We start from the raw sequence: 144179 nt of genomic DNA, 5'->3' as shown, positions 1-144179 counted from the left end.
TTCTGCTTCGAGTTTTCAAAATAACTAGACAGATTTAGTGGCTGTGATTTTATGAGTTTCTGGGTAACATGGGATTTCATATTATTGAAACCATCAGAAATTCAGCTCTTGGAGCAGCAGTGTGCTGCAGTTAGTTTCTGTTTTATCGCCTCAGATTTAGGCATATCTGCCTCTTAATGGTACTGCAGGTGTTTTCACTAAAAGGGCTGATTAGACCTTCCCTCAGTCTGGAGACAGTTAGAAATGTGCTTTGAATTACACAGCAAAGTACACCTTGAAGCAGCGCTCACAGGAGACCGATGGAACCGTCACTCATACTGTCAACCATCAAAAGGAGTTCTAATCAGCCAAAGACACTGTTTGGAACTTGTGAGTTTTGCACTTTGTGTGGGCTTTTAAGCGATCTTTAACGACCTAAATATGATAAAAACTGATGGATTTTTATTCATATGACTCAAAGCTCTGACAAGTAGAACTCTAAATGGAAACTGTTCCTCCAAAACAGAATGTTCCAATTTATAACCAGCTTGCACATCACCGTCAAGACTTCAGTATGCAGCAGTAATAAAATGTTCTCAATTCAAAGGCTGAAATATATAAACGCAACATTAAAATTTGATGCATTTTATAAAGTTTTCAAAAGAGTTTATATTATAATCCCTCAGTTGAAAAAATCTGTGGACACTTCTTTTACATATAAACTGAAAAAAAGAAAATGTTGGTCATTTTTTGGGGAAAAAAACTGATGTAAAAGGGTCTTAAATAATGTATTATCAAAAGATGGACTGCAGAACTAGCATATCTATTTAGTCTATGAGCAGCCCAGTTGTAAAAAAAAAAAGTCTTACATAAAATAAATTTACATGAAGATACTACAAAGATACTTACAACAATGTTTTACCCTGAAATGCCAATTAGTGTCCAGGTAGCTAATCAAAAGGAACAAAAATGTATAATATGTACTATTCAGGGCTTATTTCTTTGACTGGTGCAAAATTTCTATTTTCTTTGAGGTTCCAATGTTTCCCTTGTTTTCTTTATTTGAAAAACCAAAGAACTTTAATTAAAAAAAAAGAAAAAAAGAAAAAGCAAAGTCCTGAACCTTATTCAACTCTTAAACTGCAAACCAAAGCAAAGAGTAATGGCATAATATTCCTTTTTTTTCTTTTTCTTTTTCAGTCACTCTTAAATATTTTAGATTAAAAAAAAAAGTTACATGTCAGAAACAGATCACCTGCATAATTGCTACTGTTTTTGTAAGGATTTTATTTATTAATAGAAAAAAATAAAAACCAATGTAACTTTTCATGAAAAAATATAATAATTTTTTTATTAACCGTAACCAACTACATTTCTTTTTAGCGGACTTAGCAGCCACACCGAGAACCAGCCTGGTGACATCAGTAAGGTTTAACGATCAGTAAAAGTTGCTTATCAAGCTCTGATCTATGAAAATCAAAAAGCAGATAAGACGGAAAGTCAATGACATTTATCAGTCTGGGAAGGTTTGTGAAAACATTTATAAAGCCTTTGGGACACTAAGAATTTAAAATCAAAGCAATTATCCAGAAATGGTGACGACATAACACAGTGGTGAACCCTTCCACTGGCCAGCCAACAAAAATTACTTCATGAAAGCCTCATCTCCCATGGAAGAATAGTTGTCCATCATTTTATGAGTTAATATTGAAGGACACAAAGGTTACTGAAAATGTATCAGAGGCAAAGTAAAAAAAACAATAATAAAAAATATTATTTTAAAGCGTCCTATTCATAGTCAGACTAAAATCAGTTTGTGACCCAAAAAAGGTCAGATCTGCTCATAATACATCCAATTTGGATGAATAAAGACCATACTAGAAAGAAAGATGGAAAAAAATTCCCCCACAGCCACGAAAAACTTTAATTACGATTTATCGTAAATGGTTCAATGTAGATATTGTTGCCAAAGTAGGGCAATGTAGGTTTGGGGGTAATTTTCTTTTTCGCTTAGGACCTGCCTGGTGAGGAGAGCTTATTTTCCTAATAAATGAAATCATCATTGGCAACTACATTTTGTATTCCCACTGGTTATCACTGCATGTGTTCCACATTGGTTTGATGATTTGAAACATTCATGTGCTACAATAAATAAAAAACTGAAAAAATCTGTAAGTTATTAAGGAACCAGAAATTTTGATTCTTGGGTCTATCTCTAAGCAAGTAATTCAGTTTACTGCCCAATAATGTAATCTGACATAAAACCTTTTTTTTTTTTTACTTTTTACATAAATCAATCAACACCCCTTTTCAATGCATTAATGAAATGCCATCGTATAATTTTGTTTGCCAGAAAACTTTTATGAAAGAAGAAAATTTGGAAATTTAAAGATCTGACTGGCCTGTACAGGTGCTGGTCATAAAATTAGAATATCATGAAAAAGTAGATTGATTTCAGTAATTCCATTTAAAAAGTGAAACTTGTATATTATATTCATACATTACATACAAACTCATATATTTCAGATGTTTATTTTGTTTAATTTTGATGATTACAAATGACAACAAATGAAAATCTCAAATTCATCATATCAGAAAATTAGAATATTACTGAAGACCAATAAAAACAAAGGATTTATAGAAATGTTGGCCAACTGAAAAGTATGAACATGAAAAGTATGAGCATGTACAGCACTCAGTATTTAGTTGGGCCTCCTTTGGCCTGTATTACTGCAGCAATGCGGCGTGGCATGGAGTCGATCAGTCTGTGGCACTGCTCAGGTGTTATGATAGCCCAGGTTGCTCTAATAGTGGCTTTTAGCTCTTCTGAATTGTTGGGTCTGGTGTATTGCATCTTCTTCTTCACAATACCCCATAGATTTTCTATGGGGTTAAGGTCAGGAGAGTTTGCTGGCCAATTAAGAACAGGGATACCATGGTCCTTCAACCAGGTACTGGTAGCTTTGGCACTGTGTGCAGGTGCCAAGTCCTGTTGGAAAATGAAATCTGCATCTCCAAAAAGTTGGTCAGCTGCAGGAAGCATGAAGTGCTCTAAAACTTCCTGGTATGTGGCTGCGTTGACCCTGGACCTCAGAAAACACAATGGACCAACACCAGCAGATGACATGGCACCCCAAACCATCACTGACTGTGGAAACTTTACACTGGACTTCAAGCAACGTGGATGAAGTGCCTCTCTTCTTTTCCTCCAGACTCTGGGACCTTGATTTCCAAAGGAAATGCAAAATTTACTTTCATCAGAGAACATGACTTTGGACCACTCACCAGCAGTCCAGTCCTGTTTCTCTTTAGCCCAGGCAAGACGCTTCTGACGCTGCCTGTGGTTCAAGAGTGGCTTGACACAAGGAATGCGACAGCAGAAACCCATGTCTTTCATACGTCTGTGTGTGGTGGTTCTTGAAGCACTCACTCCAGCTGCAGTCCACTCTTTGTGAATCTCCCCCACATTTTTGAATGGGTTTTGTTTCACAATCCTCTCCAGGGTGCGGTTATCTCTCTTGCTTGTACACTTTTTTCGACCACATCTTTTCCTTCCCTTCGCCTCTCTATTAATGTGCTTGGACACTGAGCTCTGTGAACAGCCAGCCTCTTTAGCGATGACCTTTTGTGTCTTGCCCTCCTTGTGCAAGGTGTCGATGGTCGTCTTTTGGACAACTGTCAAGTCAGCAGTCTTCCCCATGATTGTGTAGCCTATAGAACTAGACTGAAAGACCATTTAAAGGCTTTTGCAGGTGGTTTGAGTTAATTAGCTGATTAGAGTGTGGCACCAGGGGCCATCAATTTTGAACCTTTTCACAATATTCTAATTTTCTGATATGATGAATTTGAGATTTTCATTTGTTGTCATTTGTAATCATCAAAATTAAACAAAATAAACATCTGAAATATATGAGTTTGTATGTAATGTATGAATATAATATAAAAGTTTCACTTTTTAAATGGAATTACTGAAATCAATCTACTTTTTCATGATATTCTAATTTTATGACCAGCACCTGTATAATTCTGATGAATGATTCTGTGTGTAGAGACTCTAATGATATTCATTCACTAGTCTGTTTCACTTAATCCTACTGCTGCTGCCTTATTATCAGTCGACACTGGTTCCTCTGCCTGCTCTGTGGTTATGTTTTGCTTTTAGGAAGGGCATCAACTGTAATAGTTTAAATGAATGACTGCAACCCAGACTTTTGTGGTTGCAGGGTCATCAGTTCCATCAGCAATAACTCCAATACCTGCAAAAAACAATAAGGCTACTTTCAGACGTGCATCAAATGTTCAATCTATTTTTTTTCCATGCCGAAGGTGGTTGGGGTTGCTTCCATAAAAGAAGACTGTGTTGTGGCTTTACAGGTTTTTGAAGGTTTCACAGACTAGCTAACAGAATGATGAAATAGTGTTCTGACAATGTATGAAGAGCAGTGGCATATTAGTTTTTTGTTTTGTTTTTTTTTTGTTTTTTACGCTCTAGGCTAGACTTATGGTTTTAATTATGTAGGATCTGTTGTTTTGAAACATAGGAGTCTATCTGCAGTTGATGAGCTCAGCCAACATAGATTTTGCTATGTGGCCAAGAAAGAAAGCACAGTTGAACTGACTGACTTCTCTGCTTTGTAAAAATGCATCAAATTTAACTTTAATGCCAAGTGTAACCTCATGAGTCACGCAATCCAGGGATTTTCCAAAAGAACTCCATTACAGCATCACTTTATACATGACAAGCCATCTGGAAGATAAATACTGTAACATAACATCACTGTGTTTTCCACCCACTGTGGGATGTTTAGATGGAGAGCAAACATGACATTAGCTCTAGAATACTGACATAAGTGCTGGTGTGCTGTAGTATGAGCTGAGGTTTTATGCACCACCCTTCTGTTGTTTTCTTCATAATGCAATTAGAGTCAAAGGCAACTTACTCATTTTGTGACTCAGCAGCTGGAACATCTGCAAAAAAAAGAAAAAAGAATAACTGAAACAAGTTATGCACTACAAGTTAAAAGTAGGGCCCTTATTTTCCAGCTAAAAACAGATTATATGATAGTGTTTCTTAATTACTGTGATAAAACCAAATAATTTCAGGTCAAAGTGCAGTATATATGATTGCTCTTCAGCTAAAGAAACCCTTGTAGTGAAAATGAAATCCAAAAAAATGGTCAATAAGCATTTCAAAGTAAGAATTATTTTTGCAGCCACTGCATTAGACCCTGACTCGGTCTAGTTGTTGAGCACTCCCATTGCACACATTGAACAGAAAAAGGTTTTGTTCTACAAATGCTCTCATCCATTTCAGCTGTATCTAATAAAGTAGGCTCATGTCATGTGATGAGGTAGTGAACTGTATCCAAGCCGCTCTCATCCCTGAGCTGTATAACAGACCTCAGTATCACATTATTATCATTGCAGTGCACCTCAGCGGCCCACTTAACGGATTACCACACATAGATGTGGTAGAAAAGCATTTTAATTAAGCCCTAATCGCTTTGTTATGTCCAACAGAACCTCTTCAAGACCTAAATCTTCTGCTTTATCTAGCCGTTTAATTAGCAGCACCTGTTTGGCACCATTCTCTATGTGGTAAATATATCATACTTATACATAACTTCATCCAATTAAGGGGAAACTTGGCTTGTCTCTTTAAGGCTGTCTGCCTCGAGCAACAATCAAATCCAATTAAGTGGATCTTAAAAACACATAAAATTGATTCAGCAGAGCTAAAAACTTATCATAACATAAAAAATATAATTACTAAATTTTTGAGCAGCATTGTGCAATCAAAGTTCAACTGGTGTTTAGATATAGGTTGTCATGTTTGTAAAAGTTGAGAGAAAAAAGCATGTGGCATTTGGCTAATTACAGCATCTCTACATGTCTCAGAATGATATAAACTGCTGACAACTCGATGATGTTTAATTAGCAACATTGCATTTTCCCATCAACTTCACATATATTTTTAATAATCTTTTTTAGCAAAAACAGGTGGTCATTTTGTCAAATGAAGCCAGTAAAAAAAATATATATATATTTTCCCAACTTTATGGAAGTTTTCATAAACTTAAAATTTTCACCAGTTTCTCTTACACCTTATAATTTTTCAACTGAGATCTAGAGGTAATGTATTTAAAAATTTCAGAACATATTAAATAATAATGCCATTTTACATTTTTTATTCTGATTGAGGTCATAAAAAGAGGGAGAAATTGTTTAACCTTGCATATAATAACACGGGTAAAGTGATATTTTAATTGAAGTGAATGCAGACATGTTTCACAACACTCTTATGGTCAGAGCCTGTGAAGATCTCAGAGGTTTTCTGTTGTATTGGAATAAATGGATTAGAATGCACTCCAAATCTTAGAGTAGAGTGTAAGCTCTAAAAAAATACACAGAACATTTTTCAGTGTATGAGTATCAGTTTGAAAACATGGGGCTTTGTACAATTTTACAAAGCAAACAGACGGCTAAAAGATAAACAATGCATAAACAAAGAAATGGATGAATAAATTAATACGTCTCTGTATAGAGGAGAATTAAAATTCTTGGGGAATAAGTATAAGTAAAATAAGTAGCAAATGTCAGAATGGGATGTATAAATTGGTGACAATGTCTTACTGTATTTTCTCTGTATAGAGCCTCATCTGACAAGCGTTTTGAATTGGCACTTTTTAATTGAACAGTTCAAATCGAACTGGACTGAACTGAAAATGGGGCTGACAGATCGATCTAGAAAAATGTGCTACACATAAACACAATGCCTTGAAAACAGCAAAAACTGACATCACTGACATGTTTTACCAGTACTATCTATAAATAGCTAATTATGGGTTTTTGTTCTGTTTTTTTATGTTTTTTTTTTATAGAAAGAAATACCTTACCTCCTTTGTAATAAAAGCTCAAAGGCTGCTCACAAATGATTTTGCAATGCAAAAAATGTTTTCGATCTAATAAACTAATCTTAGAAAGTTCTTTGGAAAATTATTAGGGAACTTTTGTTATCCTAAAACATTTTATTTTTAGTTTATGCCTACTGTACATGCTAATCACTTGGTTTGTGAGTAAAAACATTGAGAATGTATATACACTTTCCATATGTACTTGTAATACATCTGAACAAGAAGGCAGCATGCATTATCAGCTACTAGTGTGGGGTCACAATCTAACTTTTAGATGAACCACATTAAAAAAGATGTATAACCACTGCTACTACTACAAACCAAATGTTGAAGACTTTCTTTGACGGATTGGTTAGATTTATTTAGCTTAAGTTTCAATATAACAGTCTTCCTAAATTTTAGTTACCTGTGGTGGGATTTGAAGCCACAATGCACTCTGGTTCAGCAGAAGCTGTAAATTTAATAAGCTGTGTGCCGTCTGCAGCTACATCTGATGCCCCATTGTAGTCGTCTTTTGACACATGGACAGGAGTAATACTTTCTGAGGTGATGTCTTTACTATCTTGCTGGGTTTTTTCCTCATCTGTGCTGTCATCAAATGTAAACTCTTCCCCTTGCTCTTCATCGTCCTCCTCTTCGTCTTCTTTGGGTGGTTGGTGAGATATTGTAGCCGACATCACTGTGGGAAAATTAAAAATCAATTATTAACATAGTAAATATGTCAAAAAATGGTTAGGAAAGAGATTTTAATAACACCCTTCACTTAGAATAATTTAAAATAAATAGAAATTGATTCAGCGTAGCATTTTTAAAAAATTATGTACATACATCACAGTATTACTATGTTTTATGTCTCAGCTTTTTACTTAAGGCATGTGTCAGTCTTTGGGCCTGTGGCCAAACTAGCCACCTCAACAGCCAAAGAAAGTCATAACCCCATTTCAAGTTAACTAAGCGGCTATAATTTTGAAACAAATGTGTGTGAGAGTATGTTTGGGGGGTTGGGGGCATTGGTTGACTTTACATGTAGATGGCATTGTGAGGACGCAACATTGAAGACAGTCAGGAAGCTGCAGCTTTCACATACATGGGTCTTCTCAATGGACAATAATGCCAAGATTGGTACATAATACTAAAACATTAATGGAAGCTTTGGAAAATTTTAGACTCTTTAACAAATCACTTCAATATTGGATCAAGGCAACTTTTATCCTTCACTGTGGGCCCTGTGGAAAGACCAATGTGACAACCCCAACAGGATCATGCCATTGGCCCTCCAAGAGAGGTGGTCAAACTGCAAAATGGTCAGGGGCAAGCCAGCCTCAAGGGTGAGGACAGCAATCTAGAGATAGCACAGGGTTTCTGAGATCAGCCAGCAGCAGGATTTACAGGCCAACTTAAGGCGCAGATATCTTTTTCATGGAAAATAGGATCAAAGCTCTAATGGATGTTTTTTTAACCTCATTCCAGTAAAAACCATGTACATACTACTTTGTACTAACACTAAAATGGTGTATTTGAAGTGTTGTCACTAGTCCTTTTCTGCATGCCTATACAAGTAAAAATTATTTTGTTATCCTTCCATGCTTTGCATGGAGGCTGCCATTTGCATCCTCATCAGTAACTCTGTCAATTAAATGTACAATATTTGAATATTCCTAATTGTAACTTCCCAACTGGACCAAGCCCTGGAATATGAATGTGCTCTGCAAGAGTGCAAAGCCTAGCATCACTGCACTTGATCTGCACTAGAGGTGTGCATTAATGTTTGGTTTGATATTGATCCGATACCAATTAAAAGCTGAGCAAGTACCGCTTATATCGATACCCATAGCGATACTTTTTAGTAAACAGGTTAAAAAGGGTTTAGCTGCTGGACTGCCTATACTCTCCTGCCACAGATGTCATCAGTATGTTATTGTTTAATGTGTCAACTTTGAATGCACTATGTTATGCTAAGAATACTTAGATTATGGAAAAATGGTTGTACTGTATACTTCTGTTTGACCTTCATTGCAGTTTAGAGGGATGCTACAATAATTCACAAAAAACAACTTTCCAAAGATCTGGGAGTACATAGTGGTAAACAGGGGGCAGGGTTCAAAGCTGCCTCATGAATGAGTCTGTCAGAGTCTTTAAAGTTAGGGAGTTTCTCATGAAGCGTGATTTGTCCAAGGTAAGTTCAATCGGCACATCCAACTTGAATGTGGCACAAATCTCTAAAAAAACAAAAAAAAACAAAAATCACCTCAAGAACATCATCCCCGCAGTCAAAAATAGTGGTGGCAGATTCCTGCTGTTAGGATTTTCTTTTTTCAGTAGCAGGACTGGGGAGGTGGAGGAAGGGAGTGGGTGGTTGTCTTATCTGACCAATATTTACGTTAAAACTTAATTTAATTAAGTTTTCCTCAAAATAAGGCTTCACTTGATCAGATCTGTATGAGATGATACACATTTCTACACATACATACATACTCCACTAATTCTATATAGTAGGATCCACGAAGTATCAGTGTTTTTAATCAATCGTAACGCTGAGTACCAGATAATTCATGCCTTTTTTGTGTTGTGGCTTTTGTATTTCTGTTGCAATTTTTGTTTTTAACCTGACACCTCTTGGCCACCATATTTTAGAGTTCATCATAACACATTAACAGCACTGGTCAAAATCACTAATGATATATTTATTACCTCAGATAATGAACTTGTATTGGTGCTTGTCCAGTTAGATCTCATTGCTGCATTTGATAAATTACATCACAATCTTCGAGAAAGGGTTGCAAATGCTGTAGGAGTTAAGAAAACAGCACTGGACTGGTTTAAATCTTTTTGTCTGATGGGTATGACCTTGTCTATGTTAATTACTGTAAATATTACTGTTTTTCTTGGACAGTTACTTTTATTTATAATTTTTTAGTTCAAAAATCAATATTTTATTTATTAAAATATAATTCAAAAAATATGTATTTATTATTACTTTTGTCGGTATTGTATTATTTGAATTACTAGTGTTTATTTTCTTTAAAGGGAGGGTGTGTAAACTTTCAAGCACAACTGTTTATGCTTAAGTTTTCAGTTATGTTGTCCCATTTTTTGTTTGCTTTATGATTACAAATATAATAAATATTAAAAATTTAATTCAAAATACATTCAGAAAGTTCACGGAACATTATCCGATGATGCAAACTCTCAAAAAATCTACTGTATTTCCAGGTGGTGAGGCAACTTGCTCGCATGGTGACAACTTTTCCTTGCCAGTCTGCTTAGTAAAGAATCTGAAAGAAAGACTTCAACAACATCAACACAGACTTTGTCAACCAGCTCAAAGTGGTGGCCTCAATCTATCAGTGGATCATAAAGTTCTTGACTCACCAGCAGCTAAGCCTTGAGAACATATTCTCCAACACGAAAACTATCAGCACTGATGCTTCCATTGTTCTGTTCTCCCACCAATCCTTTCTTTGTTCAAATGACTAAATCCGAGTTTGCAAAACTCCTGTAGTTTACACATAAAAAAACAACAATTTAATTGATCTGGTTTAGAACAATGATGAATTTGCATACACAGGAGGTGGATCAGCTAGTTAACTAGTGTATTATGTGCCATCTGGATCTAAAGCCACATAAGACTGTGGAGATGACTGTTGACCTTTGGGGAAAAAACTAATATCTCTGAAGACTCCAGGGATACAAATGGTTTAGGGCAGAGGTCTTTAATGTAAGGAAATTGCTTAAGTAGAGAAATCTACTCTCGACCTAAGAAACTAAATGATAAGGCCAAGTAAATATATAATCTTTCTTTAAAAGACTTAACGCCTCGAAAAATATGTATACATCAAAAGGGAAAATAAATCCCTTGGAACACATTTTAAGCCACAAGTGCCTTAAATGTAAAACAACATTAAGACAAAAAACATTTAGCTTTCACTACCACTCTTGTTTAACTGGGGTTATTTTAGGCAAAGTCAAAGAAAGTAAATAGTCTGAAAGACTGGAATGCTTTCTTATCTCTGTAAACATGCCGAAGCTGCTTAACTAAACAGTAGCATGTAAAATAAATTGAGATAACGAATCTTTGCAGTATTATACATCACTGAAGTGAACAAAAATATTGAAAAACCCAATGTTCTCCTTAGATGATGTAACACTTTCAAATTTCTTTCCTAAATTGAAAACTTACTAAAAGCATTAAGCAAGTAGGCATTTTAATTCAAGCATCAAGTATTAACATAGAGGTTTGAGAAACTCTTTCCGAAATACAAAGTTTTTAAAAAAGCCAGAGCTACAGATTAATTTAGATATCCCAACAACCAACACAACTGTCTCAATGTTGTAGACCCCAATTACCTAGGAGGGATAATTTATTTTATCAGTGAGAATATAGATCAAAACTTGCTTAACTAAAGTTCCTAGAAGTATTCTGTTCATTTTCCACATTTTTTAAAACTAAGCCATTCAATTATTAGCAGTTTATTAGATTTTTTAATTCTATTTTCATTTCATTCTCCTAATAATGAATATTAATAGATAACAAAGGTGATAGAAATCAGATTATTAAACAAATTATGTGGCTTTCTTTGTTCCAAAGTCCTAATTCTGAGATATTAATACTTTTTTATATTGTTATATACCAGGAATTCGCTTATCTAATATGCTAAAATACATGAAATAAGCAAACTGACGGTCTGTACCAGCCTTTTTATCCAGCAGCACTTGAAATTCACGTGAAAGCAAGATACAAACATGTAGAACAACAGTTCCAGAGTAGCAGGCACTATGCTTTTAAAGTATTAGCTATATGCAAAGGAAAATCTAAATAAAATCATAATCTTAGTTGGAAAAAATAGTAATAAAAAAAATAAATAATTGGCGTTTAGATTTTATGAAAAGTTGTTTAGCTCTTATTCTAATCATATCGGAAATGACAATATTGTATCAGGACAACTCTATCAATTACACAGTCCAAAAACATGCTTCCTGAGTAACTAAATTCTTCGTCTGCTCAATACTCTAAATGTAAATACATTTGAGAAGTAATAGCAAAAATAAATACACAGAGATGGTTGCAAAAATGGGATATATTGCTACAAGCAATGAGCAAACCAAAATGTTCATGATCAAATGATAGTAAGATCATCTACATAAAACTAGTGTATATACACAATGTGTTTATAGAGAAGTGTCAGCAGTTTAAGAAGCTTGAAGGAAGAAAGAACGAGATCCTCAGTCTGAAGAACTGTATCCAATTTCTCCCACTTCCTTACCTATAGCCTGAAGCGATAGGTGTGAAAAGTCCCCACTAAAGGTGGGTGGGGGTCTTGAGGATGGTGACAGCTGTTCTCTGGATTCTGACAGTCGTGTTGATGTTTTTAGCTGTCTGTACCACTGCCTGCAGAGGTTTGCGAACCACCTAATCAAGAAGTGCTGATACAGTATGCCCGACTGTGATGAAACTGGTCAAGATAATATTAGTTATGCAGCTATAGAAGTTTCTAAGGATAATCAGAAATAAACCAGACTTCATCGGTTTGCTCAGACATAAAGCTGCTGCGGAGACTTCTTAGCCAGATGTGCAATGTTTAGTGTTCAGGTGGCGTTCAAGACATGGATATATACTATAAATAAGTGAAACTGCTTACATTCCCCACCTAGACCTGCCAGATTAACTGTGGCACATAAGAAATTGCCTTGTTAAAATCCACCATCATCTTCGGTAAGACACCTCTTTCATGGGTGTATAAATTTATTTTTACCACCAAGCATTTTCTGCTAGTTACACCTGATTTCTTTTCCCATTCTGTAATAACCTGCTGCTGCAGGAAAGACTCCGGTATGGCACCTGGGGGGAAAAAGCAGGGCCAGCTGCCCTCCTGTTTCCATTGAGTTTTATGTGGTGTAGGAGCAGTCACAACATGACTCTTTTATGACTTTATCTAACCCAATACAGAGTGGCTTTCTTCGACAATGACCACAAACCATTCAATCTCCAACTTTTCCTCCCTCACGCCACAGAGCACACTCCAAGACGCTCCCGGAAGTTCTCAGCAGAAACCAACAGAAATGGCAACCCCCATAGTTCTGGCTGGGATGCTTGTCCATATGAGAGTCTGTTTTTCCCAGGTGAAAATGACAATTTTTTTTGTCTTAATAGCAAATAAGGAAAAATATGATATCTATTATTATTTCTTTAGGATATTATTCACAAAGGTTAGTTAATAAAAGAGGAACTGCCAAATAGATTTTTATTTTTAAAATTAAGTTATTGGCTACAAATGCTTGTGTTATTAACACAACAATCTTTGCAAATGTTCAGCAAATCCTTTGATTTACTATGTTCAGCAGGAATTATTTATGTGTAGTTATAGGAGTAATTAAACTTAAGCGTAAATATAATCTGGAAGACAGCTTCACCTGAAGCACCTGCGATGTCCCTCATTCAGCTACAGCTAATCAACTGGGGAGCCACACCTTCTACGAAGCCAATCATCTTTCAAAATCCCCTTCACTGTCCCAGCTTCACTCTCCTTCCTCCTCCCTCATTCTCAGACTGTTCTCGGTCTCATCACCTTGTGGCTAAATTCTCCACCAGATTCCAGGCCCTGGGGGAAGACTACTCTCATCTATTTCTAGGTTACTCATCCAGGGGTATTTTGATTCAGATAATCAAAGTCTTCTGCCAGAGCGCCAGCGCCAAAAAACTAATTTTGATTATATCTTTATCTACTTCTGCTTCCTTGAACAGGTCGGCCTCGGCAGATGGCACCTCACTGAGCCTGATTCTACTAGAGATGTCTTCCTATTAAAAGGGAGTGTTCCTCTCCACTGTCGCTGCATTCATGCTTAGTGTGAGGGATTGCAGAGAGTCAATAAGTCCTTGCATAGATTGAAAAGTTATGAATAATCTGATTGTGTCACATGAATAAATAAATTTAGTATTTCCTAAACTTTCTCTTTGTAAGTCTCTCCAGGTTGGATTTATATTAAATGGTAAATGGTAAATGGCATGTACTTATATAGCGCCTTTATTCAAGTTAGGAGACTTGACCAAAGCGCTTTACACTACATTCATTCACCCATTCACACACACACTCACACACTGATGGTGGCAAGCTACATTGTAGCCACAGCTGCCCTGGGGCTCACTGACAGAAGCGAGGCTGCCGTACACTGGCGCCACCGGGCCCTCTGACCACCATCAGTAGACAATGCAGGTGAAGTGTCTTGCCCAAGGACACAACGACAATGAAAGTCGGAGTCGGGGCTTGAACCGTCAACCCTTCGATTACAGGGCAAACTCCTCCATCCAACGCCACTGTCGCCATATTATACCATATCCTTAAAATAAAAAGAAACAAGTGTAGGTGTTGAATCATGTTCTTTTAAGATTGACTAGTTGCCAGGTCTATAACTAAAAATTGCTAATGGTTTAAAAAGTTAGCTTTACAGTGCAAATAATCCAAATAATAGTGAACTAGACAAATGATAATGAACTTATATTGTTAGCTTAAAAGGATCAGCATTATTATAGGATTGTAAATATAGTAATGCACACAGTTTAATTATTACATTTTCAATGCAATATAGGACATAATATCATTTATCCCTTAATTAGGTCTCTGTTTTGCTTAATACTTAATCTATTAGAACTACTGTACAGTGAGAAAATAGTGATGGCTTTGAAAAAAGCAGAAAATACCCCCCAGTTTTCTCAAAAGAATAGATTCATTTGAAATTGTGCAGCAATATCCTTTCAAACACAGCAGTTCTCTCTCCACATTTTATTGTGGCCAAAACATACATGTTTGCACTGCATTAAAAAATAGTGCTGCTGGAGAAGTCCAAAAAAACACAGATTTTTTTGAGGTGGCATCTTATTGTTTCTTTTTCTTTTAAGCTTTTCATATTGATCATATGCATTTTCAGCAGTCAGAGTTCAGTACCGACATGTTGCTGCCCGTCATGGCAAACCTATTAAATCTTTTGGGATGAGCAAACACACAACACTGATTCAGATGCACACTTGTTTTAAATAGCAAAACCAGTTTCCCTATTTTATTTGCTTCAAGCAAGGATTACAACTGATAATCCAGTTTGATTTAATGTTTTTCATCATTTCAAAAGCAACATTACAAAGCAAACATTGCTTTGTTAACATTTTTAGAGACATTTTCCATACATCGAGTTTATATGAGAAAGCAAGTACTCATTGAAAAATTGAATTTGTTAGCCTGCTGGTTATGAACATGGCCTTGAAGTCTTACAGAGTTACCGTTTGGTTACAGACTAACCACACTACTGTCAAACCACTAGAAAGCCTGCTAAATCTGGCCCGGTTGGCTACAGAAGAAGCAAACCAGATTTCACTGCTGCACCATTTTTTTTCTGTTTAAAGAGATCTTTTAATGTCCACATGCAAATGTATACATTTGCTTATGGAATGAAAATGTTCATTTACTGTCAGAAAAGCTGTACTAAATGAAATTTTGTTTCATATACGCTTTGTGTATAAGAAATAACAATAAAAGTTGTCTGAGTCATACATTAAAAGCAGAACTTCAGCCGATCCACAAGAGCTGACTCTTTTGCTAAAACTTCTCTCTCAGATAGAGGCCCTGTTCTTTGGCATTAACTCCCTGTCAGTTTGAAGTTCGTAACTAACTTCACCATTTTGAAAAACAAACCATGCAATTGTTCCACCAAAAATTGCATTTTAATAATATTTACTGTTTTGTCACCGTTTTAAGTTCATAACTGCACATGTTGGTCTATAACCATTAGTTTGTTTGTTGTAGTATTTTATATAGACTGTTTTTAAAAGACCATCCAGGAACAAGAGCAACAAATTATCCAATGCTATATTCACCATGATAAAGATATACTCTAGGACTGCGGTTTTACTCAGTTTGTTACTGTGCATCTGTCCCTATCAAATAAACTTATAATAATAATGAGGATAATAAAAACTATGTTTTGAGAAGCAGGCATATTTTTTGTAAAGACAAGCATTTCACCTAACAATTATTCCAGTCCACTACAGCCTTCAAGCCACTTTACTATACATCCTCTGTGCCACAAACACAGCTATGTTGTTTGTCCCACTCAGTGGTGAAAATAACAAAGAGCGTTTTGTGGTTGGAAAACCTGCCTTGCGTTGTTTCTGCATTTATCAGAGCAGTGCTGATTACAACAAAGGTCATTTGGGTGGTGGATGTGCAGCCTGTGTTGTGGTGAATGCAGACAATATAGTTTAGTTGGATAAAAGCTCCACATTTTATTTCTAAAAACCAGTGATGTAGATTTGTCATTATTCTTTTACAGAATAAAGACACACTGACTGAGCAAACATTCTCTCTTGTACACTTCACTGAGATGGACAGAGTAAAGCAAAATAACACTAAGAGATGTAAAAAAGCTGGTGTCTTAAATTAAAAGTTCTACCTGCGAACAGATCTGATACCTTAAAGTTTAGCTTCTCGGGTTGAAATAAAATATCCTCAGCGGCTTTCTTTAAGCATATAGATATTTGAACAGCACATGAAAAAGATAGCTGCTTAGAAAAATAAAGAGCCCCAGGAGCAGAGTTGTGTGAAAGCCATTCTTATGGGGAAAATAAGAAACATACAAGAATAGAGATGAAACTAACCCTTCACACTTCTGTCTCTGACCTACATAGAGCAAAGAAAACACTCAACACGTTTTCAGTAATTATTGGAGAGCTGTCACATAAAAGCCTATGCACTGTTATAGATTGGTATTGCTTACATTTATAAGGGTAATGTATGGCCGTCTTGGACATCCATTTGCATTGTATTTCACTATGATCTTGTTTTAATCAAGATATTTTATTGATTTGCATACCGTGGCTCTTGGTACTCCTCCAGTTTATTTCCATTCAGTCTTAGTTAACAGTGCTGCATCTGTTTAGTACTTGTCTGCTGATTTATGTTGCCTAACTCCTTCTCAGCTCCCTGTTGTCCTACTTTTATTAGAAATAGTAGTCCAAGGAAATCTTTCTTCAGTTCCAAAATTTACAATATACACAGCCAATAAGAAGCAAGTTCAATCTTGAACCCTAGAGGTTTTTGTAGAGCTGATGTATTCCCTTTACTAGGTCTTTCAACAGTTTTACAGAGAATATATGACCAACAGCAAAGAAATGCACAAAGGACTGATAAGAGGGAGTCTGGTGCATGAACAGACAACAGCAGACTGCAGACGATGATGATGACTGAATAAATGGCACCGCAAAATCTCACAGAAAATTACCACAAGCAGAAACACTTGAAGGTTTTTCTTTTAAGAAAACGGCACAACAACACTCAATGACAGACCACTGACAACAAAATGTAGCAGGAAGAAGCAATTCTGCCTCTGGCTCTACTTCCTTCTTCTGTATCCCTGCAGACTTCCTATCAAGAGATTCTGATGTTACTTGGCCAATTTACAAACCGCAAACAGGGACACTAGAACAGATGGAATATGTCTTTTTTGGCTGTCAAAAGGCATAATAATCTGAGTGGGAGGCTGTTCACAGGCATTTATGGATTTCATGGATTCATTTCAACACAACATTACCCTCACACTTCCTCGTAATACAAAAAAGTCTATTTCTGGACTATATCTTTCAGATGTTACAGTTATTTTAAATTCAACTTTAACATAATTTCAGCGTTGCAGCTGACATATTGAATGCAATAATGTAGTTTACACACAACATGATGCATTATCCACAGACCTCGATGAAGATTTGTTTGCATTTTCCCCTCAGGTTTACATTCGTCTTGACAGCGTTCAAGACATGTAGGAATATATTATGCATTCGGCAGTCAGCTTGGCCTTCATTTGCCCTCTGCTGAAGAGAGGAATGTCAGTCCACACAGCAGAGAGATGCTGATGAAATCCCATTAATCAAGGACACAGTTAGAATAACCTCTACCTCCTATCTCCCAATTGTTTTCATTACACAACGATGAAAAGGAAACATTTCTTGCTGTACTTTTCACATGCTGAACACAGATAAGAACACAGCAGGCATCAACCAGAAGCCATTTTATTTATCATGTAATGCAAGAAATCAAACAAAACATAAATGGCTGGCTGAAATACTAAAGTCTGTATAGAAAAATAAGTGTGTCACAGAATTATTTAATTTCAACATAAAAGATAATAATAAGCACATCTAAAGAGGCTTTAAAACTAATACTACGGTAGATGTTTCAAGGTGTCTGAATTTTCCTTTTATCTACATTTTAATTAATATTTGTTACTATAATACATTGCAATACAACAATACATTTGTCAAAAAGTTTGAATTATTCTCCCATAACGTTAAAAAGTAAATATCAACATCAAAGAGAGTCTGATGTTGAATATTTTCAAATTTTTGGGTTACCATAGTTTAAATATTTTTCTTCTGCAGATCTGTCTTAGCTGATATTAGTCATTATACCTTCATAGCAGCATGCATTTTGGATCCTGCACAAACAAAAAGGCTGAAAGATTTTAGTTTGATTACCCATAAACATGACGCTCCTTTTTTTCTTTTTCTTTTATTTTAACATTGTTCTGTCTGGCAATGTGGCAATAAGAATAATTGTCTTGATGCCAAAAAGAGCCCAACAGATTTTACTTTCACAAGTGGAGCAGTACGGCTATTACCATAGTGTTCCGCTTGTCATGCATATAAATTGCTTTATTATAATTATGCAGGGAGTTTTACAGATTATATGGACACCGCAATGTTAAACATGATGCTCCTCATACCTTATGTACAAATCTTTGGGTTATCTTCAATGACCTCAACAGGTGTAAAACATTTCCTTCTACCGGTAATTCGAAAATATATTGACAAGACTAAGTAAAAGACCATCTCTATTTTATTGCAATCTCTGTACTTGCTGCCTTTAGGAAATAAATTAATACAGGCCTGCACTATATAGCGCTTTATCACATCCAAGTACCCAAAAGCACTTTACACTAGATTCAGTCATTCACACATTCACACTGTGATGGTGGCAAGCTACATTGTAGCTATAGCTGCCCTTGGGCAGACTGATAGAAGCAAGGCCGCCACACATCGGTGTCTACCCCATGGACACAACTACAGAGACAGATGGAGTAGGGGCTCAAACCAGTACCTAACCACTTAAAGAACAAACTTCTACACCCTGAGCCACCATTGTCAGAATCAAATAAGCTCTTTTTGATGGCCCCCTATCATATATCAGCAATCTCCTCATTGCCTGTTATCCTTACCCAGAACTGCATTACTCAGAATGTACGTTTTATTGTGTTTTCTACAGTTTCAAGTACTAGGTTTGAAGGCAGAACTTTTCCCTGCTTTACTGTGGAACCAGCTAGGCATACAAATCATGCTTTTAGTTGCAAGATTTAGTGGTGGCCATGTCTTACCTAAAGGAAGTAATCTGTTAGGAATTGTGCATTAATTGATTCATCTTTTAAAGGTCTTCATTTGTTTTTACTTAGGAAAACTGAACAAGTGGTTTTGAAAATAAGAAAATCAGCAAATATATCCTAGATATTTTCTTCTTATGTAACAATAAACTTTTGGTAGGATTAGTTAATGTCTTGTCTTGCCAAGTTCTGGAATAAACTTCATTGGAAGACCTACGACTTAGACCAAAGATTGGCAAACAGTTGTGACTTGGATATAGTAAAAACAATATGCATTATAAGATATATCTCAAAGTAATTATTGCTGTGATAAAGTAATTTTATTGCTACCGTCCACTGCTGCCCTCAGTATCTATTAAGACATGTAGTTATCTTTAATACTTTGTGCTAAGAGTAACAAAGAGTGCTGATTGTAGCATCAGCACAATAGTTAGCGGTTTGCTTTTCTGATGTCCCAAACTAGATATGTGCAAATAGAAATCTACTGAAGTCACATTTTTAAAAGATTTAATGCCATTCTAGCTTACAGTTCAACAGTTCCAGAATTTCACATAAAAACTATTTTGGGTGAGCTAATAACAAATTAGACCCTTAAAGTAAAAAACAGAGCGTGAGGCAGAAGGGAAAATGAATATACAGTACCTAACCCTAAAGAAAAACAACAACAGACATTTTTTATTTCTTATTTCAGAACTAGTGATTTTGGTTTTGAAACATGAAATGCAATACCAAGCTTATCCAAACTGTCCCATTTCCCTTGTACCTAACAAAAACAGACCTGCATCAAAAAACACTCTACCTCAATTTCACTAATTAACATTATCATATAACATCAACATCTTCACAAATGTATTAATAAAAAATTATTTAAAAAAATTTTTTTCACAATGCGTAAACAGTGTGTCTTTTTAAATCTTAGAATCTGCTTTATTTCTATCACCTTACTAAAATAAATAATAAAAATGTACACTGACTAGTTCCACAAACAAAAGGGCGACATTCTCCTACAATGTAAAAGACTTTTAGCTTCACCTTAACACACTTTCCAAACACCAAACTCCATAAATCAAATACATTAGAACAAAAATCATTCTGATCCATTTAGCTGATATTCTATAGACCAGCTAGGCCCTTCAATTGTTACACCTATTTAATCGCTGTCAGTTCATAGACAGCTAGAAATGGCAGGTCAACATGCTGAAGTTAAAATCAAGTATCATGGAAAAAGACAGGAATGCGATTCAAGTGACTTTAAACTTGACATAATTGATGCTAAAAAGTCTTATTTGAGTCATTTAAATCTGTTTAGACACTGGTTTCAAGAGAATGCTCAGAAAAATAGATGGTGTAGTATGTAAATAACCTCCCACTGGAGCCAAGTTATCCACAGTGTGTCTACTCTAGAACAACAACAGGACGGGCAATGAAGCAAATGGGCTACAGGAGCAGAATATAAATATAGGTTTCAGTTTTGTTTGCTAAGAACAGAAAAGTTGCTGCAACATTAGGACTGGAAGGTTGGGGTTTGCTGAAAATAATTTAAAAACATTTTTTCTTTCTTACAACGTATAAGTTATTTAACAATGCATTGTCTTCTGATTCACCATCCCAGGAAATTAATATATGACTGGAAGAACAGTGCTCTCCAATGGTCCCCACAGCCAATAGATCTCAATCAAATAGTGCAGCCTTAGCAAACTGTAAAGCAAGAGATTCATGTAATGGATGCATACTTTAGCTAATAACTGTGCAGAGCAGTCAAACTAATATGGACTGCAATATTTTTATTTTGTATTTTACCTTATAAAATAATGGTTTGAAGGCAGAATGGTTTAAACTCAGCCCTAATAAGATATCCATCAAACAATGGCTGGTAGGTTCACAGAAGATGTGTTTTTGTTCAAAGCTCTCTCCCTCCTTATCATGACTTCAAAATGTATCATCTAGAAACAGGTCAGTTAAGAACAAATAAACATTAGGGTCCGTAACAGGGCAGCTTTCTCACAACATAAAGAGAATTCTGTAACAAAACAGCTAAATGTTTTTGTTGTACAGTTATCTTCAAACGCTTAGAGGAAATCCCTGTTGGTTAAATGTGTAGTTGTGCTGATTTGTTGCGTTTGAATGAGGTTATGTGGCCTGGACACAAAAGTATTTTACGTAAAAGTCAGCTTCCTTTGACATCCTTGAATTCCCTCTGCGGGTTAATGATCAGACAATCTCAGATGACTGTACTGGGCTTGTTGTACATTATATCACTGAACATGTGGAAGGCGTGTCCCCACTATCAAATGACTTATTGTGTAGTGGAGCATCAAGGCCCTGTGAATGATGGCGTGAGAGCAAGTTTTCGTCTAATAAAAGATGACTGTCAGTGGACAGAAGTCTTTGCGATAGTTTAAAGCAATGCATGCTTGGATTGTGGATGTTTTTCAGAGGTCTCAGGCTGTGACTAGAAGTTCAGAGAGTTTTTGACAAGAAAGCTTTAGGACATCCGGGGGGGGAAAAAAGGCTGAAACAGTGCCTCAGCTTAAAATGCAAATTTCTTTGGTCAGAGCAGAGACTGTGTCAGAGGTCCCTTAGATCCCTCCCTCCCATCCCTTTGCTCCCAGAATCCCCCCTACGCTTATTCTGCTGAGAGCCAGTGTGAAATTCATCCTGGGAGGGGCTTTTTGTACTCTGGGAAGCAACCGTCAAAACTGGAATGGTGTAGGCCAGATCCCGGCCAAGGGACAATAATGGCCTGAGGGACAATAAGAGCTGTGCACTGAAGCTGAAAAATTGCCAGCTATAGGTGTGGATTTTGGATGAGCTGTAAATCCCTTAACCATCCTTCCTGGAGCCTGTCACGGAAACTACGGCTATCATAACAAGGCCTCATGCTCTCTATCCCTGCCGGCTCTTTGAGTCAGGCCCAAGGTTTAATTGTCCATGATGTTGTGTACTTTGCTAAAGGGCTTCACTTTATCGGCCCTGTCCATCCCCTGCTCTCCTCCTCCACATTTTCTTGTCTTCTTAGCTGGTCGTATAGCTGTCAGGCTGAAAGCCAGGCAGGGACAAACCAGCATACCCACCCCCAACTCAACTCCATCAATAGCCCCATTTGGACAAACATGCTTTCTTTCCAACATGCTGAGAGAGAAAAGAAAGACAGAGCAACGACAAAATCAAGTAAATAAATCAGCAGTGTTTCTTGAAAATAAGTAAATGCACATCTCACCTTCTTGTCAGTAACAGCAGGCTATGTCCTCCAAGAAGCTTCAGGCACTCCCTGGTGACCCTTTAATCCTAGAAACATCCCATAAATAGTCAGTTTTTACAACAGCACTCCCATCTCTATAGTCTCCTTTGAGGGCTGCAAGTGATAGAACACAGATTTGAATTCTCCTGTGCTGTTTACTTTCCCACAACTTCTCCCCGGCACCGTGTGTACTGGCAGCTCAAGATGAGGTAGCTCTCTTTACTCCCTCCCCTTTCTGGCTCTTCCTCTTTTGCCTGTCTGTTTCTGTTCTACACTAAATCTTCCTTCTCTCACACTCAGTTTTTTTACATAACCCCCCCACCCAATACCCCCTTCCCTCATCTAGTTCCAATCTGTCCTTTCTTCAATTCTTTCCCTCCCTCCACTTTACAGACCCCTGCTGCTGTCCACAGAGCAGCACAAAGCAGGACAAGGCAGCTCAGTCACAGTTGGCCAATAGGAGACAAACAAGCCATTCAACTGGCCAATAAGAATGCAACTGCTGGAGCTTGGACCAATCAGGAGGTATATTCAGGAAAAATGGGATGGGCAAGAGGTATTAGAGGCAATGCTGTTTCTCCAAACTTCCTGTGAGGGGAATAGGTTCAGAGAATGCTGGAGTGACTTATTCATTTCCAGCGGATTGTTAGGGTTTTTTTTTTTACCAATTGGCTTTGCTTGGTAACAAGTCTATGTAAGTAAACATTTGGTAAGATATTTAAACAACTTTATTTTGCAAGAAGGTGCAAAGTGCAAGGTCCATTATATCTTTATTATCCTATGATGTAATCTGGTTTACAGCTGGTGTTAATAAATGAGCATAAAGCAACATAAACAACTGAACACAGACACACATGTTAGTGTCACATACAAAGCAGTAGGGTTATTTTTTGAATATATGTCCTTTTTTACTTAAAAAAAAACATGGCATAATTTGTTTATTCTGATACAACTTAAACACACTTTTTATTGTATGAGTAAGCCAAGATGTATCACATTATAATGTTTCTTATAGTGCTGTCAATCGATTACATTTTTTAATCGCGATTAATCGCATCAATGCCTGAGTTAACTCGCGATTAATCACATTTTAATCGCACATTTTTTTCCTGATTGAAAATCATTTAAATACTCTCGATGACATACAAAAAAATACATACAGGCTAGGTTTGTGCCAATGTTCTTTTTTAAAAATGAAAACAGGTCACAGATACTGATTTATGCCATAGAAACATATGGCAAGAAGATGGGGAGGCATGTAGCAAAAAATAACAAATATGTAGCCAAAGAAAAGGCCCTGAAAACAGGCTGATGTAAAAGACAGTCTTTACAGTTAATACAGTCTTTTGAACAAAGACAAGCATTTTACCCTACTGCTATAAAATTTAGTAGAGTTAACATTAGATGTTAATTAACCAAGGTAATAATGAACAATTTTCAATCAATACATCAAAATCAATAGACCGACATCACTAGATGAAGGTAGTCTATAACAAAAATGAGAACACACACACACACACCCACTCACCCACACACAGACACACCCACCCACACACACACACACGATACTGACCTGTGGCGTACACAGACAGCAAGAGTGCCGTAGCAGATTCCATTTCACCTCAGTAATCTGTTTTCTCAGCGTATTTCAGGTTGCTACTAGTTACCAGACACTCAACTTGTTTGTTGTTGGTGGGGCTTAAAGAAAAGGCACTAGCGTCACCCAGTGTATGAGCATCTTTTTCCCTTGAGGAGCTCCGCTCTTGAAGCCTATGAGAAATGCATAGACTGGGGGAAAATAGCCCCGCCTTCCCGCAGGCTGCAGCGGGATGTACTTGGAAAATTGTACCATAAAACCACATAGCGTTAATCTCACTTTAAAAAAATTATCGCCGTTAAAATGGCTTCGTGTTAACGCGTTAATAACGCGATAATTTTGACAGCACTAGTTTCTTATAATGTTTTACAATTCAGAAAATATTCATCCACCCATCTTCTCTTGCTTCTCTGTCAGGGTCACAATTGGGCTGGTGCACATAGCCGGCAGTCTATAGGCAAAAGGAGGGGTTACAACCTGGATAGGTCACCAGTCTGTTGCAGGCAACACAGAGTAACACAACAACACCTAAGGGCAGTTAATAGAGACCAATTAATCTGTTGTGTTTTTGGACAGTGATAGGAAGCCAGAGTACCTGGAGAGTACCCAGGCATGCCCAGGGAGAACAGCAAACTCCATACAGAAAGAATATAACCCAGCAACCTCTTGTTGCAAGACAACAGCGCTACAAACTGCGCCACTTTGCCGTCCAAAAACAGTGATTGATTAACTAAAATGCATGAAAGGTATAAAAAAAAAATCAACAATAAATGTTTTATAAAAAACACGTTTTGACCTTTAGAAACCTATGTGTTTGTGTCTGTGTTGCTAATGATGTAGATCATAACTATGTAGGGCTGAGTATAATTCTCAGTATATGCTGGTGAAGATTCTCAGTCATCCAGGTCATAGTCATTGCAAAAAAGTAAAAAAAAAAAAACAATCCTATGGACTTGGTTCCCAAGTTTGAAGACGTTTTGCTTCCCATCAAAGAAGCTTTTTCGATTAAAAATGTCAGAATTAGCGTTGAGTTTGAAGTTTTATATAGTAGCCCAAAAACCTGTTTTGGCTTAGAAAACATGCAAATTGAACCACAAGAACGTGTCCCCTCCTTTGGAATGGGAAGTTGCTTTGGGTTCTTTGTTAGCCTGCAATACCGATAGTCGGTTATGCCTTTGAAAGACGGGTTGTTATGGGCAATTGTTGGCTTGGCTGCCCTCACCATAGTTATTTATGAGAAGGATTTTTCTATTCTTGTGTTAATGTTTTCCTCTGTTCTTTAGTGTTCTGTGTTTCTTTCTTGACCACTATCAAATTGCTGATAGTGGACCTTTTGCTGCGGGACCTTTTGCTGTGCCAAGATGCGTGTCAACCATGGACTTTGCATGTAAACTAGCTGCTTCTGCTGCTTCTGCTGCTCGCAGTGTGAACACAGCATAATGCTATGTTCAGACTGCAAGCAGCAAGAGCAGCAAAAACATGTGTGCTGCTTCATTTTTTATGCTTTTACAAGTTCAGTACTGACGCACGGCTGAAGCATCTTTACTGCTCCAACTGCGCGATCGAAAAGTCGGTCTGATGTGGGTTGGGTGAAGCTACCCTCTCCTTTCTTTGCCTGTACCAATGGCAGCTATATTTGCTGTGATCAGTGGGTAAAAAGTAGTTTCAAGATGTTTTAAAGTGAGAAAGTACACTTAAAAATTTCATCTGTGTAGTCAGGTCCTCCAGATTACGATCCTGCCTTCAAATATTGTTTCTGTCGGAGCCGCTCAGATCGCCGTACACCGGCGGAGCTCTGTCACTAGGAACCCAGTTCAACAGCAGCCTCTGGCCCAGTCGCCTCTTTGCGATTTTCCGCTACTGTTCGCACTTTTTGGAAGGAGATGTTAGCATTTTTCTCGTTCGTTATCCAAACTGCAAGTACCAGATTAAGAGAATTTTACATATTTTGCAGGCAGGTTCCCAAGTTTTAGGTTAATTTACCGTATTTTCACGACCATAAGGCGCACCGTACTAAAAGGCGCACTCTCAGTTATGTGTCCCATTTCTGTATTTAACACACACATAAGGCGTTTTTTATATACCGGTACATGTCCTCTACTACCTTTAAATACCTCTACTGCGTATTTAAAAATACAGCGGGGGCAAAACTGAGTATGACTGTGCTTTATTCATGTATTTATTACAAAGTATTAATCAAACCTGGCAGCTGGCCGTGAGACAGACACATCGCAGATGACACAGCGCTGTGGTCACTCCTAAATTAACTTAAAATCCTGAAACCTGCCGACGGAATATGTTCGCTTTTATTGCCGGTATCCTGGTGCCTGCAGTTTCAATTATTTAGATGAAAAACACCTGCCAGCAGCCGCGGTGAACGAAAGGATTTCTGCTGTCGGTGCACCGCTGGTATGTGGGGGTCTAAGCGCCTCCGACAGAAATAGATAATCTGGATGAACTGACTGCAATTATGAAGTTTTCAGGTGGCCTTTCTCACTTAAAAACATATTAAAACTACTTTATTCCCACTGATCACAGCAAATATAGCTGCAAGATTAAGATTATTTAGATGAAAAAACACCTGCCAGCCACCGCGGTGAAGAGGAGGAGACGCGCCCAGAGGCTGCTGTTGAATTAAGTTTTCAGGTAGAAAAATAGAGCGGGAGCAAAACTGAGTATGATTGTGCTTTATTCATGTAGGCTATTTATTACAAAGTATTAATCAAACCCATCAAAGTCATCATCCTCTGTTTCTGAATTAAACAGCTGCGCTAAATCAGACATGCCAATTTCCCCTTCTTCGCTGTCAGTCACTTTCCGTGCAGCGCAGCTCCTCAGAAATAATGCCGGCTTTTGCAAAAGCTTGAAGAACAGAGCCAGCAGACATGTTAGTCCATCTACAATCCATCCCCAAACTGTGGCGTAACTTGCCCGGCGCTGCCTTCCACTTATCCTGAAACTGTGGTCTCTGTCGGTCATCCATCGCTCCCACACCGCTCGCAGCCTTACTTTGAACGGCCGCGTCACACCGATGTTGGGCGGTTGAAGTTCCTTTGTCAGACCCCCCGGGATAACGGCGAGCACAGCGTTCATTGATTCACCTTTTTTTTCCACATCGGCTGTGAGATGGGCACGCAGCGATGGTGATGCGTGGAAAAAAACACCTGGTCTCCTCACATAGGCTACACCTCCCTCAGCCACGCTTTCATCATCTCCTCTTTCATCAGAGCGCTGTGTCTGTCTCGCTGTCAGCTCCCAGATCAGCTTCTCTGATTGGTTGATGCGGCGCGTCCAGCAGCAAAACTTAAAATTTTCCATCTCGAGCAGCAGCAGCGCGTTGGCGGTGCGTCAGATGCTTAAACGATCCCGACGTGCTGCACCTGCAGCTCAAAACGCGCTGCAGGACCTTTTGCTGCACCTATACGCGCGTCAACCATTGACTTTGCATGTAAACTCGCTGCTTCTGCTGCACCTGCTGGGTCCGGTTCACACCGATGTTGAGCGGTTGAACAGCGAGCACAGGGTTAATTTGTTTCCCCATGTTTTTCACATCGGCTGTGAGATGGGCACGCATGGAGTTACAGATTAATGGTGATGAGTGGAAAAAAAACAGCTAGTCTCCTTACATTCAGCCACTCTTTCATCATCTCCTCAATGAGGTGGTCTCAAAAGTCGCAGTTACAACACACATAGGGCGCACCGCACCATAGGGCGCACCGCACATTTTGAGGGGAAAAAAAGACGTTTAAGTGCGCCTTATAGTCGTGAAAATACGGTAGGCATTAATAAACTGTTTCAGAGGAGGGATCATAATGATCTGCATTAGCAGTGCTGTGTCTGTCTCCCTGCCAGCTCCCAGATCAGCATCTCTGGTTGGTTGATGTGCCACGTTGAACAGCAAAATTTCAATTTTGCCAACTCCAGCAGCTGCTGCTTCTGAAGTGCGTTGCGTGCGTCAAATGCTCAGGAGTCATGACGCACTGCTTCAGCTTCTCAGATGCACTGCTCCTGCTGCTCAAGGCGTGATGCAATGACCGAACGGGTCTCTTCAGATAGATAACTGATTTATGATTTTAACAATATGATAAGCTAAATTAGACTGTTTGGGATTTTTTTTATAATAAGATGGATTGTATGTGATATGATCTGATTCTGAAATGCCATTGATTTAAGATTAATTTGTTTTCAGTTGTTACTTATCTTATCTGAACTGGACGGGTCTAGTTTCTTTATAACTGGTTATGAATTGAAAACATTGATTGATGATTCGAAATCCTTGCAAAGTGGTTCACAATATATTTTAAACTTTCAACATGACAGTGATCCAAAACATACCTCGCTGCTAGTAAAGAAATTCCTTCAGAAGACCAGTGCAAAGATGGACTCACCTACACAAAGCCCTACCTGGAGTTCAATCAAAAAGCTGTGGGATGAATTGGAACTGTAGCCCAAAGCCAGAAGGTAATCTAATATAAAGGAGCTTAAGAGATTGCTCAAAAGAGTATGCTAAAAACAGCCGCATGCTGTCATTCAGTAAAAGTATACACAACTGATTAGCCCCGCCCCCTGATGCTTATAGGGCTAATTACTTTGACCTCATTATTTGTTTTGGCTATTATTTTCTTTTTAAATGCAGATTAAAACCACTTGATTATTTTTCAATACTATTGACTCTAACAGTACTTAAGATTTTTTTAAGTATAATTACAGTTTCATTGGGAAGGCTAATCATTTTGTCCACAATTATCTTCTTCTGAAATCCAACAGGTCTCAGTTGGATATGCATTAGAAAACCAGCAGTATCTATGGAAATAATTTACAAATGTGTGCATCTGTGGGGATTTTATTGATTTATTTTTACCAAATCAATGGCAGTATTTCCGCTCTAAATATATTGCAGGCTTGTAGTGATAGATATGAGCAAACAGGGAATGAGGTACTGTGTCAATTTAGTCTGGATAGTTGATTTTCTATAATTAAACAACAAATCCTTCTTAACCAATCTTAGTTATTTATATGCATTTTTACTATTGTTTGAGTAACTCCAAAGCAAGGAATGTTCAAACATTGTTCCTTCTTGTCCAGAATATTTATTAAAACACATTGAACAAATACACAAAATACAAATAAAATGATGACAATTTCACTTTTTGATTTAATTGCCATACTGCACGATCAGAATTGTAACACTGCTTGGAGCTCAGTCTGTAATGAAACGCTGCCACCCTTGCAAAGTAACCATCAGACGCTTCATATGCTGTGCATTTACTGCAACAAAGGTGCCTTTTATAAGGGTCTTTTAGTAGCTTTTGAAGCCATCTTAACGAGGAATACATACATTGTTAACATCTTAATATTAGACTGAAGCCTTTTAAACAGACAGTACATTCATACTGACTTCAGTTTGATTGCATTTCATTGAGATAGTGTTGATGTCACCACTCCAGAGGAAAATACATAAATTCGATTGAGGAGCACATGTTGCGCACGTAGCAGTTCTATGGCGACACAATTATGAGGACATTCATGTTTCTTTCCCACTTTTTTTAAAAATACAAGAAAAAAATCTATTTGATACGAGCGTCATTATGAAGAAAATCTTTCAAGTATTCACATGATCTGAGGTCCTATCTGTTAATAGCCTAATACATGTCATAGTCAAGTTTTTGATAGAGTGAGCAAAAACACAACTGACTACGATAAGCACTTAAAAACATTCCATGGAAAGTGATTGGATGTACTTCCAGACACATATGTTGGTGTCAAAATTCTAATACCTGCCGATTTAATTGAGTTTCCACTCAAAGCCAGCTGAGATATTTTTGGATAGCAATGCTAAAATCACACAATCTGTTAAATGATAAAAGAAGCAACTTAGGACAGTTACATATCCCTGTTAAAAGTTTGAACTAATTTAGGAAACAGTTAAACAGACAAAAAAAAACAAAAAAACATCCAATATACTTTTGGAGAAAAGAAAGAAAATCAAAATATAATGTAAAAAAGTATTTGCCCCATCACAGAATTGCTGCAGTATTTTATTTTTTGTCAACTGAAAAAAATATTAACATCATTTATTTAGGTAATTTCAGTGATTAATAGGGAAAAAAAGGTTTCCATACAACCTGACTCTTGTTGAATTATATATCAGATGTGATTAACTTCATTATGCTGGTAAGCTAATTTACTATTCACATCAAGGGGTGATCACTGGCAGACCTGTGAAATCGAGGAATTACTTAAAATCATTCCCTTTGAAAACATGAAATAGACAAATAGATAATAAAAGCCCTGATATCTACATTAAAGAATAGATGAGCAGCCAAGTCTCTGAGGGATAAAACCACATCTAAGGCTTTGGGACTTTGGGAGATACAGTGAGAATCATTACCCAAAAATGGAAACAGTTTGAAATAACAGTGAACCATCCCATTAGTGTCTGACCTATCAAAATTACTTAAATAGTGTATCAGTTCGGCCACTCTAGAAGAACATCCTTTGCAAGTTTGCAAGTCAACACAAATTTATATTGGAAAGTCTTTGTCAATGTTTCAACATGACTGAGATTTTTATTCATGCTTAGAAGCCCCTCAGTGTGATTGACCTAAAACAATTCAACTAAGAGGTTTTACAGCCAAATAAAACACCCATTGCCCAACAATTTTAATGCTCTATGGTTGGTGTTGCTGCTGAGGGCACAACCAGCTTTTATGTATTGGGAGTTTTATGTTTTGTTTTCCCTTAAAAAAAAATTATTGTAAGCAATATTTTTTTTGTTTTGTTTATCAAAGTATTTTGTTGATCACTAAAAATTAAATGATGATCCAAAATAAAATCTTGTGACAAAGATCTAAATTGCAAATCTGTATGGGGGGGATACTTTTCCACTGAACTTAGCTTTCAGTTCAATAAACCTGCCGTGGTTTATGACACCATCAAGAACGTACAGCACTGAGGAACAGAAGACAATGATTTGCAAATTATTTAAACTATAAATCTGGTTTAGTAATACATAGGACACAGCTTTTGAAAAAATCTGGTACCAGCAACATTTTTCAGTAGGTTTGAACAGTCAAAAATGTAAGAGTTTTGCATACTTGAATAATTTCAGACGAAAGTGGAGCTGGGTTTACAATTTAGGGAACAATTGAGAGGAAAGTGAAAGAGATTTTTTTAGAAGTAAGAGACATAACCTTTTTTTTTTCCACACAAAAAAATCTCTGAAACAAGGATGAAGTACAACAATAAATGGCTGAGATGTGTAAGCAGATTATATGACAGTATTTGTTGATCAACACAAATTCATCAATATCATTGAAAACAAAAAAAATTAATTCCGATAATTCACAAAAGATTTTGATTACTTCCAATTTAGCATTTATTTTAATACTAAATCTCCTTCATGTCTTGGTTAAGAGAAAAGGAGGCCTCATTCAAAGATTTTACATCAGCATGGCTTTAGACTCAAAATCTTTGTTTCCTAAAGTGGACAGCATGAAACTAGATGTAGCTTAAAACTCAGCTGCTTTTAATTGTAAAGTTACAAAAACCATTATCATCAAAAATACTCCCACGGTGTTGGCAAAATAAGCGTTAATGCTGTGGTGTGTAATATCCATCCTGTGTGTTTCAAATGTGTCTTTGGTTCAACCAAGGCTCTCTTAAGTTAGTATTTTAATTGTGTTCCTTGTGACACTGCAAAGCAGAGAGCAATTTTAACGTTTTCTTAAAAAGCAAATGCAGATAAAAAACAGTTAATTTGATTTTATTTTAGTTAAAATTTGCAATAACATTTGCCAGCTATAACAAACTCAGCAGAGATAATTCAGTTAGCTGTTGGCATGAAACTGTTAACATGAGGTTCAAACTATCAAGGTTTTTTTTTTCTTCATACTGTATATGTGTAATTGCTACATTTGTCAACATGTCCATTGTGAATTTAGCTGTTCATTAGTTCTCCAGGCAACCAGTGGTCCCTAAGCAGTACCTAGGCTCAGTTTGTTCTTTCAGACATAAGATTAGAATAAAAAAATCAAAAGAAAAATCAATACCTTCTCCTTTTTCCAAAGCACCTTATAAATTTTGCATGGTTCAAGTTATAGGATGACAAAATAAAGTGACAAAAAAAATAAAACAAAAAGATTCAGAGTTAGACTGTGTAACACCATTTCTTTAAAGTTGGAATGAGAACAAATGTAAGTTCAGACTGTGGCACCACCTTTTTACAATCTGTGCCTCAGCAGAGAAAATACACTGCATCAAAGAACAAGTTATTCCCTTACATATTATTAGGGAACTTTATGCATCTTGTTTTATTCTAACTTAATCTGAGTTATGCAAACAATCAGGCGCTAAACTAGGCTGAATTTGACATTGCAACATAAGCATTTGTTTTCGCTTTCAGTCCAAACCATTAAAAAGGGAAATAGGAAAGTTCTTGAGTTTAAAAGGCGAAAATGAAACTTGTCAGTTCTGACTCTTACTCGTTCTGTTCACTGAAGCCCTGCAAACCAGAGTCCACTATGGTTTATGTGGGTCAAGTGCTCCTTCCAACACTGACATTCAAACAAAAAGAGTCACACATTTTTTATGGTACAATGAAACTTCCAACTAAGCATCTTCTGTGGTTGAAAATGTTTTATCTTTATGAAGAATACTTCGACCTGAAAACCTGTTTTAGCGACGAATAAGTTATTTTCACTTTCATGATAGCTTGGTGATGTTAAATAAATCACAGACTCCTACTATGTACAGAGACAGATGCCAGCTTTGAAAGGTGATGCAATAAGGTTTGTAGATCAGTTTGCAAAAACTTCTTTCTCAACGTCACCAACAGGTGGCAGTCTTCATAAAATTCAGATAAGCTGTTTTGCAAAAGCATACAGTACATGGTAAAGGTTCTGGTTTCCTTGAAAACCAAAATTCTATCACCTCCTTATAACATAGAATTAAAAATGTGTAGTTCATGTTTATGTATAGTAAAGATATCGAAGTTAGAAAACGATCTAATGTTAAACAATTGAACTTCTCCCTTCTTCACAATGAACAAGCTTTAGAGCGGTACAGTCACAGTGTAAAGGGGGCATTGGCAAATGCATAAAAGCAGGGGGTTGCACACAGATGCACAAGCTCACAGCTTGCAAAATCAGATAAACAAAACATACATTAAAATATTAAAACAAACCCCAATGAAGAGCATCTGATACTTTGACTTGATTGAATTATGCTTTATAGTGCAGGCCTTCAAACGTCCTCTTCCAAAAAGAAAAAAAATGCTTCATCTTCCCTCCTTATTCTCAGTGTTTCTACAAGTAAAACAAATACATACTAAAATGCCTCTATAGGATCCTTGAAAGATAAAAGTGCAACTTTTCAGATAGATACATGTACACGAATCAAAAAGTCAATCGCTTTATCAACTCACAGCTGAGTTTCAGTAAGCACATTATGAGATAGGAGGAAAAAACAAGGATGTGGCATCAACACAAGGGCAGCAGTCATCCATTCAGATTCCATCCCTGGGAGTTTCTGACCTCAGGTCAATGATACAGAGCTGGTCTAGTCCTCAATACAGATGACATCACTTGCTTTGCCTGACTTGAGCTCAGGCGTAGCCCCGTCTCTGAACGAGTCAAGTGATTTCTTGTCCAAATGGCTTGTAGGGGGTGGGGGGCCATTAGATGACACTGAAGAAGGAAATACTTTAATATTCAGTTACTCAAATTAAGAAAGTAAAGACATGTTTAGCAAAAAAAAATAAAAAATAACCCAATGAATTTCTTTTTTAAACTGTTTATGCTTTTGAGTGCTGACTTCTAATACCGTAATGTTTCTAAAAATGTCAACAAATATTAGATATTGTAATACCTTTGCATTTATGACAACTTTCTAATCTGTGCATATGACACAGTAGTTTTCATCTTATATTTTTTTTATAAAAGTGTTACCTTTTACAGTAAACTAGTTTCAACTGCTATATTCCGTTCGCAATATGTCATCCATGAGTTATAGCAAGTGTTGACTGTTACCGCTGACATAAGGTCCGAGTGGCATCTGGCTGTAGTTGACCATAGGCTGCCCGCCTGGTCCTCTGAATCCTCCACCAAAACCACTGCTGTACATCTGGGAACAGCTGAAACCTCCCTGGCTAAAAGGCTGCAATTAAAAACAAAGACAACATAAAAAAAAAAAAAAAAAAACACACACACACAAGATAATGGATTATCCTTCTATAAGTTACAAGGAGATGTGAATAATTTGTCAGAGGAAAAACAAGAGGTCATATTTGTTTGTTGAAACTACAAGTACACAGAATGAATAACTGCATCTCATCAACATTATCAGGGTTGTATATTTCTTTCAGATGAATTGTCCTTCTAAGGGAAGAATGGACATTAATAAAAGCTGCTAATAAGGGGTGTCAAAATGACAGAGAAAAATAGACCTCTGATAGCAACACAAGATAGCACATAAAATCTGAATGAATTAAAACACTTGAACTACAATAGGTGGTGACACAAGAAAAGTAAACAATAAGAGAAATACACTGCTTAAAAAAATCAAGGGAACACATAAACAACACATTATAACTTCAATCAAATCCAACTTCTGTGAAATCAAACTGTCCACTCAATTTCAAATGCTGTTTTGCAAACCCAGTAGATAATAAGAGGAAATCATAAGCTATAAGCAAGACACACACAGTGGTTTTGCAGGTGGGGACCATAGACCACTTCTCAGTACCTAAGCTTTCTGGCAGATGTTTTGGTCACTTTTGAATGTTGGTGGAGCTTTTACACTTGTGGTAGCATGACATGCACTCTACAACCCACACAAGTGGCTCAAGTAGTGCAGCTGATGCAGGATGGCACATCAATGCGAGCTGTGCCAAGAAAGTTTGTTGTGTCTGTCAGCGTAGTGTCCAGAGGCTGGAGGCACTACCATGAGACAGGCCAGTACACTACGAGATGTGGAGGAGGCAGTAGGAGGACATCAAACAGGTAGCAGGACCCCTACCATCACCTTTGTGCAAGGTTGAACAGGAGAACCACTGTCAGAACCCTACAAAATGAAATCTGCATGTGTCTGCTAAAACGGTTAGAAACCGACTTCATGAGGATGGTATGAGGGCCTGAAGTCCACAGATGGGGATTGATCTCACAGCCCAATGATGTGTAGGACACTTGGCATTTGCCGCAGAACACCAGGATTGGCATTTGCCACTGGTGACCTTGCTCTTCATAGATGAAAGCAGATTAACATCACGCACATGTGAGAAATGTGAGTCAGGAGACACCATAGAGAGCGATCTGCTGCCTGAAACATCCGGTTTGGCAGTGGGTCAGTAATGGTGGGCAGTGGCATTTCTTTAAAGGGTGGCACTGTCATAATCTTGACACTGATGACCGACTTGACTGTTCATTGCATTCACCTGCCTAGCTCCGCCAAGTTTCTCACCACCATTCATCTGTGTCACCTGCTCCACTCTCTATTTAAGCTGCCTGTTTCCAGTCATAAGTGCAAGTTTATGCACTGATGACTGATGAGTTGGTAAGAGTTCTTTAGCGTACCTGACTGTGTTCTGATTGACTTATCCTGACCCGTTCTACCTTTGGACCTCTGAGACTGCCTGTTCCTGTTTCTGTTTCTGATCTATTTGCCTGACCTGTCTTCAGACTCCTGCTGGATTCTGCCTGTTGACCGAACCTAGATCTGCTTCCTGACATCGACCTGAAATTTTTTTTCGGTACCTCTTCGGATCTCTGATCTTCTGGCACTGAATCCTGAACCTCTTCGATACCGGCTTTGGCTTCCCCCTCTGGATTATTCTGCCTTCCTTCGTCTGCTTAGATCTGATCTCAAGCCAGTTCTGCAGTCTCCAAGGCTTTAGGATCTCGAAGTCTGTCGTGTTGGAACCCGTCCGACTGGTATCCTCCTCTTCCCCCGGGCACAGACTGAACTTTAAGACCAGAGGTTCCTGCCTTAGACGCCCTACAGAAGCTGCCCACTGCCAATCCGTCATTTTTAAATACACGCTTTTTGAGAAATTTAACTGTCTGTCTGCCTTGGGTCCCCTATTCTGAGCCTTGAAATGCACAGGCCTGGTTAGGTACCGAGATGTGATCCTCAGACCAAATTTTTAGTGTGATTTTGTTTTCAGCATTTTCTACTTTTTTAAGCACTTCTTTTGTTGTTAGTTTGAGCTGTGTTTTCGAGTTGTAGTTCCTGTTTGATTTTGGTAATCTGGTTTCTCTGGTGCTCTGTTCTAATAACTTCCCGTTTTTTCTGTAACACGTTGTCTCGAGTTGATTTGTCATTTTGGGCCCTGTGTCCCTTGGTTCCTTTATCCTCGTTACTGTTTACCTGATGGTAGTGTTCTCCTTGTGCTTACTAACATTGGGTTATTTCTCAGATGATGCTCTCCAGCAGCTGTTCCACATTAACCTCAAAGTCACACCTGTTCCTTCTCATTAGCATGTTCTCCTGTTTTATCCTGTTCAGTACTGTGCTTTCAGCTCCTCCCACACGCTGTGGTTTTGCTATGATACGTTTGCTGATTCAGTTCCTTCTTGTGCAGGTTTTAGAGTCTTTACCCATTCAACCATAACCTTTTATGTGATTCCACACTGCTTTGTTTCTACATCTGTTACTGCACAACTTCACACAATTATATATATAAAGCATTTATAATCAGAACAGAATGAAGTACGTACTAAACAGAGACCACTAAGAAGTTATTGACTTGTCACAGATTTGTTTTTTAGTCATATAGGTTACAGATTAGACTTGAATAAATATGCTTACTTGTTAAATAGTTTACAGTAAATAAACATTGAAACAGAAATGTAATGTTTTAATATATGACAGTATTTTATATAAGTATAAATAAATGTTTTAGATTATTAAACTGCCAACAGGAGCACACAAAGTTAGACAACAGGAAGCTAGATCCTTGACAGTGATTTTTTTTTTGCCATTTGACAATTTCTTTTAAAACCACCATCTCACCTGCTGTGGTGGAGGTTCGTTGCCTCTGCTGGTAAGGCGGCTCAGGATGCTTCTCTCCGACATTTGCAAACGAGCCGACACAGGCGGGATTCTGGACAGCATGTTGGGAAGTCGTGTCACATCTGCTTTCATGTCACTCAGAAGTTCCTCCAGCTGGTTCAGCACTGCAGAAGAATGAAAATACACAGTGAGCCATAGAAGGAGCTGGTTATCCATGTAAAGGCAGTGTGAAATTCTAAGCTTATAGTTCATCTCTGGGAAAAAAAAAAAAAAACAGAGCAGAGAGATTAATACAAAATAAAAAAAAAATAAAAAACTTCATTCAATCTTTAAATGATTAAGGATACAAATGAATAGCTTGATACATAACTGAATCATAAACTGTCATGAAGTAAAAGTCAAACTTAAGCGCTGCAAGCAATCAACAGCCTTTTCTGACATATAGATTCATCAGTGTCATAGTCTAGATAATTGTGAAATTATAACATTTAGATATTTCATTTTGATCAAGTCTTTGGCATTTGCCCAGGTTTTCATCTCACTTATCACTGTGAGCCTGTTTCGATGCTGAGTAAACAGAAGATGAAATGAAACTACTGGGTGAAACAGGATCTTTAGAGTCTGCCTATTTGGGGGTTTTAAGAGAACAGAGATATGGAAACATCTGTGTGCACTTCCTTTGACAGCCCATTTTTTTCTGTCTGCCTCAATGGAAAAAATTAACCTGTTTCATTAAAGTAAAATCAGCTCATTTTCAGGGTTTTACTGCACTGTCTGCATTTACACACTGAGGCAATAAAAACACATTTTCAAATGGTTTAAAAAGATTGCTCATTTGTTGCTAATAAGTCAAAGGATCCATTTTTCAATGTTTCAGTTTTTAAATTAATTAAGGTGAGAGTAATATGTTCTGATGATAATGTATATAGCAAACATTGTTACTTTTGTTTCAGCTTTTGTCAACTAAAAAAAAAAAGTCACCGGTCTTGCTTGCTTGGAAGCAGGACCACACACCTTTGTGAAGCACAGCATTTGCAGGCTTGTTCCCAGCCAGAGACTCTTTGGAGAGGTGTTGGTGGGACTCGGCCAAACATTCCACCTCAGCAAAGCGTGTGTTGAGAGCCATAGCAGGGTGACTAGGGTCCTGGGTCATATTGAGGTAAGCTGCCCGTCGCAGCTGCTCCTCAATCACCAAAGCCTGTTCTAACAACTGCAAGGAAAAATACAGCAGATGTCAGAGCTTCTAGCATGGGGTTTATTTAATTGTTTCTTTTTTGTTTCTATGCAAAAGCTGCAAACTGCCTTGAAGCGCCTCGCCAGGAACTTGTTCTTCATCTCCAAGTAGTTGCCTTTATGCATCTCTGTTTTGAAGGGCTCATTCAGAATCGCATAACGGGGATCATTTTGAATGTCTTGCCAGCGAGCGTAGCCATGTCTGATAGAAAGTCCCGTCAAGAAAAACAGATGGGTACGTATCAAATAAAAAATGAGTTCTTGGCTGTGTGGAAGAACTCACTGTGTATCACTCTTCAAGTTCTGTAAATATCAGTGTTTTTTTCTGAGGCAGCTCCTTCCTGTCATAGGTAATCACGGTACTTTGCAAGATACAGAGCTTTCGGCTCTGACACGAGAAAGGATACGTTACGATGCCAGCCAGCAGCCAGTAGTCATGGCGACGATGCCAGATGTCATGCATTTTTCCAGACGAAAGAGCCGCTCGCTCCTCTGTTTGCCACAGGGTGTGCAACTCTGACAGCATGAGAGTAAAAACAGACATTTCCTTTCAGAAAAACACAAACAAATATTCCGGCTGCTCACATCATTTCAAAAGCATAGATTTAAAGACTAGATTAAAAGAAAAACACTGGTTTTACAGCATATCGACTAAATGAAAACAATAGTAAAACATTCAAACACACAACTGGGGCAAATACAATAAGACAAGTAATATTTAGCTAAACAAAGTTATATTAATCATTCTCAAGTTCAGAGCAGCTCTGTGTAATTAAAAGGAAGGCTTTTTTAACCTGCAGTGGAGAAAAGACATATTAAAAAAAAGTGCTCTGTTCCAATCAACCAGCACTTTAAGACCATTATTTCTACCTCTTTGAAGATGAAGGTAAACTTGCAGCCAAATATACAACCCCCTAAACTTTAATCTCCAAAAATTTTAAACTTTGATCAGTGTTCTTCACTTCACCTGACTGTGGTCCTAAACTTATCCCTAAACGGTCCGCATACAAATCGAAACTTCGACTAACGCCTTTTTAAAACAAAAATAAAAGTTATTTCTTAGCTTTGAACTGTGGGTAAAATCCTAATCATTTGTTCATTCCATCATCATATTATCATTGTAATAAGAGTTTAAAGAGGAATATGCTGCACTTAAATCTAAACTAGGCTTTTAAATCAAGGTAGTCTGGAATAGTTGTTCATGAAGAGTATCAGTCATCCAGTTAATAGTCATTCCAAAAAAGTAAAAAAAAAAACAATCCACTGGACTTTGTTTCCAAGTTTGAAGACATTTAGCTTCCCATTGAGGAAATGTTTTCATTTCAAAAGGCTTTGTTTTTGGTCCACTCTATAAAGCCTCAAACTCAACACTATTTCTGACATTTTGAATTGAAAAAGGTTCCTGGATGGGAACGAAACGTCTTCAAACTTGGATACATAGTCCGGCGGATTGTTTTTTTTTTTACTTTTTTGGAATGACTGGAATAGGTGTTTTTGAAAGGGTTTCTAACTTGTATGTAATTTGTCTTACGTACCTAAAAATGTATGGAATGATAATGTCAAGAGGAATGACACAGATCTACAGGTATAAGAGTAAGTGTATCATATAAATTAAATTAAGGCCCAAAACAATCCCAAAATATAATGTAATTAGAGCAAAAAGTATCACTTATAGGTACATTCATTTGCTAGAATGCTCTCATTTGGCATTGCCTGTCACCTATGACCTTTAAATTGGGCTTAAATACAGATGGCAGAGAGAAGAGAGGAGCAGAACAACAACCCCTCACAATGTGGTCAGAACAAAAGTCTCCAACTCTGAATGGATCTACTGGCAGCTAATACCGAGAGTTACTGGAATGTACTGAATAAATTTAGCCAAAATTTAAATAGATGTGTATGGCCTTATAATATGAGCAAATCTTACCTAATAACTGTGCCAATGTGTCTTATTTTATTGGTATACCATATATCTATCTTTTAACTGTTTTGCAATACAGCAATTTTGATACAGAATGTGTCTATATTTAGTTTTTTAGAATTCATTGAAGTAAAATGTTTTACCTGTTATTGTTTAATGATGTGTATATAAAATCCTTCATTAGAAGGAAAAATTTTACACGAACAGAGAATCTGTTTTAAGGTGCAGTATATACCACATATTTTTTAACTCTGAAGAAACTGTTTGGTAAATAAATGTATTTCAACATTGACTAGTATGATCATAATTTTATCCATAATCAAGCAACTAAAACAGAAGACCTTTTTTTAATCAGAATAAACCCAGTCTTGTTCATTCTTACCAGTAAAACCTCCATCTGCAATATTAAACATGAACTTGGCTTTGAATCCATTTTTGTCCTCTTTTCTGCTCTCATCCAGCTCATCCAGAGAGTCTTTGTCTCCGTTCAATCGACCCTCTAATGCATCTTCACTCTTCACATAATCTGCAATAGTTATACAAAAGACAGGAGGTTTTCATAAGAGACATCCGTATAATGTGACTACATGCACTACAAACAGACATTTGTTTCCTATAGGAGCCCTTCTTTTTGTCTTTTGTACTTGCTTCATTTGAGAATTCATCTCACACGCTGTGTACCTGGCTTATTTTCTTTGTCTTCAGTTTTTTCCAGAGGAGAACCAGCCTCTCCCTTTTCTGAGGACTTCTCAGCTTCTTTGCAGGGGTCCGCTGAGGATAACAGAAACAAAAGATTAAACATACAAAGCACAGCCTTCGCAGATGAATAATTTCTCAGTGCATGAATCGTGCACCACTCACTCTTAGGTGAGGTATGACTAGATGGCAGCTCTGCCTGCTTGAAAGCAGACTCTTTTGGGTAGGCAGGTGGCTCGGCCTTTGTCATGGGGGATTTGGTTCTGTTCGTCTCATCTCCAGTTTTCTCTTCTGAGGTTGCCTTGGTCTCGTCACTGTCAGCAGCCTTCTCGGGTACAGATGCTACTTCTGCACTGGGAACCTGCTGTGGGGGGAATATATGGTACAACAGGAGGGGAATAAGGACATTAGACAGAGGGCAGATGAATCTTAAAAGATGCTTTGAACTGAAAGAACAAGGTCCATTGAGGGTAAAGATAAGGTATTCAACAATGTCATGGCTTTTGAGATGATGGACAATAAAGAGGAGGAGTTGAAGAAAAAAAGGACTCACTTCTTGCTTAGATGGTTTCCTTCCATCTGTCTCTGTCGTCTCTTTGTCTTCAGTATTTCGTAACAAAGACTCTGCCTTCTCTACAGCCCAAAAAAAACACAACTTAGCGCTCTGTTTTTTAATGTTTTGGTCTGTTAAATGTTTTGTTTTTCTGTTGTTTTGTTCAGCGTGTAAACAATGCCTTCACACACTCAGAGAAAACCAAAATATGACCACTGCAGAGATTCTGCTCCAACCTGGTGGGATGGGGGTGCTGGGCTGCGTAGCAACAGGGCTGGCTGGTACCGGGGTGTTGGGATCAGAAGAGACACTCTCAGTCAGTTTCTTCAGCTCCATTCCAATGGGAATCAGATCTGGAGAGCTCAGCTTCCCATTTACGTGTTCAAACTCCTGCACCTAAGGCAAAAAAAAAATAAAAAATAGATTGCCTTAACAGTGATAATGAAAATCCGAGTTACAAGAGGTGGCCTACTTCCTTCAAGTGAGGGATTAGGAGAAACTCCACTGAGTCCCACTGACTCCCTGCTTTAATTTTGTCTGTGAACGGACGGACCAACCCCTCCTGAGTTCAAATCGACACAGCAATAATTTTCTGTTACAAACTTTCGAATATGTAAGTACATTTTCAAGAAGATTATCCTTATCTGTTGAGCTGAAAAAAAAACTACACATTTACAAAGCACTGAAGGGTTGTACCACAGGTATTAAGAAGCGCAGATGGCATGTTCTGCTTATAATATATCAGCTGTGGCTCTTTGCTTTACAGCAGTAAGCATAATTCATTTTTAAGTGTATGCAGTTTATGATACAACAAATTTAAAGACGTTCTACACCAACTGTGAGTGCAGGGTCCTTTAGTCATCCCTTATTTTGATATTTTGCTTCTATGGATCTAGACCTGTTTTTATTCATATAGATAAGTCTTTTTCTTTCAGTTTTTCTGTAGTGCCTTTGCAGTTTTGTTTTGGACTTTGTATGCTTTCACACATGGATTTATAACTCATTACATTTCAGTTATAAGACAATTATTCTGTTTGGTTTGTTTGTTATCACTTTGTCAGAAAGACACATTTTCTCATGCCTTTAGCTAGATCTATGGTTCTATTTTAATGATTTTATTAATAACGCAGACAGACTAAAGACAAAGCATTTTTTTAACTGTCTTTTTTTGAAGACTTCATGGTCTTAAACACATTAATATACAATATCACATACAATACAGTCATATACTGCAGTGAAGTCATGCCAAGAATATTCAAAGAAATATTTTTTAAATGCACTGAAAGAAGACAAAAACTTTATAATTCTGAGAAATCTGGTAAATAAATTTTGTACAGAGTTGTATCAAAAGAAATATATTCATGCAAACAAAACTTTTTTTATATACCTGTAGTGTAATTAGCACTTATATTAAACTGACATGATCAAATGTTGCTGATGCTAATTAGTAACTAATAATTAACTATTTTAAAACTATTCTTGTTTCATTTATTTTAAAACGTAATTAGAAAAAAAGCATAACTCCCAATATGAACACGAATGTTAGATACGTTAGCATTGTAATGAAAAAATAATTCCGTCTAAAGATTAAAAAATTAGAATATAAATACATCATATTATCCGAAATTTGTAAGTCAAAAAATGTCATTAAAAATTCATAGAAAAAAAATATAATACATATCATACATTAAATGCACACACTTATATACTGTAAGTCTTGCTGTATGTTAAATCACATTCACCATTAAATTCCATTCTATTTCCTAACATTCAAACTAAAATCTAAAAAGTTTTGTTCATAGTTACATATTTTCTTATTTTAGCAGGTTGAAAATAGGCCAGTATGTATTCCTAACATTTAACATATTATTATGATAATGATTGTACTTCAAGTTGAAGTTATTGCAGGTGTGAATATTTCTTGTTTCAAACAGGAAAAATATTAGAAAAGGAGAAAAAAAGTCTATAAAAAATACATTATCAGTGCATTTAATACATGCTATTGTTAACCATATTTACATAAGTAATTGACTTAAATCTGACAGCAGAGCAGATTTAGGTTTAGTTTTTTTTTTTTTTTTCTGTGAAAGAAAAAAATTATTTGTCAGAAGAAAAACTACCAGGACTCTCGTCTCATCTTCAAATGTGAACGCTGCATAAAAATCTAACAAAACTTAAATCTTTCTTGCAAATAGAGTTTTTAACCAAACAAACCTGTTTTATTTTCTTAGCATTTTCTTCTGCCTGGATATGTTGACCTACTTTTTCCTAATCCCACAGTTTTCAAACACATGACTTGGTGCTCTGCGGAGAAGATGTCTGAGGTTGAACAACTGGTACCTTTTTCCTGACAAGCGACATGACTCCGATCCTGGTGAGAACATGCTGTCGAGACAGGCCCTCACGGGGGACTCCATCCGCAAAGGTCTCCGCTCCGTCTGCACCTGGCTCACATAAATGTCTCATAAACAGAGACACATAGGCCCTGGTACACAGAGACACACACATTAACTGTTAGTGGCAAGGGAGACAGTTATACCAGCAGACAGAACAGTAACAAACAGCCGGGGTTGTAGTGCTTGTGGTGTTGGATTAAGGATTATTATGCAGAAGAGGAACTAAGAAACTTGGTAACCCTCATAAATGCAAGAGAAACTTGACAAGATTCTTCTTCTGATTAAGAAAACTCCTTAAAATTATAGTTGTTCAGCAGAAGAATGAGAAGAAAACCCACTCAATGTTGTAAGTTAGACATTTTAAATTAGCTGCATTATGAAAATGCATATGAAAATCAAACAAGTCTTACAATCATCTTTGTCTGGAGTTACAGGTGGAAACATTTTTGAAAATGTTTCAATCAGCATTAACTTGTAGAAGATGAAATGTTTTTCTTCTTTTTTTTCAGACTTTAGCTATATTGTAAGTGTGGCATCTATAAACAGTAACTTTTTTAAGTTTAGTCATATATGCTAATTTGGATTGAGGTTTGGATTTAACTGGGCTGCTGTAATAGATCAAAGTGCTTTGATAGGTTTTTCTCAATGATTACGCTGTATTTGAAATAATTTATATTCTGGTCGGCTGAAAAGAATAATTCCCACAGCATGATACTGTAACTACTGTGTTTAACAATGGAAATATATGCTGAACAGGGTTGATTTTCTCCAATTCACAATTTTGGTCGAATCTAATCAGAGCGCCTTCCTCCATGTTTGCTCCATCCTTTACATGGCTAGATGAAAACAGCAAACAGGATTTATTCTTTGTTTCTTTTAACAATTGATATTTTCCTACCTCTTCTCATAAAAGTCATATTTGTGCACGGGATCAATTTCAGTTTTGTGTTAATAGATTATCCTGCGTGAGCTGTGGATTTCTGGAGCTACTCAACAGAACTGGAGATCGTTTGTCTAATTAATGCTTATTAATGCTAATCTATGGCACATCTAATGTAGTGTCCAGTAATTCATCATTGTCAAAAGTGTGAAATGTTGTCCAATAATATATGCACTGTGTTTTTATCCACAATATGTAGCCTAAGCACTGCAGTGAGCTTAAATAGAAGATGTCAAACCAGCTTTTCACTGTTAGGAAAGTATTTAACTGTTGAAACACAGCTTGTTCAAAAACCTTCCTGCTGAGCAGAAGATTTGAAATTGGCTTGAAATGTTCAAATAACAGCTTATTCTTCTTTCTCAGCGGTATGCTGATAATTGTTGTTTTTAAGGCCTTGGTAGAAATACCTGGCTAAAAAAAAAAGAGATGAATTTATTCTTTGGATCAAATCAGACTTTATGACAGACAAACATTTTTGAAAGAAAGCTGCGGGTAAAATATCGAGGCGACAGGAGGAGATGCTCTTTCATCTAACTGTCATCCTGTGTTAAAAACATCACAACAAAATCATACTCACTCATTAAGTCAATCAAAAAACAGGACTTATTGAACTACAAACTCAATTTGGACTTGAAATGGAGTGTCTGTCATGGTCCTGGCACTGGTGGCTGGCTTGATTGCTCATTCCGCCCACCAGCTTAAATCTTCCTATTTTCTCATCATTGCTTATCTGATCCACCTGGTTCCAGCTCCTATATATACTGTTTGTTTTTAAGCTACCAGTGCCAGATTATTTGAGCTGCTTGGTGAAATCAACTTTAGCGTTTGATTATAATTCTGATTGTGACCAGTTTCTGTCTTTTGAATCCCGAGTTTTGCTTTGCCACTGTCTGCTCTATTAGTCTGTTCTATTCTGAGCTGTTTCCTGGATTCAACTGGCTTACCGAACCTGGACTGTTTTCCTAACCTTGGCTGGGATTCCCTCTTTGGTACTTAATCGGCTCTCTGATCGTCTGCTTTATGAACTTAGTTCTGTTATGACTTCGGGTTGGATATCCCCTTCTGGTCATAGCTGCTCCTCGGCATTGATTGACATCAGCTCCGCTCATCTCCCAGAGCTCCAGGGGCGGTGCCCGCCGCAAGTGAAGGACAATCTCCTTCCCTGATTCCTCACATCCCTCTGGGATTGGACTGAACTCTGAGTCAGGTCAGTGACTGTAGCTCTTAGCCATTACCAGCCATTTATTCTTAGTCACTGACCTGTGTTTCTGTTTCTACAGAGGATCCAGTTTATCCACTCCAGCTGACGAGGAAGCAAGACTGTTAAAACTCATCCAGATCTGTCTGTTTGAATACTGGGTCCAAGATTTCGAGCCTGACAGTGACAGACTGCTGCACCTTAAATACACCAAGGAGTGTCGTCACAGATCCTTCCTCCCAGGAGCTGTAATACTCTATAACCACCACTGTTCCCAACAACCTAAATAAGCTGTTACATCAACGCTGATTTTGCATAGTTTCTTCCTTAGTCAGTAATATTAAATGCAGCTGTCATTTTACACATCTCTGATGTTGCTGCTATTTTCAAATATCCATTACTGTAAACATTCCAATAGCTGTATATTTTTTCTCCAGGTGCACAGTTTTATATTGTTAAAACACTTTACAGTATTTTATTTATGTTTTTAACACGTCACTATTATGTTCTTATACATTTTTCTAAGGTCCATATGTGTGTGAAAATTTTTTTCTAAATGTTTTTTGCTGCTGTAACACCAGAATTTCCCCAGTTTTTGGACAATAAAGGGATTTTCTATTCAAAATCATAATTCAGGTGAAAACGTACAGTAAAAAGATACAGATCCCAGAATGACCTTCTGTGTTTTCTTTGAAGCCTCACTTGTTCATAATGGCCCTGTACACTGAATATCAAAGTAAAATGGTTGACGTGCATCACCTGAACTCGCGCTCACTCTTCCCTCTCAGGTCTCGAACCAGCCAGTGGGAGTTAAAAGCATCCTGAGGAGGCATGCCCCAGCGCATGATGGCATTGAGGAAAGCTTTCCTCTGGCGAGTGTTGAACCCAAGGACCTTGAGATGGCGATAAAGAGAAAATGGTGTAAACACATATTGGAAAGAGAAAGATGCAGGCCATGGAGTCAAAAGTCAGTGATTGGCAGCCAGAGATAGATATATCTCATATAGACAGAGATAGCCTGACCTTTAGAACATAAGAAAAAAGCACACTGCTTTATGCTTAACTCACAGGAGAGACACTGTCAACTGATAAATCCCTGAGTGATACCCAAAAGTTGTATCAAAAACTCCTAAATTCCTTATTCAAATACAAATTATCCCCATTTGCAGCAGAGCACAAATATATAAGATGATTTCTTACAAGCAGTTTGTATATTTAATGCAACCATATTAAATTTAAAAGTAAGGCTATACCTCTATACTTCCCCCAACACGTGCCAGTAAGGGGGGAAGAGGTTTGTCTTTCTCATTCTTCAGCTGTCGACGAGACTGTCTACGTCCACCTGCAAATGACCAAAATTCAAAGTTAAGCAGATGTTGTCATTTGCCTGCAGTTTCATCAATAATTTAAACAATAGAGTATTATTTTAAAGAGGGGGAATCCAGAAAAGGGTACAAAAGTTCATTTGGATGCTCACCTTCAGGCCTCTCTTCAAAATCTTCGTCCTCATCTTCGGACCCCACAGAGTACTCCGACTGATTGTCTGAAAGATCATCCTGCCATTCTGAGCAACACATCAAAGAAAAACAGTACATTGCGTTCGCTTCTTTTGGTGGCCACCTGATGGCGCCATGGCACTGCAGATTACTACAGACCACTTAAGTACAGCTGTGCATACATGCACTGCATGCTCAGACTCGCTTTAACTTAGGCTGCCCTTTTGTTGCAGCTGGTGAAGGAAAATGCACTCAGATGTTTTTTTAGAGAAAACATCTTTTTTTTATTACATAATTAGATACAATAACATGAATGCACTAATTTCTTAATGTCTCTAAAATGTTCCACTATATTTTTTTTAGATTTGGATTCTATTCTAAAATCATCTCTTCAGTTCTGTAACTCTAATGAGGTATATACAGATATAATTGATAGAGGGTATTCAGCTTTAAAGCGAGCTTTGGGTAAAAAAATATATAAATGCATCTTTGAGATTGAGTAATTAAGAAAACCTAGAAGGTTCTTCTTAGCCTTCAGAATAACTTTTATCTGAAAGGCAGCAAGAAATGACTTTATATAGGTTTATATAATGGAATTTAATGAAAGAAAGATTTTTCTCTCTGTAAATCTTTTCCTCCTAAGCCGTCAAACTCAATTTCCTCTCCATCGTATAGCAGCATAATATTGGTGGTAAAATATCAATAAGAATATACAAAAAAATCAATTAATATTGCAATACGTAAAATGCTAAACTCCAACATCTGTTTTAGGTGCATCCTTTTATTTTCTAAAGTTTTAGTAAAGGAAAAATAGCCTTGTTGCACTAATTAAAAATAAAACACTTTATTGCTGGAGGGACTAATGCTTCCTCTGGAGGCAGGAGAATAATTTGAATAAAGATTAAATGAATTATTTTTAGACAAACTAAAAAAATGAGCCTACTAGTGTCACACAGTCCTTTAGAAAATGTGAATATTTATACTTAATACAATAAAAAGATATGAAAGCTAATAAAAGATATTAAACCAATAAGCCTACTCTTTTTAAAATATTTTAACTATAATGTACTATTCAATATCAGTACATGTAAAATCAACACTATTAACAAAAATTAAAAGTAAAATATCAATCTGTGTATTTATTTAAAATTGTGTTTTCAATTGGTGCATTGAGTTATTGAAAATAAAAAAACTTTACAATAATGCTACAATCTGTTGAACATTACTGTATCTAGAAATCTCTTTTCCCAATTTTGTCCACAGGCCAGACTTTAGCCATCAGAATCTATTTATGCTGTTATTATCTAAGTGCTCTTATTTTATATCATAAACCATAAAAAAATAAACACTCTCATATACAATATAAGGACATAGATTTCTGAAAATATAAGTACTAGTCAATTTCGTTAAAGCTTAGCTGATGTGGAGCCTTTTGTGCTTTCCGGTGGCACAGCCTACCTTGGTCCTCCTGTGTCGCATCGTTGTAGTTGACCTGCTTTCGAATCCGTTTGCCTTTTCCCAGATTTCGTGCAAGGTCCTCCTGCTGCTGCTCGTAGTGATGGCGGAGGAGCTTTTCCCAATAGTCTGGGTCTACGTTCTCCTCTTGCTTAATGATTTCTCGTTCTACCTCCTCCTAAACATGGATGTACACAAACATCAACAGTCAAAAAAATGCTGGTGAGAATAGTAGCCGATATTTAGCATGCTGAGTATGGATGGGTGAGTCGATAGAGAAAAAGATTAGGAGTCAAATCTGGAAATACAAATCAACATAACACTTAGAAAACCGAACCGATTTCTGTCTCTTTTAATTTAAAGATGTGTATTTTCTGTAATTACTGGTATTTCTAGGGTTCTAACTTTCCTGTCTCAACAACTTATAGTATAGTTTTATCATTTGAGGATCAAAGCAATAATAATCTTTCCTGACTGCTCATTTGAAAGCATAGAAAACAAATCATACAACACAATTCCTAATTATACATACTGCCCCCCCCCCCCAAAAGATTATTTGTATTGTGCTTAAATAATTTAGTCAGCAAAAGCACTGATCACACTAATTTTGAAATTGTGTCTTCCATTATAATTAGATAATACAAAATGCTATACATTTTATTTTTAAAAAGGTGCCAGAGGGTCTTTCATGCAATGTTGCATCTAGTTATGTTTATTTTACCTCTTCATCTTCTTCTTTCACCACATACTGCGCCACCTTAAATGAGCTCAGGTACTCGTTCATGTTCTGTATCTCTGTGTCCTCAGTGGCGTCCTGACTGCGGTCCAGCAGCTTTGAAATGGCATCATCGTCGTAGTGAATGACGTTGCCTTCCTCACCATCTTTGTTATCACCTGGTAAGAGGTGTTAAATTACAAAAGAGGTCACTCAAGAGGAAACAGATATTATATGAATAATTATTCAAATGCAAAGACTTTGAACAATAGGAGAAAACTTAAAGGACTCTATTGTGTTCAAGTGGTTGATTTGTTATGTGATGTTGATCTCATGACCTAACTTATTCCAAAGTTACATTTTGAGGATTCTGCATGAGAACATTTCCTATCTGAATATGGAAAGATAAGAAATATGATATCTGATCATTAGATCACCTCTAATTAAAAAGGACTAAAAAAGCAAAATAAGAAATTACTATTTTATAGGAATGAATAACTTAACAATCCTCCCCCTATACATACAAAATATGAACTCATCATTGGGAAGGGACAATTTATCACAAGTTTTTACAGAGGAAATTCAATGGCTTTGTGTATAACGAACTAAGATCATTCCTTTGATTGTTTCTTTTAATGTTTTTGGTCTGAAACTGACCTAGACATTGATTTTGGATCAACAAATTTAATTGGCAAACCAAACAACCAATAAAAATGGTAACTGATTGTTTATCATTCTGACTGGCTGTAGTCAGGTGCAGTGTTTTATAGTTATGGACCTAGAGAATGATTACAGTGATGTGTTTATGTACATCATGCACATCTTAGCCTTATAAATTTTGGTTGCGACATTAGTATTAAGGGTGCAGGAGTTTATCCCGCATTCAAAGGGTTGGTGATCTAAGCCCTGGTCCTGCCTTTCAATGTCGTTATACTAATTAACAAACACGTTGGTCCAAGTGACCAATTTGATTTGGTTTTCCCTTTTACCCACTTAGATTGGTTGTTTTAATTAAAATATCACTTGGGTACATAACTACTAACCAGAGCGGTAAAATTTAACCCATTTTTTTTGTATAGACCAATCTGGTTTTCGGGTTCAGGTGTTTTACCTTATCAAAAGGGCGGCCCACTAAATCTTATTACTTAGTTTAGGTTTTATAAGGTAAAATACCAACACAAAGGTACAGATAAATGTGTTTTAAAATAAAAAGTGTTTTTACATTATTAAAATTAAAGAAACCCTGTGAAAAATTCAGCTTTCTGTAATGCAAATATTCAAATGATATGCTTTAAAATGTTTGATCATAATTTTTTAACAGAAACGTGCAGATATTTGAGAACTACGGTATAAAACTCAAAACACACAGTTATCCAAAGTCTCTCATAGCATGAAACCACAAAAAACAACAACAAAAAAGAAAATCTGAGTTGACAATGTTATCTGTGGATGGTTTAAAATAGAAATACCCATGGTCCGTGCTGCCTCCATCTCATCCTTAAAAAGTTCCTCTGTTCCAAACTTGAGGATGTCGTCCAGTTCTTGTTTGGACATGGAGCCTGTTTTGGAGCCCAGGCCAGGCCGCACCACCAGGTGGGTCAACATCATTTTTCTCTTTGCTACCTGAGTGATTCTCTCCTCTACAGATCCCCGAGTCACAAAACGATAGATCATCACCTTCTTGTTCTGGCCTATTCTGTGGGCTCTGCTAAAAGCCTGGGGTAATAAAAGATCGATTACAGATGAAGGACTCAGTAAGCTTCTAAATGTATGTAAGAAAGCAATCTCTGTAAAATGCCCATACTTGGATGTCATTATGTGGATTCCAGTCCGAGTCATAAATGATAACGGTGTCTGCACTAGCCAAATTAATGCCGAGACCTCCAGCTCGAGTTGAAAGCAAGAAGCAGAACTGCTGTGCCCCTGGAGCTGCAATTCAAGACAAAGCAAAAAGGACCTTGATTTTCCTGAGAGTGTAAAAAAGTGGCACAAAGCTAAGGAAAATGTTAAGCTAGAGAAAAAACCTCACCATTGAAGCGATCAATGGCTTCCTGCCGTAAGCCTCCAGTAATCCCTCCATCAATACGTTCGTATTTATAGCCTTCAAACTCCAAGAAATCCTCAAGCAGATCCAGCATCTTTGTCATCTGTGGATAAGATCGACTTAAACTGAACAAAATCGCCCTTTCACAGTATAGAGTCTGATATGTCAGGCTGATTTACAAAACTACAGCTGAAATCTAACTAGTCTATGAAAGCCATGGTTTCTTGCCAAAACATAATTTGATTGACTGTTACCTGAGAGAAAATAAGAACTCTGTGTCCTTCATCTTTGAGTTTCTTTAGCATTTTTTGAAGCAGTGTTAGTTTCCCTGAAGATTTTACCAGCAAGTTGCCATCATAAGAACCGTTGGGCAAAACTGGAGCCTCCTGGAATTACAAAAAAAAACAGTATCAGTCGGTGAGTGTAGAGTCCTGCAGTTAGTACCGTAGGTTGTAAAACCAATTCTTAAACGGAAGAAAAAATTTTTTTTCTTAAAACAAGTAGTTGGTAATTCTCTATTTGTAGATTAGATGGCTTACCACAGCAGCAACAGGGAAAAGGTAGGGATGGTTACAACACTTCTTCAGGTCCATCATAATGTTGAGCAGAGAAACCTGGTTTCCTCCACCTTTGGAGTTCAAGGCCTCAAAATTTCGTGTTAAAATAAACTTGTAGTATTTCCTACAAGATGCATTTAAAAAAACAAAAAAAACAAAAAAAAAAACATAGTTTTTAATTTTGGTTGCATATTGCAGTTTTAAGATGAAATCTTTAATTTAAAAGAATGCAAATATGGCAGCTTATCATCTTTAAATATTATCTTTAATGTTCCTGTGCACAAAATGCTTACTTCTGCATAGGACTGAGCTCCACTCTGACAATGAGCTCAGTTTTTGCCGGCATGTTCTTGAAGACGTCAGCTTTCAGCCTCCTCAGCATGTGAGGTCCCAGGAGGTCGTGGAGCTTCTTGATCTGGTCCTCCTTAGAGATATCTGCAAACTCCTCAAGGAAGCCTTCCAGATTGCTGCACAGGTCAAAAAACACACAACAGTTTAAACAATCAAAGTCAATAATTTTAAACAACCCTGAATCTAAACAAAAAAAAAATCCATACAGATTCCCAGCTATGCAGTTAGGAAATCCCAAAACAACCGTTTAGAAGTTGCATGCAAAAACATAACTCTGAGCAAAGGACCCAGGGTGACAATCACCTTAACCCCTGTGCACTACTCAGTGCGGCAGCACAAAGGTCCCTAAGGCTACATTCAGGCAGTGAGTCTCTATTCTGATCTTTCTGACATGGTCTTTCATACTCTTAATTAAATATGGCTGTTAACAGACTTCTGTCTGACCGGTTCAGGACATCAAAGGTAACGACATGCTCAGAGGGAGAATATAGTTGTCTCACAGCAGCACACTGTTTATGGAATCATTGATGGATGGGACTGTCATTTGAAGTTTTCAATTAAGCGATGATTGAATAAAAAAATTACAATGGATAACAATGTCTCCTTGTCATTATTAAACTGTTGTGGAATCAGAGCTGACAGCATCATGGCTTTAGAAAAAGACAAAAAACAAAACAGAGCACAACTACTAAAAAAAAACTGCAGTCGCAAAAAAATCAGCGACTGCTGCTGTTAGACGTCTCTCTAGATGTGTAGTGGGAGCCAAGGCAATGTTTGAATAAAAAAAGACGTGGTTCTATCATATGTGCCTCTTATTCAAAGTCTGATATGATTTTCAAATGAGCAAAAAGGTCAGATTTGGGTGGCATTTGATGATGGATCAACATAGCCTTAATGGTTGATTAAACCACACGGTAAATTTAAGTCACAAGGGATGCAAGAAAGTGCTTCAACTGGGCACAATGGAGGGTCAAGTAATGACTCTGCCTTTTCTGCCTCAGATTTTTTAAATGTGATAGCAGACCAATTTGGACCAACAAACAATGTTACTTTAAATTCAGACAACAAATTTCTCATCTGTGAGACAGTAAATTAATCACTTTGCCAATCTTTATTATACTGTTAATTTAATGTTAGAGACCAATAGATTATTGTTGATTATAGAGGTAAAATCTAAAGATGATTGACTTACTATTAGTGAACATTATTACTAGTGACATAAAGATTGTGTGAAAGCTTTAACGTTTTAAACTGGGAGCCAAAATGAACATGACTATTTTCGATAAATGTTACACAAATGTTTCTGTATTGAAACTGGCTGATGATGGTGAGTCAGACACTGGCAGAAAAACAGTTCTTACTTGAAACGGTCTGGGGTGAGGAAGTTAAGTAGATGAAAAAGCTCTTCCAGGTTGTTCTGAAGAGGCGTTCCAGTGAGCAGCAGCTTGTAGTAAATCTTATATCCATTAAGAATTCTGAAAAACTGAGAGTGACACATTAAGCAAGATGATTGACCTCTCATCCCCTCTAAACAAAAATAGCATCTAAATTATTTTCTCTATTTAATTAATGATAAATCTATGAAATGATGTGATTTTTGGCTCCAGAACTAAGAACAGGAGGAGTATAAAGGTGAGCAAGGCCTCTTTTACCTTGGATTGGTTGTTCTTCAGTCTGTGAGCCTCATCTACAACCAGACAGGCCCAGGTGACAGAGCCCAGAATGGCTTGATCTATAGTGATCAGCTCATAAGATGTCAGCAGCACATGGAACTTAATAGGAGAGTCTTTCTGCAAGAGGCAATGGAGAAGATGATCAAGTAGTTAATGTGCACAAATAACAACGATTTATCATGCAGAATGCCATTAATTCCTGCCCAGTTGTATCAATTATCTTGTTTTAATGTTAGAGATTTGTAAAAGTGTGAGGGAAAGCACCTTCATGCGGAACACCTTGCGCCCAGATTTTATTGCAGCATCTTCAAAGGTGAATTCATTCTCCCTGATAGTTGCCCTGCTGTCTTTGTCTCCAGTGTAAGTCACCACATAGAAATCTGGAGCCCACATCTCAAACTCTCTCTCCCAATTGATGATAGTGGACAAAGGTGCGCTCACCAAGAAAGGCCCTTTAGAATGACCCTGACATAGAGAGAAAAGATTAGTAAGCTGGTCTTGCAGTACTCCAGTGAGAAAAGCAAACCAGGTTTTATCATTTCTTTTCCTGCTGTCGAAATTGATTAGATCCAAGCACATATTACCATTTATATTATCAGGACCAGTATCACTAGTCATGCCTTTTACTTTTTGATGGGAACAAGAGTAGGATAAAATGAGACTCTCTCACAGCCTTACCTCCTTGTATAGTGAGTAGAGAAAGACTATTGTCTGAACTGTTTTTCCAAGGCCCATTTCATCTGCCAGGATGGTATCAGTCCCCTGAGCCCAGGAAAATCGTAACCAATTCAGGCCTTCCAGCTGGTATGGGTGCAATGTTCCCCCTGTGGCATTAATATACCAGGGCTGGTGCTCAAATTTGATGGTTGGCTGGTGGTGTGAAAATATAATTGTGACTTTCAACCAGAAATATTTTAACACAACTGGCATCTTTGGTATAGTGCCTAGAAAAAAGCATAGATATTCCTCAAACTTTTTCAGGTTTAGTCATGTTATAACCAATAAACTATTATTTTATGCAATAGACTAACACAAAGGAGCACATGATTCTGAAGAAAAAATACTAGTTTACTTTATTATTAAAAGAAAAAAAAAACTGTGGAGTGCACTTGCATCCAGCCCTTTTTACTCCGAAAACATCTGCGTAAAATCCAGTATAACTTGCCTTTAGAAGCCACACAGTTACAGAGTGGAGAACAACTATTCAGTATCAGTAGGAATACATCTATACCTACATGGAGAGGTTTAGAGATTGGTGAAGAAGTAGAGAGTATAGAGATTAGCAACAGAAATTAGTGAAAAAGATACTAAAATCAAGAACTACAATCAAATGCTGTGAATGAAAAGAAAAAAACTAAAATTGCTCATTAATCTGACCAAGCCATCTCCACTGTGACACATGGTAGCATTAAAACTGTGCCTTGGGGTTACATCCTTTCCCAAGAACAGGAGTAGAGGATCACCTTTGAAAAGAACATCTACAGTGGGTCCGAAAAGCATTCAGACCCCTTTAAATTCTTCATTGCAGCCATTTGCTATAATTAAAAACAGTTTATTAATATACACTCAGCACTTCATATTGACAGGATAAAAAAGAAATGTAGAGGTTTTTGGAAATTTGGTTTAAAAAAATGAACTACCAAATGGTCATAAGTATTCAGACCCTTTGCTGTGGCACTCACATTTAACTCACATGCTGTCCATTTCTTCTGATTGTCCTTGAGATGGTTCTGCTCCTTCATCGGAGTCAAGTTGTGTTTAATTAAACTGACTGGACTGGACCTGATTAGGAAAGGCACACACCTGTCTATATAAGACCTTACAGCTCACAGTGCATGTCAGAGCAAATGAGAATCATGATGTCAAAGGAACCGCCCAAGAGACAGAAGGAACTGCACAAGAGACAGAATTGTGGCAAGACAGAGATCTGGTCAAGGTTACAAAAGAATTTCTGCAGCACTCAAGGTTCCTAAGAGCACAGTGGCCTCAATAATCCTTAAATGGAAGAAGTTTGGCATGACCAGAACTCTTCCTAGACCTGGCTGTCCAGCCAAACTGAGCAATCGTTGGAGAAGAGCTTTGGTGAGAGCGGTAAAGAGGAACCCAAAGACCACCGTGGCTGAGCTCCACAGATGCAATAGGGAGATTGGAGAAAGTTCCACAAAGTTAACTCTCACTGCAGTCCTCCACCCGTCGGGGATTTATGGCAGAGTGGCCCGACAGAAGCCTCTCCTCAGTGTAAAACATATGAAAGCCTGCATAGAGTTTGCCATAAAAACACATTAAGGACTCGCAGACTATGAGAAAGAAGATTCTCTGTTCTGATGAGACCAGGATTGAACTTTTTGCCGTTAAATCTAAGTGGTATATGTGGAGAAAACCTGTCACTGCTCATCACCTGCCCAATACAATCCCAACAGTGAAACAAGGTGGTGGCAGCATCATGCTATGGGGCTGTTTTTCAGCTGCAGGGACAGGACGACTGTTTGCAAATGAAGGAAAGATGAATGTGGCCAAGTATAGCGATATCCTGGAAGAAAACCTCTTCCAGAGTGCACAGGATCTCAGACTGGGCCAAAGATTCACCTTTCAACAAGACAATGACCCTTGGCTAGGGAACAACTCTGTGACCATTCTCGACTGGCCCAGCCAGAGCCCTGACCTAACCCCAATTGAGCATCTCTGGAGAGACCTGAATATGGCTGTCCACCAACACTCACCATCCAACCTGACAGAACTGAAGAGGATCTGCCAGGAAGAATGGCAGATGATCCCAAATCCAGGTATGAAAAAGTTATTACATCATTCCCAAGAAGACTCACGGCTAGTTAAAAAGAGTGCTTCTACTCAATGCTGAGCAAAGAGTCTGAATACTTGAATACGATTTGATATTACAGTTAGTTAATTAATACATTTTCAAAAATGTCTTCATTTTTGTTTTTTTCTGTCAAGATGGGGTGCTGAGTGCACATTAAAGAGAAATAAAATGAACTTTATTGATTTTAGCAAATGGCTGCAATGAAACAATGAGTGGAAAATTTAAAGGGGTCTGAATACTTTCCGTATCCACTGTATAAACATACATACATACATATACAGCCAGAGCTACAATGAAATAGGCTAGTTTGAAGAAGCCTAATCAAATTCCAAACAATAAATGACTGAAGAATCGGAGGCAAGACATGTTGACTCTCCTCTAATCTTACTTCCCCTTAATCTTATTTGTAAAGTTTCCACATTTACAAATGAGATAGAAAAATACATCAATAGACTTTCTGATGTAACTGCAGCTCAAGATTGTTCAACAAAATACTGACTTTGGGGGGCTGAAGGCACATTTGAGAAAAAAAACCCTGAAAAATACGTGTTTCAACTTTGTGTAGGTCTATCCCATAAATTCCTGGAGTAACTTATTGCCATGGGTTTAACGTGACAAAATGTGAAAAGCTTAATAAAAACTGGAAGGCACTTTATATGAAGCTACTTACATCTATGATGGGGGCACCAGGGGGGACTTCCCTTTTCGGATAGCTGTCCTTTAGCGTCTTCCCTTTTCTCACCACAAGAGGGCGTTGGTCCTCTCCTAAAATTTGCTCTCTGAAAAATAAAAGCAGTAGGGAATTCTTGAGTGAAACCTTTCAAATGGGACAGCAGCACTAATTAGTGATGAAAAGATATTAAGGTATATCATATCTATTTATGACCATTGACTTACCTGTGGTCCCAGTAAAAGGCTTTATGAATGTCATACTCTGGGATGTCAAAATCATCTGCCTCCCAGGTGCACTGATCATATGGCAAGTCTCTCCACTTGATTAGGTAATGGACATCACCATCTTTATCAAAACTATAGAAAGAATAATCATTAAAAAAATATGATCTAATAAATATACTTGTCTTTTAAATTAAATCAACTAATCAATTGTGCACAATTGTTCCCCACAAAAAATTATCTATTATGTATAAGTTTATAGTTTTATTAAGCAAAAAGAGTTTAAACATTAACAATGTAGAGCACTAAGAATGATCTTGATTATATTATTAAAAATTAGGGAAAGCAAGATAATGTGTCAACCTTAATTAGACTGGCAGTTTACTTGTGATTCCAGGTCTTAGAAATTGAGGCCATTTTAACAAAGTGAAGTAAGGGTGTCTAAGTGTGAGTACCACCTGTGGTTGAGTATCCTGTGGATGACCATCCACTCTGGCTTAATGCCGTAGCGGTAAAAGCGCTCCTCCATCGCAGCATACTGTGGGTCTTTGCTCTTCCTCTTCTCATTGTTCAGCTCCTCCTCTCCTGAGCCGTAATCGTATGGCGGAGGCTCATCCATGTCGTTCTTGCGCTGGTAGTTCCGATACATAACTGTATGGTACAGCTCCAACTAAAAAGACATTAACAAAAACAAACAAAACAAATCGCACTTCTGGTAGGATTGGCTTCATAATCATATTTGTTGCTTTAGAAAATGTTTCCACAAAAATGACCTAAAAGGCTTTTTAAAGGAATAGAAAGATATTTTATAACCATCTATAAGTGCATTGCTTTGAGTGTTTACTCCACAAACAACAGGTACGTTTCTTAAAAGCAAAATTGCTTAGATTGTTATGTTTTAACATAACAGTTATAACAATCTGTTTATGTTGCAAAACGTTGATTTAAAACCGGCCTCACTACTGGCATCTCACCTGAAGTTCGCTGACCCAGGAGCAGTGCCAGTACGAAAGGCCAGCCCACTTTACAAAGAATTCCCTCTCTGGACGCCCCTTGAGAGGGGGTTTAGTCAGTGGATCGATTGGCTTGCCATCAGGGCCTGCAGGTGGCTCAGCTGGCAGCGGCGGTTCTCCCCACATCCAGTGCAGAATCCTCTGCACTTTACCTTTGAGAGGTGGGCACTGAGAGAAAATAGAGTTAAAATTCACTTACTAAACAATTTTAAAAATTTATTTTCAAAACCAGATGTTTGCATACCCAGATTGCCTGTTTTGAGTTAAAATTACAAAGATGATTTCTAATGGAAAAAAAAAAAGGCAGAGGGGATGTTGCAAGTAGATCTTGATTTAAATTTATACTGCAATATTGCTTGTTTATGCATCTGTCAGGCAAATGCATGCAAATTAATCCTGAGTGAAATTAAAATAAAGATGAAACCATTGGTTTAACATCAAAGCTAAAAATAAGCTGCTTTGAAGGAAGACCACCAATTAGGCTCTGCCAGATGTGATGGTTGTAATTGTAAAAAAAGAGGGCAAAGAATAAAGCATATAAAGAGATGGCATAGGGAAGTGCATTGTATTCTACATTTACCCCTGAGATTAGAGATTACCCCTGTTTTACAACCGTTTAACTGCACCCCACGACGTCTTCAGGAAGTTAAAGCTGTTTCAAATGGGTCCTCCAATAGAACAGTGACTCCAAGTAGTGTTTATAAAATAACTTTTGGGCAGCAGATACGTTTTTGAGTGTCCAACATAAGGCTTTGCCTGCAAACAAGCCAGCCCTCAAATCTAATCTGATGAAACCATTAAAGGAGTAGATCAAACTTACAGCAAACTACTTTAGAAGGACAGCCTAAAAAAGGAACATAATTTATACAGTTTAGAATGCAATTCTATTAACTACTAAAGAAATGCAAAGTTAAAGGTGATTTTGCTGGAAATGAGAAAATAAACAAATCTTATTATCCAATTATCCTTTATGACCTAAAACAAAACAAAAAAATAAATAAAACAATATCAGTCAGTGATCAAAGAAAAGGTGCAGGCTTTTTTTTGTCACTGTATGTACTCATCTGCTTCAACTGCAAAAGGTGGAATTTGTTAAGAAAATCCTAATAGGATTAAATTACATAAACAAGTTCTTTATAATAATAGAAAACATTCTAAATGAAACGCTGCAAGTTTATATAATATTAAATGACATTGTAATCCAGAACAGTGCATGCATTATGCTTCTACAGAATAAGATGAATTCAATCTGCATTTAAGAAGACTTAAGATAACTTGGGTAAAACGTTGAAGAACATGTTTTCTTTTTTAATGGGCTCTTAGTGAGTGTACGTAGTAATTGCTGAAAGAAAACGTGTGACTTAAAGGAGCTCACCATGCAGCGAGGACACAACCATTCTCCGTTTGGGATCTCAGGCAGAGGTGGATTGAGGCAATGGATGTGATAGGATGATGGGCAGGTGTCACAACACAGAAGTTCCCCTCCATCCTTACAAACTCTGCAGAACTCCATGTGGTCATCCTCTTCCTCACCTGCAGGCTCCTCCTCTTCTTCCTCTTCATCTTTGGCCTCCCACTGGATTCCCTCTTTCTCCTGGTATTCACAGAAATCAATGTATGGAAGGGAAACAAGATATTTATTAAGTCTAAAGAGTTTGTTTGAATGTTAATGTGGACAATATAAAAAAAATTCTGTGAACACTTTGTAGGAATTTACAATACAACACAACAGAAAAATACTATAGAGAACAAAAAACATGTATCTTTCTGTGACACTAACTATAGAGAATTAACTTTATTTACATCTTTTTGGAAAAAAAAAGCCCAAAAAGTTAGTGTGTTAGTTAGAGTGACGACTGCCTCAGTAAAATGATAAATATTGAAATCATGTGTTAATTTAAAGTAGCAGATTTACTTACACAGTGTGGACAGCTCCATTTTCCCTCAGGTGCCTTCTCCAGCTCAGGGTCGAGACAGACAAGGTGGTAAGCTCTTGGACAAGTGTCACAGAGGATAATTTCTCCACCCTGCTGGCAAACCTCACAGTAGTCCTGGTGGTCAGTCTCATAGCCATCGCCGTCCTCCTCTGTCATAATGATGGGAATAATTAGAATGTTGTTCAAACATTCAGGGACTTCTGACTATGTATCAGCTAAAGGCATATGGCAGAAAAAATCTACCGGTATATAATATTGGGCAGCATGCATGGATTATCAACTGCTGGAAAACAAAACAAACTCCAGTACGAAAGTGTTCCCTAAATAAATAGACCTGAAGGAGGAAATTATATTACCCCATTACACAATATAAAACAGTGTCAGAATTTGGAAGGAAACAGAAAGCACTGAGCTCTGTAAGAGCAAACTGTAAACATACTTTTCCTTTTTTTCCGCCCACGCCGGGCCTTTTTCTTGGTGATGGCCCCAGAGGTATCAGAAAGCACAGAGGCACTGTGGATACTGATGTCATCAAAGTCTGACTCCTCCAAAAAGTCCTCTTCACTCTGGAAAATCAAATGCACAGAAATACGCCAACTAAAGAGCTTGAAGCAACACAGAGTCTAGTCACTTGTTTGATCGAAAAATGAGCTGAGAAGCTGAATGCAAGGTAAACAGCTGTTTAAAATGACACATACAGAGGATGCTTTCTTCTTCTTCCCACTTTGACCTGTTTTTGATTTGGTCTTCTTGGGTTTGGGTTTCTTCTTCACTTCTTTCAAAGTCTTGCTTTTCTTTCTAACTCCTGGCCCTGAGGCAAACAAGCACACATTTAAATGTACAGCAATACAGCACCATGAACAGTAGTGTACTGAATTGGCTCTATATAAATAAACTGAATGTCTTTTGTTTCTGTTTCTTTTGTTACACATACACGTTTAAAAATCACAAAACTAATATTAATATCAGAAACACAGTAGATAAAACAAATGACTACAAAATACATTTTTAAACACTTTTACTTTTACTTTTATCTAACTAACCTCCCCCTGTGTAACACAGGCCATTTCAGTAGCGGACTTGCTGGTGTGCTTTGGATCTTTTTTTACTGCTAAACCTAAAAGCTCTTGTTCTCTTGGTCATCAGGAAGCAAAACAAGTAAAACTACAATCACAACAACTGAAATGTTTTGCTGTCAAAGTGATTTTTTTTTTTTTTTGTAATGTGGCGAATGTGAGCCGGGCTTTGTCATCAGTGGGTTTGGACTTGGAACTTCTCCAAGGATGCCATTTTTCCCAAATTACTTTGTATTATTAAATCCCAAACACTGACCTAAAATCGAAATGCAAGGGAGGCATTCAGTGCTTTATAGGTCAAACAGGCAGCAGTCGGAGGGCGCAGAGACCAGGTTAATCTGCTCAACATGTTTCTTTGAAAAATGGAAAAATGCACTATTACAAATCTGCTCTTTGTAATTACTCAGCTTTTTTTTTTTTTGGTAATTACAATCTCAGCTTTGCCTGTCTCATTGTGTCCTTGGGGCAAGACACTTAACTTGCATTGCCTTGTGATAGAGATCAGATGACCTGGTGGTGATCTTGTAAAGCAGTTGTGGGCTAAGGGCAGCTGTTGCTACAGTGAATTTTGCCCCCATTAATGGGTGAATGACTAGATTAATTTCCAAGAAAAGTTAAATAACAAACCACTGGATTCTGTTTTCCAAGTCTGAAGTCGCTTCACTTCCCATCCAAAAAGCTTTCTCAATTCAAAATGTCTTGAGTAGTGTGGAGTTCCGGGCTTTATAGAGTAACCCAACAAAAGCCTAGTTATGGCTTAAAAAAATGTTAATTGAACTGAAAACAGGTCCACTTATTTGTAATGGGGAGTCTTTGAGATCTTTGTTGGCCTGCAAATTAACCGAAAACAGGCCCATGCCTCTCTAATGTGGATTCGTTAGGGTCGTTATTGGCCTGGTTAACAGTAGCAATGGTTTGACCAGCTGCATGGTGATGAGGTTTGAGATGATAGTGGGAGGGATTCAGCTCTAAGGCAAGATTATAGGTTTTTGAGTGCTGAAACCTGAGTCCACCCCCTCTGTTAAAGTTTTTTTTTTTTTTTTTTCTCTTAAGGTAAATGGATTCTTCACACCCCTTTCAAACCAACTGTCCTCTTTGTCCAAAATGTGAACATTCTGGTCCTCAAAGGAGTATCCTTCGTCCTTAGGGTGTAGGTGGACAGCAGAATCTTGTCCGGAGGAGGTAGCTTGTCTGTGTTGAGCCATGATTCTGTGGAGAGGTTGTTTGGTTTCTCCAATAATTTGCATGTTTTCTAAACCATCACACAGCTTCCATTGGGTTACTATAAAAAAGCCTAGAACTCAACACTACTCCAGGCATTTTGAATTGAGAAATCTTTCTGGATGGAAAGTAGGTGGTCAAAACATGTTAGTCAGGCCAATAACAACCCTAACGACTCCTCATTAGAGACGCATTGGCCATTTTTGGGTTAATTTGCAGGCCAACAACAACCTCAACGACTCCCCATTACAAACGAGTGGGCCTGTTTTGGGTACAATTTGCATGTTTCCTAAGCCATAACAAGGCTTTTGTCGGGTTACTCTTTGAAACCTGGAACTCAACACTACTCCAGACATGCTGAATTGAGAAAGCTTTCTGGATGGGAAGTGACATATGTTCAAACCTGGAAATGAAAGTCCAGTGGATTGGTTTTAACATTTTGGAATGACTATGACCTGGATGGCTGAGAATCTTCACCAGCAGACTGGAATAAATATAAAAGGCCCTGGAGTTTTCTGGCTTGAAAAGGCTTTATATAAGTACAGACCATCAAACTGTGGTTTTTATTTTTGTGCCAATTTTCCTGATAAGCATTCAGTCACACAGCGGTTGGCCTTACCTTTTCCTTCTTTGGTTTTTGCTTTTTTTAACGTGACCTGCTGAGAGCTCAGCTGGCTGTTGTTGACAGATGCTGGCTGAGCTACAGTAACCATTTCCACGGCAGCAGCCACTGCAGCGGCCACAGCAGTGGCAGATGCACCTTTGAACGGGTTGTTGGCACTGAACTCCCGCCACTTGGCTCCTAACACTGTCATCATCTTTGACATGGGAATCTTCGGATTCTTCTTGGCAATAAGGGGCCTGTATGTAACCACAGGGATAGGAGACAACAACAACAGCTTTAAGATGTCACATTTTATTTCAGCTGGTGCAATTTTCTTTTTGCTCTGCACTGGAGGGAAGTGGGTCCTAATTTACGGACATCCCACAGCCCCTTAAGTTTTATTCTCTGCTGCTTGGTTTGAGTGTGTCATGAGTTAGATTTGTCAGGCAACAGCTTGAGCTTTGGCAGGCTGGCCTGTAAAAGATAGTGGGTCAGAGCACTGAGTCCCAAAGGCTTCCGGCTGTCACAGGCATCCAACGAGCAGCTGACTACACACAGGGGGCACCGCAGGAGCTCATGCTCCACTTTGTCAGAGCAGAGGCTTAGTTGAGCCAGACAGCCCCAGGTGAGACAGAGTCTTTATAACAACAGCAGAGCTTTCCAGCTCAAACAAAAAGAGCAGTGTTAGCTTGTCATGCTGCTCTCTGGTCTCACTAAGGAGTGTTGTGGAGGACTCTGAACTGGGAATTATGTCAGACAAGTGAAATTGCAAAAAAACAAACAATCCCCAAAGCAGTTTAACAAAGAGAGAAGAAAAATACAAAGGAATGTAGATGCTTGCCTGAGGAACTGGCTGAAAGCCTTGTAATTAGTAATTGTTTTGTAGTCATCCTCTGTGAACCCATACTGCACATCCTCAAGACCCCATTCATCCATCAGCTGGCTGGAGGATTTGGGTTCCTAATGGGGCAAAAACAGGAGCAACCATGAATCAATTTATAATCAAATAATAATTGCCAAGAAAAACTCTAAAAAAGCTATTTTTTTCCAAAAGAGGCTAACACTTCCTCTATGGCTGTAGGGTTTCCCAACTTTTTGCTGATCAAGAAAAATCAAGTTTATTCTTATATCTTGTATAATGAGTAAACAAAAGCTGAATTCTTAGTTTGCACATAATTTCATTAAAAATGAGCAACGAAATTGAAAAGTAAAATAAGACATTGTTTCAGCATTTTTAAAAGAAGTTAAATTTATTGAAATGTCTTTATTCCTTCAAATAATGGTGTATACCAACAAGACAAACTTTACTTTTTCTGTCACTGAAATCAGACGATTCTTCATTGCTTAGAGTTGTTTCTACTGAAGGTAGCAAACTTCCACGGTAATTAATAAAAAAATCAGCAGAAGTCAGAAGAGGGGCTCTAAGTTGATGTAAGAGAGCCCACACACTTTACACTCTGCCAAATTCAGTTTTCTTATCTTTTGCCTATGTACATAATAGTTTTAAGGTTTACAAACTAAAATGCATTTTTCACAATGGGGTAATTATGATGACTGAAAGTCAATATGTATATCTTAGAATATATTAAAATAGAAAAAACATATTTTAGTACATTTAACTTGTTACAGTGGACTTACTTTCATGTTACCATCATCATCATCCTCCTCATCATCGTCCTCGTCTCTCTTCTTCTTCCTGGGCTTTCTTTCTTTTTTCTCTCTGGGTTTCTTCTTCTTTTTTTTGGTTGGGCCATATGCACTGTTCTCGCTCTCTGATCCAATTTCTGGCCTTTCGTGTTCCTCCTCTACCTCTGAAATCTCTTCTAGGTCACTGTCATGTTTTACCTGTAGTCCTCCCTAAGGTATGAGACAAGAACACAAATATATGCTTAAATAAGCACACTTAATTTTCTGGGTTTGGCTCTGCAGACAATGATCTAGTATCCCTAATTCCGTAGATTAAAAATTTTAAATGATAATGAATGTTTTTGTTGGGAGCTGGAGAAAATACAATTTTTCTCCAGCAGAGTCCGCCGTGGATCCTCTGAGGGAGCCTCCTGCACAGGTGCAGCTCATCAAGACCATCAGAGGATCCACTACTTAAGCTGCCTTCAGACGTTACCTCAACGCCGCAGTGTTGTTCCAGTTGGTCAGCGCTAAAGCCTTGATCTCAGTGATTTTTCCATGTCCTAAATTCCGAGTCAGATCCTAACGTTTGTCTCTGTGCCTCTAGGTGACTCGTGCTTCCTCAGTGAAAGCTCTGGAAGAGCTAACCTGCCGAGCCGACCCTCCGAGCCAAACCCTGAAGATTCTCAGTCAACCTCCAAGCAGCTCTGGGCAAGAGCTAGGAAACCCAAGCCAAGGTCTGTTCTAATAAGACGTGAGACGCTGAAGCAGCTAACGGACTCTGCTAACACATCCTTCTCCAGAACCAACAGTGACTCTCCCAAGGAGAACCTCAAGAACCCTCAAGGTACTATCAGAGCACCATTGGAAACCATAACCCCGTCAACAGTCCCTTACTGTGTTGTCTCTCACGCAGACTCCGGTGAAACCAGATTCCAGGCCCAAACCAGTCATCTGCATATTCTGTGCTTGTGCCAATAAACTTGTTAAACTTTTCATCCTGTGTCCGTCAGTGGTGTTCTGCATCTTTGGGTCTCCATTAGAGAACCCATCATGACAGAACACTGCGGCCAAACTCAAGGCCCAGCAGATCACCTCACCCGTCGTTTGGACGAGCAGGAAGCTCTTCTCCAAGGTCAAACCCAAACGCTTCGTGAGTTATACCATCTTGTTGGTTCACATAATCAAATGCTACAGAGTTGCTCTAACTTTCTGAATGGAGCTAACGCTACTTCTGCGCAGCAACCATTTCCGGGTCCAGTTCCTCCCCCGAGGTCACAACCTGTGACGTCATCAGAGTTCCGTCCTAGTCTCCCAGAAAAATTCTCTGGTAACATGAAAGATTGTAAGGGTTTTTTATTCCAGTGCCGGCTGATTTTTCTGAACTCTCCTAGTTGTTTTTCTTCTGACCACAAGAAGATATCGTTCATTCTCTCTCAGTTAACAGGAAGAGCTTTAGATTGGGCTCAGGCTAGATTCGCCATCGACAACGGTGTAAATTGCCGTTTTTCTGACTTCATTGCTGAATTTTCCCAGGTATTTAACCAGGAGACGGACCAAACGATCGATTCCAGAGCTCTTTTCAACCTTAAACAAGGTAATTCTTCTGTGGCTGATTTTTCAATTAACTTCCGGGTTAAAGCGGCAGCTTCCGGATGGAACCAGAGCGCTCTAAAGGGGGCATTTTTCATGGCTCTAAATGAACAAATCAAGGATGAACTTGCAACCCTCGATGAACCAGCTTCCCTTGACGATTTTATTCGTCTCGCCATCAGATTAGATAACAGAATCCGAGCCAGAAACAGCTCCAAGAAGCAAAGTAATTTTTCCTCTGCCACTCATAACATGGCTGTTCTCTCTCCCTCTACAGAGCAGATGTCCACACAGAGTTCTAACCCACAGACTCTATCGTTGCCTGTTCAGGCCTCTCATTCAGGCGAAAGGGATAATGAGCCTATGCAGGTGGGACACACTAGGCTTTCTCCTGAGGAGAGACAGAGACATTTTCTTGGAAAACTTTGCATATACTGTGGTGAGAGTGGTCACTTTATCGCCTCCTGCCCGGCAAAATCAAAAGCCGGGGCCCGCCAGAGGATATGAGGAGTCTGGCGGGCCATATAAATTCAAGTAAATCTCCTCGACTTTTGCTGCCAGCAGCTTTGTTCTGTAATAACCAGAGTCTCTCTTTCTCCGCCTTCATTGACTCAGGCTGTGAGCGCAATCTAATCGACTCTGAGCTCGTCCAGCAGCTTCAGATTAAAACCATTCCCCTGTCTCAGCCTCTCAGTGTGTCTGCCATAGACGGAAAGAGACTCCATCGTGTTACCCACCAAACCCAGCCCCTCGAGCTACTTCTGTCAGGTAACCACCGAGAAACTATCACCTTTTTTGTGTTTCCTTCTGCATGTTCCCCCCTGGTCCTCGGATTCGAGTGGTTGGAGAAGCATAACCCTCACATAAATTGGACCAAACGTCTCCTGGAATCTTGGTCTACTACGTGCCACGAAACATGCCTTCGTTCTGCTGCCCCGATGGCGGGGCCTCCTAGAGCTGGGGGGGAGATGGATTCTCCTGACCTTTCTTCTGTTCCCTCTGAGTATCACGACCTAGCCCCCGTTTTCAGTAAGGTCAGTGCGACGTCCCTACCTCCACATAGACCCTACGATTGTGCCATAGAACTTTTACCCGGTGCTCCTCTTCCAAGCAGCAGACTGTATAATATTTCCAAACCAGAAAGAGAAACTATGGAGAAATACATCAACGAATCATTGGCTGCTGGAATAATCCGTCCTTCATCCTCTCCTCTGGGCGCCGGTTTTTTCTTCGTGGGCAAGAAGGATGGTTCTCTGAGGCCATGCATTGACTATCGAGGTTTGAACCAAATAACTATTAAAAACAAATACCCACTGCCTCTTCTCGCCTCAGCTTTTGAACCAGTGCAGGGTGCAACTGTCTTTACTAAGCTGGATTTAAGAAATGCTTATCACCTCCTCAGAATTCGAGAGGGTGATGAATGGAAGACAGCCTTTAAGACACCCTTGGGCCAGTTTGAGTACCTGGTGATGCCCTTTGGTTTGACTAACGCCCCAGCCTGTTTCCAAGCCCTTGTGAATGATGTTCTCAGAGATTTCCTCAACGTATTTGTGTTTGTTTACATTGATGACATTCTCATTTATTCCAAGGATCTCCATGAACACAAGAGACACGTCCGTCTCGTTCTACAGAGACTACTGGAGAATAAGCTGTTCGTGAAAGCCGAGAAATGTGAATTTCATCAGTCTTCAGTTACCTTTCTGGGGTTTGTGCTCGAGGGCGGCCAGGTGAAACCTTCTGAGGACAAGATCAAGGCAGTCCTAGATTGGCCAGTACCTGAGAATTGAAAGCAATTACAGAGGTTTTTAGGGTTTGCTAACTTCAACCGGCGCTTCATCAGGAACTATAGCCAAACCGCCCTGCCATTAACCTCACTAACTTCTTCCAAACGAGTTTTTCAGTGGACTCCCGAGGCCCAAGCTGCATTCGAGAAATTGAAATCCATGTTTTCCAGAGCACCCGTGCTAATTCAACCTGATCCTTCGAGACAATTCATCCTTGAGGTGGACGCTTCAGATTCCGGTGTTGGAGCTGTTCTCTCCCAAAAAGACGACTCAGATCAAAGAATACACCCTTGTGCCTATTTTTCCCGTAAGCTCTCCTCTGCTGAACAAAATTATGATGTGGGTGATCGTGAGCTCCTGGCAATCAAACTGGCGTTGGAGGAATGGAGGCATTGGCTGGAAGGAGCTGAGCATCCGGTCCTTGTGTGGACTGATCACAAAAATCTGGCTCATATCCAGTCAATCAAACAAGCTAACCCTCGCCAATCCAGGTGGTCCATCTTTTTCTCCAGATTCAACCTCATTATCACCTACAGACCCGGATCCAAGAACGTGAAGCCCGATTCTCTCTCTCGTCTCTACTCTGCCGATCATCCAGAGACACCTGAACCTGTCCTCCCAGCCTCATGCACCGTTGGAGTGGTCAACTGGGAAATAACGGACCTAATCAACTCAGCCCTAGCCACCGAACCAGATCCAGGTACCGGTCCGTCTAACCGCACATATGTTCCTTCTTCTGTCAGGTCCCGTCTGATCCAGTGGATGCACGCCGCAAAATTCTCCGCCCATCCAGGAGTGAGTAGGACTGTCGCTCTAATCTCCAGGCGCTTCTGGTGGCCCACGCTCCATCGTGATGTTAGAGAGTATGTGTTGGCCTGTCCCACATGTGCTCGTAACAAGGCTTCGCATCAACCTCCTTCTGGTCTCCTTCAACCTCTACCTGTTCCCTCGCGCCCATGGTCCCACATAGCCATTGATTTCGTCACCGGTCTCCCTGTCTCCGGAGGTATGTCCACCATACTAACCATTGTCGACCGTTTCTCTAAGTCTTGCCATCTAGTCCCCCTGAGAAAACTTCCCACGGCCTTCCAGACAGCCCAGCTTCTTATCAAACATGTGTTCCGGCTTCATGGCATCCCCCAGGAAATTCTATCGGACAGAGGTCCCCAATTCATATCCCAGGTATGGAAGGCTTTTTGTTCTGCGCTCGGATGCAAACCATCTCTCACCTCAGGTTACCATCCCCAAACGAATGGCCAGACCGAGCGTATGAACCAGCATCTGGAATCCACTCTCCGCTGTCTAACGTCCAATAACCCGGTGGATTGGAGCCTATACCTTCCCTGGATAGAGTATGCCCACAACTCTCTCCGTTCCGCATCCACTGGACAGTCGCCCTTCCAGGTCAGTCTTGGATATCAACCACCTCTTTTCCCCGCAGATGAGAGAGAGATATCGGTGCTGTCCGTTAATCATCACATCCGTCGCTGTCGAAGGATTTGGAGGGAGACCATTGCCACACTCAACCAGTCAGCTGAATCAACCAAGCGTTTTGCTGACGCCAAGAGACGCCCTGCCCCTGAGTATTCTGTGGGCCAGGAAGTGTGGCTTTCCACTCGAGACATCCCCCTCAAGGGGATGTCTCGAAAACTTTCCCCGAGATTCATAGGCCCATTCAAAATCTCCCGTGTCATCAACCCGTCAGCTGTCCGTCTCCAACTTCCTCCTTCCCTCCGAATCCATCCGACCTTCCATGTCTCCCAGATCAAGCCTGTTTCCTCGAGCCCCTTGTGCCCGCCATCCGACTCCCCACCACCCGCCCTGGAAGTCGATGGCCATCCAGCCTTCACGGTCCGCCGTATTGTAGACTCCCGTCGACGAGGTCGCGGTTGGCAGTACCTCGTCGACTGGGAGGGCTACGGACCAGAAGATCGACAGTGGGTCCCAGGCTCGTACATCCTCGATCCTGCCCTGATCGAGGAGTACGAGCGTTCCCGTCCTTCCACTTCCTCCGGACCGCCAAGGGGCGGTCGTTGAGGGGGGGGTACTGTTGGGAGCTGGAGAAAATACCATTTTTCTCCAGCAGAGTCCGCCGTGGATCCTCTGAGGGAGCCTCCTGCACAGGTGCAGCTCATCAAGACCATCAGAGGATCCACTACTTAAGCTGCCTTCAGACCTTACCTCAACGCCACAGTGTTGTTCCAGTTGGTCAGCGCTAAAGCCTTGATCTCAGTGATTTTTCCATGTCCTAAATTCCGAGTCAGATCCTAACGTTTGTCTCTGTGCCTCTAGGTGACTCGTGCTTCCTCCGTGAAAGCTCTGGAAGAGCTAACCTGCCGAGCCGACCCTCCGAGCCAAACCCTGAAGATTCTCAGTCAACCTCCAAGCAGCTCTGGGCAAGAGCTAGGAAACCCAAGCCAAGGTCTGTTCTAATAAGACGTGAGACGCTGAAGCAGCTAACAGACTCTGCTAACACATCCTTCTCCAGAACCAACAGTGACTCTCCCAAGGAGAACCTCAAGAACCCTCAAGGTACTATCAGAGCACCATTGGAAACCATAACCCCGTCAACAGTCCCTTACTGTGTTGTCTCTCACGCAGACTCCGGTGAAACCAGATTCCAGGCCCAAACCAGTCATCTGCATATTCTGTGCTTGTGCCAATAAACTTGTTAAACTTTTCATCCTGTGTCCGTCAGTGGTGTTCTGCATCTTTGGGTCTTCATTAGAGAACCGATCATGACAGTTTTTTTGAACAAAATGTTTTGGGGGTTTTTATTGTGCCTTTGTGCATATTTAAGGTTGGTTATAATAAAATGCAGCTTCTACAAGGTGGCAGAAATAAAACTAACTAGCGCCATATGCTTGCACTTTCTCATAAGGATATGTCAATAGCCGTCAGATAGCAGTAGATTTCCACTTCAAACCCTAATTCAAGTGATTCTGAATGCTGCTGTCACATTGCATGTAGATGCACATCCTTCTTGTAATCCTTAACATGTAAAGTTGTTACAGGGTTGCATCATTTCATATCACACTCATACATAGTCAGATGACCAAGAATAACTACTTGCATTACAATTAAGATAAACTGCATTGTTTTTTTTTTTTGTTTTTTTTTCCGAAAGTAATACTAAATTTTGCAGTTTTGCTACAGACACACAGAGCCACAGAGCTACAGAACACTTAGCCTCTCCATTGGTTTCCCTGAAGAATTTTAAAGAGTAGGCAAAACTTCCTATTCAACAATACCAAACTATTACACATGATGCATGATTTAGTTATTTTTGTTTTGTTTTTCGTTTAATGAACTCCAACTAAAGCTGCCAGAAGTCAAACAAAATAATAAAAAAAAAATCTTTTTTAAATGTGAAATAATTACCTGACACAGAAATTGAGCAAGACATTGTCACTGTGTGTGACTGTAAATTCAGTTTCATAATCTAAATGCTAAGGAATCCTACGTTTTTCATATTTTCTTTTAGAAAAGAAACAAAGGCTCTCAAAAAAAAGTTTTCTCATGGTCTCTGCATTGAGTTGCCAATTTAATTACAGCTGCAAGCGAGTATTCTTTTACCATGCGGAAGGTAATATTTATATATTTCTGTCTGTTGAAATGCTGCCATTATCAACAATTTTTAACTATTACCGGTTTAACACTGACTTAAAAGGGACAACTCTTTAAAGACAGCACTGTTGCCTGCGATAAGTCCACTAACAGTGAGCTCTTGTACAGCCCCAGTTACAGACTTATAAATCAAATCAGGAACACAGTTTATCTTCTCTTCAAGGACTGCTATGTCTCCATCCTACCACAACCATTAAAAATGGTGGTAAGAAAATTAGAATATCATAAAAATGTATTATTTTTAGTTACATATGTATAGAAAAATTAACTTGAATGTTATATCCATTTATTACACAAAGTCAGATATAATTCAAGTGTTTATTTCTTTTAATGTTGATGTTTATAATTGACAGCAAACAAAACTCCTACGAATTCTAATATTGTAAAAAAGGTCCAATATTGAAGACACCTGGCGCCACACTCTAATTAGCTCATTAAAGCAAAACCTGCTGCAAAAGGGCTTTAAATTGTCTGTAGTTCTCTAGGATAAACAATCATGAGGAAGACTGCTGGCTTGAAAATTGTCCAAATGACAAACACTGACACCTTGTACAAGGAGGGCAAGACAAAAAAGGTCATTGCTAAGTAGGCTGGCCATTCACAGAGCTCTTTGTCCAAGCACATGTTGTTTGTGCTCCAGTGTAAAATTTCAACAGTCAGTGATGGCTTGGTATGCCATGTCATCTGCCTGTGTTGGCCCGCTGTTTTCTGAGGTCCAAGGTCAATGCAGCCGTCTAACAGGATATTTTAGAGAACTTCCTACTTCCTGCTGCTGAGCAACTTTACAGAGATTTAAACACTATGTTTACTTTACTAAATTAACCATGTGTTCTTCTGTCATAATATGAATAATCTAGATAATCTAGATATAAAACATGTTTTTAATTCTCAAAGGGACTTTCCTGGTTAAAAAAGGGTAAATAAAATAAAATAAAAAACAACAAATTTTCGAAAAAGTGTTCAAATTACATTTAAAATGTATAAGAGCCTTCATCGCTTTTCTGTTTGACAAATCTACATGAATGGCAGAACAACAACTTCTAATAACCCTATCTCTTTAAGATGTCTTCTCTTCCATTAATATTATAAGCCCTGTGACTTCTATGTTTTCCTTTTTCAACCATTTTTAAATAAATAGGCCATATATGGATATTTCTGTCAGCCAAATTTCACTACAGGTTAGGGATATCTCTTTATATTGCATGCCAATAAACATGTATCTTAAAGCTGCTACATATGGGTCTGGCATGACTATTGCTTGATCAATCATAAAATGCACAACTCTCTAAAAATGCAATAAAAGCCATCAGCTATCTATAGGTATTTTAATCAAATTCCACTCATTAAGCAACAATAAGACTCCAGTAATCTACTCAAACTAACAATAATCTACAACCAGTTGCTGCAATCTGTCTTCCAAAATCAGCATTGGTGTACATTTGGGCAGTATCATACTGCTACATAATATTTAGAGTAAAATACAATTATTTTCAGACAGAACCTATAAACATCACCACCTTTACTCCTAAAGAGATTTAACACTCTGTATTGGATCTTTATGCCCGAGTCTGTGTTGCTTATCCCTTATGCTTGAACGGTGTAACCCACTTGGGGGTGACTTTGGATAAATATTATGTTTGGTAGTTTGTTTAATTTTACATTTAGTATAATAGCTCTTCTACATATGTTTTAAAATAATTTCAAGCTAACAAAGTGAGTTCATGCTAAGCTATATTGCTTGTAGCTTGTATCTTGTGATTAATAACTAGATCTAGACAATCAACAACTCAGCTGTGTACTGCCTCTTATATATGGGACATCTGGGGGGCTTTATGAGCTTAACAGTTAACAGGTGTTCTTCGTGTGATCAGGAGAGTGGTATTTTCACTGGAGGTTCCATATAAAGTGTGCATGAGAAAAAGTGAATGCTTTTTCTCTCCTTGTCTGTTTCAACCCTATGTTTTTTTCATCTTGTGTTCTAGAGCTCTGTCAAAACATGTAATATTAGTTTATGGTCAGGTAAACTGCATATTCATGTTTCCAGTGTTTTGTTGTTGCTTTGAATGTACAACTGAACATGTATGACTAAACACGAGCATGCACAAGTGAGGAAAATTAGTGCAAAGGCTTTGTGCTCAGTTCACTGCCTGTTGCTCTGCAGGCCTGCCTACCTCCATAGAGAGACTTGCAGGCGTTTTGCTCTGTAGCGCAGTGGTAAGGCTCATGTTGCTGCAGCACCCGCCAACCCTACCAACAGCCTGGCTGTGTTGCTATGGTGACCGAATCTGAGCACTGTCTGGCTCCCTCTCTTTCTTCTTAGATTTTGCCCCCCCCCCCTCTTTCTTCCCGACTTCCCTCTTCATCTTCTTTTGACTTTCCCTTCTTCCCATCTTATAGTTTGCCCTCATCCTCTCCACCCGTTTAAATGATTTCAGTCTATATCCTAACATCTCCCTTATTGTTTTTCCCTTCACATTTTTTCCTCTTTAAAGCACCCCCCCTTAATGCACACACACAAAAAAACACAAACACACACACTCCATCATAGTGGCGGCCAATGGAACGGCGCCATCCAATCAGACACGTTTGCATAACGAGCTTGTTATGCAGGGGCCTGTGGTTGCGAAGCCCGTGCTCCAGCACCAGTCTAGACAAATCTCATTTATGCATAAGAAGATGGAGAGAGAGAAAGAGAGAGAGAAAAGGAAGAGCAAATTGATGATTGTGGATGGGGGATGGGGGTGGAGATGGAGGAGGCGGTGGAAAAGTCAAAGAAGCAGAACTACTACTGTTAGCACCCACAAGGACAAGCTGGAATGGGAACTGCAACAACCGGGTGGTGGCCAAAAGTTCAATGTTAAACACATATCATAGATGAAAAGATGATTTTTCAGCACAGCAAAAGGTTTTACTTTCAAAGAATGAGAAAAGCAGATAAATATTGATAAGCTAATCAAGTTAGTGGTTTTTCCCCATATTTTTTTCTGCACAAGGGATGTTGCAGTGGATGCTGCAGCAAATATTAAATAATAATTTTTACAAAGAAATATTAACATTTTCATGATGTTTAAACAATGGCCTCATCTTTATTATTATGAAATAAAAACAGTATGTTGTGGATCCAAGAAAGGAAATTGAAAACAGAAAACTCAAATTTCTTTGATTTTTTTTTTTTTTTTCGTACCTGCTGATGAGAAAAGGAAAGCAAATATACTGCTGCGCCCACAAGCTTTTAATTCTCCCACGAGCATCATGACCTCAGACTGGGATGTGCCACTGACAGTTTCTGACCCCAATTGACTTTTGGACCCTGTCTGACATAAACGCTTAGGAGCAATTGGAAGTGAACTACAGCAGCAGGAATTGCTGTGATGAGAGAAAGAAAGAAAGAAAGAAAGAAAGAAAGAAAGAAAGAAAGAAAGAAAGAAAGAAAGAAAGAAAGAAAGAAAGAAAGAAAGAAAGAAAGAAAGAAAGAAAGAAAGAAAGAAAGAAAGAAAGAAAGAAAGAAAGAAAGAAAGAAAGAAAGAAAGAAAGAAAGAAAGAAAGAAAGAAAGAAAGAAAGAAAGAAAGAGCCTGTTGAAGGGAATTAATAGCAGAGAGAGTCCAAGTGTGTCTTCCCTCCTCATTAGCTCACAGAGATCCAGCATAGCTCAGAGTTTGCCATAAGCAGCCAAAGGGCTGGGTGGATGCCTGGCCAGTCAAGCTCTTCGCAGCACTGCTCACAGCACCAGCCAAACACTGGGGCACATCCTGGCCATGTTACTGGCATTGTGTGGGCCTCTCCGAATGTAGGAAGAGAAAACATTTGGATTTCTTTTTTTAACTGTAATTACTGGCAATCTTTATTTGTAAGGTGACTTGATTAGAGTCCAACTATTGCATCATATCCCACAATGGCAATCTTATTAATTGTGCAATAGTTACTTATATGATCAATTTTCGAAAACCTTAAAGGAATAGTACACCCAAAACATGATTAGCTTTCATTTTCTACTCACCCCCATGCTGAACAACACTCTGGAGTACTTTTTTGATATCTCAAATGCATCTGGAGATCTGGGAGGCTTCTTGCTGTCTGCTGACATTCAAATAATGGAGGTCTATGGTGACCGAGACAGAAAGGTCCATAAAAGTCCACAAAAAACGTGTCAATATTCCTCCATACTGCTCGTCCAATGTATTCCAAGTGTCCTGAGTGGGTAGCATCCAGAATTTACTCGAAACGAAGTCATTTAGAATGTTTTTAGAGCATAAACAGTAGTGTATAGGATTTCCTGAAACCGCGCACATGCGCGCTCCCGTCGTGAACTCGCAGGCGCGCGCTTTAAGGAAATCCTATACACTACTGTTTATGCTCTAAAAACATTCTAAATGACTTTGTTTCGAGTAAATTCTGGATGCTACCCACTCAGGACACTTGGAATACATTGGACGAGCAGTATGGAGGAATATTGACACGTTTTTTGTGGACTTTTATGGACCTTTCTGTCTCGGGCGCCATAGACCTCCATTATTTGAATGTCAGCAGACAGCAAGAAGCCTCCCAGATCTCCAGATGCATTTGAGATATCAAAAAAGTACTCCAGAGTGTTGTTCAGCATGGGGGTGAGTAGAAAATGAAGGCTAATCATGTTTTGGGTGTACTATTCCTTTAAGAGTAGTAAATCCTTGTTATATTTAAAAAACAAAAGTTCCATGTCAAATAGTGGGTTAAGTTGTATCTACTTAAAGAAAAATGTTTTTACATTTTTACATGATTAGAAAACCCTGAAAGAACTAGTTATTGCCAATTTATCATAAATAATGTCTAAATTGGAGCCAGATGTAAAAGTGCAAACTGTAATTTTTACTACACCTAACATAACAAAAGTAAAACACTTTTTTTTTTTGCACTGATATATATTATTTTGTTCTCTAAACAAAAACAAAGATTTGCTAAAAAGATTACTGTTCCTAAAAAATACATATTCTGGGTGTATTTTTTTCTAATTTATGTTATCATTATTATTGAAGGAGGGTTAGCCAACTAATTTCATTCAATTATGCTCATTTATATAGCACCACTTCACAAGACATGTCATCTCAAAACATGGCCCTTCACTAAATTCTGCAGCACCTGAACTCCAAAGGAACCTATGCCACAATCCTATTTTTAATCTTCTGCTCTGTTTTTAACACATAATCATCCCAGCCATGCAACAGGTCAAACTTTCTCAGGTGAACATGGCTGACTCCACAAGTGCCTGAGGCTGGAAAGCATGCTTCTGATTCCAAGACCATTAGCACTGGTTCCCATCAAGGCTGTGTGGTTTCCCCTCTGCACCTTTAAGTTAAGTACCTCTGAACAGCTGCACCTCTAGTCTGGAGCTCATTCAGGTCTTGAATTTTAAAGAGAGCACAGCCCCATCCAACCCCATTATCCTGTGTTACTCTCAATTTTCCACGGTGGATTCCTTATGCTTCCTGGGTACTAGTGTTGCACTGATACCAATACCAGTATCGGGCAGGGCGCTGATATTGCACTAAGATGGTGGTATTGGTATCGGTGAGTACCGACAAATAGGGCACTGATACCACTTAGAGGGCCAAAAGTTTATTCAACTATTGTCAGCCATTCCAGGTAGGCAATACCAATTTCTGCTGGATTCACTTTGTATTAGTCTTTCTCCTGCTAGGCGGCAGATTGACATAGCCATGACAGCAATTACTTTACATCCAAGTACTATGCTGTTCTTCATATATATACACACACATCAATTTCAAACTGATGGTATCGGTATTGGCCGATACTGCACAGCCAGGTATTAGATATCGGTATCGAGGCCAAAAAATGGCATCAGTGCAACACTACTGGGTACCATCATTAGTCAGGACTTCAAGTGGAAGCTGAACATCACCTCCCTCACCAAGAAGGCACAGCAGAACTTCCATCTTTTGCAGCACATTTACACTGAAACTTCTTCTAGAGCATTGACTCTACATACAGGGGCAAAAACAAAAATAGTTAGTGTGCACAGTACTAATCCATGCTGCTCTAAACTTAAATCTGCTGCTTAATTTTTGTTCCCCACTTTGTCCTCAGTAGGATAGATAAAGAAAAATACATCACAATAAATTCTATAAGAAATTGACAAAATAACTTCACCCTTCATCCTTACTGTGGAAAAATAAATGCTTTTGACACAGTCTGTGTAGCTTTCTCTACTATTAAAAGCAATATTATCTCCCTTTTGTATCATTACATTTGATTAGCTGTTTAAAATTATGCATAATATGGAAGATCAAAAATATGACCAAGCCTTGTTGTCAAACAGAAGTGGGTAGTAACTAGTTACATTTACACAGTTACATTTATTTGAATAACTTTGAAAAAATATATATATTTTAGGAGTAATTTAATAGCATTGTTTTTTTTTTACTTTTACTTGAGTAAAATGATAAAGTATCACTACTCTTACTTGAGTAAAATTTCTGGCAACTCCATCCATTTTGACTTAGTTTGCTTAATGAAAACAAGCTTGTTTAAAACAAACATGCACCACCGAGTGACACATTTCCCTATTTTTGCTCAAGGCTTAAATATTATTTTCCCTCTGCTGAGTGTGTCGTGTCATTTGGGGGTTGAGTGGAAATACAGCAAATGGTATACTGTAATTTAATATATGCTTACATACTATAACTTTTGATTTTGTAGGTTTTATAACTTAAAGAATGTATTATGAAGTTTTCATCCCACCAAATATTTTATTGCATGTCTTATTCTTTTAAAGAGTGGAATTGGCATATTATTTAATACCTTGTTACATTTTACATCATTTTGTAAAATATTACATTAGTTGTTATGATCATGGGTACAAAGTTGATCAGTTACTCATTACTTCAGTAGCTTTTATACCAAATATTTTTTTACTCTTACTTGAGTAATTTCTTTTTACTTTTACTTGAGTAAATATATGGCCAAGTAGTGCTACTCTTACTCAAGTACATTTTTGGGTGCCCTACCCACGTCTGCTGTCAGACCACCTTAGTGAAAGCTCTATGCACACAGAAGCTAGCCTGGCTAAAACACTGTCCCTTTGACCCCAAAGCCCCTGCCTTAAGCACCAGCACCACAGGCACAAATCCACACTCTGAACTGGCACTTGGCAGCCACAGATTATACTGGCAGTAACAGAACGTCTACTGCCAACCTCCCCTAGGCCTGAAACAGTCCACTGCTTCTCATTTCGATTACAGAGGCAGTCCAGCAGCCAAAGCAGAGCTCTGATCCAATTGCAGAAGCATCAAAAGTGTAATAGTGTGAGAATCAAAGAATGAGGCCCGCACAGCTTGAGCCAGAAATTCTGGCAAACCTTTGTGTTTGAGGTGATGACAGACAGAGCAGTGTGTGAACAAGATCCTACCTCTTTTTTCCTCTTCTTAACTTTGGGTATTTTCCCCTCTTTTATCTTTTTGGGTTTCGTCTTCTTTTGCTGCTTGAGGGAGTCGTCATCAGAGAAGAAGCTTGCAAGGGCAGTGAGTGGTACGGTGTTACGCTCAGTTTCATCATCTTCATCTGGACACATAAATATATTCATACTTAAGGAAAAATGCCACAAAACTGAAAAAGTTTTTGTGAAGTTATTTCTAATCTTCCACAAAAAAGACATGAAAGAGAGGTTAAATAGAAAACATTTGAAACTGTTTAAGACTTTCTTGAAAATTAAATGGCCTACATAAAAATATAGTCACATTGTGAAGTTTACTTTGAATGTCAAATTTACTTTGCTCTTAAAGTGATGAATTTAAACAATTAATTATAGAAGAATTTTACAAAAACCTTTAATTTCAAAAGCAAGATTTGATTACACAAGTTCATTGAATTGTCACAGATTATTCTTTTCATGATACGTTTGAATCTTTTTATATGGGCTTTTAAGTATCAACATGAAATTACTTAAATGTCCCTCAGTAAGTTAACCCTTATACAAGGATTCCAAATGACGTATGTTTTGAAAAAGCACATGAACATTTGATTATAGGCACAATACTTAATAGTAAAATAATATGGCTGACTTTAAGTGAAGCCCAAAACCAACACACACACACACATATTGTAGCAATAAAAAGACTATACTTTTTTTTTGCAAAAAGTATAGTCTGCTCTGTAGCTTCTTGCAAACAGCTTCACAACTGAGTCTTCAATTGCTGCAAAAACAATACAATGAAATGTACTAGAGTTACAGATCTATGGGCTAAAATTGAATAATAAGAGTAAAGTGAACTTAAATTGTCAAGTGTGAGAAATAGAAGTGCCACATATTTTAGAGAAGTGTCGAGCAGATCACACTTAAGGGATGCTTCATTCTCCGTGCCGGATGGAACCACTCTCATTTGCTAGAGTAACTAAGTCCAACCGTGGTAGCTGGGCATTGGCGATCCACAGCATTAACAGATTCAGTGGAATCCCGGGGTTGGTTGGGAGGATGTAGATTTGTAATACTCAATGTTTTCCTTATCTTAATATAGCTGTTGGGTTTAGGTAAAGCATAAAATCAAAAAGGCGTTTTTCCATCTTCCTTTCATGAAAATACCTTGTAAAGCAGGCCAAATCTGGCCTATCACTAAGATTCATAGCCTCATCTTAGCCCTGAACATAGTTCTTGGGCTTTTATGGCAAAATAGCTTAAAGTGATTACTTTTTGGTTGGCAACCCATAGTTAATGGTGTGTTTTTTTTCACTGTGGACAAACTTGTTGACTGTGGAATTGTGTCAGAGCAGGTTACATTTCATTGATGCTGCAGCCCTTTGTAATTCCTTTATTGTTCCTAAACACAATGATTCCTAATCCCTGGGCCCCAAACCAGTAATGGTCTGTGTGTCATTTGGTACCTGGCCATTCAAAAAAAAATGTCGGAAAAACTTCCGGTATTTCCGACTGATTTATTTTCCGAATCTGGATGGTATTTAATTCTAAAAAATGAGCGGGTTCTCTTACTTATATCCATCTATAACTCACTATTCACACATGTTAGCTACAACACCTTAGGTCACAAGATACCTCCTACTGTAAACCCCCACCATCTCATTGCAGCAAATCTAGCTCAGGGCTACCAGTGATTCACCACTATTGTTAAGTAGTTTGTTGTCTGTTTTCAGGCACTTTGTTTTGCTGTGTTTTACTTTAAAGGCATGTTTAAAGTTACTGTAGTGACCAAAGAGTACTACAGCTACAAACCAGTCCATGAAAATATTGTCTGACATTAAACCCCTAGCACAACAATGGTCAGGCCACTGTCTTAACATACTGAGTCAATGTCATCTTTTCATTGGTTGACAGTTAGGACCTGCTGGTTAACGGTGATTCTAAACCAAACATCAGGGTTAGGTTTGTACGGATTAGTCAACTCAAAGCCTCAACAATAAGCTTGCTAAAATATCATGTACTATTATGTCCTATTTGCAGTATACTTAAAGTTTGTTTTTTTGCAAGTAAATTAAGTAAACCCTAATCTTTTGCAAAGTACAGATAAAATAATCCAATCAGAATTATGCCAGATTTTTTATCAAGGTGCAATAAGTTAACATTGATTGGTAGTCATGTATATTTATATTTTAGCTTTTATATATAATTTTGATGAAAAAATTGCAAAATCCACCTATTCAACTAGTCATCCACTTTTTTAATGTATTACGTCCACCAGGCTTGTTTGATGGGGGTAACATTAAAGGAAACCACACAAGGATTTTCTTTAAAGTGAAAATGGAATTTACTGAATTATACTAAATAAACAAAAACCTGGAAAATTTATAAATATAATGGGGAATAGAAAATGGTTTAACGCAAAACCAATAACTAGACAGAAATAGGCAAATGCAAACAAACCTAACAAAACCCAACCATAGGATAGGATACAAACCAAACCAAACCAAATGGGGTTCTGAGGAGGTAAGAAGCCTCCAGTCTGCTGGCTGCATGACAGCTTTTAAAGCTGACGAGCACCAATTAGGGCAAAACAGATCACCTGCAGAAGGCCTGCATCCAGAAGCCTGCAAGGAAAGGGGAGAAAACCACTGCAGCAAATGGCAACATTCTGATTGGAGGAAAAAGTCTTCGATTATTGCTAGCATTATCTCAAATTGTATCTGATGCCAGAAGTGTGTATTTGAAAAAAGTGTTTGGAAGCTGAGAGGAAATTTGTTGCAGTTGTCGCTGTTAATTGTTTTCTCATTCTAGCAGGATATCAACAATCATGACAGCCAGCATGTGTGTTTAGCATCTTGTGGCCATTTCTGTGTTGGCAAATTATAGATATTTTCTATCTGCCGCTTTGTACCATAAGATGAAAGATGGATTGCTGCATAATAGTTTTCTAAAACGGCTTTAGTTTCCTAAAGGTACTGATTCATTCTATCAGGGGCAGGTATCAGTTGCAATCTATGGACAAAAGTCAGGATGAACTGACAATCAATCACAGGGTAAGACAGAGACGCACAACCTTAAACACACAAACATTAACACACACCTACCAAACATGCAAACTCCATCCCGAAAGACCTTCAACCAGGAATCTTCCTGCAAGGCTATGTCTACAATTACAACTATGTCTGGTAATAAAATAATGCCCTAATTAGAATGTTACAACACTCAATCGGATCAAATCGAATAGATTAGAATTCAGATGAGACAAAACAAACATGTACACAGATATAAATGTAGTTTCATCTAAGCTACTGTTCTAAAGACTTGGGCCTGGGTTACATAATTTGCGTTCGACTTTTTAATCTCCAATCTGATTTTATTTCATGTAACACTGACTGAAGTTAATATAACTAGAGAGGCTCATGCTATGAGTAGTGTGAAGATCCCGATCTGTGTTTTTTTTTTTTTTTTTTCATGTCAGTCCACCTATCTTAAACCATGATCCCACATTTGACTGGGTCAGACTGATAATAAAAATAAAAAGCCAGAGCAGTTACAAAGAAAAGCCTCACTTCATGACCAGCCTCCGCAGCATGGTTTATATGTAAACCCATAAAACATATAGGTTCCTCAGCAATAAAGGCTGTGGAACAGCTTGTAAAGGAACTAGGTGAGGCAGTGAGAGGTGATTCTCAGAAAGCGATCAATAATGTCTGAAGAAGTTGTTTTTTTTTAAATAAAGAGGAACGAGTGATAAGCTGTGCTTTTCTGTACTGTCCCTCATTATTATTATTATAATTTTTTTGTGTGAGGCTTAAAGAGAAGAACTATTTTATAGGGGTTCAACAATTGCAGGTCATCAATTCACGATCTTTAAAATGCCTGACATACTGATTCCAATTTTGATCAATACCAATTATTTTTTATAAGAGACACTGTCAGTTTTTAAAAGATCACAAAACCACTGAGATATTTCAATCAGTACCCATGAAAGGATAAACATTTCTGAAATTACTGCTCTCAAATATAGATCAAAGTTTAGAGTGTTGATTTTCAGACCTTTGCAGAGGTAGGTCTCCAGAGATCTTGGGAAAAGATCTATTTCATATCGGAGTATCGGCCGATCACTGATCTCCGACAAGAAGGATGTTTTCTGTCCTTCTGAAGCCTGTTTTAAAATGTTTTATTGGTTGTTTATGGTCAAGTCTGCACTGGCTGCTATATACACGCTGTGCGACTCAAAACCTGACAGTTTTGTCTTGTGATTGACAGGTTTTATTTAGTTTTCTCTCAAATTGGATGTGTTTTTCCCTCTTTCTTTCAGACCCCTAAAAGTGCTGCTGAATTGCTGCATAGTCGAACTAAAATAGACTTGAGGTCTATCTTAGCCAGAGAAAATCGTCTCAGGTGTGATCGTCCCCTTTCACTGTCAATGACAGTTAAGTGCAATGACCTCTTATGACATGAATTTCTTTCAGATCTGAAGCAAAATTGTGTTTGCTGTGTTTAGGGGCTTAAGGCCCTAATCTTTAATGACCTTTTTTAGTATGTGCAATAGGTGGGCATGTTGCAGGTGCACTACAAAGATTGCAGTACAAATGTTAAGATGTACATCTAGAACTAGAACCAAATATGGAGAAGCAGCATATAGGTCCTATGCCTACTGTAAAAGTGCTAAAAGCCTGAATTCTTTCAAGCCAAAGTTAAAAACATATTTGTTTAGAACTGCCTTTTACTGTTAAAGTATTTTTTGTTTTTAATAAGGTATCATTAGTTAAAGTTTGTGGTCCAACTGTTGTATTTGCTCTACTACCTGCTTTTATTTTGTCTTTTTATATTTGCTGGTTTTTTTCTGACTATTATTTCCCTTTATTTTACTGTTTCATCCATGTAAAGCACTATGAATTGTCTTTGAAATGAATCGTCCTATACAAATAAACATGGTTAATCTTTATGTTATGTCTAGATTCATTAGAGGAGGGTTATTATTGTATAGAATGTGTATCATAATCAAGCACATATATATGTAGATGCACATCCAATACAAAGACACAAATTAAAAACTCAAAACAAAAAAAAGAGACCCTTATGGAGCATTCAGACCGGAAGTGGTGTCCATGCCAAGTGCAGCAGAGATTGACATATAATTCCTATGCAAACCATGCGGAGAAGGGCAGGGAATTGGCCAGTGTGGAATCCCATGTGGTGAGAGTGTTTACTACTCAGCTCTCACCTATTACTCAGATACAAATGAGGTGTTGTCAAACAGCAGCACCGCATGGAGAGAGCAGAGCGGCGATAGTTAAATTTGAAACGAGCTGAACTTTTGTACGAAATTGCGACATGGCAGCCAATCTGGGACAGGTTGTAAGTGAAGCTTTTTTTCACATAAAATTAAATACAGAGAAAAATAAAGCTAACAAAGGTAGAAATAAAGAATGCTCTCGTGAAGTTTTTAGGAGGCTTTTAAAAAAGCCATTTTAATTTATTGCTGGAATAACTGTTCATCATCCTCCCTAACCCTCATGACATACCGTATGTCACTGCCCAGCATCAGTGCTTTCTGTGTTGGTAGATTTAAAAGGAGGTACTAAAGCCGACGTTATCAAGATGCAGCTCTGGATGAAGCATTGCTTCATCGGAGCTTCCAGGATTTTTACACAAAATTTATGTAGGCGATTCAAAAGTTATTAATAGAGAACAATTTAGCATCAGTCGGTGATGTTATGTTTCAACTGTGTTTGTATTGTGAAATGCTGACAGGGAGACCTTGACAGGAAATGACATGGGGTTGCTACGGGTAATGGTAGGTCCAAAGCAGAGGGCCTGGGTGACTGCCACTAAAAAAGGTGAAAATGCCCACTGTTATATTCAATACCAGCACAGGAATAACATGTGATGTTATGCAATAAATTTATGTCAGGAAATGAGTGCAGCACTAACAATAGCTTGGATTGTGACATAATTTGCCATAATTAAAAATGATTCTATCTTAAAAAAACTAAATCAACACAAACAACATTTTTTCCTGCACAAATCAAATAGTACTGAATAGGGATTTTGATTTAATTCAGACCTTAAGGGATAGTTGACCTCTGGCTGACCTAAAAAATTTATTGTAATGTCTCTCAAACAAGAGTAGCACTCATGATCTTTTTTTAATTAAGTTATTCATTTTACATTTTTACAATTAAACATTTCTAAGTGCACAAACCCGCACTAATGATGCTCTAACTGTTCAGTCTATTTTCTTAGTTTTTTTTTTTTTTACGTCAGTGGGGTGTCAGAGTCATCCTACTGAGGCTCCTCCTATTTGATGATGCTGTCCAGGGTTTAAACACTGCATCTGAAATGCAAGGGCTCGTGGAAATCACTGCAGATACCATGTTTGGCCTGAATGCACCTTTAAAGAAATATAAAACATGTTCAAAAGGAAATCACAAGGATAACAGCCCGTTTGAAAGAAAAAGAATATCGTTCTTGAAAAAGACATAAAAATCCTTGGGGAAAAAAAACATAGAAAATGTAACATGTTGTATTTGCATGAAGTTCAGCTTGTGCTAAAGATTTCTATGAAATGGGCTTATAGTCAAACTGTCAGTAGGGGGGTGTAGGTCCATGTAAAGGTGAGATGGGAATGAGCAGGTTTATACTGAGAGAGCAATCCAGACCAAGCTAACACAAACTGATTAACCAGTTAATGCGAACCTTCTATACAGAGTTAGGTGTGCTTTGAATGCTTGTCATCTGAACTAATCATTTTAAAAAGAAAATAAATGTTTCTACATACACACAATACAATGGTAAGAAATATTACCTCTCTGTACATCTGGCTGCTCTGCAAATCTATACTTGTAAAATGAACTCTGTATAAATCCTCATAAGTGAACTACAAAAGGTTTTAAAGGTAAACCCTAAATATTTATCAAGACACCACTTTGTCTTAATCAAAAAAGATGCTGCCTGATCAGAATCCGGAAGCTCTTCAACACCTCCAACAAGAAACGGGAAAGAAACTGCACACTCTCTGGAGCAAAACAGCAGCGCTCCACCAGAGCTTCATCCCTCACGCTCTGAGACTGATGAACTCAAAATAAACCCCAGGCCATGCCTCACACACCCTTAAGTATCTCTCCCCAACCTCCACGACAGTCCAGTACTGGTTCTCTCCCAGGATCTTATACCCATCAGTGTATATTCAATATTTATCAAGCAAAACCTAGACAGAGCCATAGGTTCTGCCTCTCTGCAATCACTGAGCGGCCTAGGGCAGCAGCCAAGACACCAAGACACGTCCCAGTTCACCAATAGGTCAATCCCTTTCCTGGATATCAGAGTCTGCATAAAGACCGTTGCCTTCACAGCTTTAGGAAATAAAATGTTTCTCAGTTGATTTGTTTCAAATTTCATTTTACTATATAATTTTCCTAATGGAAGTGTGAAAAAGTAAAGTGCCATAGTTAATGCAGTCCATCAAAATATATAATAATACTATGAAAAAACAATTAATGTGCAATGCTTTCAATGCATACAGTACAACGCTATAGTTACAATAATACAAGTACAGGCCTTTTACCAATAACCACATAATATAAATCATAAAACAAGCAAACCTGAAAAAACCTACATCCTCTCAGCTAAACTTAGAAGTTTTATTCTCTTAGTCAGCTAGCCAGACTGACGTACATGGGGCTTTGGTTAGGGTGACCAGATTTGGGTTTCTGAAAAGGATGACGAACCGAGCCTTGAGCATCCGACCCGGTGATGGTATGCCTCCCCCTGCCCGCTTTACCGTACTACCGTGCGGACGCACAGGGCTGCGGTATACCATCACCAAGTCGGGTTCGGTCGCTCCATCCCCCGCTGGCTCCCACCCCCCTTGCACCGGAGTTGCCGGACCAGCCCCGAAGCTGATGGCTTGGTTCGAGTGCCCTGTGTATTAACACTTAGTCCTGCACTGTAGGCTAATCAAAATCCCCGAAGATTTTGAAATTCTCCCCAGACATTTTTTTAGGTATGAAAAGTACTACATGTCCGGGAAGAAGAGGACTTCTAGTCACCCTAGTGTTGGTCAGTCTGGTCAGGTTTAATGCTGCAACGAGAAACTTGGCAGGCAAGACTAGAATGACAACCGAGACAGTTTCCAAAATTCTGTTGTTAAATGACAGTCCAAAGGTGGATATACAAGGAATCAGTCTAGAGGGCAGAGGTAACCAGAAACAATGGGCTGAAGCAGAGTTCAAATATCACCAGAGACTGGGACTCTTGCTGGAAAAAAACAACACGAACTGGCATGGAAGGAAGTGAATAGACTGTTTAAATACACAGAAGGAGATGATTGCTAGCAAGTGTTTTCAATCACACTGGAGGCTGACTGGAGAAGTGCACGCAGCAGAGTTGGGGCAAAGCAAAGCTGCGACATCACTAATACGCTCTCATTTGTAGGAACTACCCAATCAAAGTCTATCCATCCATCCATCCATCCATCCATCCATCCATCCATCCATCCATCCATCCATCCATCCATCCATCCATCCATCCATCCATCCATCCATCCATCCATCCATCTGCTTCTGTTTATCTGGGGTCGGGACACGGGGGTAGCAGCTTCAGTAGGGAGGCCTCCCCAGCCACTTGGGCCAGCTCCTCCAGAGGAATCCCAAGGTGCTCCCAGGCCAGCTGAGAAACATAGTCCTTCCAGCGTGACCTGGGCCTTCCCCCGGGCCTCCTCTCAGTGGGACGTGCCTGGAACACCTCACCAGGGAGACGTCCAGGAGGCATCCTAACCAGATGCCCAAGCCACCTCAACCGGCTCCTCTCGATGTGGAGGAGCAGTGGCTGAGTCCTCCCCGGATGAATGAGCTCCTCACCCTATCTCTAAGGGAGAGCCCAGACACACTTAAGAGAAAACTTATTTCTGCCGCTTGTATCCGGGATCTCATTCTTTCGGTCATGACCCAAAGCTCATGACTATAGATGAGAGTAGGATCATAGATCGGCCGGTAAATCGAGAGCTTTGTTTTTTGGCTCAGCTCTCTCTTTACCACAACAGACCAGTACAGTGCACGCTTCACAACAGACGCCGCACTAACCCTATCTCCTGCTCCATCTTCCCCTAATTTGTGAACAAGACCCCAAGATACTTAAACTCCTCCACTAGCGGCAGTACATCCTCCCCAACCTAGAGAAGTCGCTCTATCCTTTACCGGCTCAAGACCATGGTCTCAGATTCGGAGTGCCTCCAATCAAAGTCCTAAATCCAATTGAAAACTTGCATCAAGACTTAAAATCATCTGTTTAGAAACCTTCTCTGCATTTTTGAATAGATTTTATAGGAAGAATGAGCAAAGGTTCCAGTCTCAAGCTATGTAATGATCTACAAAACTGTTAGAGAGTAAGTAGTGAGACATACGCCGAAAAACTTGAAGCTCTAATTACAAAGTCTCTCTTAAAACCAGTGGATGATGTGATCTGATTATATACAAACACAAAACTTTTATTCACAAAAATAAAACTATGTATTTTTTCTTGCGTTTCATTATCATCTAACATGGGTTGGTCTACAAGGAAAAGTGCTGATAAAATACAGTATTGAGGGTTTTTTCAAATCTCACAAAGTTTACAAGCCCTCAGTTTTGAAAGTAAGCATGATAAATCAGAACAGCAGGGCATTTGGCAAAATAAATCATAATCATACATCACTGTGGATCAACCCTAATTGTCAAAACACAAATAAATAGAGAGCCTGCTGGTCGGTAAATGATAACTCTCTGGAGGACCACTGAGGTACACAGTTGAGCACTTCTGCTTACTGGGACTAAAGCGAGTGGCTGCGGGTTGCCATCTGTACAGTCTAACAGCTGCTGTGAACAAACGTGCCGACTGCTGAGCGAAGCAGACTTCTGTGATTCCAGAGCAGGTTACAGAGAAGTAAATAAGGGAGACAGACATCCCTAAACTATACATCAGTATCCCATGGGATATAACTGGGCTGTTGAGGTTCATCAGATCTGATTCTTATTCGCAATCTTTTCCTCTATGTCTCTTTTGGGGCATATATCTGCATGTCTTCCATATCTCTGTGTTTCACACTGACAGACTTGAGGGCATCAAGTATGCAGTACATGTATCTGAGTCAATCAGCCGACACTAGCCCCGCAGTCTACCACTCCCCTGGTAGCAGGAGTGTGGTAGCAGGGAGAAGGGATTCCTGTGTAGAAGACACACAAACCTCAACAACCACTTATCCGCTACTTAGCAATGCTAGCAGGTGGCACTTCAGGAGTGCTGTACTTTGACTTTAAAGTTTTTATGACAGGTAATGTAAAGCTTTTTGAGCTACCACATGCTAAAACTCTACTTAAAAAAAAACACTTTATTAATTTCCCTTTGAGAACAAAAAAGTACTTTTAAATTGAACTGAATTAAATGGGGATGACCAGCTATTGTTTCTATCAAAGTCTGTGAAAACATTTACATTTAAAATAATTAAAATGATGATGAAGAGCTTTCTCATTTTCCTGCTTGCATGTATAGTCAAACTCATTTCAAAGACATATCATTAGAAAAATACAACCAGCAATTAAAAAAAGGGTTTGGTCAAATATTTTTTTACGATTACTGGATTGTCTGTATACCCACCACTTTATACAGATGTCTCAATCTACTTAATATCTATTTTCTTAAAAAAGGATAACCTGGGTGTATGTATTCAGTATCTCAAATGGAGCTGTTTTATGTTTTATATCTGTGTTTGCTGCCTGCAAGGTGAGACATGATGGCAACACAGCAAGCCTTACATCTGCCTTAGATGATAACATGACTCAGATGTTGTAAGGTGACAACTTTGGATAACACAGATCACACAGTCCTCCAATCTGGAATCTGTTTTAAGATATATTTTTGATAACATAACAATTAATAAACGACTCACCACAAGTTACTGATTAGATACAACGGGTAATGGCAAACCCGGTTAACATTTCCAGAACTTGATGACAATATGGTAAAAATATAATCCTACGGTGTCATTTTTAAACGTCACTCACTTTTATTGGTAAACCTGTTCAAATGCTTGATAATACTTTGCAATAATCTGCTCATCATCAATCACATGGCAACAACTCATAGCATGTAGGCATCCAGATGATCAAGATGAATTGTGCAAATTAATTCAAGCCTCAGAATAAAAAAAGAGAGGATTTAAGTGACTTAAGGATTGGTTATGGTACCAGATGAGCTGGTCTGAGTATTTCTCCTGGTCTCCAGGGTTTCTCTCAGGGTTAAACACTTCTCTCTGGGTTTTAGTCTCTCAAGCTTCATGATGGCTTTAATCCCTCAGACCTCCTCTATGGGTTTCATTATCTATCAGTCCTTCATGTGTCTAAAAGCCTGGTTTTACTCCGGTAGCAATGTGTCGCAGTGAGCTTGTTGCAGTTATGATGCACACATTTTTGATTTATGCTCAATATTAAGACGTGGTCTGCTCTCTGTTATTCCATGCAACAACGCAAGTGGGACAATCAAGAACTAGCTGTGGGTCTAGATACGGCTGAGGCGATGAGGACAAGTTTGTCCAACAACAGAGGGGCATGAGGGCGAAAAAGAGCTGGGTTCCAGGTAGAAAAAGGGTCTCTGCTTTCCCGTGCACCTCTCTCTTCCCAGAACTTCTTCGTTTGTATGACCGCAATGGCGGTCATACAAACAAAACAAGCCGGTAAGGTACAAAACAGGAAATAGATCGGATGTAGATTTGACCAATCAAAGGTCTCCTGTCTGCAGCACTGTCTGCGGTCACCTACAATTTGGGAGAGGTGCAGCAGAGTGTCTGAGGAGGGGACGGAGACATCTCTGCATTCAGTGCAATACCTACGCAAACAACCTATTTTCGAAGTATAAGTCAGCCTTAAGTCCCCAGAGCTCAAGCATGTTTTCTAGCATCCTATGAAGTAACCTGTAGAGTTCAGGGCTCAAACACGAGTTCCAGAATGCTCTGGGTCAGTTATGTGCTACTGAGGGCTATTGTGACCAGTGGATTTGTCCACCTTGAAAATAATACAACTTATTTGTTCAGTCATTCACTCATTCACTCTACTGTTGAGTCTGACAGTCTTGTGACAAGGTTCCTCAGAGGGTTCTTCCCTGCCCCATAGTGAATCGGTCACAAAGGTTTTCCCAATTTCCCTGGATGGTCTATTGACAAGGTTCCTTGAGGGTCTCCCCAGTTTGAAACCCTGTCTCCTGACACAGATCTTACTGTTTCTTCCAAGTTCACTTACTTACAAGGTTCTCAGAGGGTTCTACCAGCTTCATGACAGTTCAGTGTGTAATGAAGTCTGTCCATATGTGGTACACATTTCTGCTGATAAATAACTCAGGGTGTTTACATACTGGTTTATTCCTAAAGGTTGGGCTTCTTAGTTAATTGTCTAAACCTGAAAAAGAATTAAGAAAGGGCTGTGATTACAGATTTTTGGCCAAACAGGAAGGTAGTGGAGGAGTATTTTTCACTTGGTCATCAGAAGAGATAGACCACTGAACTTCTTGTGAAAGCTTAGATTGTTAATTGTTTGAAGCAGGATAATGCATACATTCTAAAAGCTTATTGTGGAGAATATGATCTATTTTGCCATCATCTGCTAGAATAACAGTATCAGTATCAGAACAATTGAATTAAAAAAGCTGAACAAGCAGATGAGAGGTACCTATGTTCTGGGAACATCTCTAGAACCTTTGGTCATATTGTAAAAAAAAAAAACCTAGTACCGGTAACTGAAATTTAGACACAATAAGGAGCATCCTCTCTATCAGACTATTGTACAACACATTATCTTCAGTCAGAGGCTTATCCTGTTTTTAAATGTAAGACTTGTTAAAGAAACCACCTGCAATACGTTAAATGAGCTGCCTTGTAAAGGCCTGTAATCAAGACTCCAAAGTAACTCATCAACCTCATGTTTTAACCAAAGCTGATAACAGTTTAGCTGCAGCTGGTACTTCATTTACAGCCAACCAAGACAGTTAAATATCTTCATTTATCTTGATGATTTGGTCCAGTCAGACTCTTTTACCTATTGCCACCTAAGTTTAATTCCAGTTTGGATATGGAAAGCATTATGTCATCTTTACCTTAATGTCCAGTTTTCAGTTCAACATTCTTACCTCTTCCACTTGAGATAAGTGTATGCATGTGTAATTTTTCAGTTATAGAGGCTTGTTTTGTTATAAAACTAAAGAGAAATGCTGTTTCTTACTCCCTTAATTAATATTCCCTTAATTCTTGTCTATAGTTTCATAGCATTTGAATAAATATACAGTGAAACATACAATGAAAGGAGAAGTATATGATGGACTATTCTTTGCTTTGCCATACTCACCTTTTCAATGAGCACAATTTGTATCTTAATCAAGGTACAAATAAGGTACATTTGTACCTTACTTACACAGAAAAGCATGGCTTCTTATGCCATGAGATCCAACTCACTGAACTCACTTTCCTTTTGCCCGCACAGAACTAGGGAAGAAAGCCTTTAGCTATGCAGCTCCTTGTGCGTGGAATTTTTTACAAAGAAACTGGAAGTTGTCTGAGTTTTTATCTTTAAATGATTTTAAGTTGAAAGTGAAAGAATTTGAAGCAGCCTCAATGATCTGTAATTGTTTTACTTGATATTAATTTTTTTTTCACCTGTCATTTATTTTAATGTATCTATGCTTCTTATGTAACTTTGCTGCCTCTTGGCCAGGACTCCCTTGAAAAAGATGTTTTTAATCTCAATGGGATTTTTTTCCTGGTTAAATAAAAATAAAAAAAAACTATTTGACTATACAGCTCCACTGTATGACAGACTGTCCAACATAATCTGATTATGATCTGAATGAATTGTCTCTGAAAAGTGCTTTGAGATGGCACGTATTGTAAACTGTTGTTATATAAATAAACTGATAGAATTGTACATATCTGTGATCTGTTCTAAGATCTCACCAATCTTTAAGTCTCTGCCAGATTATTGAAAGCGTCTTTAAGTTGATGTCCAGAATTTTTACCTTCTCTTCATTTAATCTCTTTCAATTCCTGCTTTTGTAACCTGGATTTTCCAGCAGATTCTCTGCTCTTGTCTGACTTCTGCCAAGCTTCTACTCTCTAGACATCAACCTCATTGCAGTGCTTTGACCTCAGTGCTTGGCAAAGTACTTGAATAAGTAATCTGATCTCTGCCTCTTCATGTATGACCCTTGCCTGTGCCCTGTTTTACCCTCTGGAATCCAGATTCATTATTGACAAATTCTCTGATGTCTGTGTTCTGAATCAAGCCTCCTAAAGACCTTATTTATACATTACCTATTGTGACATCATCAGGCTGCTGTTCTCTGATTTTACACCAAAGCTTAGGTAACTGGAGATGAAGACAGTCTTTTACTTTTAGATTCCCATATTAGAGAAACCCTTGAAGAAGGAACACAATGCCTTATCCCAGCATCAATAGATATGATACTGTCCAATTCTGAAAATGCTATCTGAATTGTGACTTCATTCCCTACTCTAAGTTAGGAGGAATTGTCCCATATTCTTTAAGGCTTAACATATTGTGCTTTCAGATATTATAGTTCAGAAGACCTTATAACAAGGAGCAAATTGAGTTTCTATGGCTTTTCTTTTACCTTCAACGAGCTGCCCATTTTTCATTTGACATCAGCAAGATATTTTCATATATGAAACTTTAGGTCACTTTTGCCCCTCTCTGTAAACTTGATAGAAAATCCAGGTAGATCATTATTGCTATAGAAATATGTACATAAGGCCATCTGGGACCCAAAACACATCATTTTCAAAGTCACTTAAATCCATTTCTCCTTTATAGTACACACATTGAGCTTTGGCAAGTTTTCTTCAGCACAGACAGATGCCTAACTGCATCGAGTAATTCCTATGGGATTGGCTAGTTTGCTGTTATGGTTAAGGAGAAACTGTACACATGCACCTAATAAAATGTCAGATGAGTTTATATAAGTCTGTGAGGCCCCCAAAAGGAAAGCTGTGACCATAAAGATGTTCTGTTTGGTGGATGTACTGGGCTTTAAATGGAGCTGGAAGAAAAGGAGTTTGCTCAGTCATACGCCTAAATGAAATCTGGCATCAGTTTCAGTAAGGAAGATGAGCAATGGTCTACTTGCCAAACCACTTGTCTGTAAAGGTTTAAATGGATGACAGAAACACTTCTGACCTTCCTCCAATGACTTGTTCTGTACACTGATCCATTTAGAGAGAGGTTACACACAATTCCCAAATGAAGAACCTCAGGTGAACTGGAAGCAACTTCAGTTTGTTTTCTGTTAGCTCCTATGCACAAAAAACTACTGCAATGTATGCAGCCAAGCATTGCTTCTCCCCGAAAAGATGGAAAGTAAAGAGAATTTTCCTTATAAATGGCTTCATATACAGATACATACTTGCTCATGCAAAAAACTAACAGATGAAGGCAAAAATACGCCATATGATCTAAATTCAAGTCCTCTAAGGAGCAGAAAAAATAAAACAGTATTGAGATTTTATACTGCTAAGCTGCAAAATGCGCATAGCCCACCCCCCCAAAATTATTCTTTTATGTCCAGGCTATGTGCATGCACAGTATGAAAAGAAAATTGTGTCAACTTTCACAGTGAGCGATCCAAAAATAGAAGCATATCCAACTGAGGATTACATTTGCAGGCACACAAAAGCCCATGATAATCTTTTAATTTTAGGAAAGAACAAAGCAATTAAGGCAGAAAACATAACAAAGCAGCGTGCACTGTGAAAGTACAAGGGTCTTCAGCAACACAAAGGCACTCGGGCCAATCCAAGAAGTGTGATGAAGGGCTTGATAGGATAGTGTTTAAGGGTACGAAGACGCATTTCCAAACTACTGGGTTTTAATTGCAAATAGGTCTCTGAACAGAGGGGGTAAATTTATGACCAGGGCTGTAATCGTAGTGCTTGTTGACCAAAGTTAACAGAATAACATTTTTTAACAGTATATATGTCACATCAAAGTCACTAATGTATAATGGAAAAAGCTAAAAATAAAAAAAAAGAAACTTTCTGGATAAAAAAACAGAAGGATTGTATGGCAGTACAAACATTATGAATCACTCTGTCAAATGACCTGCATTATATACTTCGGTCTATGCAGTATGTACTGAGTTTCAGTGCTGTTACAAATTACAAACAAAATAACATTTTAAAAACGCCAAGATTGAAAGCTTTGACCTAATGCACAAAAAAGGTTATTCTTTTTTAAAATGCATTTTTATTTGGATGTAATCTGCTCTGCAATAGGAAATTGCATATTTATTTATAAATGCATGTTTCATAAACAATTGGGTTAATTGGTTAAAGTGTTCCCTATCAAGGTGTGCCTGCAATTCACAAGTGATCCGTTATATTTCCTCTTTCCATTAGCATTTTGTCTTTTTACAAAAAGATCCCTAAATAGATGCCTGCTTTTAATATTTGACAGGCAGTTTGCTTTATTTTCAAACCAAATGTTGCTTCTCCATGATCAATTTGCAGGAGAACAGCTCAGGAAGTAGAACTAAAATCTTTCCGTCCTCATATTGGGAGATATCAAGGTGTTCTAGAGAGGAAATGTGTGTTCTGGGTCCACCCCAGAGTCTGTTACCAATGGAAATGTCTGTGAAAACAATCAATGGGGAGATGTTCCGATTCCAAAAAATCGCTAAAGCAGACTCTATAGCCGGTCTTTTAAGCAAATTCATCTCAATTGCTTGTCCTTAGCTTAGTAACTGTTACCTATGTGCAAGTTAATCTTTTTATATATATATATATATATATATATATATATATATATATATATATATATATATATATATATATATATATACCAAACTATCCTGCAAAGGCACCAGAGGATAGTTAGAGAATATCAGTGAAGAGCAGCATTGATACCACTGGACACAATAGAAAGTTCAGAGATAGAGCTTTGGAGTTTTAGCACATAATTAGATTGTAAAACAATTTTATGAACGTTCAATTTCCAAAGAAAACTGTCTAATCTATTATCCTTATAAAGGAAAGAAATTGACACATGGACCATTCCAAAACATGGTGGTAAATCTAACTGAAATAAAAGGGATACATGTTGAAATATGGCTGTTCTACGATGTTCTGAACCAGGTCATTACAGATCATCCACCTTAATCAATAAACAACAAAGCAGGAAACAGCAGTAATTGAAATAAGGTACAAGATGCATGTTGACCAGCCGGACTAAAGCTACAAGGAGCATGTATGAGATACCTGTTGTCTGACGACTTTTAATAAATACCATAATTTCATGATACAAAAAAATTAAATGTTTAACTAAAAAAAGTAACACAAAACTCACAAACTGCTAACCACTGCCAAAAACATTAAGGTGGGCATAACATTAATCTTTCATAACTGTTATTTGATTTTAACAGCTTCTTTTCTGCACCATAATATCCACTTTTTTTTCCACCCCAAGCATCAAAAATAAAATATATTTTTCTTTTCAAGGAACCAAAATGTTTTTTGTTTTTTTGTTTTTGAGTGAAAGCAATGGTTGTCTTACAATGAGCTGCCTGGAAGTGCATGGCAACAAAGGAGTGAGGGGCAGCACAGTGTTACATATAGCCAGGAGAAAACTTGTTACTCCATGATTTTTAATAAATTGCTATTATACAGACTCCATGATGCATTTAATGGAAAATTAAGAGAATTTTACATCTGTTAACCTCTGTATGTAGGCATATAAGTAAAATCAGTCTTAAAAAAAATAAATAAAAAATAAAAACACTAATTAAATCAGTTAAAACTGAACAAAAAAAAAACAACTTCTTTGGGGTTTGAAATTCTGAAAAATATATACATATATATATATATCCAAAAAAACAAAAACAAATGCCATCATCACTATATAACCCAGTGGGGATTAAATTAGGTAAAAACTGAAAAATCCAGCAGAAATCTGAATTGCACGCAGCTTTGATGCGACCAGAGCTGCAGCTTAAAAATTTAGGTTGGAGGTAATTTGGGTTAATGCACGACCCAAAGCTTCCTGTGCTGCTGACACTGTCATGAGCGCATAACAGAGCACACTGTTTATTGTAGCCCACACGTGGCTTTCACACCTCTGCGGTCATGCAGAACTGAAATAAATAAAGTTGGATCATAGTCGGCAGCTCATCTTTAACCCAAATGACATCCATGCAGAAAGCACACATCTTTCACAGCATATATGCATTAGACGCTATAAAGACAATAAACCCCCTTCCAGGACATAATTTATGTTTTTCTAATTTGATGGAGCAATAAGCATTTTACTTTTGGATGCATTCAGTCTGTGAAAGATACAAGAGCCCAAAAAAAGAAAAAAACAAAAAAAAAGGAAAAAAACACGCAGATGGGTTTCCTTGATGCCCCCAAAATCAAGCTGGATGTTTGAGGACAGTTGGAGGCAAATCCAAGATCAGCACCTTGAACAGAGTAGGTCGGGAACAGAGGAATGACTCTGCTTATTGCAGCTCCCCCTCCTCTCTGCTCTCAGAATCGCAGGACAAGCCCTTTTCCCCGCATTCAAGGCGTAGCGGCGCAAAAATAATGTGAAAGACACCCCGCCTCCCCTCCTTCCCTCACCTGGCATATCGTCTTCAAAATCCATGTCGTCCTGTCCCTCGTCTTCATTACTCAGCGACCCCGGCATCTTTATCTCATAGCCCCCTAAACCCCTTTTAGGCTGGGAATACTGAAAGTTAACCCTCCAGACGCCGCAGCGCACTCTCTGTCTTCACCCAAAAGGAACTCGCTCTGTAATTTTTTTTTTTTTTTATCTCCTACAGTCAAAACAGTTATTTTTCTCCAGGTTAAAAATAACAAAAAAAAAAGAACAATTATATTATTTTCCCGACAGAACTATATCCAGGTCTTGCAGTCTGAAAAATAAGAAAGACAAAAATGGAACACACATGCCCAGATTGTGACGTCTGGTCTGTTGCCATGACGATGCATCCCATAGTTTCTCCACAACTAGTTAGTCATACTCTCTTAGTTACTACTTTAACTAGTGCTGTGCAAAGAGAGACAGCACTGAGCATCTGGTGGTGGAGCTAATGGAGGAAAGCATGTCTGCTGCAGCTTCTGTCTGCAAGTTCACAGCTGCTTTACTCCAAGCTTACCTTTGAATAAAAGAAATAAACTAAACACATATATGGTTATTCTCTGTATCAGTGCATAACTGATACAAGATTCAATTGCACAATCTCTTCATACAGTTGCAACTAAAAAGCTGCTGTATTAGACTATAGAATACTGATGTTTAGTGATTTATTAATTACTGCAGGCACGTAACAGTACACGCTGCTATGAATACTATGAAAATCGATGCATTAAACTAGAAAAAAGGTAGATTTAACAAGTAACTCGGAACTGTGTTTTCCATTATTTAGTCTATAACCCCCATCCTTAAAGCCCAGCATTTGTAGAGCTTTTCAACTTCTTTTACTTGTTCATGCTTTGGTCAGTAGTAGCCCAAATAAAAAAAATTATAATCTACAGACATTCACTAATTTACTTAATATTCCTATTAGTATAGGAAAGTTAAGTTTAAAAAACTGTGGCAGATAAAACTTTGCAGTTATGTTTGTAGCTGTGGAATAAGCATATGTGCTTTATCAAAACTGGCAAAAATTAATTTTTCTATCATGCACAACTGTCAAGTGACAATTTATAAAAAAAAACAGTGAAGTAGGAATGCATGCAGCTTTTTTTTTTTAAAGAGTTAGTTCATATCATTACTTTTTCTTGTTTACTGTACATGTTATACTTCATTTGAACGTGTGTGACTGCTAACTTTGACAGGTCTCCATTTAAAGTAGATTCCTGATCTAAATTGGACTTCTTAACAAAATAAAACAATCCAATCTAAAAACACAAACGATCCAAGACATTTTTTGTCTAGTGACAATTTATTAAGAGGGATCTTTGGTTTAATCCTCTTCGTCCTCCTCCTCCTCATCCTGGTTGATCTGGAAGTAGCGCAGCTCGTAGCTTTCCTTGGTGTTCGCCACGACCCGCAGCCAATCCCTGAGGTTGTTCTTTTTCAGGTATTTCTTGGTAAGATATTTCAAGTACCTAAAAGACAGTGGCATGAGTGAGTTCAAGTATGTAATAAGAATCAATGAAATAATGCATACTTCCATAACCGGATCAATGGGTTTTAATGTTTTAACAAAGAAGATTTAGTTTACATAAAGGGTATTTGCAACATTTCCATATGGCTTCAAGATTCAATGCGACTTTATTTAAGACTTAGCACCACAGTGACCCCTGGTGGCCATATTGCAAAACACACAATTGTTTTGTTTACTTTATGCTACATTTTCAATATTAAAAAACAACAATGTGACAGAAACAGATATTATTGATTTAAACTTATGTAAAGCTTTTTTAATCATTCAAAGTTTTAACAATTTGTGTGAGCAGTAAAAAAAAAAAAAACATCTGCCAGTTTTTCTTTATTTAATTTTGAGAGTGCTTGTTTATGCCCGATGGGATCAATTTTATAATAGTTTGATAATAAAGTGTTTCCTTTCTTTATTGGTAAAACATGCTACAAAATATAATCAATTGATTCCTCAATTTTAAATATGTTGTCATTCTGAACACAAAACACTGAGGGAAAAGTTTGAACAACGAAGCAGACAGCACATATGCTAAACCGTTTTACCAAATAAAAATGATAGAGTGACTTATGCCATCCTGAACTATTTCTATAGTTACAGTGCTATAAGCTGGGGTAGGTGAACAAATCCAACTTCTACTACTCTCATCTGACACGTTGAGTTATTGTTGCTAGTAATTTTGTTTCATCTCACTGCGATTTCTCCTCATACCATGGTATTTCTGTTTAGCTGTAATACCTCCCAATTTTGTTTTGCTTTTTTTTTTTTAGATAAAACTAAAAAGTTTGTATATCATCAAGGAGGAGTGGAGAGGGACATAATCCATGTTTCTTGTAGTCCAGCTAACCAAAATTTCATCTAATGTTTGCCTAGTGTTTTCTGAAGCCCACAGTTAACCCAGCCGTCCAAGGACGTTTCTTTGATCACTAATAAGCTTTGTTGATCTGCTCATTTTATTTTTCACGGGGGACTTGAAACCTGGCCCAACTACCAAAGGTACCAAAAGACGGCTTAATGACACTTCTGTAAGTGTGCTTAATTGACAAGCAAAAATTGATCTAAACACCAAAGAGAATTTCGAGAGGTGTCTGCCTGCAGACCTGCATTGTCAGGAGCTGCACTGTGAGGTCTCCTGAGCTGTTAGAACCAGAAGTTTATTCAAAGACTTTCAAAGTAAAAGGAAGTTGATTTGAAACCTTTCTAAGGTAAGAGTGAGTGTTGATACTTATACTTTAGACTTAGACAAACTTTATTGTCTTATTTTCATACAAAACAAAATTCCGATTTATACAGCTCTCATGACATTTCCATTTCTTATTAGCTGGATGCAGCATTTGTATTTTGCTGCAATATGCAGAATATGGTCACGATTTGTGGAACATCAGGACAGAAGTGGGGAGTGGTGGCCCAGTGGTTAGGGCATAGTGTTTGGTATCCTGAGGTTCCAAGTTTGATTCCTACTCCCACAGACTGCCACTCGGGGTCCCTGAGCAAGACCCTTAACCCGACACTGCTCCCCGGGTATGGGTTAAATGCAGAGGTAAATTACTCCAATGTGAGATCAATAAAGTTCAATTTTAGTAGCGAAAAAATGCAGCTCAGTCACGTGCAGATCGGACATTTAGTCAAACACATCATTGCATTGTAGGCTTCTGTTATACAGCATGATAGCGCTTTCAGTTACACACAGCATTGGGCAGATGCAATAACATCATATCCAGGATATGTCTGTCAATTTCAGTATCGAAACCTAAAGAGAAATGTGATCAATGCTTTTCCAATAGGAGTAGGGCATTAGTTTTCTAATAAAGGATTATTCAGGAAAAATGCCAGGATGTTGGACACCCTGATCACAATGGTCAAACCTGTTAAAAAAAATAGAAATAAAAAAATAGGAGGGTGCAACTGATTTTGGCTAATCATTCAGCCAAGTTTGCAGTTCAGTTTTCCCACTTGATATGTAAATACCAGAATTTCCCCATTGAGCAACAATAAAGGGTTTTTCTTTTCTATTTTATTCTATTAATTCAACATAACATGTATTTGTTGTTACTTTGTTTGGCAAAACCAAGAAATATTTATCAAACAGATATCCTCTCATTACCAAAACCACAACTCTGTATATTATGTTGATCCAGGTGTCTGTGTGTCTAACTCTGCAGCATGTCAGTGCAGCTATGCATGTTGTACCTCTTTGAGAAGGGAACCTCTGAGTTCACTGCAATTTTACTCTTGCTCCTCTCAATGGAGACCACTCCTCCACCAAGGTTTCCAGCTTTGCCGTTCACTTTAATGCGCTCCTGCAGGAACTGCTCCTGGATGTGAAGAAGACACAGGGGAAAACAAAGGAGGCAGGAATCAGTACATTAGTTAAAAACAAACTATATAAACAAAATAATATTCTGATCAGCTATAGGAAACATCACGGGCAGGAGACTCTCTAAACACCGAGGCCAGATTGGGTTCTTTCTAACATGTTTGTGGATCTACTCACAAAGTTAGCAGCGTCCATGATGCCATCCTCCACAGGATGAGTGCAGTCCAGCGTGAACTTAAGGATCTGCTTCTTCCTCTTTCCACCGGGTCTCCTCACTGCTAGTTTCTTCTGCAATGCAAACACACATTATTAGGTGACAGGAAGTTAAAGAGCTTGGCCACATTCCTATCGCTGCTAGCATTAGCTGTATTCACCCCAATACAACGTGCCCTGGAGTCGTAGCACTATTTAAAGATTAATAAAAAGACTTGACGGTCACAACAACTGCAGCATATTAGTCCAACTACATACACAGCTGTTATAACACAAATAAGCAAAGACATAATATGTCTTTGAGAAAGAGAATATTATTCTCTTTGTACACTTTATTTAGTGTTTCTACTACTCACTATCGGAGCCATGGCTGACACGTTCAGCGAAAGGAAAGAGCTCAGGCTGCGCAGGGAATAAAAGGCTCCGCTTCTACATCGATCGGATCCACTTATCTGGAATCGATTAAGTAGACCTGTTAAAAAATGTTGGGGTTTTTCAATTTGACTTTTGTTGCTGAAACTACAGAAGAGGAACTGATTTTTAAATTTTATTTCAGTATAATATGGAAAAAAAGAGATTAAAGTCAAAATTCTGAGAAAAAAGTCCCATACCATACTGAAATAAAATTTAAAATTCAGTTAATTTTTTTTCTTTTTTTCCCCAGTGGCCCTAGTCCTCTTCTGTATGAAACACATTTATACTAGTCAAAAGTTTTTCACCTTCTTTTAGGAAGTGAATAAATTAAGTCACTATTTGGTGACTATTTGTATGTTGTTTGCTTTTACATTAAAACTTTATATAGAGGTTTGTTTTTTTTGTGTGTTTTTACTTGATCTGGTTTGTGAATCAGTTCTTCTAACAGTGGAGGAACAATTGGTTATTTTTAGGGCTGCCTGCAACTAACGATTATTTCCATTAATAAAAGAATAATTGGATAGCCAAAGGTTCCTTAAAGCCTTAAAGACATTTTACAAAAAAAGACCAAAAAACAGGTGAAACTGAAGATTTTCCCCTTGAGGAGACTGGATGGACCATATTGAGAGACGAAAAATATATATTTTTTTATCTTAAATAGAAAATATTTATATATATATATATATATATATATATATATATATATATATATATATATATATATATATATATATATATATATATATATATATATATATATATATATACAAACATTTTGTTTTACAATTTAGGTCTAATTGCTGCTCTAAGTGAGTTGCTTTGTCAGATAAAGACATGTTTTACAGTCTCTATACTCCAGTTAATGATTAATTGATTATTAAATTTGTTGATGATTAGTTCAATAATCGATTAATCATGATTAATCTGATTATTTTATTTCAGCCCTAGTTATTTTCCCTATAATGGATGATAGATATTCTAAAATATTTACTCTGTCCTTATTAGACACCTTAACAAGCTTTGTGGTTGTGGGATAGACAAAGCTTGTGAAGGTTAAGCTCTCCATTACTTGATATTCTCCATTAATTATACTCCTTTTCTATTTAATCTACATCCAGGAAAATTATTTATATATATATATATATATTTTTTTTTTTTCTCGTTAGCCCTCTGTCCAAGTTTATCTGGTCCGTAAATCCTTATATGTACATACAGAAATCACAATAATCCTAATTTAAAACGTCAGCAATTATTTAAACTACTTTGAAGCACAAAATACTATATATCAGCAAGATTATGACAAAGCTCAATGTTCATTCCATTTTAGCCTTTCATTTGGTTTTAGTACCAATTGGGGGTTTTAACAGAGTGATCTGCACATTTCTCTTGTGTACAGTGCAAAGTGTAATGTCAGTATGAGATTAGGAACTGTATTTACAGACTGCCTGCAATAAGAATATTAAATGTCCCTTTTGAACTCTGGCAACACTTGGGGGGGGGGGGGGGGGGGGGGGGGGGGGCGGCTGGCAGGAGTTGTACGTTGTCAGCTGCCTGGTGGACAGACCCCATGAGCAGACTATTGAAGAGTTTCTGCATTGCTGCCATTCCTGCTGGGGGTAGCTGATTGCAGCACAGAAAGGTAAGACAGTGGCTCTCTGTTCTTTCTCCAGACAAGCCTGCTACATTTACAGTAAGTTTTGTCAGATACATGTTGTCAACAGTAAATCTGGTGTTTGATCTAAAGTCATGACTGAATTTGTGTTCACATAACATGCTTGAGTTGGGAAGACTAAAATGGTTCTGCATGTTTACTTCATCTGTTTTCAGGCTTTTCTTTGGTTGCCGGCTTGCTGTCTCTGTCAGATTAGCCTCTCTTTAAATGACGGGAATATTTGGACTGTTATTTCACACCACCGCACAAACCTTTTTAATTCAAGTGATGAAATGATGTGAGCTTCATGTATGTCATTATTCACCCTGCTGTCTTCAGATGGCAGGAGGGATCTTCTCCAATGTGGGCAACCTGTTTGAGGAGGACTGCTCTAACCTCCACCCCCTTGTGTGTCACCTGTGCCATGAGCAGTACAAGTCTCCATGTTTACTAGACTGCTACCATATCTTCTGCGCCCGTTGTCTGCGAGGTCGGACCAATGACTGCTGCCTCAGCTGCCCCCTCTGTGGGTAAGAGATGAAACTTTGCAGTTGGTCAAGCTCAGTTTAAATGACTTAGCCTGCATTGGACACCTGAGCCATGACACGGCATGTGGTGCTAAACCACAAATCCTTAAACAGTGACATTGAGTCAAAAGTCAAGATATGTCAAGTACTCCAACCTCAGACCCTAACAGAATGCCCTGGATAAATAATCCAGTTCATATGGATTTGAACATTTGTCCAGTTTTACCTCCAAGTGTTAAGAGACTCCAACCCAGTCCCAGTGTTGACAATCGTGACCTGAATCATAGACAGGGTTTGGCAGGTCTGGGTGGTGAAAACAGCTGCAGAGTCACACCACTCTCTAGTTTAGCCTTTGGCTCAAATACTGAAAGGGGCTCAAAGTTCCATTAAGCCCAGTCACATAGCAAACAAAGCATACTGGTATTTGGCAGCAGTGCCATCAGCTTTAGACAAGCTAAAGCTGCCATATGATACTATAGCAACCTGTTTCATTCCTTGCATAGAGAAAGCTATGGTGCACAATCACATTTAGGGCAGTCCTATTAGTTTTTCTAGATAAACAAGCGCTGTTTTTCTATAAATTTTAGGGATGCCCGATATAATCGGCCCCCTATCGGTATCGGCCTGTATCGGCCTTAAAACTGAATATCGGACATCGGCCACCCCACCGATATTTAACCCGATATTTGATCAGCTTCTGAGTTTCTAAAGTCTAAAAAAATAAAATAAAATACTACTTCTTCTTCTTCCTCAAAAACTTCTAAAGACGAGGGAAAAAATATTGATACATTAAAATATCACAATATCTTCATATGCTGATATATTGCCATTTAAAAACACCATATCAATCTCTTTTACTAATGAAATATTGCTATATGTCATCGAAATTTTGCCATATTTTTATATGTTGATATATTGACGCGGTATCAATCTATTTTACTAACAAAATCTCACAAGAATTTGCAAATATCACGAGAGTTTGTAACAGAACGATGAAATTTCACGAGATTTTGAAAAATAGATCAATACCGCGTTTTAAAAAATCTATTTGATATCAGCATATGAAAATATATTTGAGTATATTATTTTTCAAAGTGTCAGAAATAGATAACAAAACTGCCATTTTCAATGACTACTTATTTTTGTCCAGCTTTAACATCAGTATCGGTTATCGGCTACATGAGTTTTAAAATATCAGCATATCGGCCAAAATCCCAATATCGTGCATCCCTAATAAATATTGTTTTATTTAAAACATTATAATCATATTGAGTCTCTCTGGAAAAAGTAATAATTGATATTTATAGATTTTGACCCACCTGCATTAGGTTCTAATGCTTTTTTGAACTTTTAAGTTGTTTTTATTTTATTTTTCATCCATGTATAATCAGTCAGAAGCCCGACTCATAAAGATAGAAAACAGCAGTCTTAGGAAAGAATCTCCAAGACGTCCAGTGTGTGTTATTGTTTGCTCTGAGTATATTGAATGCTGGCATCTATTTTCATCTGCTTCTTTTCACAACAGCTGCTCCCTCATGAGCTATGTAATCTAGTAGCTCACCTCTCTGCTTTTAGGGGGAAGCCAAATAAAGAAAACAGATAAAGTGCTCAGCAGGGTGTGAGATACGGTGCACAACGGAATCAAAATGAGGCAGTTTGCGGACTATTTAAATCCAATGTGATAATCCAATGTGATAAAAACATTCACGTTTCTTACTACAGGTGCTGGTCATAAAATTAGAATATCATGAAAAAGTAGATTGATTTCAGTAATTCCATTTAAAAAGTGAAACTTGTATATTATATTCATACATTACATACAAACTCATATATTTCAGATGTTTATTTTGTTTAATTTTGATGATTACAAATGACAACAAATGAAAATCTCAAATTCATCATATCAGAAAATTAGAATATTGTGAAAAGGTTCAAAATTGATGGCCCCTGGTGCCACACTCTAATCAGCTAATTAACTCAAACCACCTGCAAAAGCCTTTAAATGGTCTTTCAGTCTAGTTCTATAGGCTACACAATCATGGGGAAGACTGCTGACTTGACAGTTGTCCAAAAGACGACCATCGACACCTTGCACAAGGAGGGCAAGACACAAAAGGTCATCGCTAAAGAGGCTGGCTGTTCACAGAGCTCAGTGTCCAAGCACATTAATAGAGAGGCGAAGGGAAGGAAAAGATGTGGTCGAAAAAAGTGTACAAGCAAGAGAGATAACCGCACCCTGGAGAGGATTGTGAAACAAAACCCCTTAAAAAATGTGGGGGAGATTCACAAAGAGTGGACTGCAGCTGGAGTGAGTGCTTCAAGAACCACCACACACAGACGTATGAAAGACATGGGTTTCTGCTGTCGCATTCCTTGTGTCAAGCCACTCTTGAACCACAGACAGCGTCAGAAGCGTCTTGCCTGGGCTAAAGAGAAACAGGACTGGACTGCTGGTGAGTGGTCCAAAGTCATGTTCTCTGATGAAAGTAAATTTTGCATTTCCTTTGGAAATCAAGGTCCCAGAGTCTGGAGGAAAAGAAGAGAGGCACTTCATCCACGTTGCTTGAAGTCCAGTGTAAAGTTTCCACAGTCAGTGATGGTTTGGGGTGCCATGTCATCTGCTGGTGTTGGTCCATTGTGTTTTCTGAGGTCCAGGGTCAACGCAGCCACATACCAGGAAGTTTTAGAGCACTTCATGCTTCCTGCAGCTGACCAACTTTTTGGAGATGCAGATTTCATTTTCCAACAGGACTTGGCACCTGCACACAGTGCCAAAGCTACCAGTACCTGGTTGAAGGACCATGGTATCCCTGTTCTTAATTGGCCAGCAAACTCTCCTGACCTTAACCCCATAGAAAATCTATGGGGTATTGTGAAGAAGAAGATGCAATACACCAGACCCAACAATTCAGAAGAGCTAAAAGCCACTATTAGAGCAACCTGGGCTATCATAACACCTGAGCAGTGCCACAGACTGATCAACTCCATGCCACGCCGCATTGCTGCAGTAATACAGGCCAAAGGAGGCCCAACTAAATACTGAGTGCTGTACATGCTCATACTTTTCATGTTCATACTTTTCAGTTGGCCAACATTTCTATAAATCCTTTGTTTTTATTGGTCTTCAGTAATATTCTAATTTTCTGATATGATGAATTTGAGATTTTCATTTGTTGTCATTTGTAATCATCAAAATTAAACAAAATAAACATCTGAAATATATGAGTTTGTATGTAATGTATGAATATAATATACAAGTTTCACTTTTTAAATGGAATTACTGAAATCAATCTACTTTTTCATGATATTCTAATTTTATGACCAGCACCTGTATATCAAATTTTAAAATGTTAAGTTTTTGGTATTTTTACACTTGATACATTTTGAGATATCAGTAATAGTTTTTCTGAACTAGCTGCATTATACTAAAAATAAATGGCATTACAATATTGTTAAATATTGCATCATTGAACAGTTGGCCCAAAAACCTCCCTGAAGACCCTGACTTTGAAGTATTTCAATATGTACATTTGTGAAGAAAATAAATGTATTTTTTAACTGAAAAGCTTTATATTAACCACATTTGCATACTAAATCCTGAACAGAGCTAACATCACATCAATTTATTTAAATGTTATTTAGATTAAGGCAGGTGTATAATGAGATTAATTTGTCTCACAGTGTGTGGTCCTCTAAAAGCTAAATATTTTAAAGTAAAACAGCGCCATCTTCTGGAATGCCAAATGAATGCATGATTTTGAGCAGATATTTAACTTTATTTGTATTTATTTTTTACAAATCAGGCTTCCTTTCGGTAAAACGCTTAGTTACAACAACTTAGAATTACTCAAGTACGGTATAAGGCCGTTTGAAAGCAACAAATCACCCAGTTTTTAAAATAAAACATAAAATTGGAGGAAATATGCAGCAATTCTACACTGGGTCCATGTCTACATATTTCCAATTCTCTTGTTTTTCAGTCTTTTTAGCTATTCTGTTCAGTTCATTTTTCTTGTTGATAGTTTTCAGTTTTCATGTCATTCAGTCCCAGCTCTTCATTCTGCTCAAATGTGCGTGTGTACTTCTCCACTGTCATCTCAGGGTCTGCCTCTGGAGCATAAACATTTTGCAAATAGCTGTTCCCTGCTAGGTCATCTAGGACTATGTGCACTTTCATTTGTCCAGCGAGGATCTTTTCAATCTTCTCTCCGAACTCCTTCAGCTTGTCCAGCCGGTCACTGCTGCTACTGTCGCCACAGATGAAGGGGTTTTTGGAGACTATCAGATCCTTGATGTCCTGCAACAGGCCCTCCAGTGTAGTGAACTTTCCCCCCAAAGCTGCCATTCCTAACTCAAACTCCAGCTCAGGAATGAGGACAGAGCATGTCTCCGACTTGAGAACATCCCTGGTCATGTCTGAAGGGTCGGTGATGTGCAGCGTGATCTTGGTGCCAAGCTGTTCTGTAGCTGCACCGGATTTAACCTCATTGGTTCGATGGCCACAGCTGTCACAGTTTGTGGCCATGATGATGACCTCCTTGAAGTGGGGAATCTGGACCAGCTTCATGTTGGTGGAGGCAGGAGCGTTGCACTCAGGGCAGTTGGTTGGGAAGACCAGGACCTCCCCTCTCATGACCTCCAAGTCGTTCCCAGCTGGCTCTTCCTCCAGGTCATCATCAGCTCTGATCCCCAGCTGCTGGTCCTGCTGGACGGTCCTCCTGAACCGGGTCACCGTCAGAGCCTCGTCCTTCTGAGGAGCAACGGGGTTTTCTATAAAACTGTTCCCTGACGGATCTTCAATCACAAGCGTGAATTCGTGCTCGACGTCTTTTAGCTTCTTCAGTTTCTGGATAAACTCCTCTATTTTGTCCGCCACCTGCGGGTCTGCCGCGCGCCTCGCGGGCTGGTCCTGCTCGAGTCCGGCCACCGCTCGGTCCAGCAGCCCCTCAATGGTAGAAAGCGAACCTTTCTGGGTGAAAGCGGGGATTTCGAAATCGAGCTCGGGGATCCTGGTGGTCGCGCTGTCGGCTTTTACGACCTCTCGGTTCAAGTCCTGCTTTGCTTTGACTTTGAGGGTGTAACAGACGCCCTGCTCCTGGATCCGGCCCGCAGATTGGATCTCCGTGTTGGACCAGCCGCAGCTGGCGCAGCTAAAGGAGCTAACGATGATTTCTTTGAAGAAAGGTATTTTAGTCAGGAGCATTCGGGTGGTTCCGTTCTGGTAGCAGTTCATACACAGGCTCTCCATCTCGGTGGGCTGCCAATCTTCGTCGTCAGCACTAAGCTCCCTAAAAACACTTCCTCCTCGAACATTTTCCTCGGAAATAAGAGACATTTTGTTTTTGAAAATATTCCTCTCAGAGTAAAAACGCTCACGCTGTCATTTACCGGTCAGATATTTCACTTGCCAGAACTTTCTAGATGAGACAAACGCAGGGCTGCACACGCTGCTTGTGTCTTTTGACGCAGACTTCCGCATTATTTTCGTTGGTGAATATCCTGTTTGGGATCTCTCTGCTGCCGCAATCGGATGTTTTTAGAACTGCGCCACAAAAGCAGAAAACAACAAAATAAAACATATCTATTTTATTTTTTCCCTTTTGTTTAGACTGATTTTTCTCATTGTTAAATTTTTAAAGACTCTAATTCTTCACTTATACCTTTTAAAATTTCCCATTTCATATTATATAAATAATAATTGCTTTCCACCTATAATATACTTCTGAATTATTAAAAATTGTTTAATATATTTAGCGGATTAGATGTAGTAGATCACTCTGCTGTCTGAACTCTCTTGAATATCAGTGATATGTATATTTTTGTTAATAAAAAAAAAATGAATTAATCATATGAACACATTTTCATATTAATAATAAAAAAATGAAATTGTGTTCTGTTTCCAGAGAAGCTAATTGGCTGTCCCTCTGTCTGTCTGTCTATCCATCCAATTATAATGATGTGGGGATTTTGTCTTTGATCTCTGTAGATACAACTCAATGATAAAAGGAAATAATGCCCTCCCACCAGAGGATCGTCTGCTGAAGTTCCTTGTGGACAATAACGCAGATGTGGAGGAGACAGCGCTGTGTGCCAACTGTGACCAAGAAAGCAACAAAGTACAGCCTTTTAACCTATTCCAGTTCATGGACATTGAAACAAAAGAAACAATACTATTGATTTGTCATCTCATTAGGTTGAAAGCTGAGGACTTATTTCCTAAATTATTACAGGACATCGAATTCTAAGCTACACTGAGGGAAATAAATCAGAGTTCTAGCTGACAGAAAGGTGTTTAATTACTTATTTGCAGCTGTATCATACAAATATATAGTTAAATATTCATACATTAGTCAAACGATGATTTCAATTTCAGACGCCTCCATGATTTCTAAGTGGGAGAATGTGCAAAATAGCAGGGTGTTCAAATACTTATTTTCCTCACTGTATTTCAAGTGCAGCACTTAGGTATTTTGTCTTAATCCTATTTTCAGTTTTATTTCTTCATTTTTTTCATCACTGAATTTACTCTCTTATTTTGCATATGTGTGTGCAGGACACAGGACTGATGTACTACTGTAACACTTGCAACCAGCCACTTTGTGCCACCTGCCGAGAGCTAACACACAAGGCCAGAATGTTTTCCCATCACGAGATTGTGTCGCTGGCCAAACGCACCAAAGCTAAACACAGAAAATGCTGTGAGTGCCACCTGTAATTTACTCCACAGTAATTATATACCAACAAGCCAGAGAGATGTGCTCCCTCTTGATTTCTGCATAATTGTCCTGCTCCATGTAATCATATCCTCAGGGAAAATAGTTGTTAATTTTTTTATTGCTGTCAGTGTAAGAGAAAACTAAGAGTTTTGTTCACCAGTAGGGTTCTCATTCAGAGCCCTGCAGTTTGTCACAGTTCTCAAACTTCATCTAGGCTATAGTTAACATGTATTACTCTCCACAGCTCTGCACGAGGAACCCTACATCCTTTTCTCGACGGAAAACAAATCTATGCTTTGCATCAAATGTTTCCGAGACATGCAAGTGTGAGTGAATCCACAAAATAGAACAGAAAATGCTCTCAGAAGGAATCAGGGTTGCTGGTTTTGCTTTGTTTAAAAATGTCTTCCGTTTTTGCAGGGAGAGTCGAACTCACTGCATTGATATTGAAACAGCTTATGCACAGGGGTGTGAGATGTTGGACCAGGCAGTACTGGTGAGGAATTCATTTCGGCTGTTTTACAATTTTATGAGGCAGAAGGAAAGGATGTCATTTTGTCAACATCGCAGTTTGATAACATGATGAGGAACCAATGTGTTTTTTAATTTTCACCAGGCTTTTGAAATGCAGGTAGCTTGTACATAGATTGAATTGCCAAAATTATTTACCAAACAACATTGCCTTTTAACTGCAGGTGGTGAAGGAGCTGCAGACTTCAACTGGAGAAGCGATCCATCTGCTAAGAGCAATGATCGGGGAAGTGCATTTGAATGTGGAGGAAGAAGAAAGTGCAATCTGTAGTCTTTTCAACAGTTTGCAGGTCTATTTAATATTTTTGTTTCTAAAGTTTTTTAAAAAGGTCTCTTTTTATATCCACGTCTTCAAAGGATAACACCATGTAACCGATGTATGTCCCAATTAAACATTTTACATAAAGCAAAAATATTTTGCATAAAACAACTAAATAACCCCCTCAGTCCATACTCTGTATGTGTATATAGAAATTTCCCAAGTAAATGACATTAACTGGCTAAAATCAATTCCCAAACATGCTTCTAAAGGTTATTTTTACAATGCACAGCATATCTGTTAACATGCAATCATTTTATATAAAATCATAATTGAGAAAATTCCTATTAAAAAATATGAATCCCAGTACTGCTCTAATCTAACTTTGAAGATTTTACCAGCTGTTTGAGCTGAATGTTTGAAAGAAATTTCCTTATACAGAAAACTGTGTAAACTGAAAAAAAAAAGACATTTAAAACTGCTTCGAGACTTAAATCAACAGTGTGCGACAAAAGGTTAGTTGTTTTCATTCAGCTTGAGTAGAGTTCGGTGTATAACCTAAATTTGAAGGCTGTAAAAACTGGAATATTGAAGGACGGCATCAAAGCATATGAACAGAAAACTCAAAGCTGTAAACAATCAATACTTAGAGGTGCAGAGTTAGGTAGCTTTTTGAAAAAGAAAATGTACTTCTGTGGGTTTTATTTACCTTCACTTCAGTTTGTTATTTTGAAGTAACACACTTATCTTTGTGCAATATTACTTTTCAGGTTTTTTTTTTTTTTTTTTTTTTTGTGGACAGGGTGACCTGCTTGGTGAATATTTCTTTCCCTAAGATTCCAATTTTAGTTCAGTCATTAACATCTTATTCCCCCTGATATCACTAACGCTACTTGGCCACTGGATGTCTCTATTAAGCTAATGATTTGAAAACAAGGATTTTTCCCCCCCTTAGCATAATGATAGAGTTGGAAACAACATTACAAAATTTACAAAAACTGTCCACACAAATTTAAGAATTTATGAGGTATTGCAGAGCCCAAGGCTGTTTCCTCATTGTGAGAAATAATGAAGGCTTTTTTTTCTCTTCTCATTTGACAGGAAAGGCTAGCAGAGAGAAAAAAGACTCTGTTGAAAGCAGCTCAGAGGTAAACAAATAAATAAATAAATCTGAGGATCAACATGTCCTTTATTTTTTCATCTGCATTTCTGCTTCATTGTAATATTGTCTTACTTTCACAAACTGAGGTGTTATGTTCATTTCTTTTTATTACACTTTGGTGCATTAAACTTGAAATTGATAAACAGTGTATTGTTTCCCCTGGAATAATCACTTTGCACCCGTCACAATGGTGTATTTGTTTTTATTTATCTTATGCAATGATTTTAACAGTAACTGTCAATTAAAAACCTTAAACCTGCCTGCAGAGACATATAGGTATTACATGATGAATATATTGTTTTCAAACTCCAGTAAAGATTAACATATTAAAGCAATTACACTTAAATATCTGTAGGAAGTGTTACAGTTTGATTAGGTGCTCCTTTTTTAGGAACTGACCAATGCATTGGACTAGTTTATCTTCCATGATTTAGATGTAATGACATATTTTAAACAAAGTGATATAGGATGCTTTTCTTGCGTATCATGACCATTCTTAAAAAAAATTGCACATTTTCATTACTTATGAGTGAATCCCAAACAATATATAAGATAACTTTCCCCTAGGTATTTTTTCTTGATTGGAGGCAATGTGTTTAAGTGTGCGTGACTAAATGAAGACAATTTTGAGATCCAGCAAAGTGCATCTCTGTCTGTATCCATCCCTCACTCTCTCTCTCTCTATTGCCTGGAAACCATCCAGTGGTTTGGGTTCCCAGAAGGATGTTAAAGGCTATTTATGTCATGCTTTGTGTGTCTGACACTGTGCCTTCATCCGTGTGTTTGTTACAGGAGAAGACAGATAGATTAGCTCCTGGAAATACAGATTGTTTTGTTTGTGGTCGCACCTCCTGAGCCGATTCCTCTGTGTACTGTGGCATGCATGAGTTTAAAGGTGTTGTCTTACATATTTTGAGGGGTTTTTGTTTGTGTGTGTGTTTGCAGTCAGCATGAGGAGAAGGAGAAAGCATTAAAGGAGCAACTGTCTCATCTTACTGCTTTGCTTCCAACACTTCAGGTGAAGGGAAGATCAAAATGCGAATGATGATGAAATACCGTACTAAAGGTCAAAAACTTCACAACCGTAGGAAGAGGGGCATATTTTATTTAGGTTCAAGCACCAGTGTAGAAATATGACACAATTTTGTAAAAGTAAGTATAGATAGATAGATAGATAGATAGATAGATAGATAGATAGATAGATAGATAGATAGATAGATAGATAGATAGATAGATAGATAGATAGATAGATAGATAGATAGATAGATGGATGTTAGGCTTACTTTTCCAGCTGGTTCTTTAAATTTTGCAGGTCTTAATACATTGAAGTATTCAATTTTTAACCCTGGTGTTTTTTAGGTTCACCTGGTCACCTGCTCGGCTTTTCTTAGTTCAGCCAACAAGTTTGAATTTCTGGATATGGGCTATGTAAGTACACTAAATACAGTCTTGATTGGTTATATAATTGCATTTTAATCTATTTTAAATTCTCTCCAAAATTGCAGTACAGTCATAAAAGATGCAATAAGTTACATATGATGAATTTGATGGAACACAGAAAAGTCCAAATAAGATGTTATAATTAAAGCATATTGGTTTTTGAGCAAGCAAGCCTGAAAGCAGAGAGACTTAGACGTTTTTTGACGAAGTGCTGTCTGCAATCGAAAGGTTACTTTATTTTTTGGCGTTGAATCCATTCTTAAATTAAGGTTATCCATAATGCCTCAGTGGGGTGAAATAGGTCACTGAATCAAACCCGATGTTCTTGCTTGCACAGCAACTCATGGAAAGACTGAAGAGGATTGCAAAGCTCCCTCATCGCCTGCGGCCAGTGCAGAGCAGCAAAGTGAGTATCCTGCATAGCATTCATAAGGAGCTAAAAGGCATTGACAATGCTGGCACACCGAGTATTACAGAAAATAAGCGCCCTAAAAAAAAAGAGGCTATGTTTTCCTTGGCTAAGTTTTGAAATTTCTGCAGTTTATGATGATATAAAACCTTTCCTGCTGCCAACATTGTTATATTCAGAGTCAAAATGAAAGACAAAGTGCTTCAAAGAAAAGACTGCAATTCTTTGTTGTTGCATTATCTTTTATCATTTCTCTGTACTTCTGGAACTAAACAATATGTTGCTGGTTACTTATTTGGCTCTGCACTCCATCAGATCAACACTGAGTACAGGAGTGAGTTTGCTCGTTGTCTGGAGCCTCTTCTGCAGATAGGATCACGCCGCCCTCCTTCTGTTGCTGGTTCCACTAGTATGGTAACAAGGTAATAACTTTTCATTTCAATCTCTTTTCCTTTAAAGAAATGTTTTATTTCATAAACTTTCTTCTTTTCAGTTTGGGTCATTTGCACCTTTTGCATTCTTTGAAGAAAGACAAAAGCCTAGGCAGAAAATTTCGCACATGTAAAGCTTCCAAGTTTAAAATCCCCAAATGGTTTGCAAGTGCAGATGCAGCGGAAAGGAGGCGCCGGGCTGAATCCCACTATGCCAGTTATTTTGTCTGCCTCTCTGTAAGCTTTGTACTCTGATATGTTTACGTAATTCACCTTGTTAAATGGGGGCCTGGATTGGGGGGGTGGCATTCCCAAATTAGAAAGTTCTGGACCTGTTGTGTCCAGATAGCGTTCAGGTGATGGATGGATAAAAAGTCACATCTACAGGTCATTGATGGAGATAAAAAGAAAAACAAAAAACATGCTGAGTTTGTTGTGCTGGAAACTTGAACTCTAAAGTAGTTAGGAACTATTCTCTAGGAGGAATTTGTTTTTGTGCCTGCTGTAGACAAACTCTCTTCACCGCCACTTTTTCCACATCACTGTCTCTCAACTATTCACAGGTCCTTAAGCTCACTCTCTAATGCCAGCATACTGACAACGTTTCTTTCCAACATGTTTAATGCCCCGCCAGCGCAAGACGCAAACCCTGACAGGGATTGGTGTCCGGCCGCCTGAGACTATTTTTATCATAATTTCAAAGAACCGTCTAGGAATCAGCTGTAGGTTGGCACTCAGGAGCAGTTGGAGCGTTGATGTCACGGCTTTAGCACAGGATAGGTTTTAAATTGGCGTCAGCATTGTGAGGATGAAGTCTGGGTGTGTGAGGATGACTTGTATGACAGTGAGAGAAGGATATATGTTTTAAACAGGTCTGGTGTCGCATTATTTCTGCACAGGGAAACCAGTGGAATAGGAAATTAATGGATTGGAGGTAAAGTTTTTTATTATGTTTTTATTACTTTTTAAAAATTTGAAATCCAAATGTGAATGACAGGTGCATTTGCTCCAAACATTATCTCACTATGCATTTTCCTTATATATGCTGTAAATTAACATCTGGTAGGATGAAAGTTAAATAATGGGGCAGATTTAGTTGGTTTTGTTTTAGGAATGTGCTCTGATCCTAGAGATCTTTTTTTTAATTGTAATTCCCTTCTTATCTTATCATTTTCTCTAGATTCAATGAATCTGTGACGCAATGGCTTTTTCTCAGTGTGTGGCAATTTTAACTATATTAAAATCTACTTCAACTTTCTAATAGACATGTTTTAAAGTGTTTTGCTACTGTGTTTTATGCATTTAAAACTCATATCTTAAAGCATATTCCGTACAGTCAGCAATGCAGGATGCAAACCAAGCAGGAGTTGATGGAAAGTCAGCTTGCTGTGAACATTTTTTGTCATAATTTCTCTCTGAGGATCAGTGAAGTGCTGCAAGTAGGTTCATTTGACTAACCGATGTCTCTTTACTGCTGTCATCATTTATAGCTGGCTGTGCTGGAATGAAAGCTAGATGCTGAGATGACAGTAAATGTTAAATAGAACCATTAACTTCTGAAAAAAAATCAGCCTTTTTAAGGTTATTAGTTACCATGCAAGTAATGAAGCTGGGTCTGAGTGTTGCTGAGCTGAAGTTTAAGTTATATAAAGAATTTATTACAAAATGAAAATGATGAAACCTATTTTGAATATTAGCTGCTGGGTTTTGCTTTCTTTCTGGCTGTATGTTACACATAAATGTAAAAAAAGTTGTAAGAAGCCAGAAGGTTAACTGACATGCAGCCCAAGCAAACTGCCGAATATTAATTTTAGTTATTAAACCTTATGAAGCTTCCTCTGTACTCTTTCCTTACCTTTCGTTTGCAGTGAAATTAGTTATTATAATGCATACTGTAGCTCATATCTGGTAGGTGTTTTTTATGTATTTTGGTGTACTTTCTTTTATTTTTTCTATATTCCATCCCTACTTTATCATCTGTCTCACCAATTATGTATCAATTTTTTTGTTGTTTTTTTTTGTTGTGTAGAATACAGATAATGTTTTATTTAGCATAACGCCTGAGAAAACACACATTTCAACCAACATCAATACTTAAAAGTTTTGCTGCATATTAACTAGATAAGATGACTTTGGTTAACTACATAATATTGGAGTTCAAATTGCACCAATGCACATATAAGACCAGCTGAGGTTATTAACTTAGAAACAAACTACAAATCTAGATGAGAGAAGAGGGTCAATAATGATTATTATCTGCTCTCTGCAGGCTCCAGTCCCCTCTTTCGTTACCTTGCCATTCTCCGTCTCTCAATGAGATGCCACTGGGTTCTGTGTTCGGGCGAAGGCCGACATCTCACAGGAACATATGCACGAAGGTCCTCCTGGCTGAGGGAAGGGAAACCCCTTTCACAGAGCACTGCCGTAACTACGAGAACGCCTACAGGGTGAGTGACGAGAGTGAACTTAACTAGTCGAATATACAACAGCTTGTTTAAAAGACGGCATTTTATATGAGTGTGTTACATATAAAGGTTCATACTATCAAAGGCTATTTGGGAGACTTCCAAACTGTTCGAAAAAGCCTTTAGAAATATGTCCTCCTTAAACATCATCCTTAATGATGGTTGTCAAGAGGGCCGGCCCAAGACACAAGTGAGCAAAACAGCTTCTTTTGGGCCCCAGGCCCCCAAACAATAATTCTTTGGTTTGTTTTTTTTATGTTTTTCTTGTATTTCTTTTTAAAACATGCTTGATTTTTTATTAACAGATTTAATTGTGCCTATTTTTGGGGAACTAATTTTTGTTTGCTGTTCTTGCTCTACAGGTCGATTTTAAAACATTGTTATTGCTGTTAGAAAGAAAAAACTTTAAACTATATGATTGATTTTATTGCACATTAACAGCATGCTGATAATTAAATTAGTAACATTAGATGATGTTTTCAATTTTACATAGAACTGCCAAAGCTGCAATCATTTTATAGCAGGTGTGTGAATAATCTGCTGTTCGATACTGTTGATTACCACAGTCGATATTATTGGTAGAAAAAAAGGGTCACCAAAATCTAATTTTGCTAAGAGCCCTATAGAGGTTTGGTCCGGCCCTGGCTGTCAGTTTCCTGCTTCAAAACCTGGTGAATTTAGACCAACACTGAACAATGATTTTTCCTTTCAACCTCGTAAATTCCTGAAGGAAATTGTCCTGCCAACAGTGTCTGACTTGAGGCTATAGTCCACTTCTGTTATGTAGAAGGACAGTAATCTGGAGCAAACCAGCGGGTCTGCCTCTGGATGGCCTGAACAAAAAAACATGAATGAAGGGTTTGGACAAGACCAAATCAAAGGCTTGACTTAAATTCCTTTGAGATGCTGTTGCTGGAGCTTAAACATTCAGTTCATATTGAACACTCCTCCAAGTTGGCCGAACTAAAACAAATGTACAAAGAAAAGCCGATGAAACTTCGGTGTTATCACAAACAGTGTAGGTGCTTTTAAAAAGGCACATTCTGGTTCTGAAAACGTTTTATTTTTATGTATTTTCTTACTTTAACCAATGAATTTATCTTTTGAAAATAGCATTTTGTAATTTTGTAATAATTAAGATATATTTCTCTTATCTTTTATCTTTGATATAGAATGTAAAGGATTATACTTTTAAAGGCCACGTTTATGTGCTGCCTAAATTATATTCTACTCACACTACAGTATTAGGCAACACATATAACAAAAATGTCATTATTTATATACCCTGTTTTAGAACTCGATAAAAAGACTATGCTAATAACCGTGTACGGTTAATAGGCCTGAATTTATCAGTATTTAGCAGTTATCTTTATTTTTCTGTCTATCTATCCTAGCAGTTCTATAAACGAAGACAACAAAATGATGATGAGCTTACACAAAAAAGGCCATACAGGAAAAAAAAAGGACTCATAAAAAAAAAAAAAAAAACGTATAAAAAAATATTAGTTATTCAATGGTTACTTGATAACCCTAATAAGAAGAATTTGGCAGTTTATATTAATAAATACAGATATATTTATTTTGTGTACAAAGAAACACTGTAAAGTACTAAATTTGTATAACTGATATACAGTTTTATTCTTGAGTGCCTTTATTTTGTACTCTACCTTGTTGACCTGGAAGCAATTAATGCTATTTCAATTTTATGTTTGTATTTAATATGTTTCATTTAATTAATAGATGCCATCTTCCACCTATTTTCTTAACATACATAACAAATATTCATAGTTTATTTTTTTTTTTATGGAAGTATTACAAAAAGAGAAAAAAGAAAAATTTAAGTAAAGTATGGTGAAAAAAAATCTCACTTAAGGTTAACTATGAAATTGTAAAATCAAAATATAATGACTTAAAAATGTTCTTTGTTGTTGACATATTCAATATTCAGACTAACAGTGGGATTAACAATATTTTAAAAGGCTTGGTTATAGCAGGGAAAATAACCAGCTGTCCCATTTCCATTATTTAGTTGTTGTTGTTGTTTTTACAAGAGGAAACAAAATAGTTGCCTTATTTTACTTAAAAAAAAAAGAAAAAAAGAAAGAAATCAAAGACCTTGGAAATCAAGAAAAAAATTGCTATTTTTCAAGGCTGCACTTTAAAAAAAAGATGAAATTGTTAAGATAGCTGTTCATTTTGTTTACACTTTTGTAAACAAAATGACAAATAAAATCTGTCTAACTATAAGTCTAATCTAAGAAGCATCATAAGAAATTAAGTGAGCCATTAAGAGAGAGATTCACTTTCAATTTGCTTAAACAGTAACAAACATTTTATGCTCAGATCTCCAAAGCAGACAACTTTACATCCACCAAACATTCTTTTTATGTCTTTGGTGTTTCTAGAGTCTCCAGACAGAGATCCAGAATCTAAAGGACCAGGTCCAGGAGCTGCACAGAGATCTGACCAAACACCATTCCATCATCAACACAGATAAAATGGGAGAAATCTTGGACAGGTCCCTGCATATTGACAACCAGATTGCTGCTCAGTATTCCACTGTGGACACAATGAGGGTTATGTTTGAGGAGGTATGTGTAACGAAACCTGAGCTTTAATTCAATTTTACTCCTCATTTAACTCATTTTATGATTTTCCTATAATTAGCAAAAAAAATTGTTTAGATTGATCATATATATAATATTTACAATCTAAGCAATATGTACCTTATTTTTGTTGACCTTAATGTATATTATTCCTCCTCATAATTGCGGAGCATCCTTTTCCCTTGCAATATACAATGAATCCCTTAATATACATTTCATTCTTTTCTTCACAGATCTGGGATGAAACTTTGCAGATGGTTAACAATGAGCAGGAGATTTATGAAGGTTTTTGTTCAGCAGCGATAACACATATTTGACCCTGACTACTTATCTTTCTCTTGTTGTATGAAACCTACATTAATTCCTCTCTGACTGCAGCTCAGCTTCATGACCTGATGCAGCTGAAACAGGAGAACTCTTATTTAACAACAATCGCCAGACAGATCAGCCCCTACATCATGTCAATTGCTAAAGTCAAAGAGAGGCTTGAGCCCAGGTGTGCTAATATTTCTTAATACCTGTTTACCTTGTAGATATGACTGAAATTTGTTGCAATTCCATGTGCCTGCTTTTGGCTTATAATAAACAAATAAAATATTATATTAAAATCAATAAAATTTAGTAGATCAAACGTATGGAATATGTTTTGATATTTTACCCTAATTTCACATTGACATTATTCAATGGTACAGATTTTAAAAAGGGGTTTTGTTACTTGTTAGTAAAGTTTAAGATCTATGACCTGATGTTCTGATGACCACGTAGATGTTGATCTTTTTTATAGGTTTCAGGAGCCTAAAGAGCATCTTGATGACAGAACTGAAACAATGCTGAAAATCTATGAAGACAGCACCGTGCCAAAGGACAGTCAAGACAGGTGAATTTAATAGATGGTTTATTGCATTCAAAAAGTCATTTCTTTTTAAATAAAACCCCCCATGATAAAATAGATGAATTGTAAGTATGGTTGACAGTTGTTTTGGGTTCTTAATAATGCATTTCTATAACCTATTTTGACTGGATTTATTGTTGCTGTTTTCTATAATTTATTTTATTGTTATTTCAGTTTTTTGCAAAAATATATCCTACAGTCAATTTTGTATTTTGGGACTTGAAGCAACCTATTTATTTTTTGTTGTCAGTCAAAACCAGAGTTATGTCACGGATCAAGACAAAAACAAGAACAACCGCAACCTGATGCTGGAGCCGGTAGAGACTTCCATCAAGAGCAGTCGAGCAAGCGGCGCGACGCGGCTCTGTGGAGATGTCCAGTAAAAATGACATTCCTTCATAAACACCATGTCATTTCAAATCTCAGCCTGGTCTCTTCCCCAGTGGATCAGCATGCCTTAATACAGCCATAACAAGCTCAGGGTGGTATATGATGTCCTGCCTGCCCAAATACAGTACAGTACATGACATTTTCTATACAGCTGTCAACAGTTCCAAGGTGAGACCTTGGTTCCACATTAACTGGATGTACTTGAAGGCTGACAACTCAAAGATGTCAGAGCATAAAGTTGAGAAATCTTCTGTTCAAAGAGAGCATGGCACTGAAAAGAAAAATCACTTTATTTAAGAGTAACGCACAACTTTAATGAGAGAGACGAAGACTCCGAGCCAGAAAGACGTGACTAGAATCTGAGCACTAGGATTGTAGCTGAGTTTGTGTTCTAACGTCTGATATTGTAACGATCCAGTAAGTGTGGAGTTGTATGAATTAGCTTTTTACAGAATGTATTCATTAAAATATGTCACTTTAATGCTGGATCATGGTAGATGATAGATGACAGGTGTGTGAAACTGAAAATATGTGACGACACATGCTGCACTGATCACAGCAAATGAAAGGTTTAGATTGTAATGTCTGTGTTAGACATATGATGTCATATGCACATGAATTCTATAAGATAAAACAAGTTTGGAATTTTTTGTACTCCTTTTCTACTTAACGATGGTCCTAGTGTGATTGGAGATACAATATCTGGTCTCTTTAATCTGGATTCGCTATCACTATATATAACCAACTTTACAGTGTTCTGGACATCATTTAAAACAAATCCTAATGCATTGCAGCCTGGGCCAACCAAGCACAGTGACACTAACAGTAGCTTGTAAATGCATTCATACATATTTATTTATCAATTATATTCTCTTGGCATTGTAGTATTTTCATGCATTATAAAGACAGAATACATTTTTATTTACATATAATTTATATATAACGTTATTTTTTATATTCCTAATAATATTTTTCACTACTAAAAGAATTTAAACTTCACACAAAAAAATAATCCAGGTGAAACTTCTTCCCAGCTGCCAGCAGCACAGAAATTAGGGTGGTCCCCTATTCTCACTACAGATAATAATAATAATAATAATAATAATAATAATAATGTAGACTGATGTCCTCAGAATAGAGGGGGAAATAATTTACATGTACAACCAACATAAAAAGCGGGTTGTTCACTTCCTGGGAAATATTGGGGTCACATTGGCCTCAAGGAACAGCAGTGCTCTGCAGAGGAGTCAGAGGTCCATATTCATTAAAAATACATTCGTGACAGCGGAGTAACAAATGGCTGTGCTTGTGCTCTGGCCCTTTACTCCCTCCCCATGGTCATTTATCATGTGTACTCATCGAACTACCAGCCTCGTGTTGGCGGTTCATTATTCTCTCTTTCCCGAAAGTGTCTGCTTCCTCACCCACTGTGTCCACGGGTGGAAACAAAAAACCATGAAAGCTGTGTTTGGTCCTGAAAGAGATTTATTTTGAAAGGCATTCACACCACGTGGTTTACATTTTTGTAACAGCTGGACAAAAACTGTCCCATTCTTTTTGAAAAAAAAAAAAAAAACAGGTATTGGAAGCGACACTTCACAGAATCATGGTGAGAGAGAAAGTGAAAGCAAAAGGGAATAATAAGGATATGAGCAAAAATGAAAATTTAATAAGCTGCATGGAAAAATGGGTCACTGAAGGCATACAAGTAAAGCTCTGTAATGAATACAATTAAATCAAATACTGAAAATTAGGGGGAAAAATGCAATTTTTATACAATGATAATGGGAATATAAATATGCTGAACACAGATCTAATTAACCTTAGGATTCTCTATCTGTGGAGAGATGTTTCTTCACATCTCTTTATATTTCCATCAGCCAAATGAATTTTAAACCTTTTATATCAGGATTCCTATTGGTTTTTGATCACATTTATTGAACCTCTATTTAGCAATTGACAGGTTTTTAAAACTTGGAGTCAATTCAGTGGTAGCAATTTACAGGAAAAACTGTTTGACATCTTTAATAATTTATTTATATAAATTATTAAGTTGAAAGCTATCTTCCAGTTTTATATCTACAGAACATAAACCTAATTTTTATCAGCGGAAAATCGATCTCCTTCAGGGAGAACAAGGAGCCTTTAATTAGTAAACACCTATTTTCTGGTGGGAAAAATTTTTAAAGTGAGATTAGTAAGTTCCGTAAATCTTCAGAGAGCTTTTGCTTGTAGGTATATTCATATACAATCAGTGGTCACTTCATTAGATAGACCTCCCTAAGATTGGTTTGGACCTTTTTTCCTTTACATTCTGCCTTAATTCTTTTAGAAGTAAAATTCACAAGGTGTTTAAAACCAAAGAGATTTTTGCTCATACAGATATGAGAGCATCACATGTCCATGTTAGCAATCTCTTGTTCCACTACATCCGCAAAGTAATCTGTAAAAATGAGACATGGAAAGAGTGGGATCCAATATGGTGTGTTCAATAAACTTTGAACTTGGTTTTTAAACCAAATTCTGACCCTACCACCTAAATACTCCAGGTGAAATTGAAACCCATCCAAACAAACAATAATTTCTAGTTTTGGGGAGCCATAGTGCATTTCAATCTCATTGTTCTGTTGTTATCTGAAAGCAGTGACAAACGGTGTGGGCCCCTGTCGGTCATTGCAAATCTCCTTCAAGGTTGAACATGTTTTGCATTCTGAGATGATATTCCTCAAACCTTTGTTATAAAAAAGGGGTTGTTTGAACTTCTTTTGCCTTCCTTTCATCTCAAACTCATTCTCCAGTCACGTCTGACAACAACAACTCATTTTCATCAGCACTACTGTCATTCTGGGGCTTTCCATATTTACTTTGTAAACCCCAATAAATAGTCTGGCTTAAATTAATGTGGAGTTTTTGAGCTACTTAGACATGCATTAGCAACCAGATGACTTTAAGAAACTTAAATCTCCTTTATTTGCTGTTCAGATATTCTTTTGAATATAAGGATGCCATCTCTAACACATCTAGATGCTTAGATACATTCAAGTATTGTCCTGTTAGTGGCTGATTTATTGATTGTGTTAAAAGCACCTGAACAGATGCACTAAACAAAGTACTTCATAGGCACGTATATTCAATTCAGTTTATTTATATAGCACAAATTCACAACACATGCCTCCTCAAGGCACTTAACAGAAACAATTCAACCGGATCATAAAGTCTTATTGGTTCAAAGTTTTATATCTAAGGAAAACCAGCTGATTGCATCAACCCATTGACTTAAAGCAATCCCCCACACCAAAAATGCTTGTAGCGACAGTGGAGAGGAAAACTACCTTTTAACAGGAAGAAACCTCTAGCAGAAACAGGCTCAGTGCAAAATTGTAAAAACAAATGTAAAGCCTGGTCCTCTGCAATGTATTTTGGGGTTACATTCATCATAATATTATACACTAATATTATTATTAGCGTATAGTCCTAGATGAACTATTTTACAATACTGGCTAAGCTACACTAACAGATTCCAAGTGCTTAAATAATGTACTGAAAATGTTTCCTTTGGAAAGACTTACTTATGTCCTCTGAGGAATATATAAAAGACTTTTTCGAAATTCGCGTCCCCCTGTTACATTACATTGGAGAGAATTCAGCTAAAACTATTATGCAGGGCTTCGCCTTACCGTAACTGCAACATTTAAAATGTTGGAAATGGAAGTTGTCAGATCCTGAAAAATGTGATGTGGGTGTAGATGTGGTGTGTGTGTGCGTGTGATTGAGTGGTATGAGAAGGATTGGAACGGAATCATGCAGTTCAGAATATGGGAGGGAAACACAGGGAGGTGGGTTAAATGGGTAGGGATTAATTACTGTTTATTGTTGTTGTTTTTTTCCCCTGTTTTTTTTTTCTGTATTTCTGTAATTACCGTATTTGTGTGTGTGTGTGTGTGTGGGGGGGGGGGGGGGGGGGGGGGGTTAAATAACAGTGAATATGTACATATGTACACAATTATGTTCTTATATATATATATGAATTCACTTGCAAAGATGTAAAAAGGAAAAAACAACCAAAAAAAATGAAAGAAAGCAAGACAAACAGACCAAAGTCATTGATGGCAGCTGCACAGCTGACACCTCTCTCCAGGATGGTGTCACAGCCAAACAGGAACAGACTAAATTAAGCTACTACAGTATGATGAGAAAAAGCAGTGGGAGCATAAATTGGAGATTGAACTAACATATACTACAGAAAGGGAGAATAGAGATGGAATGATGAAAAGGGGTCCCTATGTCCTCCGGCAGTCTAAGGAATAGATGCAGAAAATAGTATTTGGGATGAGGTATAAGAAAAGTAGAGCCACAGTTTGGCCAAGGTAGAGCCAAGGTATTAAAGTGGTTTTCTCATAACTGTATTACTCAATATCATATGAATTTAATAGTTATTTTTACACGAATGCTAATTTCATATTGATTTTCACTGAAGACTAATAGAAGATTGAAATGTTTACAGTAACTGATTTCCCATTCAAAAACCATCCTGTCTCTTTTTCATCGCAAAAACATCTTTGACAGAAAATACGTCTGCTTCTTATTTCTTCTATGCTTCTTTTAGTTTGCCGACAATAAAACCAATCTTTTCTCTCTAAATAGGGGGAGAATCACTGACCTCGCTCTCCCCTGGAAATTGAAGACTGGAAGGTCAGTTGGAATCAATTTTGATTCCATTATCGCTGATAGCAGATGAGCGAGGTTTTGGTGTAGAAAAGGCCAAGGGTTTAGTGTCCTTTTCAGGAAACCAAGATGCTTGAGGCATAAAAATGTAATTCCCCAAATTATTTTCAAATGTGAACACTTTTTTAATCTCTGTGAATTTACAAGCTTGACTTTTTCTTTTTTCTTTTTTTTTTATTGAGCATCAGAGGTACATAATATCATTTCCATCACAACAAGGCATGAAACTCATATTTATATATTAACCCCTCATCCCAATAACATGACTTTCTCCTAGGAAACTGTACAACCCAGCGAGGGAATGACTTCATAAGTCAAAATATTCGATTTTTCCCCAGTATTTGCTGCCCTGGAATGAATTTAAAATTATTTAAGCTAAAGAAATAGTAACTCAGTTATTCCTACCGTAGTGTGATCATCCTTTCTTGCTACTCTTGAAAAATAATTAAGTAAAGCATATATTTGGATTTATGTGATGTATGAATTTATAGATGAAATTTGAAATATCTCATGAGCATCAGGCGTGCTTCATTTTTTACCCATTTGTTTTTCTTTTAGAATCAAAAATAAAAAAACAGAAGACTTTTGAAGGGACAATTGGGAACATAAAAAGTGAATTAAGACTAGCTCCATGATTGATGTTCGGATCACTCTGAAGAGGATAAGGCAGAACAACATGATGGCAAGTTGAAGAAGGTCACAAAATACTCACAGTGCATATGTTGTGGTTTTCTGCCAAGTAAAATTATTTTATTTTTTTGGGACTCAGATTTAGAGATACATTCACCAATATATCTGTCTTCATTTTGTTGAAACTGGAGACCCGAGTCCAATGCAGTCGTCTCTCTCAACCCTCTCTGGAAATTATCACCTCCCATACAATAACGAAGCTGACAAATTGAGTTCCTTTTACTTTATTGAGTAAATGTGTCCTTGACTTGGAGAAAATCGCAGGTCTGAGCCTGAGGATGTTTCAAAGCTGTGCACATATGCATGGAAGACCCAGGGGAGGCAGCCCAGCAGCTCCTTATTAATCAACAGCTTGTTGAGCTGCTGCCTTTTCCCCCCCCATTGCCTTAGTGCCCCTGTCCACCTTTAACCCTGTCTTTTTTTTCTGCTCAATTTCACAGCATCAATCTTTTCATAAATGAGACATTAATATTGCTTCACTACTAATTACACAATAGAAAAGACAGATACTAAAACAATACTCTTTATTGTGCTTCAAAAGATACAAAAAATTATAGTTTTTTTAGGCACTTAGGCATTGTTAACCTGATATTGGTTGAGCTGAATGCCAGTCACTTCTGAATATAATGTTTTGATTGTTTGGTAGGTCAGACCCATTTAACATGGATGTGCTTGATCTCACTTTGACCCAACAGCATGGAAACTTCCAACCCAAAGTAAGTCAAGAAAAATAGGTTACGGGCTTATAGATACATCGGTGATGTGCTACTGAGGTGGCAGTCTGCTCATCAAACAATGTTTAGGTCAGAAAGGGACAAATAAAAGGACTATTTCAAATATGTTTTTATCTAAAAACTTACAAAATGTGTCTTGAAGACCACGTGTAAGAAACAACAAAAAAATATTACAGTGTGCCTAAAGCAAATAAAGAAAATCTATCAATATTTCTGTCTAAAAAAAAGTGTTCAGCTTCAGCTGGAATGTTGAAAGGGCCTCAGCTTTTTAAATCCAAGCTGGCAGCTTATTTCACATAAGAGGTATCTGATAGGTGGAGGTTCTGTCCCCTTTTCTGGTTTAAGAACACAAGGAAGAGTTCATTTATGACAAAAAGGTTTAACAATATCTTTGAGATGAGGACTAACTTTGTAGCAACTTAGTAAAAAAGGAGTTACAATACTCAAGCCTATATGAAACAAATGTATTAACAAGTTTTTTTAAAAGATCTTGAGAAATCATGCTTTTGATTTAAAGCCAATAGAAGGTAGCTCAAATAACTCGTTTTACATCCAAGCTAAAAAACAAATCTTGATCAAAAATGGTTTCTAGTTATTAACATAACATGTTTGTACATAAATGCTCAGTTCTAACAGCAACCTTTGTTTGAATGGGATTTTGAATGGAACATCCAGGCATTTATTGAATGGAGACATTTAATTGTACCTAGATGGCACAAAAATAAAAATATATATGTTGAGGACCCAATGTGTAAGCATATGAAAGTTAAAAAGTATTGGGACAACTAACTCACTGTGGTTTGTGGGATACATCTACATTCATTTAAACAAATTCAATTCAACCATAAGGCCGAGGCACTTTTTAATAATACCATAAAAACTTTAAAGTCTATATTTGGTTGTATCAGAATCAGCACTTAGGGCTAACAACACAAGTAAACAGGTTTACTACCAGTAGCTATCAATACATTACTACAAGCCTTTTGTAATTTGTTGAGACTTATATCCTAACTGAATTTCTTTAAACAAGCAAATTTTTTGCAGGTGATCAGTGGAACAGTTGAAGCAAATTTTTTTCCTGAATTTTAGAACTATTTGCATTAAAAAAGTCTATTATTTGCTAAAAGTCTTGGTTGCAGTTTTGTCTTCTTAGTTATCGTTATTTCTGCAACCTTCAAAGTTTGCGGCTCATATCCTGCTGATAGTTTTAGACAATGTACATCATATGACTACCAAAAAATGTGCATGTATTTAATTAATGTTAATAGTAAAACAAATCTTGTAAATTACTGTAACTTAGATTGGTTGATTCTTTCATTTCCAATTAAAAAGACATTTGACAAATCTGAAGAAAAATTGAAGAGAAACTGTTAATAGCAATTTATTTCTAGGAGACACGTCCATAGGTTTCATACAAAAAATAGTTGTATATAATAATTCTAAATCACAGTTTATTTTAGATTAGTTGAGGACTAGTGCCTACATCATCCTCCATTTTTATTTTCCAGGAAGGCCCAGAAAACAGTGCAATTTCCTAACAGATAAGGAGAATTTTTCTCTTCCAAAATCTTTTGTGATATTACAGTCAGTGTGTAATAAATCTTATAATCATTGAGGAATTTTCACTTTCTTCTGAGGTGTGATAAATGTGAAATTACATCGTTTGTCAAATTAGCACATTCACCCTTTGTGAGAAATAAAAGCCATGCTTCTCATATCCCTTTCAGTATTTCCATTGTTTCCATGCCAGTCGTGAGCTAAGCTTCAGAATGGTTTGGAAAGGAAAATTGCTACAGAGGGAAGGTGTGATAGTTCTTGTAGGAGAAACAGGGTGTGAAAAGCTGTTTTTTCTTTTTTTTTTTCAAAACAAAAACACACAGATTAATGTGTTGTCTGGCAGTATAAATCAAAGGCATACAACACAAGGATTTGTGGGAACAGCAGGGTGAGAAGAAACCATGAAATGTAAAAATATTTAAATGCAAAGATACATGAGGCTTCATTAGAGAAAATATAAACAATAGTACTTTAGCTTATGAGAATTTACAAGAAAAAAATATCAACAAAGTTGGATACATTTTAAGTAGAATATGCAAGGTCTAAGCAGCTATAGGAAAAATGCTGATCACGGTCCAATAATTTAACAATTTTTATTAAACAACTTAAAAAAGAATTCGGCAGGTAAATCTTATTCATAGTTCTGTGCCAACTGCAGACAAAACAGCTTCATACAATCCAGTAAAACTACGAGCATCTTGCAGTATTCTTACACTTCAACGCTTCCAACTGTAGTTGTACACTTTTTCAAAAGACTTGATAAAGTTAACAAAAACACTTTCTAAATAATTTAGGCTTCTCTAAAAGTTGACATCTGATCCACAAGGTCATAGCGAAAAAAACAAGATAATCTGAACCCCTCTAAGTTGTTTCAGCTATGGCCAGTGTTCCTGATCCAATTAATTTTGTCTTATAAGTGTTTTGTGTTTTTTTTTTCTTGTTTCCATATATACTCTTATTTATTTTCATTTAGGGCTTAGAGAAAAGAAACAAAAGAAAACCTGTTTCGGGTCAAACACTTTTTCTTTGCATTCTATCAGGTATAATACATGGTATGGTAAAAAAACAAAAACAAGGATTGATATGTAGTATTTCTTTACTTAGATGCTGGTACACATTCATTTGATAAATCATGTTAGGAAGGTATAACTTGGTTTAGTAGAGGTTGACCATTTTTACACACAGACAACGTGACCAGCATAGTTACATAATATCAATTCCACGGCACAGATCGTTAGGCTTTCAAAAGGAGAACTTATGACAAAGAAGAGAACTAAAAGTAAAAACCAAAGTAATGCAACAATGTATTGTTTCTTTTTACTGCTGAGTAATTTGTGTATAATATTCCAGAGGTAAAAAAAACAAAAAAAAACACTGAATAAATCAAAATAGTTCTGCCTGGAGTATATATGCTCTTAAATAAAGCTACATCTCAAAGCATGTTGAAGTTGGTTAACAAAACCCTTCACTGTTAAAAGACTATGTATAATTAAAATCTAATTACCAGGCTTAGGTCTATAAAACGAGCCTTCTTGCCAATAATCAATGTTAGGTTGTTTTTGCAGTTGTGCCAATACTGCTGTTTCTTGGTTACTAAGCATACAAAACAAATTTAGCTTATCTGACTCCAAGACACAGCTGGATTGGTTATTAGAAAACAGAAATTTTACTTTTGAGAACATTTCTGTTAAATTTTAAGTTGAATGCTATATTTTGTGTCGGTACAACATACATTTTTAAACAAAAGGTTTCTCGTAACAAAACTGACTAAACAATTTGGTATAAAAAAAAAAAAAAAAAACATTTTTTGGACCTGTTCTACCATATGGAAATGAGAACATGTAAAAAGTAATGCAACAGAGAGAAACATCTCAGTTTTAATGTTTACAAACACCACATTTTTTAAAACAACTTGCTTTTCTTAAAGCACTGTTCTGCTAGAAGAATCAGAGCTGCATCTTAGCATTACAGTGACCCATGGTGTGTTTTCTGAATATAATCAGTCTGTGCAACTGCAGCGCAAATCATTTTTTTCTTTCAAAGCCTCAACTTAAAAAAAAAAAAAAAGAAAAACTGCTTTTCAGTGAAAGCTGAGAGGATCTATTTTCCTTGGTCTTGCTAAACGGCCAGCAATGACCTTTTAAAAATGATCTTTATGGCTGTAGTACTGCTTTAAAAAAAAAAAAAAAAGAAAAAAGCTAACATCTTTACTGATGTGCAATGTTCAGTAAGTGCGGACCCCTAGTTTGGTGTCTTGAGCCTGGTTGAAAGGATTTGATGGACTGGAAGACTCATCCTGCTGGTCAATGGACTGATAAGCATCTCTGTTTCGAGATAAAGAAGGAAAACCTGCAGAGAGATACAGCAACTGTCAGTCATCATGAAAATACCATAATGCTTAATCATGCCTTGCAATGTATTACACTTTATTTATAGCTTGATGATTGCAGCCTGTTGCCTCTTGATAAACAGATTATATTGGAAGCAGACTAAGAGAAAGTTTTTTGTTGTTGTTGTTTTTTTACAAGAAATATAGCACTTGGAAGAATATTAGGAATATCAGGAACAGATTGACAGATCAATTTAGTTTTTTGTTCTACTTTCAAACTAAAAAAATAAAATAAAAAATACATGTGGTTATTTTCAGGAAAGTAACCACTTTAGCACTCTAAGGCCTGAGATTCAGTATTGTTATTTACAATGGCCAGGATACCCATGACATTTTTGTGGAAGACTAAAACACATGTAAGCAAACCTAAATATTTGAATTATAATCAAACAAGAGGTTAATTTTTTTTTTTTTTGAGGGATAGTATAGAAGCATAATATAAAACCATAAGGCTGGAATAACAAAACATATAAACTATGCCTATGCTAACTATAAATCTGCCCTATTTTAAAAAGGGAAGCATCATTGAGCAATGCTTAACATGAAAAACAGAATACACCGAGATAAATGAGGTATCTGGAGACTAAAAGCTCAGATAAAAGACGCAGGACATGCACACTTGCAAAGAATACACAATAAACATAAAAATACAGCATGCAAACAACCAGGGATGAAAGAATGGGATGGTAATGAGGAAATGCTGATGATGAAATTTGCTCAGACTGTCCTCACAGAAATACATCAGAAATATAACACCAAAAAAGTCAGTACTATAAACCAATTGTTTACCTTTTTCTAGAATGCGCTTCAGATGGATGTTTAGATTAAAAAAATGAAGCTTTTGTGAAACAGGTAGAGATATCTCTGAGAGATCAGGTAATAAGAGAACATTTACATAAATTACATACAAATGCACAGAATTGTTGGGGAAGAATGTAAATAACAATAGTTGGGAAAGAAAGAGTATCTTATGTCCAGCCAGCTGATTAGCAATCTTACTTCTTGGGGTGAAAGGGTATGGAATGGGATGATTTGGAAAGAGAGATGATAGAAAAGGAAGAGGCCAGGAATCAGTAGCGACGGCCAAAAAAGGCACTGTCTGCACTGTCTGTAGTACATCGACTGTCCACAGAGGTCTCTAAGTCTAAGAGAGAAGAGATCAGTGGTAAAAATGTGTGCAGGGAGAAAATATATAATAATTGTACATGATGATTAAAAAAGAAACCAAACAGTGCAACAAAATATTGAATAACATGCAAGAAAACAGAACAGAACCACAAGGACTCCAGTTGTGAAAACGAACCAAGGAATAACTTACTAACAAGTAAAAAGGTAATCAAGCTACTAAGCTCTCTGATTCTCTCATTTCTGTTTCTGATTTTTCTTGAATACATTGTCTTAAAAATAGAGTATTGAGTAACACCCCTCAAGTAACACCACTCAAGTTATCGTAAATCTTTTATCATATCTTTTTATGGAACAATGCTAAAGATGTGACACTTTTTATGCAAAGTAGTAAATGCACAGCTTTTATAACATTGTAAATTACTGTCCCCCTCAAAGTAACTCAAATGCAGTACTATACAAACCATTGACATCAAAAGTGAGCTGATCCCTAAGTGAATATGGCTCAAATTCATTATCCTGTTCAAGCACACTTTAGCAGTCATCGGATAAAGGTGCTTTATAACTTTGTCATAAAATATGACTACATTTGCCTACTCTGTTCCTTTCTGTTTGGTTAGGGCAGCAAATCATTGATTGGACATTCAGCTGAGATCAAATTGGTCACATTTCTGGCTTTTGAATTTGGTAAGAACTTGAAAAGATGAACTTGATATGCAATCAAAATTCAGAGAGTGCCAGCAGGCCAATTCAACAGCCCATTTCCTATCGCCCAATTGTCTGGTTTCCATCACGCTCAGCGGTATAGGGCTCACAATGCAATCAGACAGCAATTAAACTATTCACAGTCTGAGAGGGTAACATTAGCTGCTTTCATCAGTCACAACAAAGTCTAATGGGTGTTCCTGCTGTGCAAAGTAAAACCATAAAGAGTCCGGGTTCATCAATATTCAATTATCTTTCAGAGAGCAAAGACATGAGTTTCATCAAATGCCGTTTTAAATCGCATTGCTGAACAATTAGCACCACAACCCCAACTTCCTGTTTTTTTCTTTTATTACAATTCATCTATTCTCCCCATGAAGCCAGGCTCAAATCTCTCTAGTAAAGAAAGATTGAATACTTTCACTGTTAAATAAATGCGACAGATATAAGATTTTAAGTAGCCAACATGCATCATGGCTTACAGAGTTTTTAATGGAAATGCTCTCATTTGAGAGATGTTAAGCCCAAAAATCAATGGCTTCAAGAAGTAGATTAGATTGACATTACTCAAAGTTACTCATCTGCTTCCTTGTCAGCAATGAGAAACTAATTTACCCAACAATGACAGACATTCCTATTTGTTGTCATTATCATATTTTCTGTGAATCGAGGCTTAGCTATTTTTGTCAGCGCATTAATAATGGAGATAGTTCACATCAAACCATAAAACAGCTTTAACATATATGCCCATGAAGCATAATACTATGGTCAAAATGACATAGATCTTTAAAGAAATAAATGGGTTTTTTGAAACAGTCTAACTGCAGCATGGATATCTCACTGCAAAGAAAAAGGTCATGCGACTGTAACTAATAAGCAAGCTGTGGAATCATCTGCAAGTTGTTTAGAACAAAGTTTCCCCAGTTCGTAGCACTTGAAAAACAAAACAAAAAAGTACAGAACATTAAATGGGATCAGAAAGATTGGAGCTAAAGTTGTACATTTCAAACAATGCAAAATAAATAAATAAAAATATGTCCAGAAATATATTACATGTTGTCTATGTCATATGCCTTTACAGTATTCATTCTCAAAAGTCTGCAAGTTTTTTTTTTTTTTTTGTCAATATATTTTATGCAAACGATGTCACTTACCAAAGTTGACATTGTAATCTCCTCCTCGTTCACGGTACATTTGATAGACGAAGAAGCAGGAAACAGGTTTAAGCAGCAGGCTGAGGATAGCCATTCCTGCAGTGAAACTTTGTACTCCCTGAAAAGGTGTGTGCGGATACCAGATCCCAAAATGGATGATGTCAGTCAATATCGTTACAGCCATTCCCGTGAGGAACTATAGCAACAGGATAAAAAGAACAAAGTATGTTAATGAATGAACTCCTTAAAATACTTTTCAAATTACTGAAAGCTACACTATCTTTCTATTTTAGGTGTTATTAATTCTGAAGAAGGGATGTAGAGATTTTACACTTTATTTCACTCTAATGGCAAAGTATGTTTTTTCTTTAAAAGTGAGATATTGTTTATTGCACTGTGCAAGACCTCCATGGGGGCGGAGCTTTTCTAATACAGTGAGTATTAGAAAATTTTAAGACCCTTTTTTTGGGGGTCCTTCATTCGTCTTCTATGGTCTGAGGTTGTAATGTTAAAGTACTCTTAGTCGTCATCTACCACTTCATCCAGGACAGGGTCATGGGGGCAGCATTCTCAGTAGAGACTTCCAGACTTCCCTCTCTGCAGACACCTCCTCCAGCTCTGCTGGGGTCTGAGGCGCTTCCAGGCCAGCCGAGAGTGATAGTCCCTCCAGCGGTTCCTGGGTCTTCCCCTAGGCCTCCTTTCGAACACCTCCCAAGGTAGGCGTTCAGGGGGCATCCAAAAAAGATGTCTGAGCCACCTTAACAGACCTCTTTTGATGTGGAGGAAAAGGGGATCTTCTCCGACCCCTTTCTGAATGACCAAACTTCTCACCCCATCTCTAAGGGAGTTCCCAGCCTCCCTGCGGAGAAAGACAATTTCAGCTGATTGTATCCTGGTTCTCGTTCTTTTGGTCAAGACTTAGATTTCATGACCATAGGTGAGGGTAGGAAAAAAGACCGACTGGTAAATCAAGAGCTTTGCCTTTTTGCTCATTTCTCTCCTCATTACAAATAGCGGTGCAAGGGACGAAGTTCGCTGGTCCCTGAATCAGATCCTGTCCATAAAAAAAAAAAAAAACTGTCAATAAAAGTTATTAACAGGTCCAATAACAGAGGTCAGCCCTGTCAGAGTCCAACAAGCCCCGGGAACAAGCCCGACTTAATGCCAGAAATACGGACCAGGCTCCTGCTCTGCTTCAACAGAGCCTGGATGGCCTAGTAGAGGGCCCCCCAACTCCTTACTCCTGCCACAAGTGCCACGAGGGACTTGGTCAAAGGCCTTCTCCAGGCCACAAAGCACATGTGGACTGGTTGGGCAAACTCCCATTAACCCTTGAGCACCCTGCAAAGGGTGTGGAGCTGATCCATTATTCCATGGCCATCCCATCCACCCCAGAAGCCTTGCCACCATGGAGTTTTTTTGACCACCTTGGTGACTTCAGCTTGGGTTATGAACAAATCCAGCCCTGAGCACTCTGTCTCTTCTCCCACCATGGATGGCTCATCTGTCATTATGAAGAGATTCTGAAAATTCATTCCACCATCCAACAATGTCCTCTTTCAGAGTCTCTTTCATGGCCTCTCCAAACTCCTCCCATGCCCATGATCTTGCCTTCGCAACCGCCTGGGCAGTCGTACGCTTGGCCTCACAATACCTGGTTGCTGCCTCAACAGTCAAACTAGCCAACCATACTCAATAGGACTCCTTCTTCAGCTTGACGGTATCACTATTGCTGGTGTCCACCAGCGAGTTCAGGGATTCTGCATCGACAAAAGAGGCAGAGTGATTGGCCCACTCAGACTTAATGTCTCTAGTGGTTGTTGGTGGTAGCTCCAGCCTTCTCTTCAACTGATTTTCCTACACATGCTGCTGAAGGTCAGAAGATACAACTACAGATTCGATCATTGACCTCCGGCCTAGGGTGTCCTGGTGTATCGATGGACATCCTTATGCTTGATCTTGGTGTTCATTATGGACAATCTGTGAATTGCACAGATTGTCCATAATGAAATATTAATCAAACCCCACTCGGTTTAAGAGCTGGGGGTCCGTTCCTCCCAATCACGCACCTCCAAGTTTTACTGTTGTTTCCCACATGGGCATTGAAGTCTCTGAGGGGAATGATGGAATTTCCGGGAGGGGCTCTATCCAACATCCCCCTAGTAATGCCAAGGAGGCCAGGTACTCCGTACTTCCGTTTGACCCATTGGCTGAAACAATAGTCAGGGACCCTAGCCGAAGGCGAAGATATGTGACCCTCTTGTCCACTGGGGTATACTCTGACATAGTTTAGCTGGGGGGAGACCAGTAGTCCCAATCAGCCCACTCCAAAGTAAAAGAGTGCCCAGCCTCTTTTAAGGTTCCAGAGCCCATGCTATGCTTAGATGAGAGCCCAACTACTTTTAGCCGGTATCGGTCTACCTCCAGCACAAGCTCAAGTCCGCTCCCCTCCGAGGTGACATTCCACGTCCCCAGAGACAGTCTAAGCTCACATGGATTGGGTTGCCTTTGCCTCCTACTGTTTTCCTATTCTCTTTGCACCGCTCTTTGTGAACTGTTCTTTGTCTGACCTGTTACCCAAGGGAAGTCCCTGACAACATAACTTCTGGGGTCATCCAGGCACTGAAACCCCTCCACCAGTTTAAGGTGGCACATCATGACGCTATTAGTTGAAAATTAAGAAAATTTCTATTCATAGCCAGCATTTCTTTTCGAATACAAAGAGAGGAAATCATAGTAACATTCAAGTTAAAGCTTGTCACTCTCAGGGTCACCTGCTGGTGTATTTCCTTCCCCTTTTAAATCAACCAAGCCAAGAGTCAGGAGGATTGGACCACATGAGCAGAAGTCCAGTTGGTTGAATGAATGGGACAAGGTCAATTGTGGAACCACAGAAACAAGCTCACTTCGTTCTTTTGTGGCAGGTCTGGTGTTAGAAGCTGGTGGATCTAGGTCATTCTGAGACCCTACCCATTGCTGCCCTTTTTTCCCCCCCAGATTAACAGATTAGAATATAAATTAGGCCACAAGATTGATTTCATCATGATCCTGAGGAATAAACTAGATAAACATCTAATTCAAATCACTTAAGAAAATATATTTAACATGTACTGGATTCCCATGTCACCCCTATGTAACTAGTACAATACAGTTGTTTAGCTTTGTTTAAAGATTGCTTTGTCTTTGTTTTCTTTTTAATGCATTATTAGAAAGTCACTTTATGAAGAATGAGAACAAAATAAATTATTAATAAAGACTAATTATAAGTTTCAGTAGATTATTCATACAATAATCAACTATAATTCAATCACATAACAATTAAAGCACAAGTGCCTTTATTTGGACATTATTTCCCTAGGGAATTTTCTATGAACTCGCTGCAAACCTAATAAAAAAAAAAAAAGGAATAGTAATTTACGGTATGTAGCATCTCCACCCACAGGATATTCATTTGTGATTCAGTATAAGGCCCTAGAACCGGTGATTGTTATTAAGATATCCCTTTTTAAACAAACAGCTTTATACTTCAATGCATTCAGTTTACAGATTGTACATCATATGGTTCCCCCTGCTTTTAAAAAGTTTCACAAATTTCATTTAAGATTTAAAAAAAAATCCTAACTCTTACAGATGAATTCACCAGATGGTAATTCCTTTTCTCCTTAAATTTCACTTAAATCTCTGAAGCACAGATGTTCGATATTACTTTTCATGATGAGGTTGTAATGTTTCAGATAGGGAAGAAACAAAACAATCTTTGCCCTTATTCATGCATTTATCTGTTGTAGAATTGATTACTGCAACAGTGTCTTAATAGGTTTGCTTAGAAAGTCAATCATACTGCTACAGCTGATCCAAAACACTGGTGCCAGTGTTCTCACTAGAAATAAAAAAGTAGAGCTCAACAGCCCACTTTTGAAGTCTTCACACTGGCTCCCTGTAGCTCTGTTAGTCTATAGCTCATTGATCAGCACCTCAATACATAACAGAATTATTGTTAGTGTATCAACCCCTCAGACCACTCAGGTCTTCTAGTTCAAACCTACTCTTTGCACCTGGTAAAAATAAAAAATAAAACACGGAGAAGCAGCATTCAGTCCCTATGCTCCACTTATCTGGAACAATCTTCCAGAAGAATGTAAAAGTGCTGAAAGCCTGAGTTCTTCTAAGTCACAGTAAAAAACCCATTTATTTAGAACTGCTTCTGAGTATTAAACTGTTAACTGAGATATTAGCTGTCTAAGTTTGTGGTCCAATTGTTATACTATCTGCGTTTATCATATATTTATCTTTATTTGCTTTTACTCTGCTTTTATGCATCTTCTATTTTATTGTCTAATTCATGTAAAGCTGTTTGAATTCTCCTTGTACTGAATTGGGCAATAGAAATAAACATGCCTTGCCTGAATAATTTTGGTAAAATAAGAAATAAAAAAATAAAATAAATAGTTGTTTTTCAGAAGAAATTTCACTCACTAAAATGCCACATTTGTTATAGTTCTCCTCTGACAAGAATCAATTTGCCATTGACTAAAAGAAACATTAAATCATGTCCACATTCCTTACTTTTCATGACTACTTGAAAAAGTTCTGCAACCCGCCCCAAAAGGGTAGAAACTTTACTTTTAGTCAGCGAGTAACATGAGTGAAAGTTGAAAGTGAAAGTTCTTCTTTTGCTACATGAATATTTAGACAGACAGGTTTGTGTGTCTGTGTAGAGCTGCGTATGTAGTTAGAAATCTGTGTCACATGACAATAAGACGACTCTCAGAAAACAACAGAATAGAGCTAAAAACTCACCATGAGAACAGCATCAATGGAGTCCCTCTGTGCAATTGCCCACACTCCAACTGCTAAAACACTAAAGTTTCCCCATGCATAGGATGGTGGAAGAATACCCATGCTTCCCCTGAAAGAAGAGACATTTTATAAAGGATGATCTTTATAAGTTATTTGCACACAAGAAAGTAGGGTAGGAGTAAGATCAAGCATAAGACAAGAGAGCAGTTGTGTCTGTGTGTTCAGACGAGAGAAATTCCTCAGGTGTATGATGAAAAAAAAAGTTCACACTCACCACATAGTGAGCAGCCAGTGTGCCAGCACTATTGCCTACAGCATAGAAGATCATCACAAAATTAATAAGTAATTTTTGGCATTTAAACAATTTTCAGTGGAAAGACTATTTGAAGTTAAATTTTAATAAAAAAAAAGAAAACAAAATTTAAAAAAGCAGGGGCATTAGGGTTAGGGTAATGCAAATTAAGATAATAAAAATATTTTAACAAATTTAATAAGCAACAAAACACACTTATAAAGTTTAAAAGCAAAACTAAATACATATTCAGCTATGGAAAGTAAAACAACAAGCCAGAAATTCCAGGACTAAATGGGAAATGTGGATCAAGTGTATCTGGGTCAGTCTGTGTATTTTTTCTTTTTTTTTGTCAAGTTTGATTATTTTTGAGAGATTAAGAAAAAAATAAATAATGAAATTAAATTCCTCTTCTTGAGAGCTTTAATATCATCATATTCACGTTTCTTTCTACCTTGGCCACTGCTTCACGCAAGGATCAAAATATCTGCCAGTGAAAATATAAGAGGTGTTGTTAGTGTCTCATTTTTCCCTAATGATTCTTTCCTTGCCAAACAAAACACTTTACAGCCGGTGACCAGTGTCTAAATCGGAGGATAGTAATTGCCACACAGAGAACTACCAGTGAGAACGATCAAACATTAAAAATTTAACTTCAGTCGTTGGATTAAACATACCCAAAAATCAAGCTGTGAATGAAATAAATGATTGACAATTATGTGCAAACTCACCTTTAAGTTTATTGCTGGGATTTCCATAGCTTTTGTTAATTTTCTAGGCAAATGCAGCACCTCCCTGCTTTCTGCTTCACGGTTTGAACTTGTTGAAAGGCCTCATGAAAAATGCTGCAGTTCTTCCTCTTACACAAACTTCTGTGTAAACCCCTCCTCCACTTCAACTGAAGTTGCAAACAGAAGCCATGTGACAGCAGCCTGACTGTTTCCCATGTGATACCTTCCCCTCCTGTTCCTGCTGCCTCCACTGTAGACCTAAGGAGAATCAGCATCAGTCACAGCTCTACTTCTGTCTCTTGAAGGGGCTCGTCACAAATTATCAGGAATCTGGCATGTCTGTAGAAGCTAAAAGTTAAAATGACAAATGGAAACATGTATCTTTCTAGCTGGTTAATGTTTTAGCCTACTGTTTTTTGCAGCTTCTATGTTAGATCACAACATGATAGCATTTAACTTTCAATCAACTCATAAAATCATTGACTGGAGCTTTAATGTTGAAATTGAAAAAAAGGAACAACTACATCTACTCCTTGGAAGCTTCACAATGACTAATCACATTTCTACGGTTTTTACAAAGTCTTCTACATTTTTGCAGAATACAGGCTTCAGCAAATTAAACATAAATGCTATAGGTGTTTATACAGAGGACTTTAATGAAATATGTTGTTCAGGTTTGCTAATTAGGTAATTAGGCCTGGTGTGAAGCCTGAACAGGAAGTAACTTAGTCAAATGTACAGGGGATGACATTGACATATTAAAAAAGGAAACAATGCTATTTTAATGGTGTGAGCAAAGCAATTTGCTGAATTTAAACACATGCTTAAAACCCATGGACATTTGTAGACTGAATGCAAAAAAAAAACAAACAAAAAAAAAAAAAAATTCTGTTTAATTGGACATTTATGTGTTAGACCAACAAAGAGCAGTTTCTAGTTGGGAAATGGATGAAAATATATTTTATTTTCAGCATTTTCAAGATTTAACATAAATATGCATTTAAAACAAAATTGGCGGTAGCTTCATAGCATGTGACAGTTACAATAAGTCATTATAAGAATATCATTGTGCAAAATGTTAATATCACAAATAATTTTCTAGTATAAATGCCACACACTCTCTTGCAGCCATATTTAGCTTGTGCGATGATGCCTTACTGCTGTGGAAGCTGTCATCTGACAGAAATTACAGTGCCAAATATGCTAAAGGCTTCAGAGTTAATGGAAGAGCAGAAGGAAGAAAGTGGCAGGAAATAAATTTATTGCAACGGATATTACCATTTCCATATTTACTAATACTAATAATATTCCTCTGATATGATTGGCTAACATGGTGTAGGCCTGGAAAATGCGTGGAGTAAATCCTTCCATTCTGGCTCTGGCTGTATGTTTAACCTGTTGGACCTCTTCCTCTGTCTCTGCAGAAAAGCTGCCTTTAGCTGTGCTAAAATAAAAATAGATAAAACTAAATTTTCTTTTGCAAAACTGATAAAAATATGTCAAGATCTTGTTTTCCCCTTTCTACATGAACTTGGCCTCAGTTCACAATGAATCTGAATCCTGTAAAGTTTAATCTTTTCAACGATATCTACATTATTGTCGATACGCTATATTACACGGCGGCTTTTTATTTTACTACATCATTGCACATTTATTTATTAAAAAAGATCATGAATAAGAATCACCACATTTAAAGTAATATTTAAATTTTTTAAAAATAAAATGCCACATAATGGTGTGCCATATTTGCAAATTGTAACATTGTCCGTTTTAACAGGTGACTGGTGGAAATGATTGACCCTGAACCTAACATAAATAATCTGGACATCAGCAATAAAACATTTGAAATGCTAATATGTTTTGCACTTCTATTGACCTTTTTCCTGTAGTCACAATCTGCCCTAAGGTTGCTGCCTCTGTCCTGTTTACCTTAACTGAGTTGATTCTTTGTGTGCAGCAAGGATGACAGATGGTCTCTGCAGCATCCATTGTGACCCCAGGGCCCAGGTCATCGCTGACACCCTAACAGTTTATGACTCATGATTTCTATTTTAAACCACATTGAATACAAAAGTAGAATATTCCTGCTGTGAAAATTACTTAAAAAGTCAGAATTAGAGTTTTAGCTTTTTTTGGGAATGAGTAATGCAAATTATGATAACCGCCACTGGATGACAGCAGACCTTTTTGTTTAGTTTAATTAACAACAATAAATTATTAAATTAGGTAAAACTTAAAGTTGTATAAAAAAAAAAAAAAAAACATTTCAAATTCTTACTTAAATTGTCAATACACATAAACCATTTTGAATGTAACTTAAGGTGAGCAGTTACCCGTAAAAAGGAAATATATTTACTCTCTCTGTTTTACCTAAGTATACATTAAATCATCTTTAGCTGGTAAAAAAATGCTTAAAGAAACAGCTTTTAAAATAAAGCAAAGTTTATCAATTGCAAGTAAAAAAGATAATTAAATCACTTAATAATAAGTTGTCTTTATCATTAATTATTAATGATAATTAATGACATTAATTGGGGTTATTGTGTTTTAATTGAAGACTGTAGACCTTTGACTACATAACGTTCAACTGCTTGCTTGCTCACGATTTTCCACTGCCATGTAGAGATATGAATCCCCAATCCACCCTTGTATTTTTTTCGACTATTAAAGTATTTTTT

The 144179-nt window shown here is 37.7% G+C and overlaps 6 protein-coding genes across 10 annotated transcripts in view; 1 reads left to right on the top strand and 5 right to left on the bottom strand.

Annotated features, from left to right (window-relative positions):
* The window catches only part of arhgef10la (Rho guanine nucleotide exchange factor (GEF) 10-like a), a 181120-nt gene extending 158236 nt beyond the window's left edge, over window positions 1–22884 (bottom strand). For 2 of the 3 annotated variants that reach the window (XM_038280871.1, XM_038280870.1), the window contains exons 1-3: window positions 22528–22883; window positions 7300–7572; window positions 4920–4947 (exon numbers count right to left, since the gene is read on the bottom strand). In XM_038280871.1, coding sequence (XP_038136799.1) covers window positions 4920–4947; window positions 7300–7570 — 299 coding nt within the window. In that variant the 5' untranslated portion in view covers window positions 7571–7572; window positions 22528–22883. Of the gene's footprint in view, window positions 1–4919; window positions 4948–7299; window positions 7573–22527 lie in introns of all 3 variants that reach the window. The other variant, XM_038280869.1, reaches the window with a different exon arrangement.
* A 9410-nt stretch (window positions 22885–32294) lies between these two features.
* chd5 (chromodomain helicase DNA binding protein 5) lies at window positions 32295–99141 on the bottom strand. Of its 3 annotated transcripts, none has more exons than XM_038280866.1 (40): window positions 98633–99141; window positions 79978–80129; window positions 65583–65801; window positions 64786–64904; window positions 63960–64201; window positions 61742–61854; window positions 61483–61609; window positions 61026–61192; window positions 60482–60700; window positions 59068–59274; window positions 58552–58763; window positions 58097–58228; window positions 57870–57978; window positions 55060–55251; window positions 54646–54846; window positions 54361–54498; window positions 54070–54191; window positions 52651–52824; window positions 52340–52481; window positions 52055–52186; window positions 51786–51903; window positions 51561–51685; window positions 51226–51472; window positions 49763–49935; window positions 49045–49219; window positions 47568–47654; window positions 47344–47432; window positions 46850–46983; window positions 43897–44041; window positions 41793–41952; window positions 41557–41636; window positions 41169–41367; window positions 40989–41078; window positions 40690–40833; window positions 38794–38902; window positions 38456–38588; window positions 38168–38363; window positions 37154–37317; window positions 34174–34300; window positions 32295–33831 (listed from the first exon to the last, which is right to left on the bottom strand). In XM_038280866.1, the coding sequence occupies exons 1-40, from the start codon at window positions 98697–98699 to the stop codon at window positions 33704–33706; spliced, it is 6009 nt and encodes a 2002-aa protein (XP_038136794.1). In that variant the 5' UTR covers window positions 98700–99141; the 3' UTR covers window positions 32295–33703. The 3 variants fall into 3 exon arrangements, with proteins under 3 accessions (XP_038136794.1, XP_038136795.1, XP_038136796.1); XM_038280867.1 differs by having other exon boundaries at window positions 41169–41364; XM_038280868.1 differs by having other exon boundaries at window positions 47568–47633.
* An 800-nt stretch (window positions 99142–99941) lies between these two features.
* Window positions 99942–103166, bottom strand: rpl22 (ribosomal protein L22). The gene is made up of 4 exons (XM_038280865.1): window positions 103063–103166; window positions 102671–102781; window positions 102367–102491; window positions 99942–100126 (listed from the first exon to the last, which is right to left on the bottom strand). The coding sequence occupies exons 1-4, from the start codon at window positions 103072–103074 to the stop codon at window positions 99982–99984; spliced, it is 393 nt and encodes a 130-aa protein (XP_038136793.1). The 5' UTR covers window positions 103075–103166; the 3' UTR covers window positions 99942–99981.
* A 1578-nt stretch (window positions 103167–104744) lies between these two features.
* On the top strand, window positions 104745–123244 carry rnf207a (ring finger protein 207a). Its single transcript, XM_038280877.1, is given in 19 exon segments — window positions 104745–104810; window positions 105111–105301; window positions 111285–111414; window positions 111852–111996; window positions 112259–112340; window positions 112435–112510; window positions 112710–112835; window positions 113906–113952; window positions 114912–114984; window positions 115326–115394; window positions 115744–115812; window positions 116131–116237; window positions 118516–118693; window positions 121117–121302; window positions 121551–121602; window positions 121696–121813; window positions 122102–122194; window positions 122460–122556; window positions 122558–123244. Coding segments are annotated over 18 exon segments (1893 nt in total). The 5' UTR covers window positions 104745–104810; the 3' UTR covers window positions 122612–123244.
* On the bottom strand, window positions 109054–110779 carry zpr1 (ZPR1 zinc finger). The gene has a single exon (XM_038280878.1). The coding sequence runs from the start codon at window positions 110631–110633 to the stop codon at window positions 109302–109304; it is 1332 nt and encodes a 443-aa protein (XP_038136806.1). The 5' UTR covers window positions 110634–110779; the 3' UTR covers window positions 109054–109301.
* A 7338-nt stretch (window positions 123245–130582) lies between the features above and the next one.
* Window positions 130583–141657, bottom strand: LOC119780692 (angiotensin II receptor-associated protein). The gene is made up of 5 exons (XM_038280807.1): window positions 141502–141657; window positions 140753–140787; window positions 140479–140587; window positions 135679–135874; window positions 130583–132654 (listed from the first exon to the last, which is right to left on the bottom strand). The coding sequence occupies exons 1-5, from the start codon at window positions 141526–141528 to the stop codon at window positions 132530–132532; spliced, it is 492 nt and encodes a 163-aa protein (XP_038136735.1). The 5' UTR covers window positions 141529–141657; the 3' UTR covers window positions 130583–132529.
* Between the last annotated feature and the right edge of the window lie 2522 nt (window positions 141658–144179).

Source organism: Cyprinodon tularosa, unplaced genomic scaffold, assembly GCF_016077235.1.
Source record: "Cyprinodon tularosa strain WSP-4 unplaced genomic scaffold, ASM1607723v1 ctg165, whole genome shotgun sequence".
Lineage (NCBI taxonomy): Eukaryota > Metazoa > Chordata > Actinopteri > Cyprinodontiformes > Cyprinodontidae > Cyprinodon > Cyprinodon tularosa.
Note: the sequence above shows the minus strand (reverse complement) of the source record. Positions and strands in the feature narration are given on the sequence as shown.

Bases quoted from the DNA above. Each gene is read 5' to 3' on its own strand.
- chd5 (XM_038280866.1), bottom strand. From the start codon at position 98,699: ATGCCGGGGTCGCTGAGTAATGAAGACGAGGGACAGGACGACATGGAT. The intron at 54,499-54,645 runs GTGCTTTCCCTC...TGCCTCTTGCAG, and splicing joins GCAAGGTGTTCCGCATGAAG to AAAGACTCTCCTATTAAGTT. The intron at 52,825-54,069 runs GTAAGAACTGTT...TGACCTGTGCAG, and splicing joins CTCACCCCAGACCGTTTCAA to CAATCTGGAAGGCTTCCTTG.
- LOC119780692 (XM_038280807.1), bottom strand. From the start codon at position 141,528: ATGGAAATCCCAGCAATAAACTTAAAG. The intron at 140,788-141,501 runs GTGAGTTTGCAC...TCTATGCTGTAG, and splicing joins TCCCAGCAATAAACTTAAAG to GCAATAGTGCTGGCACACTG. The intron at 140,588-140,752 runs GTGAGTGTGAAC...CTCTTCTTTCAG, and splicing joins CACTGGCTGCTCACTATGTG to GGGAAGCATGGGTATTCTTC.
- zpr1 (XM_038280878.1), bottom strand. From the start codon at position 110,633: ATGTCTCTTATTTCCGAGGAAAATGTTCGAGGAGGAAGTGTTTTTAGG.
- rpl22 (XM_038280865.1), bottom strand. The intron at 102,492-102,670 runs GTGAGTAGATCC...CTTCACATCCAG, and splicing joins TCATGGACGCTGCTAACTTT to GAGCAGTTCCTGCAGGAGCG. The intron at 100,127-102,366 runs GTACAACATGCA...ACTGTCTTTTAG, and splicing joins GAGGTTCCCTTCTCAAAGAG to GTACTTGAAATATCTTACCA.